The 144,179-nt window shown below is 46.6% G+C and overlaps 1 protein-coding gene across 2 annotated transcripts; it reads left to right on the forward strand.

The window, feature by feature from the left end:
* Positions 1–1,133: 1,133 nt before the first annotated feature.
* On the forward strand, positions 1,134–65,952 carry LOC144682500 (uncharacterized). Of its 2 annotated transcripts, none has more exons than XM_078544892.1 (5): positions 1,134–1,249; positions 16,252–16,593; positions 37,988–38,093; positions 56,765–56,816; positions 65,789–65,952. In XM_078544892.1, exons 1-5 carry the CDS (start codon positions 1,180–1,182, stop codon positions 65,870–65,872), a joined length of 654 nt encoding a protein of 217 aa, XP_078401018.1. In that variant the 5' UTR covers positions 1,134–1,179; the 3' UTR covers positions 65,873–65,952. The 2 variants fall into 2 exon arrangements, with proteins under 2 accessions (XP_078401018.1, XP_078401019.1); XM_078544893.1 differs by having other exon boundaries at positions 1,165–1,249; positions 16,264–16,593.
* The last annotated feature ends 78,227 nt before the right edge of the window (positions 65,953–144,179 follow it).

Here is a 144,179-nt window from a genome sequence, read left to right on the forward strand (position 1 = left end):
ACTTAAGATATTGTACGGATGACCAAAAACTTGGTCAACCAGGTAGCCATTTTAAAAGAGGAGAGGGAGGTGGAGACGTTTAGGGAGGAGATTCCAGACTTTCGGGCCTAAGCGGCTGAAAACACAGCTGCCAATGGCCAGAAGAGACCAGAATTGGAAGAACTCAGATATCTCCAATGGTTGTAAGGCAAGAAGATATTACAGAGGTAGGAGTGGTGCGAGGACATGGAGGGAATTGAAAACAAGAATGAAAATTTTAAAATAGAGACATTGCTAGACTGGAAGCCAATGTAGATCAGTGAGCACTTGGGTGATGGTAATTGAGTTAGGGTATGGGCAGCAGAGTTTTAGATGAGTTCAAGTTTATGGAGAGTGGAAGATGGGAGGTCGGCGTTGGAATAGTCAAGTATAGACCATAACAATGGCAGGGACGAGCCTACAAGTAGCAAATGAAATGAGGCAGGGAATGTGCGATGTTCCAGAGGCAGAAGAAACTGGCCTTGATGATGGAGTGCGTCTGTAGTTGGAAACTCATCTCAGGGTCAAATAGGATGCAAGTTTTTTAAATCTCATTCAGCATCAGATAGTGACCAGGGAGAGAGGTGAAGTCCAAAAGCAAAATATTACAGGTGCTTGAAATCTGAATAAAAAACAGAAAATATTGGAAATACTCAGCAGGATTGCAGCATCTGTGGAGACAGAAACACAGAGTTAACCTTTCAGGTTGATAACCATTCATCAAATGTTCTCAGAACAGAGAAAACTAGTGGTTGGCTAAGGATCAGAGTTTGGGGTGGGAACTGAAGACAATGGCCGGGATTTTCCAGCCCCATCGTGACAGGATCTGCTGTGGGAGATTTGGCAGCCCAGCCAAAAGTCCACTAACTTCGGCAGGACTGAATGATCCCAGTGATAGGCAGGGCAGGAAAATCCCGTGCAAAGCCTTTCAAATTCTAAATATTTGTAACACTGTGTGGACCACTTTCTCACAGAAGAAACAATACTAACTTTGAGTTATTTTTTCATTAATACAAATTCATTAATGGAGGGAGGGGAAGCAGCAGCTACATTCCATGTCATACAGGAAAGAGAAACCACATGTTTCAGCATTACTTACTTTTGAATCACTGTTGTAAAAAGATAGGCTGCACCACTTGATGTGTTCTTTCCCATTGCAAGATGAAGTCTTATCATTTGTGTAAATCGTTCCTCAGCACTGGAATAATTCTGAATCTACTCATTGCTTCAGGTAAGACCCTTAACCGCCATCTATTTTTGCACTGATATGACAAAACTGTCCTGTTACTATGAACAAATTCAGTTTCACACAAGCCATTTAAATATAAGCCAGCCCCCAAACTGTGTAATTTTATTAATAGTGGCATAATGATTTAAATCCGAGTAACTGTTTTATAATGAGGAATGTAAGCATAAATTCTAATTTTGGACAGCGTTGTATACATAGCATAACATTTTCCACCCATTAAAATGTATGGGTGGAAAACTGTAGGTGTGTGGTGTGCAGCTTCCTGATTGTGCTACTGATACAGCAGAGCATGGACAGAAAGTTAATTTCTTTACTGGACTACTTGGTTGTGTTGTTGTATATTGAGAAACTTTTAGTACTGATGCGCAAATATAAGTTACATACATTTATGCTAGTGTCTAAATGCTAAATGCTCACAGTCCCACTTTACCTGCGTTAGTTTTGATGAATCGTTTAACAAGTTTTGAATGAAATTCCTCTTCTCTTATTTTGATAAATTATTAATTCAGGCATCTGAATATGCAAACATTCCATTCAGATTTCATAACTGCTTGTTCCCAAGAGCATGTGGTTTAGACCTGAGAAATAAGTAATGGCCCGAGTTTTGATGAAAAAAAATAGCTTCTAAATTGCCAATCAATGCCATCATTAATGTGGAAATGAACCAACAATTTGGGGCAAAGAAGGATTATCTTGGGAATTGTGAACTGGCAAGTTGTTGATTGATTTGTGCTGCTCTGCTGTTAGCTTCAAGTAAACCGCATCTCACTTTTAACCGCCCCATGATTTTCATGAAGTTACTGCATTTGCACATTTATTTTCCATTAAACTTGCCAATGTAAAATAAGTCAAGTAATGAACAGGCTATGTACCCTTTTTAACAATATTATAATTGTCAATGGCTGCAGATAAACCTTTCTTGCCCTGAAAGTGAACATTATAAGTGTGTTATCTTATTGCTTCAGGCTGTGAAATGTTTAAGGAGATTTAAAAAATGTCAAAAAAGTTCTTACTTTTTGTTTGTTTTTCATTTTCTTCTCTCTCTCTCTCAATCCAATTGTTCTTTCTCTATCTTTATTTTTCTTTCTGCACTTGAAAGGCACTTAATTTATCTGATCTAATTTACACTTATAAGTCCTTCTTCTATTTATTCTGGGCCATTGTATCAAAGCAATGCAGAAACCTGAGAGAAATATTGCTAGTCTAGTCTAGCTGTGGTTTGTGATTATGTCTTGTTTATTCAAACACAAAGCTCCAGTGCTTCCTGCAGTAATTGTGCCTCTGTTGTTTAAAATGCAAGCTCTGTATTATTTAGTTATTTCTTGATAATGTGGTTGTTGTAATGGATTAATCTGTAGACTCAAACATAGCAATGTAAAGAAATTTTACGTGTATAGCATCTTTAACAACCTCTGTACATCTCAAAGTGCTTCACAGCTAATTAAATATGTTTTCGGGGTAGTCACTCTTGTAATGTAGAGAAATATGACAGTCAATTTTAATCCTCCAAGATCAGTAATGAGCAGATGGCCTTCTTTAATGATGTTGGCTGAGGGATAAATATTGGCCAGCAAAGCAGAAGAACTCTCTCCTCTTCCTCAAGGAAAATCACAGGATCTTTAACTTCCATTCTTGAAGGTAGAAGGCACTTAATTTAACAATTCATCCAAAAGTCACCACCTCTGATAATACAGCATTCCCTCAGTAGTGCCCTGAAGTGTCAGCCTGGAGTGGGACTTAAACTCACAATCTCCTGACCTAAGTCAGGTACAAATGCTTAAGATTCCTCTATATGTCCCACATTTATTGGAGAGTTAATGCACTCTACCACCACAGGAGACAAGATTGGAATTCTGAACAGTGATTCTCACCTATGAGGATTTAATTCAATTGTATAACATTCCCTGATCAGGAGATCTCAGATTCACCGTTGAAGTAATGCAGTATTCCAAGGCATCAGGGAACCTAACTGGATAGAGATTTTGATCTGCATAGTTCACATCCAAGTACTTTATACACATTTTTACTTGTGGTATTTTTAGACTAATGTTTAGCATGTTTATTCTGCATAGATGAAATCTGAAAAATAGAACATTCAGGAGAACTGAAAACAAGCCTTTGTATGTGAGCTTTGCTAATCAAAGTTTCTGCCCTGAGTGTCAGAGATAGAATTCATTAACAAAAGTGATGTTCCCTGAGAGGTTAGGTTAGAACCATAGAAGTTTACAGCACAGAAATTCCATACAGTTCATTATGTCTGTGTGAGCTCTTGGCTAAAACATTCTAAAAACAAACCCACTACCTGACTATCTCCTCATCTATTTTCCTCTGTTTAAAATCTTTTATCTACTTTTGCTTTAAATGATGAATAGTCTTCACCCCAGCCACTGCGTGTGGAAAGACATTTGATATCCTAGTAACTCTCTGTACATAAAACATTATCCTAACCCCCCCTCTCTTTACTCTCTTAATGACAACTTTAAATTGAATGAGGCCTCATCTGACTCTAATCAGAATCAATGGCTCTATTCAGAATTAATAGCCTTTTCCTAGTTACACTATCAAAAGCATTTATACATTTAAAAGCCTCTATTAAATCTGATAACTTTTTCTGCAGTGATACAGTCCCAGTATCTCAAGTCTCTCCTCATGATATAATTTCTCATCCCCAGCATGTTTCTAGTTAATCTTTGCTGTGTTACTTTAATATCCATTCATTAATTTTCAATAATGTCTGTTTTCCAAACAAAAGTCTCCCACCTCCTGACAAAAAGGAGGTTTTCATTCCTCAGCAGCTCTTGTTGGAAAGTTGGGGACAGCTCTCAAATTCATACTGTAGAATACAGAAAGATTTATGCTGAATAAGATCTAAAAAGATAAAGAAGGGGAACAAAAGCAAAATAATTTATGAAAATGCCAGTTGATTATAACAAATGATTCCAACAACCTGCTAATATACCATGGAGTAGAATTTCACCCACCTTCCACTGTAAATTTGGGAGAGCAACAGAAAGGGGAAAAAGAGCAGAAAGTCAAGAGAAATCGAATGGGAGAATGTTTCATATTTGTTAGGCTTTGGTTTCTTACTATATTTAAAATGTTATCCTCAAACCAATAAAGTCCTTTAATGGATATCAGAAATCTAGATTTATTAAATATGCAGTAAAGAAAGAGTAAAGAAATAATACTTTTAAAAAAAAAATTGTTCATGGGATGCGGGTGTCCTGGTTGGGCCAGCATTTATTTCCCATCCCTAATTGCCCAGAGGGCATTAAGAGTCAAGCAAGGACAGCAGATTTCCTTCTCTAAAGGACATTAGTGAACTAGATTGATTTTTTACAACAATCTGCAATGGTTTCACAGTTATCATCAGACTTTTAATTCCAGATTTTTATGAAATTCAAATTTCACCACCTGCAGTGGGATTCAAACCCAGATTCAGAGCATTATGCTGGGTCACTGAATTACCTGTCTAGTGATAATACCACTATGCCGTCACCACCTACCCTAGACCCACACCTAATGTTTGTTGGTTGGAGACTCACACATTTTACAGTCCTGAGCACAGATGGTTACATATCTAAATACATAATACAAACAGTCAGTTTTTATGTATATTTCTCACTCCCACAATGTGACAATCCACACAATTCTGCATTACATTAAATAAAAATTAAAATACAATTCCTTAAAGGGGCATGTAATTGTTTAACCCTCATCAATAACTTTACTTTCCTTATTTGACAAGCTCTGTTTTCAGTTGACTCCCTTATTTTGCTATTTTATCAATAGTTTAAGTCAATACATATAATTGTTATTTAATCCAGTGCAGCTTTAATTATAAACCTGCCTTTGATACAAATATTATTTCATGTTAATCTTCTATATTTGGAAACTTCTAGTCAAATATTTTTCTTTCCAGAAGTAACTGCATTTCCTGCACCTAATATCAACTCCTTATCATTTGCTGAAGTACATGAATCCCTATGCACTGATGTGCCATTAAATTAGGTTTACCAAGTGACTAAGCTGACCGTTATTTTCAGGTCAGCCTTGGCTCAACAACCCACTTTAAGTTGACTTTAAATTCTCTGCTTAATAGGCAAAGGCTAAAGGTCACCATCACTACAATATAAAAGAGAAGCCAATGGCAGTACAGCATTAGCAAGCTTAAAATCTTTCCTTACATATTGACCTGAGCTTATGTTGAATGGAGTTGCGCTCACTTTTTCCACTGACTGTGCTTGACTCCAAGGGATAATTTAAAATCCTGGACTCAAGGGATAATTTAAAATCCTGGGCTATATGTGAGTTGCGTCAGATGAGATGTTAAAATCCCAAACCCAACTTGTTTCAGTGGACGCAGATCAAGGAAGCGGATGATAAATCTGCTGTCAAGCAGTAGGTCAGGTGGCAAAATCTTTTATTAATGGAGGCTTTTTTATTCTTTTACTCATTTTGGCCCTGTTTTCTGGGTCTTGCCAACCTGCCAGGCAAAAAGAGGTGAGAAACGCCTGACCCATAAGTTAAGTATATTTATAGCTCTACTTGTGGGCCAGAGAAAGAAGAGTGTTTGCTAACAGTTGGCAGATGGTGGCGTGTGGTAATGTAAGTGGACTAGTAATACCGAGGCCCAGGCTAATTCTCTGGGGTCATGGGTTTGAATCCCCCCATTGTAACTGGTAAAGTTTAAATTCAATTAATAAAATGTGGAATTGAAAGCTACACTCAATATTGGTAACTGAAGCATTGATTGTTGTTTTTAAAAACCCATCTGGTTCACTAATGCTCTTTAGGGAAGGAAATTTGTCATCCTTATATGGTCAGGCTGACATGTTATTCCAGGCTACAGCAATATTGTTTACATTGAAATGGCCTAGCAATTCACTTAGTTTAAGGGCAGTTAAGAATAGGCAATAAATGCTGGCCTTGCCAGCAACACCCGTATCCCATGAAAAAATACATTTCAAAAAGGCACAATAACTCCCCTGACTCCCTCCTCATTAACAGTCATATCCCCCACCCCACCCTGAACCTCCCATCTTCATCCCTTTCCCACCCATGTCTGCTGTGATCTCCAATAACTTCACTTGTCCTCTGTGATCTCTGACATTTCTACTCGCCCCGATCCCTCTGCAATCACTAACTGCCAATCCCCCAGTGATCCTCCATGATATCTGACTCCCTTTTGATCTCTCCCAACCCCCTGCAATCACCAACTCCTCATCTCTGAATTTTCCCCATTTCCAGGCTCTTTCCACAGCCATAGTTTGTTCTTCCGACTCCTATCTCTGCCCCGGCAATGATCTTTCCCTTTGGGATGGATCTCTCCCTATCAACACTAAACCTCTCCAAACCATGATCTGTCACACAAACACCAATCCCCCCTCCCCATAACCACTTCCTCCTCCTCTCTGCATGTTAGGTGTGGCCTTATACCACAGGCTTTTTCACCTGACAGGAAAGCCACCTGTTATCAGGTGACTGTTGGCCAGAAAAACTAGTAAAAAAAAATTAAAAGGCGCCTGGTTGTTTGTTTTGGCAAGACTGCTAAATCTGGGAAACCCGTCCTCTTGGCTTTCACTTTCAGAGCTCCTACCCCCTTCCTTCCGTCTCATTAGAAATACTGGGAGCAATTTCAGGTTTTCCAACAAATTCTACTGGAAGGCTTATTTTAAAAATTAAATGTGTTTATATTTATCGTGAATCTTTGACACCACCAGGAGTTAACTAAGTAATCACATTTTGAAATGTACTCACCATTGTAATGTAGTCAAATACAGCAGATCATTTGTGCACAGCAAGGTGCAAATTAGAAAATTAATAAATGGCTAGGTAATCCATTTTTACTATCAATGGTTGAGGGGGAAATTTTAGGGAACCTTCAAGGGGAATTTCTGAAAATGTTTCATTTGCCTTTTCATTTGCAGCATTTTCTGACATTTTGGAGCCTATGGAATTCAGCTTTTCTGAAAAAGGGTTACAGATATTAGCAAGATGAAACAAAAAATAGTCCCAAGGACAGGAATTCAACTTTGCAAGTTTCAGTGAATCTGCTCCCAGGTACACAGGAACATATGAACCTGGAAGCAGGAGTAGGCCATTCAACAGCTCAGGTCTGTCTCTGCATTCATTAGATCATGGCTGACCTCTACCTAAGCTCCATCTTACCCGAATTGGTTCCATAGCCCTTATTACCCTTGCCTAACAAAAATCCATCAGTCTCAAGTTTGAAGTATTCAAGTAACCTAGCCTCAACAGCTTTTTGAGGGAGAAAGTTCCAGACTTCCACCAAACTTTTTTTGTGAAGAAGTGGTTCTTGACTTGGTGAATAGTTACAAGTTAATTTGGGCATCTTTTATGCTCCAACCAGAGGACAGTGTGAGCTTCATTATTAAACACAAATTGGGGTCCCATGATTTACATTGGCCTAGATGACAATTTAATCCACAGCTAAGAAAGCCCCTACTGAGGTAAGCAAATTTTCTTTAGTGGGATCAAAAGGAACAATGTGCTCTTCCAGTCCCCATAAGTAAAACTTGAGTCTCTGCTGCACCAGGCTCCCTCCCCTCCTTCCTCAGCCAGCAACCTCTCACAGAAACCCCTCTTCCTGCCCCCGGATTTACCATGTTGCCAGAGGCCTATTTTTGATACCAGCAAGTGCCAAACTGAGCTGTCAAATTTTCATGATTTTTCCCACCCCACCCACCAACTGTTGCTTTCTGCAAAAACCGGAATGTGACAGTCAGATGGAAAGTTTATCAGATTGTGGAAAGCAGTGGAGAGTGCAGTACAAACCAACCAGTACAGGCAATGGAAAATAGAATGAATACAAATATATTTTGACCCTTGCAATTTGATCATCAAAGCTACATAGCCACTTAAATGTATTTCATTATATTTTCATGTTTACATTTTTTTCAAAGTCCTTTTTTCAAACTGCACCTTTATAGTGACATGAAGCTCAGGGAATGGCTTGATGCAATAATAACGATGTATACAGCATTGATTTAATTCTTTTATGGTTTTTCTGAACTTTGTATCATGGTCAAGGATGAGAAGTGTTACACTGCTGCAAGAGCCCCTGACAGGTAATTCAATATTAGCAAGTCGTGGGTAATTGCAGGAAGTAAAAAAAATAAAAGCCCATGGAAACAATTTACTGAAGGTAAAAATTACCCGCCAAGATCATTCATTGAAATATCTCCTGTTTCTTCCTTATAAGCTTGCCTTGCTTATGGGCAGAATTTTGCCCTTGGCACGCGGGCTCGGTGGTGGTGGGTGAGGATGGTCAGGAAGCAAATCGCTGCCCGTGATCGGGCCCGGAAGACAATTTCGCGCTGGCGGCCAATTAAAGCCCAACCAGCGAGAAGCGCGAGCGGCAGCGCTGCCTGTGCAGGCCGGGGAGAGGAGTGCGAGCTGGGCAAGCACGACCTTCGCGCATGCACGCTACACAATGTCCCTGAGGCAGCTCTCTGCCTCAGGGAAATGAACTGATTTGAATTAAAAAAATGAAAGATTTGATAAAAGGTCTGAAATATATCCCCTCGTGTGACTCCGTCACATGAGCAGGGACATGTTATTTATGAAAAATTAAAGTTTTTATTTGCTTTTGGAAACATCATCCTGCCCGTTGGACAGGCAGTGAAAAATTTACTTCAATTACCTTTTAAATGGCCTTTTAATTGTCGGTGGGCGCCCACCGACCAAAATGTTGCGAGAGTGTGCGATGACTTCAGGAAGCACGCCCGACGTCATCGAGCGTCATTTTATGCTCTGTCAGGTTGGCGTGTGGCCCCCCGCCGAGCTAAAGATTTTGTCCATATATGTTTGTTTCAATGTGTAGATTTTGTTAAGGTCCTCAGTTATTGCCATTTGAACACCACCAACACAAGGTTCATCTCCTAGGTCAATAGTGATCAAGGTTACAGTTTGCATTGAGATACAGGGCAGAATTTTCTGCACCAGCCCGTCGATGCAATCTTCCAGTCCCTCCACAAGTCAGTGGGCTTCTGGCTGGGGCACTGCCTAGCCCGCAGCAGGTCCCGCCCACGACTGGGCCGGAAAATCCTGGACACAGTTTGGCTGCTATACTGCTATCTTGCAGTGCCTCAGGGTGACCAGCTTCAGCCTGCTAGATTTAGTCTATGATAATAGAGCCAGAATATGTTAGAGGCATGATTTTGTGTTTTAAAAAGAAACCAACTTAAAAATTAGAGGATGAGAAGGGGAAAAGAGAAATGAGGAGGGGGAGAGATGGGAGGAAGATGGGGGAAAGAGGTAGGAGTAGGGGCACATGGAGGAGTTGGAGAGAAAGGGACAAAACAGACAAGGAAACACAGGAAACTTCCTCAGCATGGATGGGAAGTACAGATTTTCAGCTGAATGACTTGGCGGCCTATCCTCCAGTCAGTTTCAGAAATTCTATGTTGGGGTTGGGCCAATTCCATGAATAACATTTTCAAGAACAAAATAAGTCACTGTTATTGTTCTACTACTTAGCTTCAGTTTTACATTGTAGAACAGAAAACGGGACTGATGTTCTTACAACTACAGTTAGTCCTGCTGTATGACATTTAGGTTAGTTTGTGGCAAGGTTATCCTGAAAGTTTTCAATTAAACTCACACCCCATATATCCAATTCATTTTTATTTTATTTGTTTTTAGAATAAAATAAAGCTAGCAAGGTTGCAATAATTGAACATCTCTATATGCCCTGAAAATGTGGCGATGGATCTCTTGTGAACTTTTGCAGTTTGATTAAACCCCTGGGGTATTTCATAGTGTCCAGAGTCAATGATGAGGATTCCCAGAACCATTTCCACTTGACTGTGTAACCCTGATGGATCAGTTATATCCAAGGAAGTTTAGGACCTTGCTTGAAAAATAGGATTCTATGATCACGACAACATAGGATTACTTAACAATTGTTTGAGACATGTCTCCCAACTTGGGCACTAGTTCCCAAAAGTTGGTAAGGAGGAATTTGCAGGATTCAATGAACTATAATTACCTAAATCTCACTCTGAGGCAATACGTCGGTCCATTTTTTTCTTTATTTAGACTTTGTTGTAGTTGTGTACAATTGGGTAGCTTGCAAGGCAGGCTTAGAGGATAAATCACGTAGTTGGAGACAGGAATCACTTTTAGACCAGACAAGGCAGGGGTAGAAACTCCCTTCGCTAAAGGACATTAGTTTTCCTGAACAAAAACAAAAATACATGGAAAAACTCAGCAGGTCTGACAGCATCTGTGGAGAGGGATACAGTTGACGTTTTGAGTCTGTATGCCCATTTATCAGAACTAAAAAATATAGAAATGAGATGAAATATAAGCTGGTAGAGGAGGGTGGGACAGGAAGAGCTCAATAGGAGGCCAGTGATAGGTGGAGGCCAGGAAGACACTGCCAAAGATGTCATAGACAAAAGGACAAAGGGGTGTTGACGGTGGTGATATTGTCTAAAGGTTGTGTTAATGGGGACATTAAGGGTAGCAAGCAGGACAAGCTAGTGGCAGATGGCCTTAGTGGAGGTGGGGTGGGGGGAAGGGATCGAAATGGGCTAAAAGGTGGAGATGAAACAATAGATCTAAATAAATTTAAAAATAGGTGGGAAAAGAAAAATATATTTGTAAAATAATTATAAATTATTGGAAAAAGGGGGATCGGAAAGGGGGTGGGGATGGAGGAGAGAGTTCATGATCTGAAATTGTTGAACTCAATATTAAATCCGGAAGACTGTAAAGTGCCTAGTCGGAAGATGAGGTGCTGTTCCTCCAGTTTGCGTTGAGCTTCACTGGAACTTTGCAGCAGGCAAAGGACAGGCATGAGAGCAGGGTGGTGTGTTGAAATGGCAAGCGACAGGGAGGTCTGGGTCATGCTTGCGGACAGACCGAAGGTGTTCTGCAAAGCGGTCACCCAGTCTGCATTTGGTCTCTCCAATGTAGAGGAGACCGCATTGGGAGCAGCGAATGCAGTAGACTAAATTGAGGGAAGTGCAAGTGAAGCACTGCTTCACTTGAAAGGAGTGTTTGGGCCCTTGGACGGTGAGGAGGGCGGAAGTAAAAGGGCAGGTGTTGCACCTTCTGCAGCTGCATCGGAAGGTGCCGTGGGAGGGGGTTGAGGTGTAGGGGCTGATGGAGGAGTGGACCAGGGTGTCCCGGAGGGAACGATCCCTGCGGAAAGCCACCGGGGAGGTGAAGGGAAGATGTGTTTGGTGGTGGCATCATGCTGGAGTTGGCGGAAATGGTGGAGGATGATCCTTGGAACGTGGAGGCTGGTGGGGTGATAAGTGAGGACAAGGGGGACCCTATTATGGTTCTAGGAGGGAGAGGAAGGTGTGAGGGCGGATGTGCGGGAGATGGGCCGGACACGGTTGAGGGCCCTGTCAACCACCGTGGGTGGAAAACCTCAGTTAAGGCAGAAGGAAGACATGTCAGAGGAACTGTTTTGGAAGGTGGCATCATCAGAACAGATGTGACGGAGGCGAAAGAACTGAGAGAATGGGATGGAGCCCTTAAAGGAAGCGGGGTGTAAGGAGCTGTAGCCGAGGTAGTTGTGGGAGTCGGTAGGCGTGTAATGAATATTGGTGGACAGTCTTATCACCAGAAATTGAGGCTGAGAGGTCACGGAAGGGAAGGGAAGTGTCTTGGTTGGTTTTCCTGGTTATCTTTGAGCCCAGCTTTAGCAAAGTACACTCACTTCTAAGTCACAAGGTTGTACGTACAAATCCCACTCGAGATACTTGAGCACAAAATGTACTCTAGCACTCAGTACTGATGAAGTGCTACACTGTTGGAAGTGCCACCTTTTGGATGAGGCATTGAACCTAGGCCTTAATGAAGTGTATGCATTGTTGTCGTAGGCATCCTTCCCCTTATGAAAGACAATGGACATGCAGCAAATAAACCTGTTTCAAATGGGGTATCTTTGTATGGTACAGCTTTACTGGCTGAAAAGAATCAAGTGCTGCACATGAAGCTACCAAGTGTCATTCTGGATTGTTGTTTTCAGTGTTGGTATCCGTTGCCAAGCTGCTGTAGTCACTGATCATTGTACCGGTGCACGGCAGCCCACAGGAGGTGTCACCATTTTCCTCTGTCATCAGCTAGTGATTCCCAGGCATGATAATCAATGTCTAGAGCCTTCATGTCATGCTTGCAAGTGGAGCTTTGGGCATTCTACTGGTCGTCTGGCTCCAGCTACCTCACCATAGAGAAAGCCCTTGGATATGTAGCTGCCTTCCATTCTGCAGATGCGCCCACACCAATGAAACTGCCACTGCTTGAAGAATACTAACAAACCTGGAAGTTCTGCCGTTGAGGTAACTGCCACCTTCCAGGATATATCCCTATTGTGCCTCAGATAGCAAAGAAGGAAATTGTTGAGCTTCTTTCTTGATAATTGTAAGTGCAGATTTGGTCTCCATACTTAAGAAAGGATATATTGGCATTGGAGGTGGTAGAGCAAAGATTCACTAAATTGGTCCCTGGGATAGAAACACAGAAACATAGAAATATAGAAACTAGGAGCAGGAGTAGGCCATTCAGCCCTTCGATCCTGCACCGCCATTCGTTATGATCATGGCTGATCATCCAACTCAATAGCCTGCTCCCGCTTTCTCCCCATACCCTTTGATCCCTTTCGCCCCAAGAGCTATATCTAACTCCTTCTTAAAAGCATACAATGTTTTGGTCTCAACTACTTTCTGTGGTAGCGAAATCCATAGGCTCACCACTCTCTGGGTGAAGAAATTTCTCCTCATCTCAGCCCTAATTGGTCTACCCCGCATCCTCAGACTGTGACCCCTGCTTCTGGACTCCCCCACCATTGGGAACATCCTTCCTGCATCTACCCTGTCTAGTCCTGTTAGAATTTCATAGGTTTCTATGAGATCCCCCCTCATTCTTCTGAACTCCAGCGAATATAATCCTAATCGACTCAATCTCTCCTCATATGTCAGTCCTGCCATCCCAAGAATCAGTCGGGTAAACCTTCGCTGCACTCCCTCTATAGCAAGAACATCCTTCCTCAGATAAGGAGACCAAAACTGCGCACAATATTCCAGGTGAGGTCTCACCAAGGCCCTGTACAATTGCAGCAAGACATCCCTGTTCCTGTACTCAAGTCCTCTGGCTATGAAGGCCAACATACCATTTGCCTTCTTTACCGCCTGCTGCACCTGCATTCTTACCTTCAGTGACTGGTGTACAAGGATACCCCGATCTCGTTGCACATTCCCCTCTCTCAATGTATAACCATTCAGATAATAATCTGCCTTCCTGTTTTTGCTACCAAAATGGATAACCTCACATTTATCCACATTATACTGCATCTGCCATGCATTTGCCCACTCACTCAGCTTGTCCAAATCACACTGAAGCAACTCTGCATCCTCCTTACAGCTCACCCTCCCACCCACTTTTGTGTCATCTGCAAATTTGGAGATATTACATTTAATTCCCTCATCTAAATCATTAATATATATTGTGAATAACTGGGGTCCCAGCACTGATCCCTGTGATACCCCACTAGTCACTGCCTGCCATTCAGAAAAAGACCCGTTTATTCCTACTCTTTGTTTCCTGTCTGCCAACCAGTTTCCTACCCATCTCAATACGCTACCCACAATCAGATATGCTTTAATTTTACATGCTAATCTCTTATGTGGGACTTTGTCGAAAGCCTTCTGAAAGTCCAAATAAACCACATCCACTGGCTCCCTCTCATCAACTCTACTCGTTACATCCTCGAAACATTCCAGTAGATTTTTCAAGCATGATTTCCCTTTCATAAATCCATGCTGACTCTGTCCGATTCTGCCACTGTTTTCCACGTGCTCAGCTATTAAATCTTTTATAATGGACTCTAAAATTTTCCCCACTACCGACGTCAGGCTGACTGGTCTATAATTCCCTGTTTTCTCTCTGCCTCCCTTTTTAAATAGTGGGGTTACATTAGCTACCTTCCAATCTATAGGAACTGTTCCAGAGTCTATAGAATTTCGGAAGATGACCAGCAATGCATCCACTATTTCTAGGGCCACTTCCTTAAGTACTCTGGGAAGTAGATTATCAGGCCCCGGGGATTTATCGACCTTCAATCCCATCAGTTTCCCCAACAACATTTCCCTACTAATACTAATTTCTTTCAGTTCCTCCCTCTCACTAAACCCTGTGTTCCCCAACATTTCTAGTATGTTATTTGTGTCCTCCTTTGTGAAGATAGAACCAAAGTATGTATTTAGTTGGTCAGCCATTTCTTTGTTCCTCATTACAAATTCCCGTTTCTGACTGTAAGGGACCTACATTTGTCTTCACTAATCTTTTTCTCTTCACATACCTATAGGAATCTTTTACAGTTAGTTTTTATGTTCCCCACAAGCTTACACTCGTACTCTATTTTCCCCTTCTTAATCAATCCCTTGGTCATCCTTTGCTGAATTCTAAACTGCTCCCAATCCTCAGGTCTGTTGTTTTTTCTGGCCAATATAAATGCCTCTTCCTTGCGTCTAATGCTATCTCTAATTTCCCTTGTAAGCCATGGTTTGGCCACCTTTCCTGTTTTACTTTTGCGCCAGACAGGCATAAACAATTGTTGCAGTTCACCCATGTGCTCTTTGAATGTTTGCCATTGCCTATCCACTGTCATCCCTTGAAGTAACGTTTCCCAATCCATTATAGCCAACTCACTCCTCATACCATTGTAGTTTCCTTTTTTAAGATTCAGGACCCAAGTCTCAGAATCAACTACGTCACTCTCCATCTTGATGAAGAATTCTATCATATTATGGTCGCTCATCTCCAAGAAGCCTCGCACAACTAGATTGCCAATTATTCCTTTCTCATTACACAATACCCAGTCGAGGGTGGCCTGTTCTCTGGTTGGTTCCTCAACGTATTGGTCTAGAAAAACGTCCCGTATACGCTCCAGGAATTCCTCCTCTACGGTATTGTTACTAATTTGATTTGCCTAATCTATATGCATGTTAATGTCACCCATAATTACAGATGTTCCTTCATTACATGCATCTCTAATTTCCTGTTTAATGCCATCCCCAACATCACCACTACAGTTTGGGGGTCTATATACAACCCCCACTAATGTTTTTCGCTCCTTCGTGTTTCTCAGCTCTACCATACAGATTCCACATCGTCGGAGCTAATATCTTTCCTCACTAATGCATTAATTTCCTCTTTAACCAGCAATGCAACTCCACCACCTTTTCCTTTTTGTCTGTCCTTCCTAAATACTGAATACCCCTGGATGTTCAGTTCCCATCCCTGGTCACCCTGCAGCCATGTCTCCATAATCCTACACCACCACCTCCCCTTTCACATTGACATGATTTGTTGCACTCGCCGATGGTGCCTCCTTTTCAGTTGTTCCCAATGTGTGAGGGCAGCTGTTGACTGAGTGATGTAGATTTCATTGGACAGATTTTTAGTCTCTCAGGGAATCAAGAGATATGCAGAGCAGGTGGGAAAATGGAATTGAACCACAAGATCAGCCACAATCGTATTTAATGGTAGAGCAGGCTCGATGGGCCATAGGTCTACTCCTATGGGCCATAGGTCTACTCCTACTCTACTACTATTTCTTGTATCCATGTTCCACTGTCATACAACAAAGTACTGAAAACACAGGTCTTCCAAACTTCATAAAATTCACTAAAAAAAAGTATTTCTTAATTCCTTTTATTATCAGACTTCATAGGTTCGGGTGGGAGTGGTCAAAGGACATCAAAATACATTTCAGAGCCAGAGTTGACAGCCCACAAAGCTATTTATTCAATAATGGTTTGGAAGGGGAAGAAATCTGACTACCTGTTCTGTAAAAGATTCAAATATGAATAAAACTGATTTGAAATAATGACAGTGTTTTAAATAAACAACATAATTTACATTTGAATATCTTATGCTCAGTTTCAGTTATGAAATGTAAATCAAATTTTTGGCTAATATTGAATTTATTGGTGATTGAACAGTTTATTTTACAGATGCTGATGATGGAGGATCCGTCACAGTTTCAGTTGGAGAAACAGTAACACTTCAATGTCGAAATATCTCACTAGTAAACCTGACTCAAATTACCTGGAACAAAGTAAACAACAGTAAATTTGAATCTATTTGTACTTACGCACATATCCTCAATCAAACACACATGCCCAATCTGAGTGGGAGACTGGTATTATTACGTCCTCCCCAGGAACTCTACAGCCTGCAGATAAAGAACGTGCAGATGTCTGATTCAGGGAATTACACCTGCATAGTGATTGGATTGATTGTAAAGCAAGAAACTAAATGGCACCTTGTTGTTATTGAACCAGGTAAGAACTTCCTGCTTTCAATCTTCTCATCTCACTTTCTCAAGAGAAAAATAAGAATTAACTTTACAAATCAGTTTCAATTTCATATTCAGTAATATTTTATCTAATTTGTAGGTGCCAGGTTTGGCATTTTTAATGTGTGTAATTGGAATAGAGAAATATCACAACTACCACATTATGGCCCCGATATTAATGGGGAGGCATTTCCCACCGGGTGTTGGGTCAGGAGCTCTGGTTGAAAAACCTGCTAGCCTGGGAGTCCCCAAGTACTGTGCAGATTTTTAAAAATCATTCACGGGATGTGGGCTTCGCTGGCTGGGCCAGCATTTATTGCCCATCCCTGGTTGCCCTTGAGAAGGTGGTGGTGAGCTGCCTTCTTGAACCGCTGCAGTCCATGTGGGGTAAGTACACCCACAGCACTGTTAGGAAGGGAGTTCCAGGATTTGACCCAGCGACAGTGAAGGAACGGCGATATATTTCTGAGTCAGGATGGTGAGTGTCTTGGAGCGGAACTTCCAGGTGGTGGTGTTCCCATCTACCTGCTGCCCTTGTCCTTCTAGATGATATTGGTCATGGGTTTGGAAGGTTGTCAGCAGAGCCTTGGTGAGTTGCTACATTGCATCTTGTAGATGGTACACACTGCTCCTACTGTGCATCGGTGGTAGAGGGGGTGAATGTTTGTGGATGTGGTGCAAATCAAGCGGGCTACTTTGTCCTGGATGGTGTCAAGCTTCTTGAGTGTTGTGGGAGCTGCACTCATCCAGAAAAGTGGGGAGTATTCCATCACTCTCCTGACTTGTACCTTGTTGATGGTGGACAGGTTTTTGGAAGTCAGGAGGTGAGTTACTTGTCGCACAATTCCTCACCTCTGACCTGCTCTTGTAGCCACAGTATATGGCTAGCCCTTCAGTTTCTGGTCAATGGTAACCTCCAGGATGTTGTTAGTGGAGGATTCAGTGATGGTAATGCCACTGAACATCAAGGGGGGATGGTTGGGTTCTCTCTTGTTGGAGATGGTCATTGCCTGACACTTGTGTGGCGCAAATGTTACTTGCCACTTGTCAGCCCAAGCCTGGAGCGAATGTTACTTGCCACTTGTCAGCCCAAGCCTGGATGTTGTCCAGGTCTTGCTGCATTTGGACATGGACTGCTTCAGTATCTGAGGAGTCGCGAATGGTGCTGAACATTGTGCAATCATCAGCAAATATCTCCAGTTCTGACCTTATGATGGAAGGAAGGTCGTTGATGAAGCAGCTGAAGATGGTTGGGCCTAGGACACTACCCTGAGGAACTCCTGCAGTGATGTCCTGGAGCTGAGATGACTGACCTCCAACAACCACAACCATCTTCCTTTGTGCTAGGTATGACTCCAACCAGCGGAGAGTTTTCCCCTTGATTCCCATTGATTCCAGTTTTGCTAGGGTTCCTTGATGCCACACTCGTCAAGTGAGGCCTTGATGTCAAGGGCAGTCACTCTCACCTCATCTCGGGCATTCAGCTCTTTTATACATGTTTGAACCAAGGCTGTAATGAGGTCAGGAGCTGAGTGGCCCTGGCAGACCCCAAACTGGGCGTCTGTGAGCAGGTTATTGCTCAGCAAGTGTCACTTGCTAGCATTGTTGATGACAGATTGTGTGCATGGGCTTCATAAACATTCCTGAACATCTACAGAGTGGCAATCTGAGTCGGATTGCCTCTCTGCTCCTACTTTCTTATCTTGTAATCTTCTTGATCCTGTCTCGCCTGACCTTCCGACTCAGACCAGATGGAAACTATTCAAGGCCTTCAGTCGAGCGCTGCAGAATCGGATAGAAAGAGGCCATGCCCCCTTTTTACGGCACTGGCTGCCATAAATCAGGAAGATTAAAGGTGTAGCCACTTTCAAGTCAAAGAGAAGGTATGTTTGTCATGTACGCAGAATTTAGGGGTGGTGGAGTGATGGGGTCCAGGCAGGGTGGGGTGGGAAGGTCTGGGGTGGGGGCCGACAACTGAGGGTGTGGTCAACAGTCAAGGGGGTGGCCAACAGTTGGGGGCTGGTGGCCAACATTCAGGGAGGAGGCCAATAGTCGGGTGGGTGCCAACAGTCATGTGGGTGAGGCAACACTCGAGGAGGCAACAATCAGGGTCAGACAGTCAGCGGGAGGGGCAGGTCAGACAGATGTTGGGGACAATCGGGGGAATGACAGACAGTTGGGGAGGAATCAGACAGCTAGGAGGGAAGGGGAGGCAGTCAGCGGTAGCGGTGGGGAGCCAGATAGGGCCTAGGGGTGAGGTAGTCAGGGGTTGGGGGTAGTCCCAGAGAGGGAATCCTGGGTGAGGGGTGGTTGTCGGGGGGTGAGAGGAGTCCCCTGGGGGTTTGGGGTTGGGGGAGTCCTGGGCAAAGTCCTATGGCGGGGAGTTCGGTGGGGGTGAACAATCTGAGTGTGGGGTGACTATGACAGTGGCTTCAGGGGTTGAGGGGAGTACTGTGGGTGGAGGGAGTCCAGTGGGTGCTAGTTGGCGTATGGGAGGTGTCCCCTGGGGGTAGTCTGGAGGTGGGGTGCATCCTCTGGGAGTTCGGTAGGGCGGGTGGGGGGAGTCCCATGGGAGGGTCGGTGTAGATCTGAACAATAGTTACCCAGAAGTCAGACGAGGTTTTAATTCTTCTAAGTTTTTCCTGGTAACTATTGATGTAACACAGTTGGAACCATTTAAAGTTTGCAATTTAAATCGCATTTTCAGATGGTTCCCATTACAGGACAATTGCACATTGGAAGTTTGTACTTCCCAGGCAATTGGTCCTTACCTGGGAACCTAGGGGGCTGGGTTTCAACAGTGCATCTTTGGGGTCCCCATAGTTTCACTGTCCTGGAGCTCAGGAGTTACAGCCCAGGATCCCTACCTGGAAGTCAGCTTGATTGGCTATAACAGAGGCCACAGCTCCAGAGCAGGTAATTCGTGCTATTGGGGTAAAGATTATGAATGGAGGTGGATACAGAGTGGCTCGTTGGGTTGAGGTAATCACTGGGGGGTTGAAGGTAGAAGTGGGGGCAGTGTAATCTGTGTTGGAGTCCTAGAGTCAGTAATCATCAGTGAGAGCTCCGATCATGGCGGGGAAGCACAGTGATATTGTGGGGAGAGCCAATGACGTGGCGGTTCCGATTTTGGGAGGGACGTGTCTTAATTCCATGGGGGAGTGGGGGAGTTAATGGTTCTTTGTTTTTTCATAGGAGTTAAGGGGATTGAATGATAACATAAGAATATCCTGTTTTTATAATCCATTCATTTCGTACCTTGCTAATTTATCTCTAGGCTGAAATCATAATATTGTACAGCACAGAAGAGGCCATTCGGCTCCTTGTGCCTGTTCTCTGAAAGAGCTTTCTAGTTCATATTGCTCCCTTTCCCTTTCCTCATAACTCTGCAAGTTTTTTTTTCCTTTTTTGAGTGTATATTCAATTCCCTTTTGAAGTTACTACTGATTTTCTTCCTTACTTGTTTGATGAGCCCTGCTGCTGGGCTAATTTTACCTTTCATTATTCCATCAGGATAAGCCCTCCATGAGAACATCAGATTGGAGTGCAAAGGGGCTTGGGAGCCCTAGTCCAGGATTCTCTTAAGGTTAACTTGCAGGTTGAGTCGGTAGTTAGGAAGGCAAATGTAATGTTGGCATTTATTTTGAGAGGACTAAATATAAAAGCAGGGATGTGCTGCTGAGACTTTATAAGGCTCTGGTCAGACCACATTTAGAATATTGTGAGCAATTTTGGGCCCCGTACCTCAGGAAGTATGTGCTGGCCCTGGAGAGGGTCCAGAGGAGGTTCACGAGAATGATCCCAGGAATGAAAGGCTTAACATATGAGGAACGTTTGAGGACCCTGGGTCTATACTCAATGGAGTTTAGAAGGATGAGGGGGGATCTGATTGAAACTTACAGAGAGACTAGGACCCGAGGGCACAACCTCAGAGTAAAGGGAAGACCTTTTAGAACAGAGATGAGGAGAAACCTCTTTAGCCAGAGAGTGGTGAATCTATGGAATTCATTGCCACAGAAGGCTGTGGAGGCCAGGTCATTGAGTGTATTTAAGACCGAGAAAGATAGGTTCTTGATTGGTAAGGGGATCAAAGGGGAGAAGGCGGGAGAATGGGGTTGAGAAACTTATCAGCCATGTTTGAATGGCGGAGCAGACTCGATGGGCCGAATGGCCTAATTTCTGCTCCTATGTCTTATGGTCTTATTCTTGCATCTCTGCAGTTTAAGAATGCTTTTACCCATTGCCATCCAGTCTTAATTACTGCAGCATTACATTGAAATAGTGCATATATTGTTTCCTATTTACCATTACACAATTAATCAAACACATAAGCTCACTAGAATCATTTTGAATCACTAATATGAGAAGTTATACCCCCTTTGGCTACAATCTGAGTCACACTAAACAGAGAAACACATGGAATAATGAAACTGAACGGTTATCAGTTTAACAACACTACTTTGTAGGGCTAGTGTTCTCTGAACAAACAGAGCAGAGAGTTGTACCAACACTAACACACACATATTTTGCTAATATCTCCAAGGTACATATTAGAGATTGACTAACTAACAGGACATTGTGAGTCTGGGTAAATGGGCCATTTTCAGGTTGGCACACTGGAATGGCTTGGATGAACCAAATTTGCTGACATTACAAAGAGCAAATTGTGAGGAGGACATAAAAAGTCTGCAAAGGGATATAAAGTAGGGAAGTCTTGCTATAACTGTACAAGGCATTGGTAAGACCACACGTAGATAACTGGATACAATTTTTGTCTCCTTTTTTAAGGAAGGGTTTGCTTGCATTGGAGGCAGTTCAGAAAAGGTTTTGTAGATTTATTCCTGGGATAAAGAGGTTGGGCGGAATCATCCGGTCCTGCTGGCGGTAGGCGTCATGACGGGCGTGAGTGGACAATATGACGAAGGCCAAAAATCGGTTTCACGCCATCATGAAACCAGTTTGCAATTGTCCATTCTGCCCGTCAGTGGCAAGCTGCATTTCCCACCGTCCAATCTTGGAAATTTAATTTTAATGCATTTGCATCTCATTATTTGCAGGGCCTGCTGTGCATGCAGCTGAAGATCCACAGACAGCCATCTCTTGTAGGTGCTTCTCTAGACCCAGGGTCTATAGACGGCACCTGTCATTCCTGCAGATGACTGAGAACCAGTGTAACCAAAGATTGCGCATGTCTTGGGAATTGGTCGGTCACATATTCCACCTGCTGCTGGATTTGATGTCATGGGGACATGGAGGGTATCCATTGCCAGTCGCTGTGAAAGTGACCATGGTGCTCAATCTTTACACCAGTGGTTTCTTCCAGTACTCTACAGGTGACCTGTACGGGATCGCGCAAGCCTCCACCCTCAAAATGCATCCATGAGGTCAATGACGCCATCATCGCAAAGACACGGAACTTTGTGCATTTCACCCGGGATCAGGAAAACTAGGAAGCAAGAACATTGAGTTTTGCGCAGATCTCAGATTTACCACAGGTGCAGGGTGCCATTGACTGCATTCACATGGTGCTTAGATCACCACGGCAACAAACAGTCAACTACGTCAACTGCAAGGGCTTCCACTCGCTGAATGTTCAGCCTGTGTGTGACCACCACAAATGCATCCTACAGGTCTGTGCGTGGTTCCCAGGGAGTGTCCACGACTCCTGCATCCTTAGCAGGTCGCAGATCCCTGACATCATCCAGGGTCCACAGAGGCTGCAGGGTTGTCTTCTTGGGGACAAGGGCTACCCACTGATGACGCCCTTTTGATGGACTGCAGCAGAGCGATGGTATAATAAGGCTCATGCTGTGACCCAGATTTTGGTGAGCAAACGATAGGTATCCTGCAAATAAGGATCTGGTGCCTCTACAGGCCTGATGAAGCACTAAAATACAGTCCCCAGAGGGTGTCGTGCATCATTGTGGCTTGCTATGCTCTAGGCAAATTGGTGCTGCAACAGCGAGGGGGAACTTGGCTGAGGAGCAGATGGAAGAGCTGCACATATCCTCTGATGAGGAGGAAGTCAAAGGGAATGACAGTGATGAGGTCCTCGAAGGCGAAAATGCCAGCAATGAGGCCATTGCGCTGGCCAGACAAGGCAGGCATGCTCGGGTGGCCCTCATAACTGCAACGTTTGTGGAGGAAGATGACGAGATGCAGTGAGCACAGTCATAGAGTCAAAGGGGCATAAAGGTCTACAGCATAGAAAAAGGCCCTTCGGCCCTTCGAGTCCTTGGAGAGGGAGGGGGAGGGTCCAGTTGTTGTGGTCCATGTCGGGACAAATAACATAGGTAAGACTAGGAAAGAGGACCTGTTTGGGGATTATCAGGAACTAGGAACTAAATTAAAGAACAGGTCCCCAAGGGTTATTATCTCCGGATTATTACCCGAGCCACGTGCAAATTGGCATAGGGATGCAAGAATAAGGGAAGTAAACACATGGCTAAAGGAGTGGTGCAGGAAAGAGGGGTTCCATTTCATGGGGCACTGGCATCAGTATTGGAACAGGAGGGATCTGTACCGTTGGGACGGTCTCCACCTGAACCGATCTGGGACCAATGTTCTAGCGAAAAGGGTAAATAGGGTGGTCAACAGGACTTTAAACTAGAAAGTGGAGGGGGAGGGAAGGGTAAAACTGCAAGAATTATGACTAATGGGAAACAAAGCAGCAGGTTAGCGTGTGGGGGGGTGGATTCAACTTCATGGAAAATTATGAAAAAACTGAAAAGAATGGAGAGCCCAGGAGAGACTATTAAAGTCCCCAGAACACAAAATAGGACAGAGTGTTTGGAAAGGGCTAGGAATCTAACTTCAAGCACATCAGATAAAGGGACGACAATGAGAAAGGGGACGGGAAATACAGGACTGAAGGTGTTGTAACTGAATGCACGCAGTATACGAAATAAGGTAAATGAGCTTGTGGCGCAGATTGAAATTGGCAGGTATGATGTGGTGGGCATCAAGGAGACATGGCTGCAAGGGGTTCAGGACTGGGAGCTAAATATCCAAGGATATACATCCTATCGAAAAGATAGGCAGGTTGGCAGAGGGGGTGGGGTTGCTTTGTTAGTAAGAAATGAAATTAAATCGATAGCAAGAAATGACGTAGGGTCAGATGATGTAGAATCTATGTGGTTAGAGTTGAGGAACCGCAAAGGTAAAAAAACCATAATGGGACAGGCCTCTGAACAGTAGTCAGGACGTGGGGCACAAGATACACCAGGAGATAGAAAAGGCGTGTAAGAAAGGCAAGGTTACAGTGATCATGGGGGATTTCAATATGCAGGTAGACTGGGAAAATCAGGTTGGTAGTGGATCCCAAGAAAAGGAATTTGTAGAATGTCTACGAGATGGCTTTTTGGAGCAGCTTGTGGTGGAGCCCACTAGAGAATAGGCAATTCTAGATTTAGTGATGTGTAATGAGGCAGATTTGATAAGGGAGCTTAAGGTGAAGGAACCCTTATGAGGAAGTGACCATAATATGAAAGAATTTACCCTGCAATTTGAGAGGAAAAAGCTGGAATCAGATGTAACGGTATTACAGTTGAATAAAGGCAACAGCAGAGGCATGAGGGAGGAGCTGGCCAGAATTGACTGGGAGATGAGCCTAGCAGGAAAGACAGTGGAAGAGCAATAGCAGGAGTTTCTGGGAGTAATTTGGGAGACACAGCAAAAATTCATCCCTAGGAAGAAGAAGCATACTAAAGGGAGGACGAAGCAACCATGGCTGACAAGGGAAGTCAGGGACAGCATAAAAGCTAAAGAGAAAGCATACAATGCGGCGAAGAGTAGTGGGAAACCAGGGGATTGGGAAGCCTACAAAGACCAACAGAGGACAACTAAAAAAAAATAAGTAGGGAGAAGATTAAATATGAGGGTAAACTAGCCAGTAATATAAAAGAAGATTGCAAGAGTATTTTTAGATATATAATGGGTAAGAGAGAGGCAAAAGTGGACACTGGGCCGCTGAAAAATGGAGAAGTAGTAGTGGGGAACAAAGAAATGGCGGAGGAACTGAATACGTACTTTGCATCAGTCTTCACGGTGGAAGACACGAGTAACATCCCCAAAGTTCAAGAGAGTCGGGGGGCAGAGGTGAGTATGGTGGCCATTACCAAGGAGAAGGTGCTAGGAAAACTGAAAGGTCTGAAGGTGGATAAATCACCTGGACCAGATGGATTACACCCCAAAGTTCTAAAGGCGATTGCTGAAGAGATAGTGGAGGCATTAGTGGTGATCTTTCAGGAATCACTGGAGTCAGGGAGGGTCCCAGAGGACTAGAAAATCGCTAATGTAACCCCCCTGTTTAAGAAGGGAGTGAGGCAAAAGATGGGAAACTACAGGCCGATTTGCCTGACCTCGGTTGTTGGTAAAATTTTAGAGTCCATTATTAAGGATGAGATTTCAGAATACTTGTAAGTGCATGGTAAAATAGGGCAAAGTCAGCATAGTTTCATCAAGGGGAGGTCATGCCTGACAAATCTGTTAGAATTCTTTGAGGAGGTAACGATTAGGTTAGACAAAGGAGAGCCAATGGATGTTATCTACTTGGACTTCCAGAAGGCCTTTGACAAGGTGCCGCACAGGAGGCTGCTCAGTAAGATAAGAGCCCATGGTGTTAGAGGCAAGGTACTAGCATGGATAGAAGATTGGCTGTCTTGCAGGCGGCAGAGAGTGGGGATAAGGGGGTCCTTCTCAGGATGGTGTCCGGTGACTAGTGGAGTTCCGCAGGGTTGTGTTGGGACCACAACTTTTCACTTTATACATTAATGATCTAGATGAAGGAACTGAGGGCATCCTGGCTAAGTTTGCAGATGATACAAAGATAGGTGGAGAGACAGGTAGTATTGAGGAGGAGGGGAGGCTGCATAAGGATTTGGACAGGTTAGGAGAATGGGCAAAGAAGTGGCAGATGGAATACAACGTGGGGAAGTGTGAGGTCATGCACTTTGGTAGGAAGAATAGAGGCATAGACTATTTTCTAAATGGGGAGAGAATTCAGAAATCTGGAGTGCAAAGGGACTTGGGAGTCCTAGTCCAGGATTCTCTTAAGTTTAACTTGCAGGTTGAGTCGGTAGTTAGGAAGGCAAATGCAATGTTAGCATTTATTTCGAGAGGACTAGAATATAAAAGCAGGGATGTGCTGCTGAGACTTTATAAGGCTCTGGTCAGACCACATTTAGAATATTGTGAGCAATTTTAAGGATGTGCTGGCCCTGAAGAGGGTCTAGAGGAGGTTCACGAGAATGATCCCAGGAATGAAAGGCTTAACATATGAGGAACGTTTGAGGACTCTGGGTCTATACTCAATGGATTTTAGAAGGATGAGGGGGGATCTGATTGAAACTTACAGAATACTGAAAGGCCTGGATAGAGTGGACGTGGGGAAGATGTTTCCATTAGTGGGAGAGACTAGGACCAGAGGGCACAGCCTCAGAGTAAAGGGAAGACCTTTTAGAACAGAGATGAGGAGAAACTTCTTTAGCCAGAGAGTGGTGAATCTATGGAATTCATTGCCACAGAAGGCTGTGGAGGCCAGGTCAGTGAGTGTATTTAAGACCGAGATAGATAGGTTCTTGATTGGTAAGGGGATCAAAGGTTACGGGGAGAAGGCGGGAGAATGGGGTTGAGAAACTTATCAGCCATGTTTGAATGGCGGAGCAGACTCGATGGGCCGAATGGCCTAATTTCTGCTCCTATGTCTTATGGTCTTATGGAGTCTGCGACGGTCAAACAAGTACCTAACTATTCTAATCCCATTTTCCAGCACTAGGCCCATAGCCTGGTATGCCATGGCATCGCAAGTGCACATCCAAATACTTCTTAAATTTTATGAGGGTTCCTGCCTCTACCACTCTTTCAGGCAGTGAGTTCCAGATTCCCACCACCCTCTAGGTGAAAAAATCCTTCCTCACATCCCCTCTAAACCTCCTACCCCTTACCTTAAATCTATGTCCCCTGGTTATTGATCCCTCGACCAAAGGTTCCTTCCTGTCTACCCTATCTATGCCCCTCATAATTTTATACACCTCAATCATGTCCCCCCTCAATCTCCTCTGCTCCAGGGGAAATAACCCCAGTCTATCCAATCTCTCCTCATAACTAAAACTCTCCAGCCCAGGCAACACCCTGGTAAATCTCCTCTGTACTCTCTCTAATGCAATCACATCCTTCCTATAATGCGGATTCCAGAACTGCACACAATACTCTAGCTGTGGCCTAACCAGCGTTTTATACAGTTCCAGCATAACCTCCCTGCTCTTATATTCTATACCTCGGCTAATATGCCTTCTTAACCACTTTATCTGCCTGTCCCGCCACCTTAAGAGACCAGTGGACTTGTATACCAAGGTCCCTCTGATCCCCAGTACTTCCCAGAGTCCTACCATTCATCGTGTATTCCCGTGCCTTGTGTGTCCTGCCCAAGTGCATCACCTCACACTTATCTGGATTAAATTTCATTTGCCATGGATCAGCCCATCTGACCAGCCTGTCTATATCCTCCTGTAATCAAAGGTTATCCTCCTCACTATTTACCACCCCACCAATTTTCGTGTCATCCGCGAATTTACTGATCAACCCTCCTACATTCAAGTCTAAATTGTTTATATATTCCACAAACAGCAAGGGACTCAACACCGATCCCTGTGGAACCCCAACTGGACACAGGCATCCAGTCACAAAAACACCCCTCGACCATCACCCTCTGCTTCCTGCCACTCAGCCAATTCTGGATCCAATTTGCCAAATTGCCTTGGATCCCATGGGCTCTTACCTTCATTATCAGTCTCCCATGCAGGATCTTATCAAAAGCCTTGCTGAAGTCCAAGTAGGCTATGTCAAATGCATTGCCCTCATCTTCACACCTGGTCACCTCTTTGAAAAATTCAATCAAATTGGTCAGACATGACCTCCCCTTAACAAAACCATGCTGACTGTCCTTGATTAATCCCTGCCTCTCCAAGTATATATTAATTATGTCCCTCAGAATTGCTTCCAATAGTTTCCCCACCACTGAGGTTAGACTGACTGGCCTGTAGTTCACTGGTTTATCCCTTCCTCCCTTCTTGAATCACGGTACCATATTGACTGTCTTCCAGTCCTCTGGCACCTCTCGTGTGGCCAGAAAGAAATTGAAAATTATTGCCAGCATCCCTGCTATCTCCTCCCTTGCCTCACTCACAGCCTGGGATACATTTCATCCAGGCCTGCAGATTTATATCCTTTTAAGCCTGCCAGACCACTTAGAACCTCCTCCCTTTCTATGCTAATTTCTTTAATTATATCACAGTCCTTCTGCCTGATTTCCATACCCACGTCATCCCTTTCACTTGTGAACACCAACACAAAGTATTCATTTTGAACTCTACTTGCATCTTCCAGCTCCACACACAAATTACCGCTATGGTCCTTAATGGGCCCTACTCTTTCCTTAGTTATCCTCTTACTCTTAATGTACTGTAAAATAACTTTGGATTTTCCTTTATTTTACCTGCCAATGTTTTTTCATGTCCCCTTTTCACTCTCATTTTCTTTTTAAGTTCCCCCCTACACATTCTATACTCTTCTAGGGCTTCTGTTGTTTTAAGCCCTCGGTTTCTGCCATAAGCCTCCCTTTTTCTCTTTATTCAATCATGTAAATCCCTCGACATCCAGCCCTGGCATTCTCACCTTGCATCTGTGAATGTTTGCCTCTTGTGTGGCTGATGGCAGTGCACATATCCTCAATGCTCAGGTTCATGTTATGGAGATGCAGTGGAGGCCCTAATAGTCACTCGATTCTGGGATGATGATGATGACATGCAGTGAGGACATGCCATACAACTTCACATAGCCTCTGTGAATGTCTGACTCCTGTTTGGCTGAGGGCAACTCCTTATGCTCTGTGATCAGGGTCATTTCATGGAGAAGCAGCCATGAAACTTTAAATGCACCTGATCCTTTGTCAGTCTTCAGCACCTGTCCCCTCCAAGACCACACCGCCACCAGACACAGATACTGAAGAGATGGGGGGCCAGCCCCACCTCAAAGGTGCTGAGAGCTGGCAGATAGAATGACGGAACTCTGTGACACCTGCCCATGATATTCTGGCAGCAATGGCAAGCACCATCGAGGTGCAGGCAGCACTAATGTGTCCAGTGAATGTGAAGTTGGTCCAGCATTTTGGTGTCAAGGGTGCACAAAGCACAGGGAAGAGGCCCTGAACTGAGACACCTGCCTTTATCTTGTGCAGGAATCAAGATTTCACATCTGAGTGACACGAGCAATGCTCATCAGAACAAGGGAGACATTCTTGGGAGTTTATTTACAATAGTGAACATGATGTACAAATGATCAACACCCATGCCCACACTATGCAACTGCATCTTCTTAACCTTCCTAACCTTGCTGATACATTTTGGTTCTCCCCTGACATCTACAGTGGAGGTGGAGGCAGCCTGCTGTCTGTGATGACTTTGGCGTACGTCCGCTGGGGGGCCAGGACCTGGAGGGCCCAGGCCTGCTTTGGGTGCCCTGCTGTGGGCCAGGTGCACCTCCGTTGGCCTGTGGAGATGGAGATGATAGGCAACACAGGAAGAGGGGATTTGGATCAGCCCAGATGCCCAGAGTCACCTGGGTGGATGGCCCCAGGGTCTCAAGCTGCTGATCCTCCTCCCTATGGGTGCCCAATGGCCCCTGGCTGACTCCTTGAGGAGAAGGGGAAGCTGGAGTGAACTTGAGCTGCCCTGCACCCCTCTTGCATTGACACTGTTGGAGGCCAACTAAGGCATCAGTGATAGAGTTCAGCCTGTGCAGCAGTGTAGGACCGATGTCCTGGACCAGGTCTCCATGGCAACCTCCATCCTGTCAATGATGACCTCGGTGCGTTGGCATGCCGGTGCTATCACCTCGGCCTGAAGGCAGACGGACTCCTTCATCAATATAAAAACAAAAAACTGCGGATGCTGGAAATCCAAAACAAAAACAGAAATACCTGGAAAAACTCAGCAGGTCTGGCAGCATCGGCGGAGAAGAGCAAAGTTGACGTTTCGAGTCCTCATGACCCTTCAACAGAACTAAGTAGAAATAGGAAAGGGGTGAAATATAAGCTGGTTTAAGGTGGGGGGGGGGGGGCGCAGGTGGGGTGGGGTGGGGAGATGGGGGTGGGGGGTGTTAGGACAAGCAAGCAGTGATAGGAGGAGATAACAAAAAGATGTCACAGACAAAAGAACAAAGTGGTGTTGAAGGTGGTGATATTATCTAAAAGAATGTGCTAATTAAGAGTGGAGAGCAGGACAAGCAAGGTACAGCTCTTGTGGGAGGAGGTGTCAGCTGTGGCTTAGTTCATAGCACCCTCGCCTTTGAATCAGAGGATTGTGGGTTCATGTCCCACTCCCGGAAACCAAGAACTGAGTAACTGGGATAGTTTGTCAAAAAGAGTTACAGCTCTAGTGGGGGTGGGGTGAAATAAGCGATGGGTGGAATACATTTAAAAATAATGGAAATAGGTGGGAAAAGAAAAATCTATATAAATTATTGGAAAAAACAAAAGGGGGGGGGAAGAAACGGAAAGGGGGTGGGCTTGGAGGAGGGAGTTCAAGATCTTAAGTTGTTGAACTCAATATTCAGTCCGGAAGGCTGTAAAGTGCCTAGTCGGAAGATGAGGTACTGTTCCTCCAGTTTGCGTTGAGCTTCACTGGAATAATACAGCAAGCCAAGGACAGACATGTGGGCAAGAGAGCAGGGTGGAGTGTTAAAATGGCAAGAGACAGGGAGATTTGGGTCATTCTTGTGGACAGACCGAAGGTGTTCTGCAAAACGGTCACCCAGTCTGCGTTTGGTCTCTCCAATGTGGAGGAAACCGGATTGGGAGCAACGAATGCAGGAGACTAAGTTGGGAGAAATGCAAGTGAAATGCTGCTTCACTTGAAAGGAGTGTTTGGGCCCTTGGATGGTGAGGAGAGAGGAAGTGAAGGGGTAGGTGTTGGATATTTTGCGTTTGCATGGGGAGGTGCGGTAGATGGGGGTTGAGGAGTAGGGGGTGATGGAGGAGTGGACCAGGGTGTCACGGAGGGAACGATCCCTACGGGGAGGGGTGAAGGGAAGACGTGTTTGGTGGTGGCATCATGCTGGAGTTGGCGGAAATGGTGGAGGATGATCCTTTCAATGCGAAGGCTGGTGGGGTGATAAGTGAGGACAAGGGTGACCCTATCATGTTTCTGGGAGGGAGGAGAAGGCGTGTGGGCGGATGCGCGGGAGATGGGTCGGACACGGTTGAGGGCCCTGTCAACTACCGTGGGTGGAAAATCTCGGTTAAGGAAGAAGGAGGACATGTCAGAGGAACAGTTTTTGAAGGTAGCATCATCAGAACAGATGCGACGGAGGCGAAGGAACTGAAAGAATGGGATGGAGTCCTTACAGGAAGCGGGGTGTGAGGAGCTGTAGTCGAGGTAGCTGTGGGAGTCGGTAGGCTTGTAATGGATATTGGTGGACTGTCTATCACCAGAAATTGAGACAGAGAGGTCAAGGAAGGGAAGGGAAGTGTTATAGATGGATCATGTGAAAATGATGGAGGGGTGGAGATTGGAAGCAAAATTAATAAATTTTTCCAGGTCCCGACGAGAGCATGAAGCAGCACCGGAGTAATCATCGCTGTACAGGAGAAAGAATTGTGGGAGGGGGCCAGAGTAGGACTGGAACAAGGAATGTTCCACATACCCCATAAAGAGACAGGCATAGCTGGGGCCCATGCGGGTACCCATAGCCACACCTTTTATTTGGAGGAAGTGAGAGGAGTTAAAGGAGAAATTGTTCAGTGTGAGAACAAGTTCAGCCAGATGGAGGAGAGTAGTGGTGGATTGGGATTGTTCGGGCCTCTGCTCGTGGAAGAAGCTGAGAGCCATCAGACCTTCCTGGTGGGCGATGGAGGTGTAGAGGGATTGGACGTCCATGGTGAATAGGAGGCGATTGGGGCCAAGGAACTGGAAATTGTTGATGTGACGTAAGGTGTCAGAGGAATCATGTATGTCGATGGGAAGGGACTGGACAAGGGGAGAAAGAAGGGAGTCAAGATAGCGAGAAATGAGTTCCGTGGGGCAGGAACAGGCTGACACGATCGGTCTGCCGGGACAGTTCTGTTTGTGGATTTTGGGTAGGAGGTAGAAGCGGGCCGTCCGAGGTTGGGCGACTATCAGGTTGGAAGCTGTGGAAGGAAGATCTCCAGAGGAGATGAGGTCAGTGGCAGTTTTGGAAACAATGGCTTGATGTTCAGTGGTGGGGTCATGGTCCAGGGAGACGTAGGAGGAAGTGTCTGCGAGTTGACGCTCAGCATCCGCGAGGTAGAGGTCAGTGCACCAGACTACAACAGCACCGCCCTTGTCAGCGGGTTTGATGACAATGTTAGTGTTGGACCTGAGAGAACGGAGTGCAGTAAGTTCAGAGAGAGGCAGGTTAGAATGGGTGAGTGGAGCAGAGAAATTGAGACGACTAATGTCATGCCGACAGTTCTCAATGAAAAGATCAAGAGAAGGCAAGAATCCAGAGGGAGGGGTCCAGGTGGAGGGAGAATATTGGAGGTGGGTAAAAGGATCCATTGAACGGGGAGAGGACTCCTGCCCAAAGAAGTGAGCACGGAGACGAAGGCAGCAGTAGAAGAGTTCAACATCCTGCTGAGCCCGAAATTCATTGAGATGAGGGCGTAAGGGTATGAAACTAAGTCCTTTGCTGAGCACTGAACGTTCAGCGTCGGAGAGGGGAAGGTCAGGGGGTATAGTGAATACACGGCCGGGGCTGGGATTGCAAGATGGGGTGGGGACAGAGGGACAGGCAGGGGTGGAGGGTCCTGGATGGGTGTTGGTGTTGATGAGTTATTGGAGCTTGCGTTCCTTAGCACTTGAGAGAAAGAGAAAAAGTTCGCCATATGAACACACTCGACCTCTCCCTCCAGCAGCACCGCCGCACCCTTTTTCAAAGCTGCGCGTGCCCCCAGTTTCATTTTATTCTTCGTCTCATCCAACGCCTCAACAAGAAACTTTTTCTCTTTCTCTCAAGTGCTAAGGAACGCAAGCTCCAACAACTCATCGACACCAACACCCATCTGGGACCCTCCACCCCTGCCTGTCCTTCCGTCCCCACCCCATCTTCCAATCCCAGCCCCGGCCGTGTCTTCACTATACCCCCTGACCTTCCCCTCTCCGACGCTGAACGTTCAGTGCTCAGCAAAGGACTTAGTTTCATACCCTTACGCCCTCATCTCAATGAATTTCGGGCTCGGCACGATGTTGAACTCTTCTTCCGCCGCCTTCGTCTCCGTGCTCACTTCTTTGGGCAGGAGTCCTCTCCCCATTCAATGGATCCTTTTACCCACATCCAATATTCTTGCTCCACCTGGACCCCTCCCTCTGGATTCTTACCTTCTCTTGATCTTTTCATTGAGAACTGTCGGCGTGACATTAGTTGTCTCAATTTCTCTGCTCCTCTCACCCATTCTAACCTGTCTCTCTCTGAACTTACTGCACTCCGTTCTCTCAGGTCCAACCCTAACATTGTCATCAAACCCGCTGACAAGGGTGGTGCTGTTGTTGTCTGGCGCACTGACCTCTACCTCGCGGAGGCTGAGCGTCAACTCGCAGACACTTCCTCCTACCTCTCCCTGGATCATGACCCCACCACTGAACATCAAGCCATTGTTTCCAGGACTGTTACTGACCTCATCTCCTCGGGAGATCTTCCTTCCACAGCTTCCAACCTGATAGTCGCCCAACCTCGGACGGCCCGCTTCTACCTCCTACCCAAAATCCACAAACAGGACTGTCCTGGCAGACCGATCATGTCAGCCTGTTCCTGCCCCATGGAACTCATTTCTCGCTATCTTGACTCCCTTCTCTCTCCCCTTGTCCAGTCCCTTCCCATCGACATACGTGATTCCTCTGACACCTTACGTCACATCAACAATTTCCAGCTCCCTGGCCCCAATCACCTCCACTTCACCATGGACGTCCAATCCCTCTACACCTCCATCGCCCACCAGGAAGGTCTGAGGGCTCTCCGCTTCTTCCTCAAACAGAGGCCCGAACAATCCCCATCCACCACTATTCTCCTCCGTCTGGCTGAACTTGTTCTCACACTGAACAATTTCTCCTTAAACTCCTCTCACTTCCTCCAAATAAAAGGTGTGGTTATGGGTACCCACATGGGCCCCAGCTATGCCTGTCTCTTTATGAGGTATGTGGAACATTCCTTGTTCCAGTCCTACTCTGGCCCCCTCCCACAACTCTTTCTCCTGTACATCGATGATTACTTCGGTGCTGCTTCATGCTCTTGTCGGGACCTGGAAAAATTTATTAATTTTGCTTCCAATCTCCACCCCTCCATCATTTTCACATGGTCCATCTCTAACACTTCCCTTCCCTTCCTTGACCTCTCTGTCTCAATTTCTGGTGATAGACTGTCCACCAATATTCATTACAAGCCTACCGACTCCCACAGCTACCTCGACTACAGCTCCTCACACCCCGCTTCCTGTGAGGACTCCATCCCATTCTTTCAGTTCCTTCACCTCCGTCGCATCCGTTCTGATGATGCTACCTTCAAAAACAGTTCCTCTGGCATGTCCTCCTTCTTCCTTAACCGAGGTTTTCCACCCACGGTAGTTGACAGGGCCCTCAACCATGTCCGGCCCATCTCCCGCGCATCCACCCTCATGCCTTCTCCTCCCTCCCAGAAACATGATAGGGTCCCCCATGTCCTCACTTATCACCCCACCAGCCTCCGCATTCAAAGGATCATCCTCCGCCATTTCCACCAACTCCAACATGATGCCACCACCAAACACATCCTCCCTTCACCCCCCCTGGTGGCATTCCGTAGGGATCGTTCCCTCCGTGACACCCTGGTCCACTCCTCCACTACCCCCTACTCCTCAACCCCCACCTACAGCACCTCCCCATGCAAACGCAAAATATGCAACACCGGCCCCTACACTTCCTCTCTCCACACCGTCCAAGGGCCCAAACACTCCTTTCAAGTGAACCAGCATTTCACTTGCATTTCTCCCAACTTAGTCTACTGCATTCGTTGCTCCCAACGCGGTTTCCTCTGCATTGGAGAGACCAAACGCAGACTAGGTGACCGCTTTGCAGAACACCTTCGGTCTGTCCGCAAGCATTACCCAGACCTCCCTGTCGCTTGCCATTTTAACACTCCACCCTGCTCTCTTGCCCACATGTCTGTCCTTGGCTTGCTGCATTGTTCCAGTGAAGCTCAACGCAAACTACAGGAACAGCACTTCATCTTCCGACTAGGCACTTTACAGCCTTCCGGACTGAATATTGAGTTCAACAACTTTAGATCTTGAACTCCGTCCTCCAAGCCCACCCCCTTTCCATTTCTTCCCCCTCCCTTTTGTTTTTTCCAATAATTTATATAGATTTTTCTCTTCCCACATATTTCCATTATTTTTAAATGTATTCCACCCATCGCTTATTTCACCCCACCCCCACTAGAGCTACCTTGCTTGTCCTGCTCTCCACTCTTAATTAGCACATCTTTTAGATAATATCACCACCTTCAACACCTCTTTGTTTTCTTGTTTGTGACATCTTTTGGTTATCTCCTCCTATCACTGCTTGCTTGTCCCAACAACCCCCCTCTACTTCCCCCCCTACTTAAACCAGCTTATACTTCACCCCTTTCCTACTTCTACTTAGTTCTGTTGAAGGGTCATGAGGACTCGAAACATCAACTTTGCTCTTTATCTGCCGATGCTGCCAGACCTGCTGAGTTTTTCCAGGTATTTCTGTTTTTGTTTTGGACTCCTTCATCGACCCTTGCAATCTGAGGAATGCTCCCGTGATTGTTGCTGCAGCTCCACCAACTGATTGAGGACCGAGTCCAAAGGCTCATCATCTGACTCAGACTCAGCAGATTCCTGGCTTCCAGCAGTCCTCCAAGTTCCGGCAACCAAGAATGTCCCTGTCTCCGCCTGCTGTGGAACAGATTGTATGCTGTACTAACCAGATCGTGATCCCAAGGCTGCCCTACATCCAGCTCCCACCATGGTGTGTGTCATTGCGGAGGGCGTGGGTAAGTGCTGTAATGGATCTTCAACGGTGCTGCCGTCAGGGTCCCCATCCGGGGTGCTCTGAGCATTGGGGTCAGGGTCAATGTTGCCTGAGGGCGACGTGGCAGCTTTACATAGGAAAGAAAGTGGAGCTTATTAGTGCTTGGCATCTGCGTTACACACACAACCATGGACTCAGATTAGTGTTGAGAGAGGGTTGATGTGGTGCAGGATCCTCACACAGGTGTTCGCCGCTGACCCCAAAGTCACTGCAAAAACGGTCCACGTCCTGTCCGGCCAGCTCCAATGCGCGCCTCTTGAACAGAGTGAGGACCTTGATGTCTGGCACTCCATTCCCAGTGAGGGACCTTTCCTGTTGATTGTGCGTGATCTTATCCTGCATAAGTATGAGCAAGGCACAAATGCGAAGAATGCCAGGCATGCATATGTGCTGAGTGGAGCCACACTGGAATAAGGAGGCAGATGGAGATGTGAGGGTGTGTATCAGAGAGTGAGTGGTGATGTTCCTTGAGCTGGCAGTGAATGAGATGCCAGTGAATGTGTGATGGCCTTGTGAGTGGGTGAGTTGAGATTGATGAAATGGTTGACTTATCCTGGTGGCACGGATGAGATCATTTATCCTTTTTTGTCACTGGATGGCCAACCTCTTTTGTGCAGTGTTGGCACTGCCCACCTCTGCCATCACCTCCCCAGCCAGAGTGGTGAGACTGATGTGCCCCCTGCAGCCAGAGCAAGGGTAGAAGACATCACGGTGGGCCTCCTCAGCATTCAGAAGGTGTCTCAAGGATTGCACACTTCCTGGCTTTTGTGGCCTGTCTTCACTGGAGCAGTCCTGGGCTGCAAGTATTGAGAACTGCCTGCGGCTGCAGTTTAAATATGGCGCCTGGCATGAGGAAGCAGCGAGGTAATGGCATAGCAGGCAAATTGGAGGCCGTCTGCCAGCGATGTGGCGTGTTTCCTGTGACTGCATAATTTATGAGGTGGGAAAGCACGACAACCTGCCATTGCGGCCAGCGGGTAAAACATCTTTTTTCAAATCCATTACCACACTCAGTACAAATCTGGGATGATTCTGCCCATTGTCTTATGCGAAAAGGGTGAGCAGGTTGGACCTATACATATTGGAGTTTAGGAGAATGACAGGTAATCTTATTGAAACATAAGATTTTGAGGGATTTGAGAGGGTAAATGCTGAAAGGATGTTTTCCCTTGTGGGGGAATCTAGAACTAGGGGCAACAGTTTCCAAATAAGAGGTGTCCCAATTAAGTGAGAGATGAGGAAAAGTTTCTTCTCTCAGAGGGTTGTCAATCATTGAAATTCACTACCCCAGAGAGTAGTGGCGGCAGAGCCGTTGAATAAATTCAAGGCTGAGTTAGACAGATTTTTGATCTACAGGGGAATCAAACATTATGAGGGGCAGGCAGGAATGTGGTTTTGAGGCCATGATAAGATCAGTTTTGATCTTATAAAATAGTGAAAGAGGTTTCAGGGGCCGAATCCTGTTCCTATTTCTTATGTTCACATTTCTAGTCCTCTGATACCAAATCTGTCACCAGAGAAGATTGGAAAATACTGACCACCATATCCTCCCTCACCTCTGTTGACAGCCTGTCATACATTTTACAATTTATCTACTTTCAAAGGTGCTAAATCCTTTAATATTTCCTCTCTCGCTATCCCCATCTAGCACTTCATTCTCCTCCTTAACTGCATTGTTCCACTCTTTTATGAAGTCAAATGCAAAGTATTCTTTGAGAACCATACCCACAACTTCCACTTGCCCGCATTTTTTATCTCTAATAATCTCTACTCTTTCCTTAGTTATTCTTTTTCTCTTTATGTATTTATAAAGCATTTTTCAGTTTTCTTTGATTTTGCTTGCTAATAGTTTCTCATGCCTTCTCTTTGCTTTCCTAATTTCCTTTTTAATTCCGCTCATACAATTTCTATACTCTAGACTTTCTGAAGTATTGAGCTCTCTTTATCTGACAGAAGCTTCCCTTTTTTGGCATAATCCTATTTTGTGTACTGTTTGACATGCAAGGATTGGGGATTTGATTTCTTGTGGGAATGTATTTATCCATAGCCACATTAAATTAACTGAATTATGATCACTGCCATTAAAAAGCTCTCCCAATGATACTGAGCCCAGTTTCCCTAAAAACAAGGTCCAATAGTGCTTTGATCTCTTGTTGAACTTTCTATGCACTGGCTACAAACGTTTTCCTAAATGCATTTAAAGAATATGCAGCATTATGCCACGTTGATTTCAATCTATATCAGTTTCATTTCTGCTAATGACTCATTGTCTCTAAGTTCCAGATAGAATAAATTGGATGTTGAAGATAATTCCTCTACCCATCGGAATCATAATAATCTCAGTTATTGGGTGTATTTGCTGTAGAAGATTGTCCTATAAAATGTAAGTATATTGTAAAACCTGGTCTATATACTTAGGCTGTAATATATGGATACATTAGTGAGCTTCAGATGTACAGAAGGAATCACAGTGCCACCTCTCATGTGTATTCATCGTAGAGCAGCTTTTTGGAAGAGCCATATATCTTGATTACCATGGAAACTACTTCAGCTGCTGTGCCAATTTCTGATTGCTTTATCTTCATAGAATGAGTGAAGAGATATAAATTACTTGATCTAATCATAGAATGGTACAGAACGAAAGGAGTTCAGTGAGCCCATTGCGCAAACAAGGGAGTTAAGGTTATGGGGAACAGGCAGAAAAGTGGAATGAAGGCTATAGTAAGATCAGCCATAATCTTATTGAATGACGAAGCAGGCCTGGTGGGCTGAATGGTCCACTCATAGTCCTATTTATGACTACTCCAGCTGTTTTATAGAACTATTTAATTAATCCTGCCTCCCTGCTCTTTCCCCATAGTCCTATAAATTTTCTCCCTTCAAGTATTTATTCAATTTTGTTTTGAATGTTGCAATTGAATCTGCTTCTGCCACCATTTTAGGCAGCACGTTCCAAATTTCAACAACTCACTGTGTAAAAAAAATGTTTCCTTATGTTGCCTCTGGTTCTATTGCCAATCAGCTTAAATCTGTGTCCTCTGGTTATCGACCCTTCTGTCACTGGAAACAGTTTCTCCTAATTTACTCCATCAGAACCATTCATACTAAGTTTTCTCTTAACCTTTTCTGCTCTAAGAAGAATAATTCTCAGCCCTGGCACCTTCTAGTAACTCGAGAGAGTTCTCCCCAACATTCACATCCTTTCTAAAGTTAGTTGCCCAGAGCTGAACACAACATGAGATCATCCAGTAATTTATAATAGTTTTTCATAATTTCATTACTTTTGGACTCTATTCTTCAACTTAGAAAGACAATGATGCTATTTTTTTAAACAACTTTCTCAACTTGTCCTGCCATCTTCCAAGATCTGTATACAGGTTTCCTTGTTTCAAAGTCTGAGCTGTCAGTCAAGAATACATAATAAGGCTTGGCTGAGAGGCCAAGACCCAAAAAATGATTTTTACAGAGGTGCAGAGAAATGTTGACTTTTCTTGGTTGTCATCTCTTTGAGGATATAATAAGTTATTTTTTTTTCTCTTATCTCTTTTGTCAATGTCTCAATGCTTATTTACATGAGATTATGAGGTATCAAGTGCTTAAAGCTTTTGTTCTTGATACGTTAATGGTCTGTTTGATTGATATTTTTATAGGATTGTAGGAACACCAGTTTAAAAAAAATTATGAATGGATGTGTTCTTAAGGAGTTTCACGCATGCCATTGTTACTTTAGTATTCATTAGTTCTTACATAATGTATAATGGGTGAATGGATATGGACAGACTGTGGGTTGACATGGGGACAATAAAGGGCCATTGGGGGTGGGTGTGGAGCATGAGCTGGCATGGGAACTATTACAGGGGCCTTTGTGCATGATTGGGAGGCATGAGTTAGCGTTGAGTTGACAAGGCTTTAAGAGGCCATTGGGTCGAGGTCCACCAGTTGACAGAGGGGCTATTATGGGGACCATTAAGGGTAGGTGGGGGGCACGAGTTGGCATTGAGTCAGCATAGGAGCTAAAAGAGGCCATTGGGAGTGGGTGGCTTGGGAGTGTGATGGGTGTGAGGGCTGTGGGCCAGAGGGCCAAAAATGTTACCAAACAACTGGGTGAAGGTTCCAGAGAACCAACACAAGCCTTTTAATCAGCCTGCCTCAGCACTTGGTCACACCAAGAGCCCTGAGAAGTTTTTCTCTCTTAAGTCCTTGCTCAAACTTATTTGCATATTGCTGAGTGCAAAATCTGCTCAACCTGGCAGCATTTTAAACATTGTTTCAAAAAAAATTTGCTTTAAAAATCTCTAGTCTGCTTCTGAGGGCAGTGGACCTGACTCTATCCCACCCAACAGCCCCCCAACCCCCCACCCCCCACAAAAATAGTGCATAAAGTGGCATGTTATACCAAGATGGGTCCGCCAAGTTGGGAAATTTCCTGACTTGAGCACTCATCCTGGCAATGAAAATCCGGACCGATAATTTTCAAACTGTACAAAGTGCTGAAGGCTCCTCTCTTTCACACAAAAGAGATATCACAAAAACCACAAAGGTATTAGTTTGCTCTGCCTCTCCCTTTCACATATCACTTTGTCTATTTCTTCACAGATTTTAAACAAACACAGACATTATGATGATTTAATGAATATTTTGGAGTACATATTTGTTACCTTAAGTGGGTTAGTATGTATAATAATATAGCCTTGCAAGGAATTCATATAAACACACAATCTAGTGACGAGCTGCAGGAATGAACCTTATGATGTTGCTCCAGGTTATCTGGCTCTTGTGAGCATCAGAAATTCAAGCTGGTTAGAGCACTTGCCCACTGCATTCAGGCAATCTGGTTTTCTTGACCCATGACCCAAGAATACCTTTTTTGTTTGGATTTATTCCACAATTAACTGCAAATTGACTTGTGTTAATGCTGAACTTGATGAAAGGACAAAAAGGCTGAAAGGAGTAAAGTGCCACATTCACTCACTTCGGGGTGGCTTAGCACTTTAAAAAACAAGACACCGAGCAGTCACAAAATGCCCTTGAAGGTCCTCAAAATTAACATGAAGGAGAACCTTAACTCCAATAATCTTACCTCACTGTAGCCCTGACATATAGGAAATATCAGGATTTGTTCAAGTGATTTGTATATCACCCAAGAAATACTTGTCTCACAATATTATTTCCATTGCATTTTTGGATATTGTAGAATAAGATGAACATTTACATTATCTTCACTCACAGGCTTGAAAATAGAATTGGAGAACTGTAGAAGTTAACAGAACAAAGGGAAGACATTTAACCCATTGTGCCTAGGTTGGTTGAAAAAGAGCTGTCCAGCCTTATCCCTCTTTCCAGCCTTTGGTCTGTAGCCCTGTAAAGTAGGGCATTTTAAGTGCATATCCAAGTATCTTTTTTTTAACTCAATGAAGGTTTCTGCCTCTGCCAGTCTTTCAAGCACTGAGTTTCAAATCCCCCAGCACCTGTGGGTGAAAATAATTTTCCTCAACTCCTCTCTAATCTTTTTACCTATTACTTTAAATGTATTCTCCCTGACAATTGACCTCTCTGCTGAGGGAAATTAATTCTTTCTATCCACTCTATATAGGTCCCTCATAATTTCATACCTCTCAATTGTGAATCCCCTTAATCTCCTATTCCATGCAAAAGCAATCCCAACCAATCCAATCTTTTCTCATAGCTAAAATTCTCCATTCCTGGTTATTACCTGTCCTATAAATGTCCTCTATATTCTTTTCAGTGTGATCACATTCTTCTTGACCCGGAAGCTTCTGGCCCAACTAATGTTTTATACTGTTCTAGAATCAACAGTAAAGTGATGAAAGGGATCACCAACAGTGCTATCAAGTGGCACGTGCTTAGCAATAACCTACACACTGATGCTAAGTTTGGGTCCTGCCAGGATCACTCAACTCCTGACCTCATTACAGCCTTGGTTCAAACATGGACAAAAGACCTGAACTCCAGAGGTGAGTTGAGAGTGACTGCCCTTGACATCAATGCCGCATTTGATCAAGTGTGGCATCAAGGAGCCCTAGAAAAACTGGAGTCAATGGGAATCAGGGGAAAACTTTCCACTAGTCGGAGTCATATCTAGGACAAAGAAAGATAATTGTGGTTGTTGGAGGTCAATCATCTCAGTTCCAGGACATATCTGCAGGAGTTCCTCAGGGTAGTAATATTCACGCCACATAAATATCAGGCAATGAACATCTTCAACAATAGAGAATCTATTGACATTCAATGGCATTACCATCACTGAATCCCCATTATCAACATGCTGGGTGTTATAATTGACCCAAACCTGAACTGGACTAGCCATATAAATACTGTGACTACAAGAGCAGGTAAGAGGCTAGGAATCCTGCGGCAAGTAACTCAAAGCCTGTCCACCAGCTATAAGGCACAAATCAGGAGTGTGATGCAATTTTCTCCAATTGCCTGGATGAGTTCAGCTCCAACAACACTCAAGAAACTTGACACCATCCAGGAAAAAGCAGCCTGTTTGATTGGCACCCCATCCACAAACATTTACTCCCTCCACCAATGACACACAGTGGCAGCATTGTGCACCATCTACAAGATGCACTGCAGCAACTCATCAAGGCTCCTTAGGCAGCATCTTACCAACCCACGACCACTGCCATCTAGAAGGACAAGGGAAGCAGACACATGGGGGAACACCACCACTTGGAAGCTCCCCCCCAAGCTACTCATAATCCTGAATTGGAAATATATCACCGTTTCTTCACTGTCACTGGGTCAAAATCCTGGAACTCCCTCCCTAACAGCACTGTTGATGCATCTACACCACATGGACAGCAGCGGTTCAAGAAGGCAGCTCACTGCCATCTTCTCAAGGGTAATTTGGGATGGGAATAAATGCTCGCCTATCCAGCGACGCCCACATCCCATGAAGAATTTAAAAAATACTCTCCCTGCGCTTATATTCTATGTCTTAGTTAATAAATGAAAGTCTCCTATATACTTCTGAACCAGCGTATCTACCTGCCATGCTACCTTCAGGGACTGTGGATATGCACACAAGGTTCCTCTGTTCTTCTACACTTCTCAGTAACCTACAATATATTGTGTAATCCTTTCCTTGTTTGCCCTCCCCAAATATTTCTCAGTTTTTCTCATTTCTCAGATTGAATTCCATTTTCTACTTTTCTGCCCACCTGACCAATCCACTGATATCTCCCTACAGTTTATAGTACTCTTCCTCATTATCAATCACAGGACCAATTTCTCGTGTCATTTAGAATAGATAGAATAGACACCACATTTTCCTCTTGCCAACAAGAAACATAATTAAATTGCTGAGTTAATTAAGCAACAACTCACATTTATATAATAGCTATATGTTGCATTTATATTAAGCCTTTAATGAAGTAGAACCCCCAAAGCCCTTCATAGGAGTGTTAATCAAACAAAATCTGACACTGAACCTCATAAGGACATGAACTTGGTCTAAGAGGTAGGTTTTAAGACGTACATTAAAGGAGAAGAGATCCGAAGAGAGTTTAAGAGTTTGAAGGGAATTCCAGAATTTTAAAATTGAGACATTGCCAGAACAGGAGTCAATGTAAGTCAATGAGCAGAGAAGTGATGTGTGAATGGGACTTGGTGAGAGTCACATTAAGGGCAGTACATTTTTGGATGAGCTCAGATTTATGGAGGATGCAAGATGGAAGATCAGGAAGCATAGGGATAGTTGTACTTAGAGGGAGCAAAGACATGGATGATATTTTAACAATGAATGCATTGGGATAATGTAAAACTTTTCTTAGTCCTGACAGATTTTAGAGTTCTGAACTGAGAATTATGAAAATAATGAGATCGCACTCAAAAGCTTCAGTTAACAAATAAAAATCTTTACTACACTTTTGAAGTGCAATCCATTCAATACACTGTTAGTCAAGTGATAGAAAGCACATAAATTGGAGTTACAAGGATCACCCACAAGTGGCCAGCTCTATATTGATTAAACAAATCACCTCTCTCTCTCTTTCCCTCTGTTGACTGCAGTGCCAAAATTCAAAAGTTGCTATTTTATATATAGTTAAGATTCATCAGCAGGTGCCATGTTGGGGATGCATCCTCGCCTTCCAATGTTCTTCAGTTGAACTCAGTTCAAGTTGAGTGATAGAGTGGCCATTTGTCTGGATTTGCTCTGGATGGTCAGATTTCAGTGCATCTGACCTCATTCTATTACTGGGCACTTTTATGTTCAGTATTCCACATCACAAAACATCAACATCAAAACAACCCACAAAAACCAGGAATGAGGGAAAGATATTCTGTTCACTATACTTGTGACCCATCCTTCACTGAAGGAGCAGAAACTGAAACTCCAGGAAAAGCGCTCAGTTAGCTGGACAGACCACATAGGGCTGGTCAGGAGGGGAGCAGGGGGTTGTTGGGGGGGGTAGGGGTGGGGGAGCTGCTGTTAGGGAGGCTAGGAACAGGCCACAGCACAGAGGTAGAGGCAGACTTGGGAGAGTACATAGCTGTAAGAAGTGGGGAGAGGGGGAGCCAGGGACAGGCCAAGGTGGGAGGCTGGGGACAGGCCACAGGGCAAGGGCATGGGATGAGGGTTTGGAGGGGAGAGGAATCAGCCCAAGGGTCAGTGCGTGACTCTGGTTGACGATACTCCTGGCGAAGATCAATGATAACCACCACGGGACACCATGAGGCAAATTTACATCATTTACTTAACAATTTCATTCACTTAATGAACACTGCATCACTCATGCACTATTGAATATAAATATGTTTCTGAAAATACCTCTTCTTGGTATTTCAACAAGTTGTGCAATTCAAAGTGTTGTGTGATGCAATCAGAGCTGAACGTTTAATAGCTGTTCTGTCTGGAAAAACTGTTTGTCTTTCCTTTCTTTGTTATATATTAGAACAGTTTTATCAACATCTCCATATGTATGTATTGATGTTGCCCATCTACTGATTTCAACCTGGGGAACTATAACAGCCTTCAGTGTCCCCAATTAGACCAGCAAAGTTCAACTTTTACATGACTGAAACAGAAAATATTTGTGTTTGCGTGTGCACATGCAAAAGGGTGAGTGGGCCAAGGGCGGGGCCTACGGCCAATATTCCTGACCTCTGCCAATAGCCACCCTATCAACTGATTTGGAAATTTTCCAGATATTTTCCAGTTTAATAGCCTTTTTAATAATTCTTAACTAGAATTACTAATTGTTATGTCTCTTGATAATGATGGGAAAATTACCTCACAAAACAACTCACAGTCCAACAAGTTTGAGGAAAACATGGGCCTGGATGTTCACACAGTTAGGGAGACCATAAATCTTCCAAACTGGCGATCAGTACCTAGATCAGGAAGTCCCGCCCCCATTTTTGACAGATCCTACTTTGCTGGGATGTGACACCCACATGAGGGAAATCTGAACTCAGCAGAGCCAATTGAACTCAGCACTAAGTTAAACAGACCTCATTTATTGTGCAGTAAGGACCTTAACTCATCATGTAAGAGTTATGAATCTTTAGAGCAGCCACAAATGCTCTTAAAAGGTGGACAGGGTCTGTAAATCTGTCAATCTACCAAATTATTTAAATGTCCAGTCAGTTCCATCAGTTATAATAGCTGTTTGTTGACATAACCCTAAGGGCTATCATTGTATCATTATTAATGCTCGGCTGTTTTCTATAGCTGGTCATTATCTCGGTAGGGGGGTTGCAAGTTCATAGCTTAGTTGACCGCTCAAAGAGGCTGTTAAATGATTAGTTATATTTGATGTAAGGTTATGAAAGCAGCTTTTGTTTTTATGAGGATTAAGTACTTGAGAGGATTTAAATGTTTTAAATGGGCTTTCGTGATTGGGAGCTTTTTTTTAATTATGAAGGTTGTAATAAACATTTAGAACTTTACTTTATTTCATTACAACATGACTCCTGAGGTCTGCCAGTGGTGGATACTGGGTGGGTTGACATGGAGGGTTTAAGAGAAAAGGGAAGTTTATGAGTTGGCATGAGTTGGCATTAGATTGGCATAGGGGCCATAAGGAACCATTAGAGTGAGCAGGAGACATACTTTGGCATGGAGAATATGAGGGGCCTTTGAGAATGGGTTTTGGCAATGGTTTGGCATGTGTTGGCATATATGGGGCATGTGGAGTGGTGGGAGTGTGGTGGGGGAGTGAGGGATAAGGTCTAGAGGGCTTAAAGTTTAACAAAGTAAGTAGGACAAATCTCGAGAGAACTGGGGCGGGCTTTCTAAGCATGCCATCTTGGTTCTCTGCAGCCCTATGGCCACCTCCAATCTGTGTCTGGAGGCGACAGATCCTATGCTATCCCACATCCACCCACCTCACCCTCTGGAACAAAGATCCTGCCATTCAGGTGAATTTCTCCCAAGGTGAGCTGGGAGATTTCCTGACTCCCACTACCCAACTCATGAGTGAAAATCTGGGCTATGCTCTTTCCCACCAGCCCTGCTTTGAATGTCTCAAGGTATGATGGATGTTTTTAGTCAAGCTTGAGCATGAAGTTGATTTTCAATGAAACCATTACTGTTTTACAGTGGGGGCAGAAACAGGCAATGTTATGAAAGTGAAATAGTGCCTTTGATGTAAAAAAAATGCTTCACAGAGACAGCTACCAAGCCGCTATTGCTAAAATGACTGTGATCAGCTCATTATCAGACATTATGGTGTGTGGTTTGACAGCTAAATGAATAACTTCTCCAGACCAATATAAAATGACACCCAAGAGTGGTTTCATATCTATCATTGCATTTTGCAATTCTGTGGGATGGTTATAAACCTTGGTTTTGCTCTTTCAGTTTTCAGATCGTGTGAACGTTTTGGTCTATTTAAGCAAAATCAGAAAAGAAAGAATAAAAAACATATTTAAAATACTTTAAAAAAGCAGATTGTGAATAATCACACAAAGCACACAAGTCACCAGGGCCAGGTGCGATGCATCCAAGGATACTGAGGCAAGTATAGGTGGAAATCATTGAGGTTCTGGCCATTTCTTTTAATCCTCATATGAGAGGGCAGTGCCAGAGTACTAGAGAATTTCACATGGTTCACCTATGTTCAAAAAAGTGTGCAAAGATAAAACCAGCAGCTGCACACCAGTCAGTTTAACCTCGATGTGGGGAAGCTTTTAGAAATGATAATACTGGACTGGGCTTCGTATATAGATGCATAGAGGACAAAAGCCACACAGTAATGATGAACCTTATAAAAGTCTGGTTCTGCTTCAACTGCAGTATTGTGTCTAATTCTGAGCATGGCACTTTAGGAAGGATGTGAAGGCCTTAGCAAAGGTGCAGAAATTATTTAAAAGATTGATTCCAAGGAAGAGCATTAGTTACGTGAAGAAGCTGGGATTATTCTCCTCAGAGTAGAGAAGGCTTACAGGAGATTTGTTGGAGGTTCTCAAAATCATGAGGCATCTAGATAGAGTGGACAGGGAGAAACTGTTCCCATTGATGGAAGGGTTGAGAACCAGAAGACACTGATTTAAGGCTTTCGACGAAGGAACCAATGGTGACATGAGGAAAAACTTTTTTGCACACCTGGTGTTTAGGATCTGGAATACACTGCCTGAGAGTATAATGGGGCAGATACAATCAGGGCTTTCAAAAACAAATTGGATAAGCACCTGGAAGGGAAAAAAAATGTAAGGGCAATCGGGAAAGGGTGGGGGAGTGGGTCTAGCTGAATTGCTGTTACAGGATACTGATGGATGGAATTTCCTTCCTCTGTGCTGTAATCATTCTTCACTCTAAGGTAATTCTTACCTTGAATGTCATTGTCATCAACATTCTTCCAGCTACATAAGACGATGGACAGGCAGCAAATCTATTGGGAATGAAATGGTTTTGTATGGTACAATTTTGCTAATTGGTTGAAGAGACCGTACAAACATAGGAACAAGGAGCAGGAGTAGGTCATTCAGCCCCTCGAGTCTACTCTGCCATTTAATAAGATCATGGCTGATCTGATTGTAACCTCAAATCTGCATTCCGCCTACCCCCAGCAACCCTTGCTTACCAAGAATCTATCCACCTCTGCCTTAAAAGCGTTCAAAGACTCTGCTTCCACCACCTTTTCAGGAAAAGAGTTCCAAAGACTCACGACCTTCTGAGAGAAGAAAATTCACTTCATTTCTGTTTTAAATGAGCGACCCCTTATTTTTAAACAGTGGCCCCTAGTTCTAAATTCTCCCACTACAGGAAATGTCCTCTCCACATCCACCCTGTTAAGTCCCCTCAGGATCTTATATGTTTCAATCAAGTTGCCTCTTACTCTTCTAAACTCCAGCGGATACAAGCCTAGCCCGTCCACCTTTCTTCATCAGACAACCCACCCATTCCAAGTAATAGTCTGGTAAACCTTCTCTGACCTGCTTCCAATGCATTTACATTCTTCTTTAAATAAGGTGACCAATATTGTACACTGCTCCAGATATGGTCCCACTAGTGTACTGTATAACTGAAGCATAATCTCCCTATTGTATTCAGTTCCCCTTGCAATAAATGATAACATTCTATTAGCTTTCCTAATTATTTTCTGTATCTGCATACTAGCCTTTTATGATTCATGCACTAAGACACCCAGATCCCTCTGCATCTCAGAGCTCGGCAATCTCTCTCACCATTTAGATAATATGCTCCTCTTTTATTCTTCCTGCCAAAATGGACAATTTCACATTTTCCTATATATACTCCATTTGCCAGATCTTTGCCCACTCACTTAACCTGTCTATATCTTTGTATAGCATCCTTATGTCCTCTTCACAATTTACTTTCCCACCAATCTTTGTGTCATCAGCAAATTTGGCAACCATCCTATCCATCCCTTCATCCAAATTATTTATATAAATTGTAAATAGTTGAGGTCCCAGCACTGATCCCTGTGGCACGCTTACATCTTGCCAACCTGAAAAAGACCCATTTATGCCTACTCTCTGCCTCCTGTTAGCTAGCCAATCTTCTATCCATGCCAGTATGTTACCCCCTATACCATGAGCTTTTATTTTCCGCAATAACCTTTGATGTGGCGTTTTATCAAATGCCTTCTAGAACTCTAAGTACATTACATCCACCAGTTTCCTTTTATCCACAGAACATGTTACTTCCTCAAAGAGCTCCAATAAGTTGGTTAAACATGATTTTGCTTTTGCAAAACTATGTTGATTCTGCCTGATTACCTTGAACTTATCGAAGTGCCCTGCTATAGCTTCTTTATTAATAGCTTCTAACATTTTTCCCATGACAGATATTAAGCTAACTGACCTGTACTTTCCCACTTTCTGTCTCCCTCCCTTTTTGAATAATGGAGTTACATTTGCAATCTTCAAAACTAATGGTATCTTCCCAGAAGCTAGGGAGTTTTGGAAAATTAAAACCAATGCATCAACTATCTCACTAGCCACTTCTTTTAAGACCCTAGGATGATTGTCCATCAGGTCTTGGGCGCTTGTCAGCCTGCAGCTCTGACAATTTATTCAGTACCACCTCTCTGGTGATTGTAATTGTCCTGAGCTCTTCCCTCCCTTCCAATTCCTGATTTATAGCTGTTTTTGGGATGTTACTTGTATCCTCTATAGTGAAGACTGATGCAAAATTGGCTGATCAATTCATCAGCCATCTCTTTGTTTTCCATTATTAATTCTCCAGACTCTCTTTCTATAGGACCAATGCTCACTTTGTTAACTCGTTTCTTTTTCAAATATTTATAGAAGCTCTCATTATATGTTTTATATTTCTATCTAGCATTCTCTCATACTCTAATTTTTCCCTCTTTATTAATCTTTTAGTCATCCTTTGCTGTCCCTTATATTCTGCCCAATCTTCTGGCATTCCACCTATTTTTGCACACTTATATACTTTTTCTTTAAGTTTGATACTATCTTTAACCTTTCTAATTAACCACGGATGGTGTGTCAGTCCCTTGGATTTTTCTTACTCGTTGGAATGTATCTATTCTGTGTACTCTGAAATATCCCCTTAAATGTTTGCCACTGCATCTCTATTGACCTATCCGTTAACCTAATTTGCTAATTCACTTTAGCCAGCTCCGCTTTCATGCCCTCATAATTACCCTCATTTAAGTTTAAAAACATAGCCTCGGACCCACTCCTCTCTCCCTCAAACTGAATGTAAAATTCAAGGATATTATGGTCGTTGTTACCTAGGGGTTACTTCACTATGAGATCATTAATTAATCCCATCTCATTGCATAATACCAGGTCTAGTACAGCCTGCACTCTGTTTGGCTCCAGAACATGTTGTTCTAAGAAACTATCCTGGAAAGATTCTATGAACTAGACTGCCTTTGCCCATCTGACTTTCCCAGTCTATATGTAGATTAAAATCGCCCATGATTATTGCTGTGCCTTTCTGACAAGCTCCCTTTATTTCTTCCTTTGTGCTCCATTCTACCCTGTGGTTACTATTAGGGGACCTGTATACGACTCCCACAAGTGACTTCTTGCCTTTACCATTTCTCATCTCTACACAAACCATTTCTACATTCTGTTTTCCTGAACTTAGGTCATCACTCTCTATTGTGCTGATAGCATCATTAACTAATAGGGCCACCCCTCCACCTTTTCCTCGCTTCCTGTCCTTTCTAAATGTCCTCTACCCTTCAATATTTAGATCCCAATCCATGTCCTCCTGCAGCCATGTCTCTGTAATGGCTATCAAATTGTACTTATTTATTTCTATGCTCATCTGTTTTGTTTCAAATATTTTTTTTTATTATCCATTTATGGGATGTGGGCTTCGCTGGCAGGGCCAGCATTTATTGCCCATCTCCAGTGGCCCTTGGAAAGTGGTGATGAGCTGCCTTCTTGAACCGCTTCAGTCCATGTGATGTAGGTACACCCACAGTGCTGTTCAGAAGGGAGTTCCAGGATTTTGACCCAGCGACAGTGAAGGAATGGTGATATATTTCCAAATCAGAATGGTGAGTGGCTTGGAGGGGAAATTCCAGGCAATGGTGTTCCCATCTCTCTGTTGCCCTTGTCCTTCTAGATGGTAGTGGTCGTGGGTTTGGAAGGTGCTGTCTAAGGAGCCTTGGTGAATTTGACTGCTTTGTGCATTTAGATAGAGAGCCTTTAGTTTTATCATTTTATTCTTTTTATGACCCCTAGTCTCATCTGCTGATTTACTGTTAGATCTGTACCCTCTATCCTTTCCTGTCACCATCTGTTTTTCATTCCCCATAATAATACCTTACTCTTTTGCCTTGTCTCTATTCATTGGTTTACCACATCTTCCCAAATTTGTATCCTTGCCCCCACTATTTAGTTTAAAACCTCTCTACTTCTCTCATTATGCAGCTCACAAGAACACCACTATGGTTCAGGTGTGGACCGTCCCAACAGTACAGACCCCACCTTCCCCAGTTCTGGTGCCAGTGCCCCATGAACCAGAGCCCACTCCTCCCATACCAGGCTTTGAGCCATTCATTCATCTCCCTAATCTGATTTGCCCTATGCCAATTTGCATATGGTTCAGCTAATAATCCAGAGATTATGATCTTTGAGGCCCTGCTTCTTAATTTGGTGCCAAGCTCCTCATACTGACTAGGCGGAACCTCCTTCTTTGCCCTGCCTATGTCATTGGTACCACCATGGACCATGGCAGCAGGGTTCTTCCCCTCCCACTGTAAGTCCCAAGCAGATGCCCCGAACCCTGGCACCGGGCAGGCAACACAGCCGTCTGGACTCATGCTCTTTGTTGCAGAGAACAGTGTAAATCCCTCTAACTATACTGTCTCCTACTACCACTACATTCCTTGTAACTCTCCCACTTAAATAGTCTCTTTAACCATGGTGCCATGGCCAGTTATCTCATCCACCCTGAAGCCCTGACTCTCACCCAAACAAGCTGAAAAAACCTCAAACCTTTTGGACAATTGCAAGGGCCGAGGCTCCTGCACTCCTGCCCTATGGGTCCCCTATCTGCCTCACTAGCAGTCACACCCTCCTGTCCCTGACCAAATCAGGAGACTCCATCCTAAGGGGTGCGACCGGCTCCTGGAATAAAGTGTCTAGGTAACTTTCTCCCTCCCTGCTGTGCCACAATGTCAGCAGCTTGGCCTCCAGCTCAATAACTCAGAGCCGAAGTTCCTACAGCTGCAAAAGCTTACTGCAGATGTGTTCGCCCTTGATCACACCGGTATCCAGAAGCTCCCACATCCTGCAATCGCAGCACATCACCTGCCCTGCCATCTCCAATATGTATTAATTAATTAATTGATAATTAATTAATTATAATTAATAAAGCTTACGCTTCCCAATAGGTTTTGGCACTGCCAGTAAACTTTACAATACTGATAAAACAATACAGCACTTACAATACTGTTAAACCTAATAATACCACTTACTGGTTTATCTGCTCCTTCTGCTGCACCAAAGTGGAAATCAAATACTGGAGGCTGAAAAAGAGTAGAAGAAACAAGCACCTTCTCTCCAGCCTTTACTAAAGTCCCCACTCAGCACACTTTACTTCTTGCATTAAAACTTACCTAAAGCACCTCTTTCCCCCTATGCACCGAATTCACACTTTGAACCAAATTTCCAATTATACTCACTCATCTTTGTCTCACTCAGGCTGAAGTCTCCCATCTGTGACCCTCTTACTGACCAGTCCATGACAGGCAGGTTCCTCCATAAGTGTCACATATGAGGTGGTTATCACATGTTGTTTTGAGTTGTTGTTTTCATTTTGGCCACCTGTTGCCATGCCACTGTAGCCTCTGATCATCATGTGGCCATTTCCTTCTATCTTTGCTGAGTATTTCCCAGGTGTGAAAACTGATGTTTAGGACCTTCATGTCACATTGCACACAACCTTGAAGCGGAGCTTTGGGCGACCTATCAGTCTTCTGGCTCTTACTACCTCACCATTCAAAAAATTCTTGGGAGTGTATCCATCTACCATCCCGCAAATGTGCCTGAGTCAGTTAAGTCACCTCTGCTTATTGAGTGCTCACATACTTGTCTTTGAGAGAACAGTCACATTCGTGATTTTTCACTTCCATGAGATACTGAAAATGCACCGTAAACAATGAAGATGAAGATTGTTGATCTTCCTTTCTTGATAGCTGTGAGTTGTCCATGTTTCACAGCCATTTAACAAGGTTCTGAGAACTCAGGTTGCATAGACCAGCATCTTGGTTCTAAGAGTCAGCTTGATGTTATTCATACACATTTTGTGAGTTGACCATAGGTGGCAGCTGCTTTCCCTATGCAATTACCGAGTTCTGCATCAAGAGTCAGATTATCTGTCACTGTGGACTAAAGGTAGCAAAATTTGCTGACCACTTCCAATGAGTTGTTGTTTGGTGTGATTAAAGACAAAGATTTGACACCCATGACCATGGTTTTCTGACATTTATAGTAAGGGAGAAAAAGTTACAGGCATGGGAGAGACAATCTGTGAGTCCTTGTAGCTGAGTTTCCAGGTAAGTGAATATTGTAGAATCATCAGTGTAGAGGAGTTCTCTGATCACAACAAGCAATGTTTCTGTCAGTTTCATTTTCTAAAATGTATTCCTTCTCGGGTGTGGGTGTTGCCAGCATTCATTGCCCATCCCTAATTGTCCTTGAGAAAATGCTGGTGAGCGCCTTCTTGAACCATTGCAGTTTATATGGTGTAGGCACATCCACAGTGCTGCTCTAAAGGGAGATTCAGGATTTTGACAGTGAAATCAGGATGTTGAGTGACTTGGAGGGGAACTTTCAGGTGGTGGTGCTCCCCTGTATCTGCTGCCCTTGTCCTTCTAGGTGGTAGCTTTTGACAAGGTCCCACATGGGAGACTTATAAAGAAGGTCAATGTACATGGGATACAGGGTAATTTGATAAGGTGGATTCAATATTGGCTTAGTTGTAGGAGACAGAGGGTGATGACAGCTTTAGTGACTGGAAGCCAGTGTCCAGTGGCATACCAAAGGGATCTGTGCTGGGTCCCCTATTATTCGTCATTTATATAAACGACATAGATGACTATGTGGGGGGTACGATTAGTAAGTTTGCAGATGATACAAAGATTGGCTGGGTGGTTAACAGTGAGGCTGAGTGTCTTGGGCTACAGGAAGATATAGATGGGATGGTCAAAAGGGCAGATAAGTGGCAGATGGAATTTAACCCTGAAAAGTGTGAGGTAATACACTTTGGAAGGAGTCATTTGACAAGAAAGTATTCAATGAATGGCATGACGCTCGGAAGTTCTGAGGAACAAAGGGACCTTGGCGTGTGTGTCCATAGATCTCTGAAGGTGGAGAAGCATGTTAGTGGTGTGGTGAAAAAGGCATATGGGACACTTGCCTTTATCAAGTGAGGCATAGATTACAAAAGTAGGGAGGTCATTTTGGAGTTGTATAGAACCTTGGTGAGGCCACAGCTGGAATACTGTGTGCAGTTCTGGTTGCCACATTATAGGAAGGATGTGATTGCACTGAAGGGAATGCAGAGGAGATTCACCAGGATGTTTCCTGGGATGAAACATTTAAGTTATGAAGAGAGGTTGGATAGACTTGGGTTGTTTTCATTGGAGCAGAGAAGACTGAGGGGCGACCTGATCGAGGTGTACAAGATTATGAGGGGCATGGACAGGATGGATAGGGAGCAGCTGTTCCCCTTAGTTGAAGGGTCAGTCACAAGGAGGCATAAGTTCAAGCAGGAGGTTTAGGGAGGAGGTGAGGAAATACCTTTTTACCCAGAGGGTGATGACGGTCTAGAATGTGCTGCCTGGGAGAGTGATGGAGGTGGGTTGTCTCACATCCTTTAAAAAGTACCTGGATGAGCACTTGGCATGTCAAAACATTCAAGGCTATGGGCCAAGTGTTGGCAAATGGGATTAGGTAGGTAGGTCAGGTCTTTCTCATGTGTTGGTGCAGACTTTATGGGCCGATGGGCCTCTTCTGCACTGTGTAATTCTGTGATTCTGTTAGAGCTTGTGTATTTGGAAGGTGCTATTCAAGGAGCCTTGGTAGGTTGCTACAGTGCATTTTGTAGATGGTACACACTGCTGCTACTATGTGTTGGTGGTGGCAGGAGTAACTGTTTAAGGTGGTGGATGGGGTGTCAAACAAGCGCGCTTCTTTGTCCTGGATGATGTTGAGCTCCTTGAGTGTTGTTGGAGTTGCACTCATCTAGACCATTGACAGTATTCCATCACACTCCCGACTTGTGCCTTGTAGATGGTAGACACGTTTTGGAAGTGAAGAGGTGAGTTACTTGCCACAGTCATAGCCTCTGACCTGCTCTTTCAACCACAGTATTTATTTGGTTTCAGTTCAGTTCTAGTCAATAGTAAATGCCCCCATGCGCCCCCCACACCACCGCCCCAGGATGTTGATAGTGGGAGATTCAGCAATGGTAATGCCATTGATTGTCAAGGGGAGATGGTTGGATTCTCTCATGTTGGAGATGGTCATTTCCTGGCACTTGTTTGGCACAAATGTTACTGCCACTTATTAGCCCAAGTCAAAATATTTTCCGAGTCTTGCTGAATATGGACACACACTGCTCTAGTATCTAAGGAGTCGTGAATGATATTGAACATTGTGGAATCATCAGCAGGCAACCCCACTTCTGACCTTATGATGGAAGGAAGGTCATTGATGAAGCAGTTGAAGATTGTTGGGCCTAGGACACTACCCTGAGAACTCCTGCACTGATATCCTAGGGCTCCTTGATGCCACACTCGGTCAAATGCTGCCTTGATATCAAGGACAGCCAATCTCTTACTTCACATCTCACCTCATACAAATGAAAAAAGGTAATAAGACTGAAAACGCTGGAAATCTGAAATAAAATCTGAAACTGTTGCAAATCAGACTATTCCAAAGATCGTGCCATTTTACCTCTTCTGGAGACAGGGGTGGATTTTTCTGCCTACCTGGAAATTCCAATGTCGCAACTGAAAACAGGAGGTGACCCTGCTTTAACAGGTGGTGAGACCCTGAGCAGAATATTGGCTCCATGGTCAATTAAGAACCTGTTGTGCAAGAGTTGCTGGCCCAACCAAAGAGCTGGAAGGTTAGCAGCATGAGCAGCCTGTGGAGTACCTCTGCTAGCAGTAGCTGTTGCTGAGGCTGCAACAAGTAACCAGCTACGTTTGAAGAGATGTAAGTTTGGTTGGAGGAAGCCGGTGTTACGCAGGGGGCCCTGATGATTGGGGTGCTCCAGTGATGTTGCTGGCATGGGTGCAGTCATTGCTAGTAAGGATCATCAAGAAGGGTCCCCACCCAGAGGCCCCTAGGAGGCCACCTGGCAGTCCCCCCATGTGGCAGCAGATCCTCCCGACACAGAAAAATGTGTGGAGGTGGAATGGGCCCTCAAGTGGCCACTTAAGTGGCTCAATCAAGCTATCAGACTGCCTTCATTGTGAGAATTGGACCAGGGCCAGAGTTTCACTAAGGGGCATTAATGGTGTCTAAATCCACTCAGCACAGTTGCTACATAACAGTAGTATGTATGGAAGGTTTCTCTTTGAGGAGGCATGATGACATATGAAAGGCAATTGAATTGGTAAGGTTTATATTGTATTTGAATATCCAAAGTGCTCCACAACATGAACTACTATAACTCATCAAGGTAAAAATCCCCCCATCTGGTAGTGGCCAGGATCAATGTCATCCCTTCATTGTGAGCCAGGTGGCCAGGTGAACTGAATGTCATGGGGAAGTGCCATCTGCTGGTATGATGCTGAGATGTATTCCTGTTCTGTTTTACATAACTAGACTGAGAAAGGGATCAAACTCTTTCGAGTTATCAACAGTCACAACTCTTTCGAGTACAATCACAGTTCTTGGTTTTCCGGGAGTGGGACATGAACCCACAACCCTCTGATTCAAAGGCGAGGGTGCTATGAACTGAGCCACAGCTGACACCTCGAGAAAGGGATCAATAGGTACAGAAAAGGACAGACACATAATTAGATATGTAGTGCATTGTTATCTTCATACCTCTCCACATTACATATGGTGAACAAGTGAGTTAATGCATATTTTCCACATTTCTCCAAAATACAGGAACCAGGTGGATTGCAGCGTTCAGAATGGGTCCTCGAATGGATGCTCACTGGTAATGATTAGTTGGTTGCACACAGTCATTATCTGTTTCTTTAAAATCTGTAAGGAAACATTAAAAAAAAACAAAATTAGAGGACTAATAAAAACCATCAAAATCATAAAAAAGGAAATTTGTGAAATGAAATATCAATGCAATTTGCAGTAACCATTAAGCATTCCAGTGCCTGTGGTGCCCACTGGTTGCAGATAGACTCAAGCATATTGACAGACATCACATGCTTCCTCTCCAGGGTCATCTGCTCATAGGCAAACCTATGAAAGAGAGGTTGGTAGTCAGAGTGAAAACCCTCATGGGCTGTGTTCAACCAGGAATTATCATTGGCCACTTTGGCCAGGCCCAACTCCAAACTGCTCCTTCGCACCATACTAGCCAAAGTTCAGGAGCGTGGGAATGAAGTGGAGTTAGAAGTTGAGGAGCAGCTCCTTTAAATAGTGGAACATGGGCAGCGAGCTCTCACAGACCTCATAAATGTGATACAGAGACTCACCCAGACAGCAGGAGTTACAAATGATCTGTGAAGTGATTCAAAGACTTATTGGATGGGTCTGCTCCATGCTTCACTCTCCACCTCAGATCTCCATTAGTGTAGGGAAGGGATCCTTCATATAGAACCATCCATATGGGATTTTCTCCTCAGCCAGACAGCAAGATGGCATCTGGATGAAAGATGATGGTAAGGAAGTGGAGACTGTTGTTCTAATCTGGAAGGGGCTACATGAAGGTTCGTGGAAGCTGTAAGGGAATTGAATATATATTTAAAAAATAAAGGGTTACGAGGAAAGAGCAGGAGATGGGACTATTTGCTTATCTTCATTAAGAGCCAGAATATTTGTGAGGAGTCAGATGACTACACAGTATTGGCACACCTGAAACTGAGGTGTCAATCTGGTGAAGCTACAACACAGGTCTACTTGCATGCCAAACAGCATAAGCAGCAAGTGATAGACAGAGTTAAGCGATCCCACAACCAACAGATCAGATCTAAGCTCTGAAGTCCTGCAACATCCAGTCGTGAATGGTGGTGGACAATTAAACAATTCACTGGAGGAGGAGGCTCCACAAATAACCCCATCCTCAATGATGGAGGAGCCCAGCACAGCAGTGCAAAAGATAAGACTGAAGCATTCGCAACAATCTTCAGCCAGAAGTGCCGTGTGGATGATCATCTCGGCCTCCTCCAGAGGTCCCCAGCATCACAGATGCCAGTCTTCAGCCAATTCAATTCACTCCACGTGATGTTAAGAAGCAGCTGAAAGCACTGGATACTGCAAAGACTATGGGTCCTGAGAATATTCCGGCAATAGTACTAAAGACTTGTTTTCAAGAGCTTGCTGCACCCCTGCACCCAGAGCTACAACAGTGGCATCTACCCGGCTAGGTGGAAAATTGCCCAGGTATGTCCTGTACACAAAAAGCAGAACAAATCCAACCTGGCCAATTACCGCCCCATCAGTCTACTCTTGATCAGTAAAGTAATGGAAGGGGTCATCAACAGTGCTATCAAGCAGCATTTGCTTAGCAATAACCTGCTCACTGACGCCCAGTTTGGGTTCTGCCAGGGCCACTCAGCTCCTGACCTCATTACAACCTTGGTTCAAACATGAACAAAAGGAATGCCCGAGGTGAGTGACATCAAGGCAGCATTTGACCGAGTGTGGCATCAAGGAGCCCTAGCAAAACTGGAGTCAATTGGAATCAGGGGGAAAACTCTCTGCTAGTTGGAGTCATACCTAGCACAAAGGATGGTTGTGGTTGTTGGAAGTCAGTCATCTCAGCTCCAGGACATCACTACAGGAGTTCCTCAGGGTAGTGTCCTCAGCCCAACCATCTTCAGCTGCTTCATTAATGACCTTCCTTCCATCATAAGGTCAGAAGTGAGGATGTTCGCTGATGATTGTACAATGTTCAGCATCATTCACAACTTCTCAGATATTGAATCAGTCCATGTCCAAATGCAGCAAGACCTGGGCAATATCCAGTCTTGGGCTGACAAGTGGCAAGTAACATTTGCACCACACAAGTGTCAGGCAATGACCATGTCCAACAAGAGAGAATCCAACCATCGCCCCTTGATGTTCAATGACATTACCATCGCTGAACCCCCCACTATCAACATCCTGGGGGTTACCATTGACCAGAAACTGAACTGGACTAGCCATATAAACACTGTGGCTACAAGAGCAGGTCAGAGGTGAGGAATCGTGCAACAAATAACTCACTTACTGCCTCCTCAAAGCCTGTCCACCACCTACAAGGCACAAGTCAGGAGTGTGATGGAATACTCCCCACTTGCCTGGATGAGTGCAGCTCCGACAACACTCAAGAAGCTTGACACCATCCAGGACAAAGCAGCCCACTTGATTGGCATCCCTTCCACAAACATTCACTCCTTCCACCACCGATGAACTGTGGCAGCAGTGCATATCATCCACAAGATGCGATGAAGAAATTTACCAAGGCACCTTAACCAGCACCTTCGAAACCTATGACCTCTACCATCTAGAAGGATAAGGGCAGCAGATACATGGGAACACCACAACCTGGAAGCCCCCCTCCAAGCCACTCACCACCCTGACTTGGAAATATATCTCCGTCCTTTCACTGCCATTGGGTCAAAATCTTGGAACTCCCTCCCTAACAGCACCAAGGGTGTAAATATGCCACAAGGACTGCAATGGTTCAAGAAGGCAGGTCACCAGCATCTTCTCAAGGGCAATTAGGGATGGGCAGTAAATGCTACTTGTCATCCTCCTCATGGAACCTGGTGGCTATGAGGCCCTCACATCGCGCCTGCCTCCTCTGGCTCTTGCTACGGCCTCTTCCCCTGCAGTCTTGGCTTCATCGATCTCATCAGCCTCAGCCCTCTCCATGTCCCCCTCATTGGAGGAGACATGCAGCTCCTCTGTCTCAGCATATGGCAAATCCTCCCCCTATGCAGCGCCAAATTATGCAGGGTGCAGTAAGCCACATGAGACCCTCTGAAGTAGTGGAATTATCATCATTGTACCTTCCCTCAGATGGAGTTTGTGGCCGCTGCACAGGCATCATCAGCCACATCCTTTGTCACTGAGGAGCCAACCCTGGATGTTGTGTGGTCTCTCAAAGGTGTCCGGGATCTGCGATCTACTCAAGATGTAGGAGTTGTGGCAGCCTCCTGGGTATGGTGCAAACCTGCATGATTTATTTCTTATGGTCACAGACCAGCTATACGTGACCAAGTGGAACCTTTCGTGTTGATGTATTGCACTGCCTGTTGCCAGAAAGCCCATATAGCCATATGAATGCAGTTGATGGTATCCTGCACCTGTGTGAATCCCAAGACAGCAGTGAAGCCCGGTGATCTGGCTGTCTGGCTAGGTAGATCTCTGGCATAGTGCATGTAATTGTGGGTCTTGGCAAAAAGGACATCTGCTAACTCCTGTATGCACTTGTGAGTGGAAGCCTGAGAAATCCCGCAGAGGACCCCAGTGAGATGGGCCATTCATGTAGAAGTTAAGAGCGGCGGTGACTTTGACAGCCACTAGCAATGGAAGTCCTCCCAGGCCATGCAGCATCAACTCCTGGAGAATGTGGCAAATGCGAGTACCAGGTCCCTGGACATGCGGAAGCGTCAACAATTCTCGCTCATGTGGAGAAAAAACATGAGTCTTCTGTACATCCTCAGAGTCGCCTATGCACAGTGTTCCTGTGAGCCTCATCTTCTGAGTCTGGAGAGTCCCTGCTGCCCCTCGCTCATCAGGGTGAAGCTCCTCCCTTTGGTGAGCCTGGCGCTGCCGTAGCACTCATCTCCACCTTTCCTCCTGCCCCTACATGTGCTGATGCAGGCAATATTAAATGCATCTTCCATTTTCCTGGAATTCTCCTCTCTGTAGGATCCTTGCAAAAAAAACATGAGTGAGCATCAGCCTCCAAAGGTCCTCTCTCTGTCACGGACTATCAATGACTGTGGGTTCAAAGAGCTTGGTTAGAATCTAGACACATATTCGCCCCTACAATCCTGGGCAGGCAATTACCACACACAGTATGCTTCACCCCTCCCCTAGACATACTGCTATGAGATTGCTTTGACCAGGCACTTAGGTACCCTACATTTATTCCGTGCCCTAGATTCCTCATTCAGTGCACTCTATGGGCAGAATTTTGCCCTTGGTTGGCTGGCGGGCCCCACCCCCAAATCGCTAACAAGAAAATTCAGGCCTATGAGTACCGCCTTTCAAAAACACATGAGGGCTAATGTTCAGTGAGGGGGTGACATAACTTTAGGGGGAGCTAGGGGTTCCCATCTCTGAACCTGCCAGCTGCAGGTGCTGTTTCAAATAGGCATCTGCAGTTTGTTCAGGTGCCCATTTCATATTGGGGTATTGGCACGATTGGGACAAGGGGTTATTTCAAGCAATTTGATGATTGGAACTAATCACGATTAATGTTGCATGAATGCTCTAAGATTTAATGCTCCAGATTGATTCTATAGTTTTTGAAATGCTCCTAATATTCCTCAGCTGTACATGCCTCCTCATCTGGAAATACAGATTTCAGATGGATGCCCCTTTAATCAGCCCCCCAGTGCAGTGATCCACTCCTCCCAGTAGTCCTCAGAACCCGCCCCAGCAGCGTTGCTTCTTAGTTTCATTTTCTAGTGTGACATACCTGCAGGTTGCAAGATGGTGGTCCACAGATTTTACTACCAGACCAGCTTCGAACTCTGAAGAAGAGTCATATTGACTCGAAACGTTGACTCTGTCTTTCTCTCCACAGATGCTGCCAGACCTGCTGAGTTTTTCCAGCATTTTTTGTTTTTGTTTCAGCTTCAACCCTCCCTGTGTGATTGTGCAAATCCCTCCCATCATCCTGGCATAATGTACAGGCTGTCCTTCTTTCAATGCCTCTAGTTCCTGCCCCTTGATCCAATTGTTATAGTCGTTGCTATCCAGTGTTACCCCCTGAGCCAATTGAGGTGTATGTGCCTATACCCCATTTTGACCTTAACCCTCCCTATCTTGAGGTTACTAAATTGTGCCATATAGTGCCCACCCACAAGCTACCTGTTCCCAATCCATAGGCAGCAGATGCCTCCCCCTGACTGTGACTGTGACATCTGCGGCCTGGTACAATGTCTGAAACCCCCTGGACTGACATGTTTAAGGTAAAGACCTTGCCCTGGGCACATCATGCTGGGCACGACTGACACTGGACTGACATGCCCCCACCCTCCCCCCCCTCCCTGGACTGGAATAAGGACAGTCTTTGCAAGTTCATTCATCGACTCTTTTGACATTCTGGCCTCTCTTCTCCTTCCCTCCACCCCTCAGTCATGTTTCTTTGTGCACCCTCCCCAGTCTTCCCCCTCCAAGTGATGTGTCTGCGTATACCCTGTCACAACTCACTGGGGATAGTGTGCTGTAATATCAAGTCCCACTGTTCCCCGAGCTGCAACAAATGTGAAAAGTTTGATTAGACCACCAGATTTCCCCAATTCTACCTAACTGTTTAATTTAGGTTAACAGAATACAAACACGAGGTTTGTAAACTTATCAAGTAAATAACTGTTTATTAAACAAATTGTCCTTAACCAGTGGCAAAAGTAAGAAATATCAACTGCAAACTTTTAAGTCTATAACTTAAACTCTCGCCCTTCTTAACCCCTAACACACACACACACATCCACACATAAGACATACAAAACATGGATTTTAAGGGTGAGGTAAAACAGTTCAATAGCACCAATCTGGAGTATGGGATTATATGGGTTGATTTTGATGTCTTCCCAAATTCCTCGCAGTCCATTGTTAATGACACAAGGTGGTCTTCCAGCACTTTCAACCTGTAGTTCACTGGTTGAAAACTTGCTTTTCATTGTCTCTACTGGTGATTTTCCCCTTTTCCTCTTGACAGAGAGTTTTTCAGAGAGAGCAGGTTACAGAGGTATGAAGGAAAAGCCAGCTAGCTAGCCTTTTACATTTACCGGAATCTTATACATACAGGAGAGAGGTTTTAGGTGTGCTCTCTTTGCAGGCTAGGATCTGTCTGCTCAATGCTATCACATAAAGCCTTGGTCACCTGATCAGGAATCAATTAAAATGTTGTTGCTAGGCAGTTCTCCTTCCCAGCACCATTTTGTCCAGCCTGGCACACTCTGTTCCAGGAGATACCAACATTGTATATTCCACATCCTGTTCCAATGAACATATCTTTCAACTGCAGTCATGGTAGTTTTTTAAAGCCACAGTCCCACAGAAATAAAGAAAAATAAAAAGATATGTTCCTTACAACCCTTTCCCAATCTTCCCCTCTTCCCAAGACTTTGCACTCCAGCCCCTTCCCTTTCCACTGTCTTGTCTTTCCCCTCGCCCCCCCCCCCCAGTCATGCCTTTGTCCTCCATCACATTTCAACCCACCCCCACCTCACCGCTGGTCTGGTACATATTGCCTTATTTGTGAAAACCTCTGAAATCGATGTGCTATTGCTTGCACAGCCTGGCATGGAGTTAGAGGAGCCAGTGTGGGCACAGCATGAGGCAAGCCATAAGTGATGCGTGCAGGTAGGTATGCGAGTGCACTCAAAGTGAATTGCAGTTCGCCAGGTGCTCGCCGCTTATATCAACCGTGAATCATGGCGATCTAGTTAGGCACTGGCATGGCCTTTTGATTCTGTGCACAGGCATGATTCCAACGAGCTGTCTTGATAATGAGCATTCATGATATTCTAATCTATTCAAAAAGCATTCCCAACATGGCGCAGAGGGGTACATGTTCCACCATTGAAGTCTGCAACGCTCGATCACAACCGTTTTTCACACTGACAGGAAACTGACTTTCTTTACTCCCATGATATTTTCCAGTCCCACCTGCCATTACACTTGCTGCAGGTGAGACCTTAAATTCTCAGCCTGTGTCTTTTCCACTGATTTTATACTTATCCATTAATGTGATACTGTTATGGACAGGGAGGAGAGAAAACTGAAACCCCTATTCCCTTCCCTCCTTGTCCATAATCAGTTTATTTTCAAAAATAGAGTGGTCTGTGTTTTTTAACCTCTGGGTGTGGACAATTTGAAAAACCAGCAGCAAGCTTCTTGTGGGTTTAAATAAGGGGGATTATTTATACACAAGTTCACCCCAAAAATCTAATGCTACATCACTCACTCTCCACACACACATAGACACGTAGACAGACACGCACACGAGGAAAACATAGTTAAAGAGAATGGTGCGCTTATACAATTTATAAACAAACGAATAGGTCATAATTCATATGATTGCCTCATCTTGGAAAGCAGATGGTGCAGGCCTGGTGAAGAAAAGGTTTTTCACTCCCGAAGTGTAGTTAAAAGAATTCAATGTCCAAAATCGTACATCAGAGTCATTGCAGGATTTTCTCTAAAAGGTGGGCTTTCTTTAGGTCACGAGGTTAGTTACTTGTAGTCTTGTTACCATGAGGTCAGTTTTCTGTATTGGTGGACTTGAAAAGAAACAGGCTTGGAGACCTTACGATGTTGCAGTCTTAAGGCATAGATGTTGCTGCCTTCTCTGCTGCTGCTATTTCTGCAGTTGTTGTGTCTTGCAGGGAGCACTTAAATATTTAAAGGGAGACCAAACTCTGCCCCCCCCCACCTTAAACCAGCTTATATTTCACCCCTTTCCTATTTCTACTTAGTTCTGTTGAAGGGTCATGAGGACTCGAAATGTCAACTTTGTTCTTCTCCGCCAATGCTGCCAGACCTGCTGAGTTTTTCCAGGTATTTCTGTTTTTGTTTTGGCTGCCTTACCATGTGATTTCTCACAGTCCCTTTTTCCAAATATGGTGTTGTTCTTCAGTGCATTAGCCACAACCTGGGCTTTGCAGACAGTCACACTGAGTGTTTGAGAAAATCCCCATACTGGTTTCAAAATGACCCATTCAAGTCGGGGAACATCCTTGAGATGGTGTCAGGAGAAGACACTTTTTAGTCTGGAAGGTGTCCTTTTATCCTTTCGATAAAGCTTGTATTCATAGATCAAATCAGGTGACATTCGGGCAGTCATCTTTTGTAGCATTTTATTCTCCATTTTTAAGAAAAAAATCACTTCCAGAAGATTTCTGACCGATTCCAGTCATGTTTTAAAAATTACGGCTATTTATTGGTCACGATTGCTTAGTGGGACTTCCGCCCCTCAGTGGAAGGAAATCCTGCCCTTGGGGGCTGCCGGCCAAGCTCAAGTCTTTAATTGCTTAATTGCTGCTTTCACAACCCATGGGCAGCAGACAAATATAACTAAATAAAATTTTCAATACCTAATCTGACTACAATTAAAGAATGAGAAAGAGAAATTATTTGTTTATATCCTCAGGCTCCTCCGAAGCACTTCATAGCCAATGAATTACTTTAGAAGTGCAGTCACTATTTTTAAGCCAATTTGCACATGTAAATACCACACAAACAGCGATAAAATGAATGACCAGTAAATCTGTTTTTTGTTGTTGACTGAAGGATAAATTATGGCCAGCACAAAAAGAGTACTCCGTTATTCTTCTTCTGATAGTGTTTAGAGGCCTTTTCCATGCACTTGAAAGGACAGAAATCTGGTTTGGTTTAACATCAAACTACATTCTGCCTTTATAAGGAAAACGACTTTTGCTGCTGTATTAGCCATGCCCGGACTACAACTGTACAAAAATATAAGTGACATTTTCACTTTCATCCACTCCTATTTAATCAATGCTGAAATTCTCTCAATAGAAAACAGCAATAACATTATGTAACCAGTGCCTGCTAGTTCCTCCTCCATCTCTGCCAGTCATTTCAACAAGTTAATAATGAGAATTCTTCAAAGGTATGTCCAGGTGTAGAGCCATGCAAGACTTTGCACCTCGAACTCTGTCCATGGTATTTATAAATCTACAGAGGTGTGATCTGGAGCTGAATCATGTTGCTTTACATTGCTTTTTACTAACTGAAATTAACTATCTGTTCTGTTCCCCCAAGGCACCAAATGAAGTCATTTCTGGCCATGATTTTTATGACAGAATCAACTCAATTTACTATACATCAAGACCAAGTTCTGAATAAAAGGCTTTGTCAAGGTCTAGACTTTTTCCCTTCAATAATTGAACTGTATATGTTTAATAAATTGTATATGTTTTATTTTCCTGAAATAAAGCAGTGTATTTGTATTTTTGCCAATGATTTATGCTGGGTTGGCAGTGCACTTGACAATAACGCAAGGATAATTAAAGGCTTGAATCAGGACTCATGTCTTATCAAGAATCATAATAGCTTTGAATAGGGGTGTGATTGGCTCATTACAGAATCACAGAATCACACAGTGCAGAAGAGGCCCTTCAGCTCATCAAGCCCATTGAGTTAAAACGCATTAGAATGATATTTCCTTCCCGAGGATGATGATTATAGATTCAAGCCTCGATCTTGGCCTCGCTAATTATATCAATTAAGCAGTTTCCCACCAAGGCAGGAAGTTCCAGCCAGGTTCCCATTCTTCATCACTATCGCAGTGAGACCATGCTGAAGCATGTGCATGTCAGGTAAGGAGAGGATTAGGCTTGGCCATGATGCCTACAGTACTCCATATCAGGACACAGAGGAATGATAACTTGGTACCAAAGTGCCTTCCAAAACATAAAAACAAAAAGCTAAAAGCTACTGCGCACTGTACAGCAATGCAGAAGTTCCTGCGCAAGCTGCGTAAAAGTCAGTCTGATTAAGTTATTGCACATGCAATAAGGGACTCTGCTCTTAATCAAATCATCTGCACATTAAAAAAGAAAAGGAGAAACTCCCTTGCTGCCCGTGCTTGCTGAATTGCATCCTTGTATTAATTATGGCTTTCAGGAAGGGATGGAAGATAAGATGTTTTAAGTCGTTTCCTTTACTAAAGAAGTTACTATAACTTTGTAATTGTCTTTAAGACCCAGACCAAGTTCCTTGATGCCCTTTTCTGTCGCTTAATTTTTATTTGTTCAATAATAAGGTTGGAGGCCATTGCCTTATAGACCACTGGGCCATTGATCCCAGTATCAATGTTAAGAATCAACCAACGACCTTCAGCACTGACCCTGCCAAGCTTGCAAAGTCAGGGGGAGATCATGTGAACATATACCGAGTGAGTGCCTGCACCAGTAAGGGGCACATCTTGGATATCCACCATGATGTTGAGGCCACAATTTTGGAAGTTCAGTACACAAGACATGTGGGTGCTTTTCACCCCCATAAATGCCATACAACAATGATTATTGAATCATTTCTAAAGGGAGCTGAGGGAAACTTTAAAAATCAAATTGAAACCTCCAAGATAGATCCCACCTCCAGAGTAGAATAGGTCAGTATGTCAGGATGCATCTGGCATGTGGCCAGGCTCTTGTCCACCAGGTCTGGGAGTCGCACTGCTGTCGTCTTCCCCACTTACACCTCTGGACTTTACTAGGGTTGGTGGAGGCACTGCCCCTTACAAAGCCCCTGTCATTTGACTAAGTGTGACACCAAGAGCCCTAAAAAAATGAAGTCAATGAGAATCAGGGGGAAAACTCTCCACTGTATGGAGTCATACCTAGCACAAAGAAAGATGGTTGTGGTTGCTGGAGGCCAATCATCTCAGTGCCACGACATCGCTGCAGGGGTTCCTCAGGGTAGTGTCCTAGGCCCAAGCATCTTCAGCTGCCTCATGACCTTCCTTCCATCATAAGGCCAGAAGTTGGAATGACAATTTCACAATGTTCAGCACCATTTGCAACTCCTCAGACAATGAAGCAGTCCATGCCAAAATGTAGCAAGTCCTGGACAACATCCTAACCAGGCTTGGGATGATAAGTGGCAAGTAACATTTGCACCACTCAAGTGCCAGACAATTATCATCTCCAACGAGACAGAATTTACCATCTGCTCTTGACATCACTGAATCCCTCTTTATCAACATTCTGGGTTATCATTTACCAAAAATGGAACTAGATCAACTATCTAAGTACTGCTGTTACAAGAGCAGGTCAGGGGCTGGGAATTCTGTGAGTAACTCACCTTCTGACTCTCCAAAGTCTGCCCACCTTCGACAAGGCACAAATCAGGGGCTATTATGGAATGCTCTCCATTTGCATCAATTGAGTGCAGCTCCAACAACACTTAAGAAGCTGAACACCATAGCGCCCACTTGATTAGCACCCCATCTACCAACTAAAACATTCAATCTCTTCACCACCGATGCACAGTGGCAGAAGTGTGTACCATCTACAAGGTGCACTGCAGCAACTCACCAAAATTCCTTCAACAGCACCTTCCAAACCCACAAGTTCTACCACTGGGAAGGACAAGGGCAGCAGATGCTTGGGAGCATCACTATGTAAAAAACATATTTTTATATTTTTTGTGGACTGTGACTTCAAGATTGGACTGTGGCTTTAAAAACCTACAGTGGCTGCAATTTAAAAAAAACATGTCCCCTGAAGCAGGAAGAGAAAATCTACAATGTTGCTACTTCTTGGAACAATGTGTTGGACGATAATGCGGGAAAGGATATGGTTTAAGAGAGAACTGCCTAGCAATGGCATTTGATTGGCTGCTGACCAAATGGCCAGGGTTTTGTGATAGCAGTAGCCAGGAGAAGGATCCTAGGGGAGAGTTTTTCTTATGGTGGGCGGGCTGGGCGGGAGTGGGCAGGGTGTGCACGGGCTCGTCCCTGCACACCCACAAGAAGATTCAGTCCCTAAAAACCTCTCTGTCCTGTGTCTTTGGTAAAACTCCACTAAATCTGCCATAGTAATTAGCTGGCTATTCCCTACATATCTGTATCCTGTTTTTTGAGAAGCCCTTGTCAAGAGAAAAGGGGAGGAATCACCAGTAGAGACATTAAAAGCAGGTTTTCAACTAGTAAACTACAGACTGGATGTGCTGAAGGGTCACTCCATGTTAGCAGTACAAGTCTGCAAGGAGCTTGGAAGACTTCAAGCAAAACCAACTCATCTAATCCTGTACTCCGGATTGGTGCTATCGAACTGTTTTTACCTCACCCTTAAAATCCTTGTTCTGTGTGTCTTATGTATGTGTGTGTTTGTGTGTCAGGATTAAAAAGGGGTAGAGTAAGTTATAGAGTTAAGAATTAACAGTTCATATGGTTAAAAACAATTTATTTAATAAACCTGGTGCTCGTATTCTGTTAATCTAAATTAAATTAAATTACACAGTTATGTAATATTGGGGCAATTTGGTGGTCTGATTAAACTTCTCACATTTGTCGTGGCTTGGGGAGCAGTGGGGCTTGACATTATCGCATTATCTCCAGTGAGTTGTGACAACTATCTGCAAGTTTCTCTCCAAGCCTCCACCACTCTGACTTGCGACAATATCACTTGTTTCTTCACTGTTGTTGGGTCAAAATCCTGGAACTCCCTTCCTAACAGCGCTGTGGATATACTTGCACAGATGGACTGCAGCGGTTCAAGATAACACTCATCACCACCTAAAAAAGGGCAATTAGGAATTTGTAACAAATGCTGGCCTTGCCACCAATGCCCACATCCCATGAAAGAATAAAAAAAAAACCAGAAAAGGCCGAGACATGCATATTTTTCACACAAAGCAAATACATATCATGTACTGACAGAAAATAGAAATAACATAATGGGCAGAATTTTCTGCCTGTCTGGCGAGCTGGGCGGGAGCGGACCCAATGGGCGCCCCCGATCGGGTACGCCCCGCCATTTTACGTGGACGGGCCAATTAAGGCCCACCCAGTGTGACGCGCACCCAGAAGCGCTGTCCGCTCCCTGTGCGGGACCCCCTCAGGTGCCGACTCGGGTGCGCGCCCGCCAAGCTGAAACTCTGAATGACGCACCGCACACCATGACATCGGGATGCATGCACAGAGGTGTCTCAGGGAGTTTAGTTTTAAGTCCAAAAAGTTTAATAAATTGGCGAGAAAATTTTTATGACATGTTCCCTCATGTGAAATTTGGCAGATGGAGTTTATGTGGATAAGTGTGAGGTTATCCATTTTGGTTGGAACAATAAAAAGTCGACTTATTATTTAAATGGAGAGAAACTTCAGAATGCTTCAGTGCAGAGGGATCTGGGTGTCCTCATGCATGAATCACTGAAAGCTAGTATGCAGGTATCACAAAATCACAGATTCGCACAGTGCAGAAGAGGCCCTTTGGCCCATCGAGTCTGCACCGACATGTGAGAAACACCTGACCTACCTACCTAATCCCATTTACCAGCACTTGGCCCATAGCCTTGAATGTTATGATGTGTCAAGTGCTCATCCAAGTACTTTTTAAAGGATGTGAGGCAACCCGCCTCCACCACCCTCCCAGGCAGCACATTCCAGACCGTCACCACCCTCTGGGTAAAAAGATTTTTCCTCACATCCCCCCTAAACCTCCTGCCCCTCACCTTGAACTTATGTCCCTTTCTGACTGATCCTTCAACTAAGGGGAACAGCTGCTGCTGTCCATGCCCTTCATAATCTTGTACACCTCGATCAGGACGCCCCTCAGTCTTCTCTGCTCCAACAAAAACAACACAAGTCTATCCAACCTCTCTTCATAACTTACATGTTTCATCCCAGGCAACATCCTGGTGAATCTCCTCTGCACCCCCTCCAGTGCAATCACATCCTTCCTATAATGTGGCGACCAGAACTGCACACAGTACTCCAGCTGTGGCCTCACTAAGGTTCTATACAACTCCAACATGACCTCCCTACTTTTGTAATCTATGCCTCGATTGATAAAGGCAAGGTACAGCAGGTAAAAAGGAAGACAAATGGAATTTTGGCATATATTGCTAAAGGAATAGAATATAAAAATAGGGAAGTGTTGTTGCAACTGTACAAGGCATTGGTGAGTCCGCATCTGGAGTACTGTGCACAGTTTTGGTTCCCTTAATTGAGGAAGGATGTAGTTGCATTGGAGGTGGTTTAGAGGAGGTTTACTAGATTGATTCCAGAGATGCGGAGCTTGTCTTAGGAGGAGAGATTGAGCAGGTTAGGCCTATACTCACTAGAGTTTAGAAGGATGAGAGGAGATCTAATTGAGGTATATAAGATGCTAAAGGGGATAGACAAAGTAGACATGGAGCAGATGTTTCCCTTTGTGGGGCATTCTAGAACGAGAGGCCATAGTTTTAGGCTAAGGGGTGGTAGATTTAAATCAGAGATGAGGAGGAATTACTTTTCTCAAAGGGTCGTGAATCTATGGAATTTACTACCTCAGAGTGCAGTGGATGCCAGGACGCTGAATAAATTTAAGGAGGAGATAGACAGATTTTTAATTAGTAATGGGTTGAAAGGTTATGGGGAGAGGGCAGGAAATTGGAGTTGAGGCCGAAATGAGATCAACCATGATTGTATTGAATGGCGGGGCAGGCTCGAGGGGCTGAATTGCCTACTCCTGCTCCTAGTTCTTATGTTCTTATGTGAAACTGTCACATGAGCTGGGACATGTGCAGTAATTTCAATAAAAATTGTCAAAATTTAAAATCATTTGTGAAATCTCATCCCGCCCATGGATGAGGTTCCATGAAAAATGCGAAGGCCGCCTGGGCTCTTCGCCTGCCCGCCAACCTTAAGGTTGGACGGGCAGCTCCATTAATTACTTTAATTGAGAGTTAAATGGCCTTAATAGGCCTTTGACAGTTCGGCGGGCATGCAGCCGACTCGGGTGCACGCCCGCCGAACTGAAAGCCTGAATGACGCGCGGTGACATTGGGATGCACGCCCGACGTCATCACGGGTCATTTTATGCCTTGGCAAGCTGGTCCCGCCCCTGCTCGCCGAGCCGAAGATTCAGCCCAATGTAAACAATCATTCAGGCTATGTAATTCCTAAATCAAAGTGGCCTACAAATACTATCCTTCTTCAAATTTGCCCTTATTACTGTAAGAGCTACTAATGGAGGTGCATGCTAATATCAGCCAGTAATTTCTCAAAACTGCAAAAAATATCCACTCCAACCCATTACCAAAAGGTTACTTCTGCTCAGGTGAAGTGATCTGAACTGATATTTGAAATGAAAGTAGAACTGTATATCTCTGTAAATGCTGTGCGCTCAGTTTAGAACCATTATAACTTTCTGCATGTAATAATAGTCAATAAAACTTTTCATAAAAGAAAAATTGTGTAATGGATAAATGTGTAGCACTTCAGTGATTCTGACAAGTCTGAAGATCAAACCAAAACACTAAATGAGCAGGGTATGCTGCCCCTCCCCGCCTTCATTTAAAAAATATCCAGGTTATCACTTAATTATGAAGAACTTTGTCAATGAGATTAGAATATGAAATATCAACTCATGCATTCCTTATCATTAATATTCAACTTGAATCTTTTGAATGCTTCTTTTCCTGACATGTAAGCTAAACTATTTATATCGGTAAATTATGAAACATAGTATTTCCAGCAGAGCTTTGGAGATAATAGTGGGAATTTAGGGGTGACTGATAATGTGTTTGTGGTCCACACACTCTGAATAACCAAACATCATGCAGGTCCAAACCAGAGACGCGAAACACTGTGCCTGAATTCCTGATAATGCAAAGTTCTAAACTGGAAGTGCATAAATTACAACCGTTACCTTGTCTTGTAAGGCCCCTTTTCATCAGTTCAGTTTGGGGCTTTTATATTTTAGTGGACAACAGCACTAAATACTACCTTCTTAATCTGATGTCACATCAGCATCTGAGAAGTGAAAAGAATTCTCTGGAAGGTTCTCTAACCAAAACACAGGCCTGAATTTTTCAGTCGTTAGGTGCGCAATCGGCGGGCCCGGGAGGATATGGGAAATGGACACCTAGCCGCAATCGACCCCCATCCATGATTTTGCATTGGCTGTCCGATTAATGGCCAACCAGCGTGAAACGTATGCTGAAATGCTCAACACTGCCTGGGCGGGGGCAGGAAGTGGATGTGTGCCGACATCACCATGGGTGCGGGTGAGCGCTTCTTGAGAGCTCCCTGAAGGCAGACAGCTGCACCAGGGAGCTGCACACCTCCGCAGACTATAGGACACGACAAAAATGCTGCAAAATATATCCATGCAGCAGAATAAAGCACCTGAAAGCATACCTCATAAAAAAACATTCGCCAGATGCCTCTTTTTATTTTATTTCTCCACAGAGATTTCATCCCACACTGGATTCGAGGTTTGAGCAAAAATGTGAATGCCGCCTGGGAGATGGGCCCATCCGCCAACCGTAAGTGTGGTTGGGTCACATAAAATCGCTGTTAATTGCTTCATTAATGGGTTTAATTGCTCACTTAATTGCCAGCAGCTGCGTTTCCAACTGCCACAAGCACCTGTTGAGCAAAATATCGTGCAAGTGCGTGAAGACGTTGGGACGCCCGCCCAATGTCGCCTTGCGCTATTTAACGTCCATCCGGGTCAGGCACGCGCCCACCCACGGGACGTAAAACCCTGGCCGTGAAATATTGACTGAACGATTTTGTGAATTTCAGCAATTCTTGCTTTAAATGCAAAGACTTCACAGGATCACAGAATCACAGAGTGCAGAAGAGGCCCTTTGGCCCATCAAGTCTGCACCGACATGTGAGAAACACCTGACCTACCTACCTAATCCCATTTGCCAGCACTTGGCCCATAGCCTTGAATGTTATAAAAGCAAAAAACTGCGGATGCTGGAAATCCAAAACAAAAATAAAAATACCTGGAAAAACTCAGCAGGTCTGACAGCATCTGCGGAGTGGAACACAGTTAATGTTTCGAGTCCGTATGACTTAACAAGAGAACTAAGGAAAAATAGAAGAGAGGTGAAATATAAATTGGTTTAAGTGGGTGTGGGACAGGTAGAGTTGGATAGAGGTGAGATAGGTGGAGATAACCAAAAGATGTCACAGACAAAAGGTCAAAGAGGTGTTGACGGTGGTGATATTAGCTAAGAAATGTGCTAATAGGTGATATTAAGGGTAGAAAGCAGGACGAGCAAGATACAGATAGCCCTAGTGGGGGTGGGGTGGGGGGAAGGGAGCGAAATAGGCTAAAAGGTAGAGATAAAACAATGGATGGAAATAGGTGGGGAAAGAAAAATCTATATAAATTATTGGAAAAAAGGGGGATCGGAAAGGGGGTGGGGATGGAGGAGAGAGTTCGTGATCTAAAGCTGTTGAACTCAATATTCAGTCCGGAAGGCTGTAAAGTGCCTAGTCGGAAGATGAGATGGGGTTCTTCCAGTTTGCGTTGAGCTTCACTGGAACAATGCAGCAGGCCAAGGACGGACATGTGGGCATGAGAGCAGGGTGGAGTGTTGAAATGGCAAGCGACAGGGAGGTCTGGGTCATGCTTGTGGACAGACCGAAGGTGTTCCGCAAAGCGGTCACCTAGTCTGCGTTTGGTCTCTCCAGTGTAGAAGAAACCGCATTGGGAGCAGCGAATGCAGTAGACTAAATTGAGGGAAGTGCAAGTGAAATGCTGCTTCACTTGAAAGGAGTGTTTGGGCCCTTGAACGGTGAGGAGATGGGAAGTAAAGGGGCAGGTGTTGCACCTTCTGCGGTTGCATGGGAAGGTGTCGTGGGAGGGGGTTGAGGTGTAGGAGGTGATGGAGGAGTGGACCAGGGTGTCCCAGAGGGAATGATCCCTGCGGAATGCCACCGGGGGGGGGTAAAGGGAAGATGTGTTTGGTGGTGGCATCATGCTGGAGTTGGCGGAAATGGCGGAAGATGATCTATCTCGCAGAGGCTGAGCGTCAACTCGCATACACTTCTTCCTATCTCCCCCTGGACCATGACCCCACCACTGAACATCAAGCCATTGTTTCCAGGACTGTTACTGACCTCATCTCCTCTGGAGATCTTCCTTCCACAGCTTCCAACCTCAAAGTCTCCCAACGTCGGACAGCCCGCTTCTACCTCCTACCCAAAATCCACAAACATGTCTGTTCCGGCAGACCGATCATGTCAGCCTGTTTCTGCCCCACGGAACTCATTTCTTACTATCTTGACTCCATTCTCTCTCCCCTTGTCCAGTCCCTTCCCACCTACATACGCGATTCTCCTGACACCCTACATCATATCAGCAATTTCCAGTTTCCTGGCCCCAACCGTCTCCTCTTCACCATGGTCGTCCAATCCCTCTACACCTCCATCCCCCACCGGGATGGTCTGAGGGCCCTTAGCTTCTTCCTTGAACAGAGGCCCGAACAATCCCCAACCACCACAACTCTCCTCCGTCTGGCTGAACTTTTTCTCACACTGAACAATTTCTCCTTTAACTCCTCCCACTTCCTCCAAATAAAAGGTGTGGCTATGGGTACCCACATGGGCCCCAGCTATGCCTGTCTCTTTATGGGGTATGTGGAACATTCCTTGTTCCAGTCCTACTCCGGCCCCCTCCCACAACTCTTTATCCGGTACATCAATGACTGCTTTGGTGCTGCTTCATGCTCTCGTCGGGACCTGGAAAAATTTATTAATTTTGCTTCCAGTTTCCACCCCTCCATCATTTTCACATGGTCTATCTCTGACACTTCCCTTCCCTTCCTTGACCTCTCTGTCTCAATTTCTGATGATAGACTGTCCACCAATATTCATTACAAGACTATCGACTCCCACAGCTACCTTGACTACAGCTCCTTACACCCCACTTCCTGTAAGGACTGCATCCCATTCTCTCAGTTCCTTCGCCTCCGTTGCATCTGTTCTGATGTTGCCACTTTCAAAAACAGTTCCTCTGACATGTCTTCCTTCTTACTTAACCGAGGTTTTCCACCCACGGTGGTTGACAACTGTGTCTGGTCAATCTCCCACACATCCGCCCTCACACCTTCCTCTCCCTCCCAGAATCATGATAGGGTCCTTCTTGTCTTCACTTATTACCCCACCAGCGTCCGCATTCAAAGGATCATCCTCCACAATTTCTGTCAACTCCAGCATGATGCCACCACCAAATAGATCTTCCCTTCACCCCCCCTGGTGGCATTCCGCAGGGATCGTTCCCTCCGGGACACCCTGATCCACTCCTCCGTCACCCCCGACACCTCAACCCCTCCCACGGCACCTTCCCATGCAACCACAGAAGGTGCAACACCTGCCTCTTTACTTCCCCTCTCCTCACCGTCCAAGGGCCCAAACACTCCTTTCAAGTGAAGCAGCATTTCACTTGCACTTCCTTCAATTTAGTCTACTGCATTTGTTGCTCCCAATGCGGTTTCCTCTACATTGGAGAGACCAAATGCAGACTAGGTGACTGCTTTGTGGAACACCTTCATTCTGTCCACAAGCATGACCCAGACTTCCCTGTCGCTTGCCATTTCAACACTCCACCCTGCTCTCATGCCCACATGTCCATCCTTGGCCTGCTGCAATGTTCCAGTGAAGCTCAACACAAACTGGAGGAACAGCACCTCATCTTCCGACTAGGCACTTTACAGCCTTCCGGACTGAATATTGAGTTCAACAATTTTAGATCATGAACTCCCTCCTCCATCCCCACCCCCTTTCTGATCCCCCTTTTTTCCAATAATTTATATAGATTTTTCTTTTCACACCTATTTCCATTATGTTTAAATGTATTTCCATCCATTGTTTTATCTCTACCTTTTAGCCTATTTCGCTCCCTACTCCCCACCCCACCCCAACTAGGGCTATCTGTACCTTGCTCGTCCTGCTTTCTACCCTTAATGTCACCTATTAGCACATTTCTTAGCTAATACCACCACGGTCAACAACTCTTTGTCCTTTTGTCTATGACATCTTTTGGCAATCTCCACCTATCACTGGCCCTCTATCCAGCTCTACTTGTCCCACCCCCCTTAAACCAGCTTATATTTCACTTCTCTTCTATTTTTCCTTAGTTCTGTTGAAGACTTGAAATGTTAACTGTGTTCCTCTCCGCAGGTGCTGCCAGACCTGCTGAGTTTTTCCAGGTATTTTTATTTTTGCCTTGAATGTTATGACGTGCCAAGTGCCCATCCAGGTACTTTTTAAAGGATGTGAGGCAACCCACCTCCACCACCCTCCCAGGCAGCACATTCCAGGCCGTCACCACCTTCTGGGTAACAAAGTTTTTCCTCACATCCCCCCTAAACCTCCTACTCCTCACCTTGAACTTATGTCCCCTCGTGGCTGATCCTTCAACTAAGAGGAACAGCTGCTCCCTATCCACCCTGTCCATGCTCCTCATAATCTTGTGCACCTCGATCAGGTCGCCCCTCAGTATTGTCTGCTCCAACAAAAACAACCCAAGTCTATCCAACCTCTCTTCATAACTTACATGTTTCATCCCAGGCAACATCCTGGTGAATCTCCTCTGCACTCCCTCCAGTGCAATCACATCCTTCCTATAATGTGGCGACCAGGACTGCACACAGTGCTCCAGCTGTGGCCTCACCAAGGTTCTATACAACTCCAACATAACCTCCCTACTTTTGTAATCTATGCCTCAATTGATAAAGGCAAGTGTCCCATATACCTTTTTCACCACCCCACAAACATGCCCCTCCGCCTTCAGAGATCTCTGGACACACACGCCAAGGTCCCTTTGTTCCTCAGAACTTCCTAGTGCCATGCCATTCATTGAATACTTCCTTGTCAAATTACCCCTTCCAAATTGTATCACCGCACATTTTTCAGGGTTAAATTTCACCTGCCGCTTATCTCCCCATTCGACCATCCCGTCTATATCTTCCTGTAACCCAAGACACTCAACTTCACTGTTAACCACCCAGCCAATCTTTGTGTCACCCGCAAACTTACTAATCCTACCCCCCACATAGTCATCTATGTCGTTTATATAAATGGCGAATAATAGGGGACCCAGCACAGATCCCTGTGGTATGCCACAGGGCACTGGCTTCCAGTCACTAAAGCAGCCTTCTGTCATCACCCTCTGTCTCCTACAACTAAGCCAATGTTGAATCCACGTTATCAAATTACCCTGTATCCCATATGCATTTGCCTTCTTTATAAGTCTCCCATGTTGGACCTTGTCAAAGGCTTGGCTAACTTATTCTTTTTATTATTTTATTCTTTTTAAAGTCATATCCATTTTTAGAGGCATTCCTTAAATGAATGTTATAGAAAAGAAGTGAGAAAAGAAGGAATGGACAGAGGAAAGGAATGAACAATGGGAAGAAGGGAGAAAAAATATCCAGCAGTTTGAGTACTACTCATAACCATCAGCCTCCTCACACTTGCAAACAAATCATCTCATTGCATAGCAATGGTTGTAAATCATAAAATGATTGAAAGGAGAGAGGTGACGAAGAAATATACTGATTGCTTGGCCTCTGTAGAGAGTTTGCCTCCTGAATCCCATTGACTTTAGTTTTGATATGGCTCATTGATGCTATATTTGGTCAAATGCTGCCTTGATATCAAGGATGACCACTTTCACCTCATCTCCTGAGTTCAGCTCTTTTGTCCGTGTTTGGGCAAAAGCCGTAATGCAGTCAGAAATTGAGTGTCCCTGGTGAAACCCAAGCTAAGTGTTAGTCAGCAGTTTATTGTTGAGTAAGTGCCACTTGATGGAACTGTAGATGCCCTCTACCTTCTTTGTTGATGATTGAGAGCCAACTGATAGGGTGGTAATTGAATTTGTCCTGCTTTTCGTGGACAGGACATACCTGGGCAATTTTTCACATCGTCTGGTAGATGTCAGTGTTGTAGCTGTACTGGATCAGCTTGACTATGTGAGTGGCTAGTTCTGAAGCATAAGCCTTTATTGCTATTGCCGAATGTTGTCCGATTCCATAGCCTTTGCAGTATCCAATGACTTCAGCCATTACTTGATATCATGTGGAGTGAATAGAATTGACTGAAGACTGGCATTTGTGATGCTATGGACCTCTGGAAGAGGCGAATATGGATCACCCATTTGGCACTTCTGGCTGAAGATGGTTGAAAGTGCTTCAGCCTTATCTTTTGTACTAATGTTCTGGGCTCCCCCTAATTGAGGATGGGGATACATTTGGAAATTTCTCCTCCAGTTGTTTAGTTGCCCAACACCATTCATGACTGGATGTGGCAGGACTGCAGAGCTTAGAGCTGACCTGTGGGCTGTGAAATTATTTAGCTCTGTTTAATTCATGCTGCTTCTGCTGTTTGGCATGCAAGTAGTCCTGAGTTGTAGTTTCACCAGGCTGACACCTCATTTTCAGGTATCCTTGGTGCTGTTCCTGGTATGCCCCCCTGCTCGTTTCTTTGAATTAGGGTCTATCCCCCACAGTAATGGTAGAGTAGAGGATAAGCTAGGACATGAGATTTTACAGACTGTTGTTCAATACAATTCTGCTGCTGCTTATAGCCTACAGCACCTCATGAATGCCCAGTTCTTGAGTTGCTACATCTGTTCAAAATATTTCACATTTAGCACAGTGGTAGTGCCACACAACTAGGCGGATAGTGTCCTCAATGTGAAGATCGGACTTCATCTCTACAAAGACTGTGCGGTGATCATGCCTACCAATACGGACATGGATGGGTGCATCTGTGACAGGTAGATTGGTGAGGACGAGGTCAAGTAGATTTTCCCCCCTTGCTGGTTCCTTCACCAACTGCCGCAGACCCAGTCTAGCAGTTATGTCCTTTGGAGCTAGGCCAGCTCGATTTATATTGATGCTATTGAGCCAATCTTGCTGAAGGACATTGAAGTCCCCCACCCAGAGTATATTCTGTGCCCTTGCCACCTACTATGATTCTTCCAATTGATGCTAAAAATGGAGGAGTACTGATTCATCAGCTGATGAGGTGGGAGTGGGGTGTGCGGTAGGTGGTAACCAACAGGAGAATTCCTTGCCCCAATGCCATGAGACTTGTCATGACTCACTGGGGATAGTACACTGTAACATCAAGTCCCACTGCTCCATGAGCCACAACAAATGTGAAAAGTTTGATCAGACCACCAAATTGCCCCAAATCAACCTAACTGTTTAATTTAGGTTAACAGAATATGAGCGCCAGGTTTGTAAACTTACCAAGTAAATAACTGTTTATTAAACAAATTGTCTTTAACCAGTGGCAAAAGAAATAAATATGAACTTCTAATTTCTAACTCTATAACTTAAACTCTATCCCTCCTTAAACCCCTAAAATCAAACATGCACACATACACATAAGACACACAAAACATGGATTTTAAGGGCGAGATAAAACAGTTCAATAGCACCAATCTGGAGTACAGGATTGGATGGGTTGATTTTGATTGATGTCTTCCAGATTTCTTGCAGGTTGTTGTTGATGACACGAGATGGTCTCCCAGTGCTTTCACTCTGTGGTTCACTGGTTGAAAGACTTGCTTTTCAAAGTCTCTACTGTGATTTTTCCCCTTTTCCTCTTGACAGGGGTTTTTCAGAGAAAGTAGGTTACAGAGATGTAAGAAATTGCCAGCTAGTAACTATGGCATAATTATTGGAATCTTACAAACACAGGAGAGAGAGGTTTTAGGTATTCCCTCTTTGCAGGCTAGGAGCTGTTTTGCCTGCACTGTTACCACACAAAACGCTGGTCACCTGGTCAGGAGCCAGTTAAAATGCTGTTGTCAGGCAGTTCCCCTTAGTCCAAGACTCCTTTCTAGCACCATCCTGTTCTTTTATGGCACACTCTGTTCCAGGATAGCAACATTGTAGATATTCTTCATCCTGTTCCAGTGAGCATGTCTTTCAAACTGCAGCCATGGTAGTTTTTAAAGCCACAGTCCAATTTTAAAGCCACAGTCCAAGAAAATTCATGGCTACACTATCTCTCACTGTCTACCCTATGAAGCCCCTTCATTATTTTGTAGGTTTCAGTTAGTCAGCTTCTCATTTTTCTAAATTCCAGAGAGTACAATTTAATAGTCTCTCATCATAGGACAACCCCCTCATCCCAGGCACCATCTAGTGAACCTTCTATGTATCCCCTCCAATGCAAATATACCCTTTGTTAAAGGAGGAGACCAAAATTGCACAAAGTATTCCAGGTGTGGCCTTACAAAAATCCTGTACAATTGCAGCAAGCCTATTTATTATTGTACTCCAATCCCCTTGTAATAAAGGCCAATATGCCATTTATCATTCAAATTGTTTGCTGCATCTGCATGCTAATATTCTGCATTCATATGGATGAATACACCCAAGTCCCTTTAGACATCAACACTTACAATTTTCACACCTTTTAAAACATATTCTGTTTTTCTATTCTTATGACTAAAGTGAATAACTTTACACTTTCCTACGTTATACTCCATCTGACATCTTGTTGCCTACTCAATTAACCTATCTATATCTATTTGCAGCCTCTTTGTGTCCTCCCCACAATTCATTTTCCCACTTAGCTTGGTATCATCAGCAACTTTGATACATTACTCTCTGTCTCTTCATCTAAGTTATTAATCTAGACTGTAAGTTTCTGAGGCCCGAGCACTGATCATTGTGGCACTCCAATATTCACTGCCTGTCAACTTTAAAAAGTCCCATTTATGCCCACTCTATGCTTCCTTCTATCATAAGGTCAGAAGTGGGAATGTTCGCTGATGATTGCACAATGTTCAGCACCATTTGTGACTCCTCAGACACTGAAGCAGTCTATGTCCAAATGCAGCAAGACCTGGACAATATCCAGCTTGGGCTAACAACTGGCAAGTAACAGGTAAGAAACTGAACTGGACTAGCAATATAAATACTAAGGCTACAAGAGGAGGTCAGAGGCTAGGAATCTTGTGGCGAGTAACTCACCTCCTGACTTCCCAACCTGTCAACCGTCTACAAGGCACAAGTCAAGAGTGTGATGCAATACTCTCCACTTGCCTGGATGAGTGCAGCTCCAACAACACTCAAGAAGCTTGACACAATCCTGGTCAAAGCAGCCTGCTTGATTGGCACTCCATCCACAAACAGTCACTCCCTCCATCATGATGCACAGTGGCAGCAGTGTATGCCATCTACAAGATGCACTGCAGCAACTCACCAAGGCTCCTTAGAAGGCACCTTCCAAATCCATGACTGCTGCCACCTAGAAGGACAAGGGCAGCAGGCACATGGAACACCTGTCATGAAGCTATTAATGTATATATTATTGGACATTATTTTTCTTTTAAAATAGAGGTTTAGTCTATGGGTGTGTCTTAATTGGATTAAAGCCAACTAGTCTGGGTGCTTTGATGTGTACTAGTTTTGATATGTGGGAGAGATAGAGTGCATTTGCATTTTTTGAACTGAGCATTCAAGAAGTGGGGTGAACACTGATACCTAGCTAGCAGATACCAAGCAATATGTTTATATTATTAATAAAATTGGTATGATGAAAGGGGTCTTATTGTTAGAAGAGGCTGGCGAAACAATGAGAATTTATATTCAGTGAACAGTGCTAGGTATAACTTCAGTAGTTGTCGTGTATGCAGGGCAGGGGCAATGTAAGATCAAAGCCTGTAAGCCTACCATTGTGTCTGCAAGGAAACAACGTGAAAGGAACCGCATTTTGAACTTGTAAGGTGAAAATGTTTTGCCTGGTGTCTGGTTAAGTCTATGGGTTGCTGTTGCCTTAATGGAGATTAGTTTGGTAATTTGTTAAAAGTTATGATAGTAGTAATTTGTAGATATGTACATATATATTTTAACCTGTGAAAATTAATAAAATGTTTAATTTAGTTTAATGTTAAACCTTGAGAACTGGTGGTCTGATTCCTGAATTTAGAGTTGCATCTCAAACACAACATTTAAAATTATAGGTTATGACAGTTGTTTAAAGTTTCCCTCTGGGATTATTAAATAACTCAGCTGTACCAATTGCATTGGTCATAACAACACCTCCACCTGAAAATTCCCGTCCAAGCCAGTCACCATCCTGATTTGGAAATATGTCGCCATTCCTTCACTGTCACTGGTTCAAAATCCTAGAACTCTTCCTAATAGCACTGTGGGTGTACCAACACCACATGGGCTGCAGCAGTTCAAGAAGGCAGTTCACCATCACCTTGTCAAGGGTATTTAGGGATGGGCAATAAATTCTGGCCTAGCCAATGATGCCCACAACCCATTAATGAATAACAAAGAATACAATCCTCCATCCATGCTAAAATATTGCCTCAAACTCCACAAGCCTTTGTTTTGCATATTAACCTTTTGAATGGCACCTTCTCAAATGACTTTTGGAAACCCAGGTATACTATATCTGTTAGATCCCCTTCATCTACCCTACTAGCTACATCCTCAAAAAAACTCTAATCAATTTGTGAAACAGGATTTCACTTTAGTAAAACCATGTTAATTTGTTCTGACCATAGTTTGCTTTTCTAAGTGCATTGTTAAGACTTCCTTAATAACAGATTCCAGCATTTTTGCAACAACTGATGTTAGGCTAACTGGCCTGTAGTTCACTGTTTTCTCTCTCCCTGCATTCTTGAAAAGCAGTGTAACATTTGCCAACTTCAAATCTATTGGGACCATTCCCAAACCTAAGGATTAAAAAAAAAATCATAGCTAGCACATCCACTATCTCTGCAGCTACCTCTTTTAGAACCCTAGGGTGCAGGCCACCAGGTCCTGGGGCTTTGTCAGATTTTAATCCCTTAAATTCCTCCAATACTTTTTCCCTGCTGATATTAATTTCTTTAATTTCCTCACTCTTTTTAGCCCCTAAGTTACTGTTTATTTCTGGCATAAAACTTGTGTCTTCTACTGTGAAAACAGACACAAATTATTTATTCAGTGCCTCAGCTATTTCCTCATTCCCCATGTTAACTTCTCCTGTCTCTGCTTCTAAGCGATCACCTGTTACTTTAGCTATTCTCTTCCTTTTTGTATTCTTATAAAAGCTCTTACTATCTCTTTTTATGTTTTGGCTAGTTTACTCTCATTTTATTTTTCCCCTTTTTATCAACTTTGTGGTGGCCCTCTGTTGGTTTCTAAAACACTGCCAAGCCTCAGTGTTGCTGCTGATGTTTGCAACGTTGTAAGCCTTTTCTTTTAATCTAATATTATCCTAAACTTCCTCAGTGAGCCATGGATGGGTCTTTCTTGCTGAATTTTGTTTTTCAATGGGATGTATTTTGTTTAGCATTTTGAACTGTTTCTTGAAATGTTTCCCACTGCTTACTTATCTCCATGCCTTTTAGCCAGTTCTCCCCTCATACCTATGTAATTGGCTTTGTTTAAGTTTAAGATTCGTGTTTGTGATTGGAGTATGTCACTTTCGAGGACATGCAATTCAATGGTATTATGATCACTAATTACCTGCCCTCCTATATGGCTCAGATATATGGGCTATGCACAGCAGGCACCTCAAAACTCTGGAGAAATACCACCAGTGCTGCCCCCGCATGATCCTGCAAATCCAACATCAGTGTACTCACTCAGGTCAACATCCCCAGCATCGAAGCATTGACCAGGCTCGATCAGGTCCTATGGACAGGCCACGTTGTCCGCACACCTGACACAAGATTCCCGGAACAAGTGCTCTACTCGGAGCTTCACACGGCAAGCAAGTCCCAGGGGGGCAGAGGAAATGCTTCAAGGACACCCTCAAAGCCTCCTTGAAAAGGGCAACATCCCCACTGACGTTTGGGAATCCCTGCCCGAAATGGAGGGAAAACATCCGGGGAGGAGTTGAACACCTCGAGTCTCATCGCCAAGGGCTAGCTGAAGCCAAGCGTCGACAGCGAAAGGACAGTGTGGCAACCCGGGTACCCCACCCACCCATTCCCCCTACCACCATCTGCCCTACCTGTGACAGAGACTGTAGGTCGTGCATTGCACTCCTCAGTCACCTGAGAACTCATTTTTAGTGTGGAAGCAAGTCCTCCTCGACCCCATGGGACAGCCTAAGAAGAAGAGATGATCACTAATTCTCAGTGGATCTATAACTACAACATTACTAATTCACCCTGCTTCATTTCACAACACTAGATCTAAGATAGCTTTATCCCTTGTTGATTGCACAATTTATTGCTCCAAGAAACTGTCCCGAAAACATTCTACAAACTCATCTTCTAGAGCTCTCTTGCCAATTTGATTGTCCTAGTCCATATGAAGGTTAAAGTCTCCGGCAACTATTACATTTCCTTTGTCACAAGCTCCAATTATGTCTTGTTTAATGTTCTGTCCAATGGTATGACTACTGTTAGGGAGGCTATAAACTACTCCCACCTGTGTTTTCTGACTCTTGCTATTCCTAATTTCCATCCATACTGATTCTACTTCATGGTTTTCAGAGGCCAGGTCCTTTCTCACTAATTTCCTTATGACATCCTTTACTATCAAATACCTGACAGTTAAAGATTCCATACTCCAGATTAAATGTCAAACTGAAATCTTATCTACTTTCTGAGGTGGGTTTAAATTATTAAATTGTAACTTTCAGTGTCCTGGCCAATACTTATCCGTCAGTTAAGATCATGAAACAGATGCTCATTACTCTGTTGTTGCTAGGTTATCTTGGAAAATGTTGGGCATCTTACTCTTATGAAGAAAACTGTTTGGAGATAAAGATTATTTTTCAAACTAACCTTTCTTTGCATGTTTAACTATATGCAGGATTACAAAGCACTGGGACAGAGCCACTGCTCATCTCTCAGATCTTCCTGAATCGGCACAGGCTTGGAGGGCCGAAGGGCCTGTTCCTGTGCTGTACTTTTCTTTGTTCTTTGTTCCTCTTCTGTGGGACATCACTATTACATAGCTCCTTACGCACATGCTCAGTAGCTATTGTTGGAGTCATGTTAGAGTTAACCCTTTATTCTACATCTTCCCCCAAGTCTTTATTTCTACATGTTATGTACACATCCTTCTACACCTCCCCACAAAGTCTCTATTTTTATAGGGATAATCTTTTTGGTAGTTTCACCAATCTTCCTCAACGTATATGGAGTTTTTTTTTGTGGTTGTTGAGAATCTGTTTGCTGCAAAATCATTCTCTGAGGGTTGTCATTTCTTGTTTCAATCTTTATTGTTCTGTAGTCGTAGTTTCCTCTTGAGGATCAGGCTATGCAGTCCATGCATCTAATGGTTCTTGTTCATTGAAATCAAGGCACTCCATTTCTCCAGATGTGACAAGTTTCTGTCTGGACAAGATATAAGCTTGGTTGTTTCAACCTTTCTGTTACAGTACCTTCTCACTGCTGGTCCCTAACCCACACCATCTCTCCACTTGCGAGTGTGGGCAGGTAGCGTTACCTGTGTCATTGGTTGAAAGTGCAGGCTTGGCCTGCTCTATAACCTTCTTCCTTCTGTCTGGCATGGTTGTGGTCCTCTACTGTGATGCTTGGCCTTAATGTATGAGGAAGGAAGAGAAAGAAGTTGGGTTCTTAGCCTGTGGCCCATCAAATTCTCGCATGGGGTGAAGCTGTTCTGCAACAGTGTAGAGCGGGAACTGAACAGAGCTAACTGAAAACCTTTGCTTTTTCTGAGGAGGCCTTTAAAGGCATGTAGCCCTCTCTCAGCCTCTCCATTGGCCTGAGGGTAGTTCGGTGAACTTGTGACGTGGACAAATCCATATGATGCTGCAAAGGATTGGAAACACTCGTTGGCGCATTGTGACCCATTTTCAGAGACAACAATGTCCTGAATGCCATGCGTGGGAAATACCCTCTTCAGAGAGACCATAATGGCTTCAGAGGTGAGCCAATGTAACTTTTGCACCTCAGTCCTGTAGGTATAGTAATCCCACAGTGATGAGAAAAACTTTCCCTTTGAATTTGAATAGGTCCATACCATGACCTGGATGGAAAAGAGGAGGGCAGAAGTGACTCTTTCTATTCCTGTCTGTGAATGGAACAGGTGATGCAGTTGAAGACCATGTCTTTGAGAGAGCATGGCATATCTGGCCACCATATGGATTGTTGAGCCCTGGCCTGACACTTGCTATTACCAATATGGCCCTGGTGAATCTTTTGGAGGACCTCCAGGCGGAGAGCTTGTGGGACCACCATTTTCCAACCATAGACCAAGGGGTCATCAATGATGCTGATGTGGTGACGTTGTTGTTGAAAGTACTGCCTCAGGAAAGGGTTACTGGGAGCATCCTTTGACCATCCATCAAAGCAGATCTCTGAAGGCAGAGGGGCATGTTAGTGGGGTGGTGAAAAAGGCATATGGGACACATGCCTTTATCAATCGAGGCTGAGCTTACAAAAGTAGGGAGCTCATGTTGGACATGTATAGAACCTTGGTGAGGCCACAGCTGGTGAACTGTGTGCAGTTCTGGTTGCCACATTATAGGAAGGATGTGATTGCACTGGAGGGGGTGCAGAGGAGATTCACCAGGATGTTGCCTGGGATGAAACATGTAAGTTATGAAGAGAGGTTGGATAGACTTGGGTTGTTTTTGTTGGAGCAGAGAAGACTGAGGGGCGACCTGATCGAGGTGTACAAGATTATGAGGGATATGGACAGGGTGGATAGGGAGCAGCTGTTCCCCTTAGTTGAAGGTCAGTCACAAGGGGGCATAAATTCAAGGTGAGAGGCAGGAGGTTTGGGGGAATGTGAGGAAAAACCTTGTTATCCAGAGGGTGGTGAAGGTCTGGAATGCATTGCCTGGGAGGGTGGTGGAGACGGGTTACCTCACACCCTTTAAAAAGTACCTGGATGAGCACTTGGCATTCATAACATTCAAGGATATGGGCCAAGTGCTGGTAAATGGGATTAGGTAGGTAGGTCAGGTGTTTCTCACGTGTCGGTGCAGACTCGATGGGCCAAAGGGCCTCTTCTGCACTGTGTGATTCTGTGATTCTGTGATCAGTATGTGCGAATCTGCAACCATTCCTCATTTCACCTTTGAGCCTTGAAATTTTTGTAATTTCCGCTCTTTCGCTGGCAAATATTGACTGCTTAATGTTGTGAAGGCCTTAACTTCCTCAATTAAACCTTTATTTTCTTCTTCTGGGCAGCTGGTGTGTATCCCTGATTTGAGTGTCAGCATAGTTTGGTATTTTCCCTGCACATACTCTGTAGTAGCATTGTATCGCATCAGCCTCAATCTGAATCTCTATCCTACCCACATACCTTACACACTTACCTTCTCCCTGACTTCTGAAAGTGACTGGGACCTTTAAACCCGCTTGCTTTATGGCAGCTATGCTGTAAAAAAGCAGGTGTGTCTTCCTTTCTCCCATCCCTGCTGGACTTGACTGAAAGCCTCTGGAATCCACTGCACGGCATTTTTCTCACCTGGTATGAGTCCGAAGGTCGGGTGCAAAAGATACGGCTGGATTTTAGTGTGAGTAAAAAGGAACAGAGTGGCAATATGGATTTGACCACTATTTTCTTTATGTAGGCAACTTTTAAAAAATTTATTCTTTCACAAAATGTGGGCATCATTTGCTAGGCCAGAATTTATTGCCCATCCCTAATTGCCCTTGAGAAGGTGGTAGTGAGCTGCCTTCTTGAACCCCTGCAATCCATGTGGTGTAGCTACATCCATAGTGCTGTTAGGGAGGGAGTTCCACGATTTTGAACCAGCGACAGTGAAGGATGGTGATACAGTTCTAACTCAGGATGGTGTGTAGGTTGGAGGGAAATTTGCAGGTGTTGTTGTCCCCATGCACCTGCAGCACTTATCCTTCAAGGTGGTAGAGGTCGTGAGTTTGGAAAGTGCTGTTGAAGGATCCTTGGTGAGTTGCTACAGTGCATCTTGCAGATGATACACACTGCTGCCACTGTGTGTTGGTGGTAGAAGAAGTGAATGTTTATGGTGTTGGATCGGGTGCCAGTCAAATGCGTTGCTTTGTCCTGGATGGTGTTGAGCTTCTTGATGTTGCTGGAGCTGCATTCATCCAGGCAAGTGGAGATATTCCATCACACACATGACTTGTGCCTTGGGACAGGTATTGGAGAGTCAGGAGATGAGTTACTTGTCATAGAATTCCAGCCTCTGACCTGCTGTTGCAGCCACAGTATTCAGATGGTTGGTCCAGTCCAGTAACTGGTCAATGGTAACCCCCAGGATGTTGATAGAGGGTATTCAGCGATGGTAATGCTATTGAATTTCAAGGGGAGCAGTTAGTTTCTCTCTCTTATTGAAGGTGTTCATTGCCTGTCACTTGTGTGGCACAAATGTACATGGCACTTATCAACCCAAGTCTGAATGTTGTCCAGGTCTTGCTGCATGTGGGCAGGGACTACTTCAATGTCTGGGAATTTGTGAATGGTGCTGAACATTGTGCAATCATCAGCAAACATCCCCACTTCTGACCTCATGATGGAAGGAAGGTCATTGATGCAACAGCTGAGGATGGTTGGGCCTAGGACACTACCCTGAGGAACTCCTGCAATGATCTCCTGGGACTGAGATTGACCTCCAACAACCACAACCATCTTCCTTTGTGCTAGGTATGACTCCAACCAGCGGAGAGTTTTCCCTTGGATTCCCATGGACTTCAGTTTTGCTTTAGGTCCTTCATGCCACACTTGTTCAATGCAACCTTGATGTCAAGGGCAGCCACTGTCACCTCACCTCTTGAGTTCAGCCCTTCTGTCCATGTTTGGATTAAGATTGTAATGAAGTCAGGAGCTGAATGACCTTGGTGAAACCCAAACAGAGCGTCAGTCAGCAGGTTATTGCTGTGTAATTGCTGCTTGATAGCACTGTCCATGACACCTTCCATCACTTTGCTAATTATTGATCGTTGAGTGATGGGACAGTAAGTGGCTATGTTAGATTTTAATTGTTCACACCATTCACAACTGGATGTGGCAAGACTGCAGATCTTTGATTTGATCTGTTGATTGTGGGATTGCTTGGCTCTATCTATTGCTTGTTGCTTCACCTATTTGGCATGCAAGTAGTTCTGTGTTGTAGCTTCATCAGGTTGACACCTCATTTTTACGTATGCCTGATGCTGCTCCTGGCCTCCTGCATTGTTCATTGAACAGGATTGATCCCCTGGCTTAATGGTAATAGTGGGCAGAATTTTACATTCGTTGGTACGACGGGCTTGACCGACTCGGCGGCAGGCGGGCGGCTGATTGCCGCTGGCGAAATGGGCCGCGCCGCCATTTTCCGTGGGTGGGCCAATTAAGGCCCGCACCGCGGCTTTGTGACTCCCGTGGAGAACGGGAAAATAGTCGCAGGGGCGGGTGGCCTCAGACCGCCAGTTCCAATGGGGAGCCGGCAGCCTGCATAAAGAGTGGCCAGGCAGCCTCACTGAGGCAGTGCACCATGGCCACTCAGAGAGGTAGAAATGCTCCAAGGAGGGCAGAGGAGGAGGAGGTGGAGGAAGAGGGGGGCAGGCTGCAGGAGAGGCCAGTGAGGGGGCCACTGTGCACACAGATTCTCGGACGCATGCCTTGCTGTCCTCCTGGAAGAGGTGGGCCAGTGACGAGATGTTCTGTATCCTGAGGATGGGAGGAGGAGGGCCCCTCATGTTACCAGCCAGGCGTGGGAGGAGGTGGGCGAGGCTGTAAGTGCCCATGATGACGTCAGATGCACTGGCACACAGTGCCGAAAACGCTTCAATGATTTGCTGCACTCCGGACGGTTGAGTACCATGTCTCCCTGAGCTAGTTGAGGCAGAAGGCAGCCTTAGCCTTTGCTCCCCCCACCACCATGTCGTGCTGCCATTACTGCATAGGGCATCTGTCGCACGCTGGGTAGGCAAATGGGTACTAACCATGCTTACACCAGCATTAGTTGTTGAGGAGAAGAAGGGCTTTCCCCGCAGCATATGTTGGTTTCTGTGGCATTTAAGTTGTTTGGGGGCAAGCTACAGGGGAGGCCGGTAGACACATACTCAGAACTCCAACACATGTCATATTGATGGTAATGAGATGGTCCAAGGGGTGCCCTCAAGGGCTTTTGGGCAAGTCCCATCTGCTGGCATTGGCACCGCACCTATTTGATCCTCCTTGCCATGGGCGCTAGGACCCGTGTGCTATTCAAACTGCTGGATGCCGAATGTGTCCAAGGGGACCATTGGGGGAGGGGTTTGGGACCAGCCGTACTATCTTCTGGGGACTCATCACTAGTAGTGTGGACAGGAGCTGCTGGAGGCCTCAGATGGCCCACTGTGGTTGGGGTGCGGCATGTGCGTGCAGAGTACACGAGCAACCTGACCCAATAAATCCTCTTAAGTGTTTTGCTGGCAAAAAGTAACCACAATGCCCGGGAGCACCTGAGGACTGGTGGTGGGCACGCTCTCCTCCAGCACCTCACCCTATTCGAGGAACAGGCCATGGAGCTGGGCAGGAGGCCAGGGCGGCAAGGGGTGGCAGGCAGGTATTTGAGGTGTGTGTGCCCACATTCCAAACCATTGATGGTTGCTGCAATCGTTAATGCTGCAACACTGCTCATTCACTGACTGAGGCATTCTGACGTGTGGGTCATACAGAAGGGACCCTCGTCCCCTTGAGTAATAGTGTCTCCACCACCTTCCAAAGTCACCTTATCCCATTTGTGACCACTATCACCATGGTCTCTCATGCCATTGGATTACCGCTGCACACCCGAAGACTTATTCCATTTTCGGGGGTTTGGGACCTCCTGCAGCCTTTCAGCCGGTGCACCCCACATTACTTTGTCCAAAAGGTCCTCAGCACCTCAGCTGTGAACCTCATGGCACTCAACTTAGATGAATGCCACCAGGTTACTCATCCCTGCGCCAAGGGGAAATGTTGCCTTCTGGCCACTCGGTCTATGCCCCTCCTTACAGAATGAAGGCCAATAATATGACCCCTCAATCTTCTGAGTTTGGCGGAAAATGACACAACTGTTTGAAATGTTTCTTCAGCCGCGCAACTATCCAGGCAACAATGCATCCACATCAGATACCTCTGCACTCTCCCCACTCCTTTGGTTCCTTACAAGCCATGTGCCATTCATGAGGCCATCTAACCAGCCTGTTTGCATGTGCGTTTAATGCTTGGAGCTCGTCTCGACTCATTTGGACCTCACCAATGTTCTTCTTTTAAGGGTCTTTAAGGGTGAGCTACCTATGAGGCGGAGGAGAAAGGGATGAAAGGTTGAACTGAATGTACACTAACTGATGCACTATCCTTGTTGTTAATTTCAGCATCACCACCAGACCGACCCACACCTCGACCCCGCAGCCCCCCTCCACACCTGAGGGCCAACATGTGCAACTTGCGACACATCATTTCAGCCAGCCAGGCACCAGCGCAGACACACACACCTCGGTGGGGACTTTACCGTCGGCTAGTGTCCCGGGTCACAGTGGAGAGGGCACATCATGATCGCTGGAGGAGATGGTAGGGCAGAGAGTGCCGATGGTGCCAGCAGCCAGAGGGCTGCAGGGGATGAGGCACATGCTGAGTCCGGCACTGATGACATGCTTCTGGAGTTGTCCGCATTGCAGCAGCTGCAGGAAAGGCGGGAGGAAGTGCATTTGCATCTGGCAGGGTTGCATGAGGGAATGCTTCAGTTGCTCTCTGCGATGGAGCAGTCTAGGCAGAGTGCACGTGAAGAATCCGCCCTCAGGGCAGAGCATCGCATCAGGATTCCTTCAATGAGAGATTGGCGACTCTCAGAGAGGGTCTTCCACCAAATGGATCAAAATATGATTGGGTTACGTGCTGACCTGCAAGCCCTCACAGCGGTTCTGGCCACAGGTGGTGTTTTCCATTGTGGGAGATGTTGTGGACACCAAGCGCTGGCAGTCGGTGCCCATGCATCTGTGGTGAGCAGGGAGGTAGATTTGGACCTCACGTCGGCGCAGCAGCTGCCTGCCGTCGCTGCGAGCTCTTCTCATGGTGCTCCGGATGAGGGCAGCAGCTCCTCCGCCCCTCTGCCAGTCAACATTGCTTCCATTGAGGCTGCGACAACTGGGGAGGTGCCAGTTCAGGAGCTGGCCACTTCCTCGCAGGCGGGGCCAACACAGGCTCCACGGGCCAGAGGATGCCCACCAAGGTCATCTAGGCCAATAGGACAGCAGAGTCAGCAGGCTGTCTCACAAGCCACTCTGAGCGATGGGGCGGCACCTAGACGTAGCACCCGGAAACATAAACATAAGGCACCTTAGGCACTCATGTCACTGGTGATTTTGTGTTGGCCTTAGTATAGGGACCCCTTTTTGTAACATTGTCGAATAATCATGTGGGCTTTAATTGTGGATATAATAAAGTCCACCTTTGTTACCATGGCTGAGTGTCTTTTCATTGTGGTGCTTTTTTCATTTTCACATAATTATCATGAGTGTTAGAGTGGAGATTGATGTTTCTGTACTAAGCCCTTATTTGCAGCTGATCAGGTGGAAGATGTAGCACCTAAGTGCCACGTGTGGAAGTGCCAGACAATGTTGCTCCTGCACATTCATGGAGTGGAAGCCCTTCCTGTTGACAAAGGCACTGGGCTCACCTGCTGGTGCCTTGATGGCCACATGTGTGCAGTTGGCTGCACCCTGGACGCGTGGGAAGCCAGCAATGGCCGCGAAGCCTCTGGCTCGCTGTGTCTGGCTTGGCTGGTCACAGCGGAAGTGGATAAAGGTGGATACCCATCTGAACAGAGCGTCTGTAACCTGCTTGACACAAGTGTGGACAGCTGATTGGGAGACACCGCAAAGATCACCCACTGAGTCCTGGAAGGAGCCAGAGGCATAGAAATGGAGGGCAACTGTGAGCTTCAGAGCCACTGGCATGGGGTGTCCACCCACACAGTTAGGGGAGATCTCAGGGCCAATCATCTAACAGATATAGTTGACTGTCTCCCTTGAGAGTCGGAGCCTCCTTCGGCACTGCACCTCAGTCATATTGAGGTAGCTGCTTCGCCGCCTGTATACCCTGGCAGCAGGATAGTGGCGTCTTCTGTGGCCCCTTCCACCTTGGACAACCTCTTGGCCCTGCGCCCCTTGTGCCTGTGCCTGGCCTCCCAAAGGTGGCTCCTCTGGAGGCTGATTATCCAGTCCTGGCCTCCTCCTTATTTTATCCCTCCCTTCCTCCTCAGGGGAGCTGCCTCTACTGGAAAGGTCAGAACCCATTGCCCCAGGCTAAATGGAGGCCTCCGGAAAGCTTCAAGGCTGAAAAAGATTACTGTCTGCAGAATGCTTTCACTTCACACAAAAACCTCTTGGGCTTCGATGAGAATTGCTAGCAATCAGACAGGCAACTTTTAAACACCTTCATCAATTATAACTTTGTGAAAAACATGAACAACCCCTCTGAGTTTTCTTAAATAATCTCCTACCCGCCTTCCCATTGGGCCTGTGCGCCGACCCGAAGTTCACACGGGCCCCTCAAAATCGTACACAATTGGCAAGTTAAGGGGCTTAACGAGCCTTTGAATTAATGGCGGGCGAACTGAGCGCGCCCGCCCACCGAAATATCGCAATGGCGCGCACTGATATCGGCAAATTCGCACAATGTCAGCACGCGCCATTTTACACGCTGACATGTGGGCTCTGCCATCCGCTCTGTTCAGATGTGTATCCACCTTTATCCACTTCCGCTGTGACCAGGCAAGCCAGCTACAGCGAGCCAGAGGCTTCACAGCCATTGCTGGCTTCCCCCGTATCCAGGGTGCTATAGACTGCACACATGTGGCCATCAAGGCGCCAGCAGGTGAGCCCGGTGCCTTCGTCAACAGGAAGGGCTTCCACTCCATGAACATGCAGATAGTGTGTGATCACAGGATGCTTATTCTACAAGTCTGTGCAAGATACCCAGGCAGTTCCCACAACGCCTACATCCTTAGACACTCTCAGACACTCCGCCATCTGTACGTCAGCCGGAAAATTCCGGCCAATAATGCCACTCCATGAAGTTACAGATTGTGGTTAAATACAATTCTTCTGCTGCTGATGCTCCATAAATGCCTCATGGAGGCACAGTTTTGAGTTTCTAGATCTGTTCAAAATCTATTCCATTTCACATGGCGGTAGTGCCACACAACACGATGGAGGGTAAATTCAGTGTGAAGATGGGACCTCAAACTACAGAGAGGAAGATTCCTCTTTGGTGCTCATCACACATTATGCTTTCCAGGGAATTATAATCTTTATGGCAAGCAGTCCACCGTTGCCCTGACCTTCCAATGGATTCCCATGTCCCCATTTCACTGTGTAGTAGCTTTGAGTTACCATCTCCAAACATTTCCATCAGTCCTCTGAAAGTTTCTTAATTGCACCACCAGCAAAAAAGCCTGATCTGATGATTCTTCTACTCTCTGGCTATGCCCACAGAATCCTTTGATGACTGCAGGCTATGTTTCTTTGACTAGAGAGCATCTTCCTCCTGCATTTAGCTGTGGTACCTTGCAAAGCCCAAAAAAACCGCATCTGTTCTCTGCTGACCACATAGAACCTGCTGCCTGTCTCAGATTTATTGGTTTGTCGGGAAGCCTGTAACTTGATCTCAAAAATGGCTTCCTCTGCCCTTTTCTCCCTGGCAAAGTGAAACACATTGAGCGGAATCATCCCAGATTTGCACTAAGTGTGGTAACGGGTGGGAAAAAGGACTTTTTACCAGCTGGCCACAATGGCTGGTATTCACACTGTATCATCCCAATCCCGCCTCATTAATCATGCATTCCCGGGAAACACACCGCGGGCATCCTCTTACTTTCACCCCAGGCTTTCAGTAAACCAGGAGCCATATTTAAAGGCCACCCCTGCAAAGAGTTAGCACCCTCTAAGGGATCGGAAGCTGCTGCAAAGTCATGGCTGCCAAATGGAGGAAGCATGCTGCCCCCAGGTTTAGCGGCGTCTCATTCGAGCACCTATTGGATACAGTGGAGACTGCTGTGATGTCCTCTACCACTACTTTGGGTGAAGGCCAACAAGCAAGGTCAGCAATCCAGCAAGGGAGGTGGTGGCGGCAGTGGTCAGCGCCAACACCCTACAAAAGAGGACAGCCACCCAGTGCAGAAGAGGATGAATGATCTCCTCTGTTCTGCCAGGGTAAATTCCAAAATATAATAATCTTATAAATCTCATAATTGTAACAATTGCAGGACTTTATAAAAATATTTAATTAATAAACTTTCTTTGGTCTCCCTATTTGATGTTACGAAGGCTGAATCCTGGGTGTGCCCAGTGTCACAGGGAGCAGAGCTATCTAATCCCTGGAATTTTCTCCCTAAGCCCCCTCCACAGCTTTCTAACTCCCTATTTGGGCTGTGTCCTGGAGATAGTAATTGAAACAGACACCATGGGTGGAATTTGACAATCCTGCCCACCGGTGGGATTTTCCGGTCCTGCTGAAGTTAATGGGGCTTTGAACGGCTCATTGCATTACAGCCTGCCTCCACTGTGACAGGGCCATAAAATTCCGCTCCATGTCAACATGTAGGAATAGCTACATAGGCAATAAAAATATATAAAGGCAATAAAATATATGAGGGCAATAAAAGAATGTGCAAGCAGTTTGGACACATGGAGTTCGATTACTTTTCTTGTGAAGGGGAAACACCAACATGGGCAGATTTGTCTGCACAGCAAGTTTCCATGTTGTAATTTCCATGTGATTCCTTCTTTAAGTTCCTCCTTCAAACCCGCCTCTCTCACCATGTTTTTGATGACCTTCTAACCTATCCTTCTTCAGCTCAGCATCCAATTATCTCATGGCTGTGATGCATCCTGGAGTGTCTTACTTATTTAAGTGCAATTGTTGTTACCTTAACTGCAAATGCAACAATTAGAGAGCCCACTGAGAAGATGTTCATAGTTGACCACATTGCTGACAAAATCTAATTATGTAGCAAATCAACTCTTTCATACTTAATGCTGACACAAGTGACCTGCTCACCTGTTTGTGTGTGTAAAGGATTTCCTCCTTCATTGGAAACCTCCAAAGATTAGAATCAGAAAGTGACTCAGCAAAGCTTGCTGCCATGCAACTTCATGACCCTCATCTCACCAGGATCTGACCTAACACTATTTCCTCAAACACATCACTACTTCTCAAATTTTGTGCAGCTGTTTTCACATCTGCTCCATGTTAGCTGATGGCTAACGCAATGTGGTAAATGGAAATAAAGAAAAAAACCTGCTGAATAATTGCTTTGGCCCAGGCCTTCTGGTCCCTGGATCATCAGGGACTAGATGCATCACTGAGATGCACGTCAGGACCCTGTGGAAGTTCCAATGTGTGGACCTACTTGAGAACTGCCTGGGAAGTTGCAACTTGTGATGGGCAATTCCCATGCTTCCCGGGACAGAATTAAAGAATCACTGCTCTCTGCACCCCCCAAGCTCCATTGCTGCTCCATGCACATCCTCAGTCCCAACACTGCTCCTTGCACACCTAAGACACTTCAATGCTCCCCACATACGTCCAGTCTCATCAATGCTCCCCGCTCACCCCCAGCCCCAGCATTGCTCTCTGCAGGGCTCCAGCTCCGTCACAGCCCCCTGCACACGCCCAGCCCCATCACTGCTACCCGCACGCTGCCAGCTCCATCACTGCACCCTGCACATATTCATCCACATCACTGCTCCTTGCTTATCCTCAGGCCCATCAATGCTCTGCGCACAGGCACAGCTTCTTCACCATTTCCTGCACACCCCCAGACCCATCACTGCTCCCTGCACACCCGAGACCCATCACTGCTCCCCAAACACCCCCAATCCCATTGGTGCTCCCCGCACACCCGAGACCCATCACTGCTTCCAGCACAACCCCAGCTCCATCACTGCTCCGTGCACACCCCCAGCTTGATCACTAATCCACGCACACCCCCAGCCCCATCACTGCTCCCCACACACACCCAGCTATATCACTACTCTACGCACAACCCCAGCCCCATCAATGCTCCCCGCACAGGCACAGCTGCTTCACTATTTCCTGCACACCCCCAGACCCATCACTGCTCCCCAAAAACCCCCAACCCCATTGGTGCTCCGCGCACACCCGAGACCCATCACTGCTCCCCGCACACCCCCAGCTCCACCACTGCGCCGTGCACACCCCCAGCTCGATCATTGCTCCCAGCACACCCCCAGCTCCATCACTGCTCCGTGCACACCCCCAGTTCCATCACTGCTCCCCGGACACCTCCAGCTCCATCACTGCTCCGTGCACACCCCCAGCCCCATCACTGTTCCGTGCACACCCCCAGCCCCATCACTGTTCATTGCACACCCCCAGCTCCATCTCTGCTCCGTGCACACCCACATCCTCATAACTGCTCCCTGCACACCCCCAGCTCCATCACTGCTCCGTGCGCACCCCCAGATCCATCACTGCTCCGTGCGCACCCCCAGCACCATCATGGCTCTCCGCACAGACCCCCAGCTCCATCACTGCTCTCCGCACACACCCAGCCCCATCACTGCTCCCCGCATACCCCCAGATCCACCACAGCTCCCTTCACACCCCTAGCTCCAGCACTGCTCCTCGCACACCCCCAGCACCATCACTGCTACCCGCACACCTCCAGCTCCATCACTGCTCGCTGCACACCCCCAGCTCCATCTCTGCAAAGTGCACACCCCCAGCTCCTTCACTGCTAACAGCACACACCCAGCTCCATCATGGGTCCCCGCACACCCCCAGCTCCATCACTGCTCCCTGCAAACCCCCAGCTCCATCAACTGCTCCCCGGACGCCCACAGCTCCATCACTGCTCCCTGCACTCCCCCAGCTCCATCACTGCTCCATGCACACCCCCAGCACCATCACTGCTCCATGCACACCCCCAGCTCCGTCACTGCTCCCTGCACACCCCCAGCTCCATCAATATTCCCTGCACACCCCCAGCTCCATCGCTGCTCTGTGCACACCCCCCAGTTCCATCACTGCTCCGTGCACTCCCCCAACTCCATCACTGCTCCCCGCACACACCCAGTTCCATCACTGCTCCCCGCACACCCCCAGCTCCATCACTCCCCTCCGCACACCCCCAGTTACATCACTGCTCCGTGCACACCTCCAGCTCCAACACTGCTCCCCGCACACCACCAGCTCCATCACTGCTCTACGCACACCCCAAGATCCATCACTGCAACCCGCACACCCCCAGCTCCATCATTGCTCCCCGCACACCCCCAGCTCCATCATTGCTCCCTGCACACTCCCAGCACCATCACTGCAACCCGCTCACACCCAGCTCCATCATTGCTCCCCGCACACTCATAGCTCCATCACTGCTCCCTGCACACCCCCAGCTCTATCATTGCTCCGTGCACTCACCTAGTTCCATCAATATTCCCTGCACACCCCCAGCTCCATCGCTGCTCTGTGCACAGCCCCCAGTTCCATCACTGCTCCATGCACACCCCCAGCTCAATCACTGCTCCCTTCACACCCCTAGCTCCAGCACTGCTCCTCGCACACCTCCGGCTCCATCACTGCTCCCTGCACACGCCCAGCTCCATTTCTGCAAAGTGCTCACCCCCAGCTCCATCACGGCTCCCTGCAAACCCCCAGCTCCATCAACTGCTCCCCGGACGCCCGCAGCTCCATACCTGCTCTGTGCACACCCCCAGCTCACTCACTGCTCCCGCACTGTCCCAGATCCATCACTGCTCCGTGCACACCCACAGCTCGATCACTGCTTCCCGTACACGCCCAACCCATCACTGCTTCGTGCACACCCCCAGCTCCATCGCTGCTCCGCACACACCCCCAGCTCCATCACTGCTCCCTGCACACGCCCAGCCCCATCACTGCTCCCCGCACACCCCCAGCTCCATCACTGCATCCCGCACACCCCCAGTTCCATCACTGATCTGTGCACTCCCCCAGCTCCATTACTGCCCCCCGCACACCCCCAGTTCCATCACTGCTCCCCTCACACCCCCTGCCTCATCACAGCTCCCCGCACACCCCCAGTTCCATCACTGCAACCCGCACACCCCCAGCTCCATCATTGCTCCCCGCACACCCCCAGCTCCATCATTGCTCCACGCACACTCCCAGCTCCATCACTGCTCCCTGCACAGCCCAGCGCCATCATTGCTCTGTGCACTCACCTAGCTCCATCAATATTCCCTGCACACCCCCAGCTCCAGCACTGCTCCGTGCACACCCCCAACCCCATAACTGCTCTCAGCACACCCACAGCCCCATCACTGCTCCCCGCACACCCCCAGATCCACCACAGCTCCCTTCACACCCGTAGCTCCAGCACTGCTCCTCGCACACCCCCAGCTCCATCACTGCTCCTCGCACACCCCCAGCTCCATCACTGCTCCCTGCACACCCCCAGCTCCAGCACTGCTCCTCGCACACCCCCAGCTCCATCACTGCTCCATGCGCACCCCCAGCTCCATCACTGCTCCGTGCGCCCCCCCAGCATCATCATGGCTCTCCGCACACACACCCAGCCCCATCACAGCTCCCGCAAGACCCCCAGATCCATCACTGCTAACTGCACACACCCAGCTCCATCATGGGTCCCCGCACACCCCCAGCTCCATCACTGCTCCCTGCAAACCCCCAGCTCCATCAACTGCTCCCCGGATGCCCACAGCTCCATCACTGCTCCCTGCACACCCGCAGCTCCATCACTGCTCCATGCACACCCGCTGCTCCATCTCTGCAAAGTGCACATCCCCAGCTCCTTCACTGCTAACTGCACACACCCAGCTCCATCATGGGTCCCCGCACACCCCCAGCTCCATCACTGCTCCCTGCAAACCCCCAGTTCCATCACTGCTCCCCGCACACCCCCAAATCCATCACTGCTCCATGCACACCCCCAGCTCCATCACTGCTCCCTGCACACCCCCAGCTCCATCACTGCTCCCTGCACAGCCCAGCGCCATCATTGCTCCGTGCACTCACCTAGCTCCATCAATATTCCCTGCACACCCCCAGCTCCAGCACTGCTCCGTGCACACCCCCAACCCCATAACTGCTCTCAGCACACCCACAGCCCCATCACTGCTCCCCGCACACCCCCAGATCCACCACAGCTCCCTTCACACCCGTAGCTCCAGCACTGCTCCTCGCACACCCCCAGCTCCATCACTGCTCCCTGCACACCCCCAGCTCCAGCACTGCTCCTCGCACACCCCCAGCTCCATCACTGCTCCCTGCACACCCCCAGCTCCAGCACTGCTCCTCGCACACCCCCAGCTCCATCACTGCTCCATGCGCACCCCCAGCTCCATCACTGCTCCGTGCGCCCCCCCAGCATCATCATGGCTCTCCGCACACACACCCAGCCCCATCACAGCTCCCGCAAGACCCCCAGATCCATCACTGCTAACTGCACACACCCAGCTCCATCATGGGTCCCCGCACACCCCCAGCTCCATCACTGCTCCCTGCAAACCCCCAGCTCCATCAACTGCTCCCCGGATGCCCACAGCTCCATCACTGCTCCCTGCACACCCGCAGCTCCATCACTGCTCCCCGCACACCCGCAGCTCCATCACTGCTCCCTGCACACCCGCTGCTCCATCTCTGCAAAGTGCACATCCCCAGCTCCTTCACTGCTAACTGCACACACCCAGCTCCATCATGGGTCCCTGCACACCCCCAGCTCCATCACTGCTCCCTGCAAACCCCCAGTTCCATCACTGCTCCCCGCACACCCCCAAATCCATCACTGCTCCATGCACACCCCCAGCTCCATCACTGCTCCCTGCACACCCCCAGCTCCATCACTGCTCCCTGCACAGCCCAGCGCCATCATTGCTCCGTGCACTCACCTAGCTCCATCAATATTCCCTGCACACCCCCAGCTCCAGCACTGCTCCGTGCACACCCCCAACCCCATAACTGCTCTCAGCACACCCACAGCCCCATCACTGCTCCCTGCACACCCCCAGCTCCATCATTACTCCGTGCACACCCACATCCCCTTAACTGCTCCCTGCACACCCCCAGCTCCATCAATGCTCCCTGCACACCCCCAGCTCCAGCACTGCTCCTCGCACACCCCCAGCTCCATCACTGCTCCATGCGCACCCCCAGCTCCATCACTGCTCCGTGCGCCCCTCCAGCATCATCATGGCTCTCCGCACACACACCCAGCCCCATCACAGCTCCCGCAAGACCCCCAGATCCATCACTGCTAACTGCACACACCCAGCTCCATCATGGGTCCCCCGCACACCCCCAGCTCCATCACTGCTCCCTGCAAACCCCCAGCTCCATCAACTGCTCCCCGGATGCCCACAGCTCCATCACTGCTCCCTGCACACCCGCAGCTCCATCTCTGCAAAGTGCACATCCCCAGCTCCTTCACTGCTAACTGCACACACCCAGCTCCATCATGGGTCCCCCGCACACCCCCAGCTCCATCACTGCTCCCTGCAAACCCCCAGCTCCATCAACTGCTCCCCGGATGCCCACAGCTCCATCACTGCTCCCTGCACACCCGCTGCTCCATCTCTGCAAAGTGCACATCCCCAGCTCCTTCACTGCTAACTGCACACACCCAGCTCCATCATGGGTCCCCGCACACCCCCAGCTCCATCACTGCTCCCTGCAAACCCCCAGTTCCATCACTGCTCCCCGCACACCCCCAAATCCATCACTGCTCCCCGCACACCCCCAAATCCATCACTGCTCCATGCACACCCCCAGCTCCATCACTGCTCCCTGCACACCCCCAGCTCCATCACTGCTCCCTGCACAGCCCAGCGCCATCATTGCTCCGTGCACTCACCTAGCTCCATCAATATTCCCTGCACACCCCCAGCTCCAGCACTGCTCCGTGCACACCCCCAACCCCATAACTGCTCTCAGCACACCCACAGCCCCATCACTGCTCCCTGCAAACCCCCAGCTCCATCATTACTCCGTGCACACCCACATCCCCTTAACTGCTCCCTGCACACCCCCAGCTCCATCACTGCTCCGTGCGCCCCCCCCAGCATCATCATGGCTCTCCGCACACGCCCCCCGCTCCATCACTGCTCCCCGCACACCCCCAGATCCACCACAGCTCCCTTCACACCCCCAGCTCCTTCACTACTCCGTGCACACCCACATCCCCTTAACTGCTCCCTGCACACCCCCAGCTCCATCACTGCTCCGTGCGCCCCCCCAGCATCATCATGGCTCTCTGCACACACACCCAGCCCCATCACTGCTCCCCGCACACCCCCAGATCCACCACAGCTCCCTTCACACCCGTAGCTCCAGCACTGCTCCTCGCACACCCCCAGCTCCATCAATGCTCCCTGCACACCCCCAGCTCCAGCACTGCTCCTCGCACACCCCCAGCTCCATCACTGCTCCATGTGCACCCCCAGCTCCATCACTGCTCCGTGCGCCCCACCCCCAGCATCATCATGGCTCTCCGCACACACACCCAGCCCCATCACAGCTCCCGCAAGACCCCCAGATCCATCACTGCTAACTGCACACACCCAGCTCCATCATGGGTCCCCGCACACCCCCAGCTCCATCACTGCTCCCTGCAAACCCCCAGCTCCATCAACTGCTCCCCGGACGCCCACAGCTCCATTACTGCTCCCTGCACACCCGCAGCTCCATCACTGCTCCATGCACACCCGCTGCTCCATCTCTGCAAAGTGCACATCCCCAGCTCCTTCACTGCTAACTGCACACCCCCAGCTCCATCACTGCTCCCTGCAAACCCCCAGTTCCATCACTGCTCCCCGCACACCCCCAAATCCATCACTGCTCCATGCACACCCCCAGGTCCATCACTGCTCCCCGCACACCCCCAGATCCATCACAGCTCCCTTCACACCCCCAGCTCCATCACTGCTCCCTTCACACACCCAGCTCCATCACTGCACCCCGCACACCTCCAGCTCCATCACTGCTCCCTGCACACCCCCAGCTCCATCTCTGCAAAGTGCACAGTCCCAGCTCCTTCACTGCTAACAACACACACCCAGCTCCATCATGGGTCACCGCACACCCGCAGCTCCATCGACTGCTCCCCGGACGCCTACAGCTCCATCACTGCTCCCTGCACACCCCTAGCTCCATCACTGCTCTACGCACAGCCCAAGCTCCATCACTGCAACCCGCACACCCCCAGCTCCATCACTGCTCCCTGCACACCCCCAGCTCCATCACTGCCCCCTGCGCACCCCAGCTCCATCATTGCTCCGTGCACTCACCTAGCTCCATCAATATTTCCTGCACACGCCCAGCGCTATCACTGCTCCGTGGACACCCCCAGCCCCATAAGTGCTCCCTGTAAACTCCCAGCGCCATCACTGTTCCCCGCACACCCCCAGCTCCAGCACTGCTCGGTGCACACCCCCAACCCCATAACTGCTCCCTGCACACCCCCAGCTCCATCACCACTCCGTGCACACCCACAACCCCTTAACTGATCCCTGCACAGCCCAAGCTCCATCGCTGCTCAATGCACATCCTCAGTCCCAACACTGCTCCCCGCACAACCCCAGATCCATCACTGCTCCCCGCACACCCCCAGCTCCTCACTGCTCCCCGCACACCCCCAGCTCCATCACTGCTTCCAGCACACCCTCAGCTCCATCACTGCTCCCTGAAAACCCCCAGTTCCATCACTGCTCCCCGCACACCCCCAGTCCCATCACTGCTCTACGCACACCCCAAGCTCCATCACTGCAAACCGCACACCCCCAGCTCCATCATTGCTCCCCGCACACTTCCTGCTCCATCACTGCAACCCACACACCCCCAGCTCCATCATTGCTCCCCGCACACTCCCTGCTCCATCACTGCAACCCGCACATCCACAGCTCCATCACTGCTCCCTGCACAGCCCAGCTCCATCAATATTCCCTGCACACCTCCAGCTCGAGCACTGCTGCGTGCACACCCCCAGCTCCATCACTTCCACCTGCACACCCCCAGCTCCATCACTTCCACCTGCACACCCCCAGCTCCATCATTGCTCCCCGCACACCCCCAGCTCCAGCACTGCTCCCTGCACACCCCCAGCTCCATCACTACTCCGTGCACACCCACATTCCCTTAACTGCTCCCTGTACACCCCCAGCTCCATCACTGCTCCGTGCGCACCCCCAGCTCCATCACTGCTCCGTGCCCACCACCAGCACCATCACAGCTCCCTGCAAACCCCCAGCTCCATCACTGCTCCGTGCACACCCCCAGCTCCATCACTTCTTCCAGCACTTCTCCAAGACCATCACTGCTCCCTGAAAAGCCCCAGTCCCATCACTGCTCTACGCACAACCCAAACTCCATCACGGCAACCCACACACCCCCAGCTCCATCACTACTCCCTGCACACCCCCAGCTCCATCACTGCTCCCTACACACCCCCAGTTCCATCATTCCTCCGTGCGCACCCCCAGCACCATCACAGCTTCCTGCACAACCCCAGCACCATCACGGCTCTCCGCACACACCCCCAGCTCCATCACTTCTCCCCGCACACACCCAGCCCCATCACTGCTCCCCGCACACGCCCAGATCCATCACAGCTCCCTTCACACCCCCAGCTCCATCGCTGCTCCGTGGACTCCCCCAGCTCCATCACTGCTCCCTGCACACCCCCAGCTCCATCATTGCTTCCCGCACACTCCCAGCTCCATCATTGCAACCCGCACACCCCCAGCTACATCACTGCTCCCTTCACACCCCCAGCTACATCACTGCTCCCTTCACACCCCCAGCTACATCACTGCTCCCTTCACACCCCCAGCTACATCACTGCTCCCTTCACACCCCCAGCTACATCACTGCTCCCTTCACACCCCCAGCTACATCACTGCTCCCTTCACACCCCCAGCTACATCACTGCTCCCTTCACACCCCCAGCTCCATCACTGCTCCCCGCACACCCCCAGCTCCATCACTGCTCCCTTCACACCCACAGCTCCATCACTGCTCCACGCACACCCCCAGATCCAACACTGCTCCCTGCACAACCCCAGTTCCATCACTGCTTCCAGCAATACCCCAACACCATCACTGCTCCCTGAAAACCCACAGTTCCATCATTGCTCCCCTCACACCCACTGCCTCATCACAGCTCCCCGCACAACCCCAGTCCCATCACTGCTCTACACACACCCCAAGCTCCATCACTGCAACCCGCACACCCCCAGCTCCATCATTGCTCCCCGCACACCCCCAGCTCCATCATTGCTTCCCGCACACTCCCAGCTCCATCACTGCTCCCCGCACACCCCCAGCTCCAACACTGCTCCCTGCACACACCCAGCTCCATCGCTGCTCACTGCACACCCCCAGCTCCATCGCTGCTCCGTGGACTCCCCCAGCTCCATCACTGCTCCCTGCACACCCCCAGCTCCATCACTGCTCCCCGCACACCCCAGCTTCATCACTGCCCTGCGCACACCCCCAGCTCCATCACTGCCTCTGCACACCCCCAGCTCCAACACTGCTCTCCGCACACCACCAGCTCCATCACTGCTCCGTGCACAACCCCAGGACCATCACTGTTTCCAGCACTACCCCAACACCATCACTGCTCCTTGAAAACCCCCAGTCCCATCACTGCTCCCCGCACAACCCCAGCTCCATCACTGCTCCCCGCACAACCCCAGCTCCATCACTGCTCCCCGCACACCCCCAGCTCCATCACTGCACCCCGCACACCCACAGCTCCATCACTGCTCCCTTCACACCCCTAGCTCCATCCCTGCTCCCCACACAACCCCAGCTCCATCACTGCTCCCCGCACACCCCCAGCTCCATCACTTCTTCCAGCACTTCTCCAAGACCATCACTGCTCCCTGAAAAGCCCCAGTCCCATCACTGCTCTACGCACAACCCAAACTCCATCACGGCAACCCACACACCCCCAGCTCCATCACTACTCCCTGCACACCCCCAGCTCCATCACTGCTCCCTACACACCCCCAGTTCCATCATTCCTCCGTGCGCACCCCCAGCACCATCACAGCTTCCTGCACAACCCCAGCACCATCACGGCTCTCCGCACACACCCCCAGCTCCATCACTTCTCCCCGCACACACCCAGCCCCATCACTGCTCCCCGCACACGCCCAGATCCATCACAGCTCCCTTCACACCCCCAGCTCCATCGCTGCTCCGTGGACTCCCCCAGCTCCATCACTGCTCCCTGCACACCCCCAGCTCCATCATTGCTTCCCGCACACTCCCAGCTCCATCATTGCAACCCGCACACCCCCAGCTACATCACTGCTCCCTTCACACCCCCAGCTACATCACTGCTCCCTTCACACCCCCAGCTACATCACTGCTCCCTTCACACCCCCAGCTACATCACTGCTCCCTTCACACCCCCAGCTACATCACTGCTCCCTTCACACCCCCAGCTACATCACTGCTCCCTTCACACCCCCAGCTACATCACTGCTCCCTTCACACCCCCAGCTCCATCACTGCTCCCCGCACACCCCCAGCTCCATCACTGCTCCCTTCACACCCACAGCTCCATCACTGCTCCACGCACACCCCCAGATCCAACACTGCTCCCTGCACAACCCCAGTTCCATCACTGCTTCCAGCAATACCCCAACACCATCACTGCTCCCTGAAAACCCACAGTTCCATCATTGCTCCCCTCACACCCACTGCCTCATCACAGCTCCCCGCACAACCCCAGTCCCATCACTGCTCTACACACACCCCAAGCTCCATCACTGCAACCCGCACACCCCCAGCTCCATCATTGCTCCCCGCACACCCCCAGCTCCATCATTGCTTCCCGCACACTCCCAGCTCCATCACTGCTCCCCGCACACCCCCAGCTCCAACACTGCTCCCTGCACACACCCAGCTCCATCGCTGCTCACTGCACACCCCCAGCTCCATCGCTGCTCCGTGGACTCCCCCAGCTCCATCACTGCTCCCTGCACACCCCCAGCTCCATCACTGCTCCCCGCACACCCCAGCTTCATCACTGCCCTGCGCACACCCCCAGCTCCATCACTGCCTCTGCACACCCCCAGCTCCAACACTGCTCTCCGCACACCACCAGCTCCATCACTGCTCCGTGCACAACCCCAGGACCATCACTGTTTCCAGCACTACCCCAACACCATCACTGCTCCTTGAAAACCCCCAGTCCCATCACTGCTCCCCGCACAACCCCAGCTCCATCACTGCTCCCCGCACAACCCCAGCTCCATCACTGCTCCCCGCACACCCCCAGCTCCATCACTGCACCCCGCACACCCACAGCTCCATCACTGCTCCCTTCACACCCCTAGCTCCATCCCTGCTCCCCACACAACCCCAGCTCCATCACTGCTCCCCGCACACCCCCAGCTCCATCACTGCACCCTGCACACCTCCAGCTCCATCACTGCTCCCTGCACACCCCCAGCTCCATCACTGCTCCACGCACAACCCCAGCTCCATCACTGCTCCCCGCACACCCCCAGCTCCGTCACTGCTCCCCGCACAACCCCAGCTCCATCACTGCTCCCCGCACACCTCCAGCTCCGTCACTGCTCCCCGCACAACCCCAGCTCCATCACTGCTCCCCGCACACCCCCAGCTCCCCTCACACCCCCAGCTCCATCACTGCTCCCCGCACAGCCCCACCTCCATCACTGCTCCCCACACAGATCCAGCTCCTTCACTGCTCCCCGAACACCCCCAGATCCATCACTGCTCCCAGCACAGCCCCAGCTCCGTCACTGCTCCCCGCACATGCCCACAGCCCCATCACTGCTCCCCGCACACCCCCAGCTCCATCACTGCTCCCCAAACACCCCCAGCTCCATCACTGCTCCCTACACACCCCAAGCTCCATCACTGCTCCACGCATATGCCCAGATCCATCACTGCTCCCCACACACCCCAAGCTCCATCACTGATCCACGCATACACCCAGCTCCATCACTGCTCCCTGCACACCCCCAGCTCCATCACTGCTCCGTGCACACCCCCAGCTCCATCACTGCTACCCACACACCCCCAGCTCCATCTCTGCTCCACGCACACCCCCAGCTCCATCACTGCTGCCTGCACACACCCAGCTCCATCACTGCTCCGTGCAGACCCCCAGCTCCATCACTGCTCCCCACACAACCCCAGCTCCATCACTGCTCCCCGCACAACCCCCGCACCATCACTGGTCCCCGCACACCCCCAGCTCCATCACTGCTCCCCACACAGATCCAGCTCCTTAACTGCTCCCCGAACACCCCCAGCTCCATCACTGCTCCCAGCACAGCCCCAGCTCCATCACTACTCCCCGCACATACCCACAGAACCATCACTGCTCCCCTCACACACCCACCTCCATCACTGCTCCCCACACACCCCCAGCTCCATCACTGCTCCCCACACACCCCCAGCTCCATCACTGCTCCCCACACACCCCCCAGGTCCACCACCATTCCCCGCACGCCCCCAGCTCCATCACTGCTCCCCACACAGATCCAGCTCCTTAACTGCTCCCCGAACACCCCCAGCTCCATCACTGCTCCCAGCACAGCCCCAGCTCCATCACTACTCCCCGCACATACCCACAGAACCATCACTGCTTCCCTCACACACCCACCTCCATCACTGCTCCCCACACACCCCCAGCTCCATCACTGCTCCCCACACACCCCCAGCTCCATCACTGCTCCCCACACACTCCCTGCTCCATCACTGCTCCCCGCACACTCCCTGCTCCTTCAGTTCTCCCTGCACAACCCCAGCTCCATCACTGCTCCCCGCACTACCCAGCTCCATCACTACCCCCCGCACACCCTCAGCTCCATCACTACTCCCCGCACACCCCCAGCTCCATCACTGCTCCCCACACACCCCCAGCTCCATCACTGCTCCCTGCACACCCCCAGCTCCATCACTAGTCCCCACACACTCCCTGCTCCATCACTGCTACCCGCACACTCCCTGCTCCTTCAGTTCTCCCTGCACAACCCCAGCTCCATCACTGCTCCCCGCACTACCCAGCTCCATCACTACCCCCCGCACACCCTCAGCTCCATCACTACCCCCCGCACACCCCCAGCTCTGTCACTACTCCCCGCAAACCCCCAGCTCCATCACTGCTCTCCGCACTAACCAGCTCCAACACTGCTCCCCGCGCACACCCAGCTCCATTACTGCTCCCCGCACAACCCCAGCTCCATTACTGCTCCCCGCACGCCCCCAGCTCCATTACTGCTCCCTGCACAACCCCAGCTCCATCACTGCTCCCCACACAGCCCCACCTCCATCACTGCTCCCCACACAGATCCAGCTCCTTAACTGTTCCCCGAACACCCCCAACTCCATCACTGTTCCCCACACACCCCCCAGGTCCACCACCATTCCCCGCATGCCCCCAGCTCCACCACTGCTCCCCACACAGATCCAGCTCCTTAACTGCTCCCCGAACACCCCCAGCTCCATCACTGCTCCCAGCACAGCCCCAGCTCCATCACTACTCCCCGCACATACCCACAGAACCATCACTGCTCCCCTCACACACCCACCTCCATCACTGCTCCCCACACACCCCCAGCTCCATCACTGCTCCCCACACACCCCCAGCTCCATCACTGCTCCCCACACACCCCCAGCTGCATCACTGCTCCCCACACACCCCCAGCTGCATCACTGCTCCCCACACGCCCCCAGCTCCAACACTGCTCCCGCACAACCCCATCTCCAACACTGCTCCCCGCGCACACCCAGCTCCATTACTGCTCCCTGCACAACCCCAGCTCCATCACTGCTCTCCACACACACCCAACTCCATCACTGCTCTCCGCACACCCCCAGCTCCTTCACCACTCCCTGCACACCCCCAGCTCCATCACTACTCCCCGCACACCCTCAGCTCCATCACTGCTCCCCGCACACCCTCAGCTCCATCACTCTTCCCCGCACACACCCAGCTCCTTCACTACTCCATGCACACCCCCAGCTCCAACACTGCTCCCCTCACACCACCAGCTCCATTAGTGCTCCCCTCTCACCCCCAGCTCCATCACTGCTCCCCGCACACCCCCAGCTCCATCAATGCTCCCCGCACAACCCGAGCTCCTTCACTGCTCCTTGCGCACCCTCAGCTCCATCACTGCTCCCCGCACAACCCCACCTCCATCACTGCTCCGTGCACACCGCCAGCTCCATCACCGCTCTCCACACAACCCCAGCTCCATCACTGTTCTCCACACCCCCCCCAGCTCCATCGCTGTTCCCCGCACACCCCCAGCTCCATCACTGTTCCCCGCACACACCCAGCTCCATCACTGCTCCCTGCACACCCCCAGCTCCATCACTGTTCCATGCACACCCCCAGCCCCATAACTGCTCAGTGCACACCCCCAGCTCCATCACTGCTCTCCGCACACCCCCAGCCCCATCACTCCTTCCTGCACTCCCACAGCTCCATCACTTCTCCCAGCACACCCCCAGCTCCATGAATTTTCCATGCACACCCCCAGCTCCATCGCTGCCCCCTGCACACGCCCAGCTCCATCCCTGCTCCCCGCACACCCCCATCCCCATCACTGCTCCCAGTCACATCACTGCTCCCCCCACACCCACATTTCTAGATTAAAATTACAGAATGGAACCTGTTTCTGTCACCAAAGTCTGACCTCCATTGTAATTGATGACCCCTCTGTTTTGGAAGTGGTGTATTTGCTGCCTGGAATTTAAAATTGCAATCAGTCTAATTGGGGCAGGTAAATAGTGGATAACTCGCTTTCTACATTTTAGCTGCCCACCCTCTCATATCCCCATCAATTTTCCTCCAAGCATAGGTGATTAAAATCAACCCCAAGAATGTATGCAGAATCCCTTTTGTCTCTTTCCCCAAAGATCCGTCTGCATTTCTTAAAGGGCTGACTGCTTTCAGAATAACAGCGGTTTTAACCACTATGTTAAATATGTCTCTCCAGAAAAGTGACAAGCTCTCATTTTATTTGTTGCATGAATTTTTATCACTGCACAGCTGAAGGTTCTGCTGTCAGAAACTAAATAGCTAACAGATTTGAGCAAAAATCATTAACAATTTATTCAAGTATTCTGCAAATTTATATCGTTCATCCCTTAGGACCCTATTCTAATCTTGATTCTCTTTCTGTTAAGAATGTGGCTGTAGAAATCTTTTTTTATACCCTTTGTTACTTTCAATTGGCATTTTCTGTTTGCCTTCATAAATGGCCTTTTAACCTTTTTGAAGAAAGGTTAGTCACAAATGCTTTAAAATCATGTAGCTACATATTTATACAAGTAGATTGGCATGAAAGCTTATTCAATTGTGGATTCTTACCTCAAAGGGGTGTAAAGGGTCACAGTACATCAGAAACCATAGACATAATACAGTTCATATTGTGAGATCCAGAATCGTGGAGCAGAATTTTTCCTTCTGGGACTAAGTCCCGTGGCAGGGGCAGGGATGGGGAGAGTTTCCCAGCACGAAGGTCACCGGGAATTTGTACGGTACCATGCAACCCCGGCATCATTAATTATGCAGTCGGGGGTTTCCATAACATGTGGAGGGGCGGGCTGGATGCGTACTTCCTGCCATCATACCCAGGCGCAGGATTTAAAAGGCACCCAGGCAGGAACCTACACAACGTTGAGGAAGGAGATGGCCTAAAGAGGACAGGTACCTCCGGCAACCAAATTCAGCAACACGTACCTTGGCATCCTGCTTGACCAAGTGAAAGCCAGGAGGGATGCCCTTTATCCAGGCTATGGGGGAGGAGACTGAGCAAGGAGATGATCCTGGCATGGGAGTTAATCTTCAGGGCAGTCAGTGTCCAGGGTCTCGGGCAGAGGACTGCTCTGCAATGCCGAAAAAGGATCAATGAACTCAGAGATAAAAACAAAAAACTACTGCGGATGCTGGAAATCCAAAACAAAAACAGAATTACCTGGAAAAACTCAGCAGGTCTGGCAGCATCGGCGGAGAAGAAAAGAGTTGACGTTTCGAGTCCTCATGACCCTTCAACAGAACTTCAGTTCTGCTGAAGGGTCATGAGGACTCGAAACATCAACTCTTTTCTTCTCCGCCGATGCTGCCAGACCTGATGAATGAACTCATCCGCCCCACCAGGGTAAGTGAATCATCAGCTGCTCACACCCACTTCACTGAATGGTACAGGGGACATGGGCCTCAGTGGCAACATGATAAGGTGATACCTTACAGCCCCACTGAAGTCTATCTACGCTGCAGGTGGAGAGACCACTTGTGGGTCCCACACGCTTCCACACAGAGAGCTCAGATGCTATCTGGGGGTTGCAGGGAAGGGGCTCAGGTGTTGAAGGCACCAGCAAGCACAGATAATGACATGCCTCTGTGAGCCTTATATCTGCATGGGCTCACCACTCTGGAGGAGGCTGCCCCAGAACCTTCTGGACAACCTGCAGTGCATCAATCAAATGGCGCAAAATCCAGTGGGTTATTTGTAAGATGGAAGCGTGGGAAAGATACACGAAACCCAATTACTCTCAACTTCATCTTCTCTCTTTGCACAGTAGAATTTAAACCATAATCAGACAGAGAGGGAGAAGATGGGGGGTGGTTGGCCACACTTGAAAGAGCCTAGCGACTTCAAGGAGTGGCAGCCCAGCTGTCAGGGGTAGCGTGGGACAGATCAATCGGTGATGGGGAGATTGGCTTGCGGCCTCCATCCAGCAAGGCTCCATGCATGTCATAGAAACCTAAGGGTCAAGGATTCCCCCATGTTGGAGGCAGCTCATGCAGTCACTCGCTCTTTCCTCTCTCACTTACGGGTGCCGCCAGGAAGAGGGCAAAGCTCGAAAGTGAGGAAGCCCTGAACAGCACGAACACAAGCCTGGAGAGGAGCAGATGAAGAAAACGCACCTGTACAGGGATCACAGCAGACACTGCACCCTCCACCAACCCAGAGACGCACACCTCAGTTGGTGTTAGTTTTAATTTAGGAAGGATCTCACATTCTGGTGGTCACAGCATGGACATGTGTCCACAACAGGAGGAGGGAGGGTCAGCCAAGCTCACCAGCACTCGGTGGGCTGCTGGGTCAGAGGCATCTAGAAGGTTCACGCCTGATGACGAGCCATCCACCTGCTCTCTGATGAAGTGGTGCCGACCTTTGCACACATGGAGTTCTCCATGGCAGACGCCATGAAGAATTTGGTCCAGCAGATTCTGCCTGAGATGTGTGCAGACCTGCACTCCATTGCTGTAGCCGTGGGTGAGCTTTTGCTGTGGCTATGCAAGATGGGGAAGGGGCACCTCGACCTCCCTCCAGGTGTCTCTTCCTCTCAAGTAGTCAGGCAGGGGCCTTCAGGCACCCAAAAGAAGGGGGAGTGGCAGTTGGACACCCCAGGATTCCCATTTAGGACTCTCTGAGGGTGTCCGGCCCTTCAAAATCCCTTTTGCCTGTGTCCCTTCAGCCTTGTCCTCTGTGACCACAGCAGAAACAGCTGCTCCACTGCAGGACAACCAAAGTAATCCAGGGTGTTCCAGGCCTAGGGTCTCCAGAGGGCAGCTGCCAAGGTCATCCAAGACAACAGGACAACTGGTCAGCAGGCTGCCTCCACCCTTGCTGTGGGATGTGAGGGGATCACCTAGAAGAAGTGATAGGGAGAGAAAAATAAAGAAGTTCTGAATTCACAAGTGGTTGCATGGGTGTATCATCATTGTAACACAGATCACACTTTTGTACACATCGTTCACTTGCACTTTAATCATGTCTGGCCCTTAAGCCTGTGTGTACCCCACTATCCCATCATCTTCCGAGGGACACTCCCATGTCTCCTGAAATCAGGCATGTGAGGGAGGCAAAGGTCTTTACCAGGGCCCTTGTGAGCCATGTGCAAGAAGTGTCCCACACAAGCTGATTCTTTGCCCTTCACACTTTCATTTCTCCCAGCGCCCCGGCATTGTAAGTACTACATGCTGACATTCCCCTTCAGTTGTCCAGTTGAACTGACCTGCATCTCCGCCCACCTCTTGTGGATCTCCACCACAAGGCTCCGCATAGTTGCAAGCAGCCATGGTACTAGTAACATTTGAGATTGAATCCAATACCTTTTCCCCACCCCTTGTCTCCTACGCCTCCCCCCATAACCATTGGCACCCCAGGAAACACTTTTGACCTCTCCACAGTCCCCCTTTCAAACCTGCCCATCACCTCTGTCCCAGACAGGTAAATGTAGAAGTCCCATATCTTGCCAAACAACCCACCCCCTTATAATGGACATGCCCCCCCTCATCCTTCCGACACCACCCCCCCTAAATCTGCATCACTTTCCACATCCCCTCCAGGAACATTCAGCCTCCCCCTTGACCCAACATCTTCACACCTTTACCCTTCCACCCTACTGGCTCCCACTGCCCCCTTTAACCATCACCATCCCATCCTACACCAGTACCCTCAGTACCCCACCGCCACAGGAATCCATCATTGACTCCATTGACCCTCTGAACCCTTTCCCCTTTATCCCCTCATGCCCTTTCCCACCTCCACAACCCCCATGCCATTTCACACTTGCACAACACCCTGGCACCCACCACACCCCAGCACGTCCCTTCCCACTCTCCCGCTCCGTACCAGTTCACCCATTCCATGACGCCGCAGAATCTCTCTCTTTCCCCTACCACAGCCAATCTCCCCTGCCCCCCTCCAAGCCTTCACACCCACCCCGCCTCTTCATTCGTCTCCTCCCCGTCTCTATTCACCCCCCACAGAACCTCCTGCTAGTACCTCCTGTAGCTTTCCACCTGCAGCTGGAAGATCCGAACCCTGGAAGAAGTTGCTGGTTGAAGATCCGAGCCCTGAGCGAAGTCTTTGGATGAAGGTCAAAGCCCTGGGTGAAGTTTCTGTGCTGAGAGCAACCGCCTCCTGGATGCTGCAGCGTGGAGCTGATCCACATGGTTGATGCTCCACCCACCCAGTGCTGCACATGGTGATCCAGGGTCTGGTATCTGGGGGCCTCCATCTTCACCTCATCTCCACAAGCTGCCCCAGGCCTTCTTCAGGTAAGTGCTGACATTGCTCCAGGCCAGTTCTGGACCGGCGTGATTTCCCGCTGGTGGTGCGGACAATCAGGCATGGGGTGGTGACCCCAGTCAGGCCTTCACTTGCATCCCTTTAGCTGGATGCAAATAGGTTTCACACCAGCCTCTGGTGGAAACTGTGAGCCGCCATTGCGGACAGGAGCAGAAAATCCTGCCATAATTTTATGCCAGCAGGAAACCCACTTTTCAGCTCTCGCCACATTGTTCCGCCCCACCCCCCACTCTCCACCACCCACCATTATATCTGCAGTGGGGGGACTGGAAACCTCCGCCCATAGAATCATGCAACAGGGAATGAAACTAGAAATAGAAACAGAAATATTGGGAATACTTAGTGGGTACGGCAAAATCTGTGGAGAGAGAAACAAAATTATAGCCTTTCATCAGAACTGTTCTGATGGAAATTCTGATGAAGGGTAATTGATCTGATGCTAACTCTTCTCTCTCTGCTGCTGCTCCCTGGCCTGTTGAGCATTTCCAGCATTTTCGTTCTTATTTTGGATTTGCTTTTGTATAAATGAAGACCATTTAACCCATTATGCCTGTGCCAGCTCTTTAAGAGAGCTATCCAATTACCCTCCTGTTCGTTCCCTATGGCCCTGCAATGTTTTGTTTTTCAAATAAGCAACTAATTGCTTTTTGGAAGTTATTAATGAATCTCCTCTTACCACCATGGGCACTCTAAACAAGATCATAAAAACTTGCTAGATTTAAAAATCCTCATTTCCCCTCTGGTTCTTTCACCAATTATCTTAAATCTGTATTTTTGGGTAATCAATTCTCCTGGACCTGGTTTCACTCCATCTACTTAAATTCAAACCAACCGTAGTTTGGAACATCCAGTCATTTGGTAGTACTGGACTTGCTGAAAAAGAAAACATGCTCTCGAAGCTTTTCAACTTCCTTTCATTAGTAAAATTCATAAGAATACCAAATTGTAAGAGGGAACAGCAATTTATACTGCATGAGAAGAGCATGCTGGTTGGCAATTAGACACTGATTGGTCGAGGTGTTGCAATGGAGAATGTGTCAGTTAACTGATAACTGACAGTTAACTACCAATCTTTGTTTAAATTCAAACCAGTCAGGTTGACTCTGACTGGTCAAGGCATTGCTCTGGGGAATGACCAGGGAATGGCTGTCACCTATTTTGTTTAGTTGAAAAAGGTGCAATGTGTGTACATGTTCCTTCTGTTTGCAAAGGACAGGGCCCTGTGTGTGAACGTATAAGTAAGCCACACTGTGGGCCCAAGTGATTATCTTAAATTGGTTGTCCCGTAACCTTCTATGCTCTTAATTCATAACTCTTAAACATCTCTTAACCTTCTGTGTTCCAAGGGATACTGTGGTAATCTGAGGTGCAATACATCTTTAAGAGACTGTAAGCAGTTTGACCACATGATTGTAAGACTCAATAGCTGTGCAGCACAGGCTACCAAGCTAATGTTAGTCTAGAGTAGAGTCTGGCTGGGGAAGCGCACATTATGTTAATGCTCTGTTGCTTGTGTAAATAAAGAGTATGTGCTTCATTTCATATTGGTCTCTGCATATATTGTAATCGACTCACCTGCCGACAGATAAGCATGCAACCAGTTCACGAGCAAAGCGACCCATAGTTAAAACATAACAACTGGTGATGAGACAAACGCCGCCAGTCGACAAAACCAATGAAAGCCGCAAAAACACAATTGTACTGAAGTAGCCGTGCCTGCAGGCCGATTGTAAGTACATGACAATTGTAAACCTTCACCATAGTCATCGAAGCCATCGCCCTCCAGTATGCCACAATTTGGCTGCTTCGAACCATTTGACACATTATATTGTGTTTTTCTTTTTGGCCAACGACATATCGGGGAAGGAGGAGAGGCAGGCGATCCTCTTATCGACATCTGGCAGTAAAACATATAGCCTGATTCGTAGTCTAACGGCACCCATCACCCCAGTTTCCAAGAGCTTTGATGAGCTGGTGATTCTAGTGAAAGACCATTTCCAACCAAAACCGTCGGTAACAATGCAGCATTTTAAATTCAATTCGAGGTGTCGCGCCCCTGGGGAGACAGTTGCTTGCTATGTAGCAGCCTTAAAACAATTGACGGAGCACTGTGAGTTCAGGACATTGATTAATGACATGTTAAGAGACCGATTAGTTTGTGGGATTAATGAAGACGCCATTCAAAGAAGGTTGTTGTCAGAGATAAATTTAGACTTCAGCCAGGCACTGGAGTTGGCGCTCGCAATGAGAAGTGGAGTCAGGGTCTGAGAAGAAATCAAGAGAGCACAAAATGGCGCCGCTCTTCACATTGGGAGGGAGGCACCGGCTAGAAATGGTGCGGAAACGTAGGGCTCTGTGGAAAGGCAGGAAACAGCCGCCATTAACAGACCAGCAAAAAGCAATGGCTTAACGGATAAAAACCATATTCATAATAGCAGAATTGGAACCAGACAGCCTACAATCGAACGACAATTTAAAAGAACCAAGTGCGTCTACTACCATCGCAATGGGCGCATGATGTGATATCGTAAAGAAAGATTGAGGCCAAAGTTCACACAAAAAGGCAAAAGTCATGAAATTTATATAATAGAGGAGTCAGAAGAAACAGAGTCAGATACTTACTCCCTACACAATTTAAAAATGGGTAAAACAGAGCCAATCTACGTGACAGTAGAAGTCAAAAGAAAACCCATTTGAATGGAGGTGGATACAGGCACATCCACGGCAGTCATAGGGGAACACATGTTTAAGTATCTGAATGGAGGAGGCCACTCACTAAAGCTGGAAAATACAGGTGCCAGACTAAAGACATATACTGATGAAAACAAACAAGTGAAAAGTATATTCAAGGTTCTATTACAATATGGAGGCCAGTCTGCTAACCTACCCCTGATAGTGGGACCAGGGGAGGGTCCAACTCTACTTGGTCGGAACCAGCTTAAGGAAATAAAATTGGAGCAGACTGAAAGTTTTCAACTCAGAATGAAAGATCTACAAAAATTATTACTGAAATATGCCCCTGTATTCAGGGAAGAGCTCGGGAAGATTCAGGGACTGCAAACTAAAATCTATATGGATCCCAGAGCAACCCCCAGATATATGAAGGCGAGGCCAGTCCCCTATGCATTGCAAGAAAAGGTGGATATTGAATTAAACAGGCTGGAAAGGTTGGGAGTCCTACAACCTGTACAATTTTCTGAATGGGCAGCACCCATATCCAGTTCTAAAGCCTGCCCAGAGTGTGTGAATATGTGGGGGCTACAAGTTGACCATTAACAAAGTAGCCAGACTTGATAGGCTCCTTATACCAAAAATTGATGAACTGTATTCCAAGCTGGCAGGGGGAACCACATATACGAAACTCAACATGAGCCACCCTTACCAGCAAGTTGAACTAGAAAAGGCCTCTCAGGATTTTGTGACTATCAACACACATAAGGGGTTATACCAGTATACCAGGTTACCCTTCAGAGTCTCATCAGCTTGTGCCATTTTCCAACGGACTATGGAAAATTTACTCCAAGGTCTACCCCATGTGGTGGTTATCTTGATAATCTCCTAGTAACAGGACAAACTGATGAAGAACACCTGGCTAGCCTGGAAGAGGTATTGAAGCATTCCTCACAAGCAGGAGTAGGCTTGAAAAAGGAAAAAATGTATCTTCTAAGCAAAATAAGTGATTTACCTGGGTCATAGGGTCGACTCGCAAGGCCTTCACCCAGTAGAAAACAAGGTAAGAGCTATTCATGAGGCACCGGCCCTGAAATTTCCACAGAACTCAAGTCCTTCTTGGGAATGGTTAACTACTACAGTCATTTTCTCCCAAATTTGTTGACATTACTGGCTCCATTATATGGGTTACTCAAGAAAAACCACAGGTGGACATGGCAAGCCCCACAACAACAGGCTTTTATGGCAGTAAAGCAGTTACTACATTCATTGACCCTGCTGGTACATTTTGACCCAAAGAAACAATTGATTTTAACATGCGATGCATCCCCTTACAGAGTAGGGGCAGTTCTCTCCCACCAGATGACAGGCTCCGAACAGCCCATTGGCTATGTTCAAGAACACTCAGTGAGGCAGAACAAAGAAACTCACAAATAGAAAAAGAAGGCTTATCCATCATATTTGGCGTTAAGAAATTCTACCAATACATCCATGGTCACCACTTCAACATAGTAACCAACCACAAGCCACTACTCGGCTTGTTTGGGGTAGATAAGGCAATACTCCCAATCGCCTCAGCACATATCCAAGGGTGACCACTGATTCTAGCTGCTAATGAATATACTTTTATCCACAGGCCGGGAAGCCAGATTGCCAATGCTGACATACTGAGCTGATTACCCCTGAAGAACAGCAATGTGAATGTCCCCATCCCTCAAGAACTTATCTTGTTATTAAATTTCCTGGATTCATCACCAGTGAATGCCAAACAGATCAGAGAATGGACCAACTGTGATCCAGTTTTGTCTCATGTCACGGAACATGTTTTGCAGGGATGGTCTAATGAGCCAAAGTTTGACGAAATGAAGCCCTATTTTAACAAGAGATATGAGTTCACCTGCCAGGATGGCATCATACTGTGGGGAGCGAGAGTCATTGCACCTCCGAGAGGAAGACAACCATTATTAATAGAATTGCACAGTGCTCACCCCGGCATTTCCAGAATGAAAATGTTGACACACAGCTACTTATAGCAGCCAGGGATGGACACTGAAATCGAAAACATGGTCAAGAGCTGCATGCAGTGCCAACAGGCACAGAAATTGCCTCCTTCTGCTCCACTGCATCCTTGGAAATGGCCAAGGCGGCCATGGGTCCGCCTCCATGTTGACTACGTGGGCCTTTTTTAGGCACAATGTTCCTCTTACTTATCGAATCCCACTGCAAACTGATGGATGTATACGAAGTGCGATCCCCTACATCTGCCGCCACCATAGACAGATTGCGTCAGAGTTTCGCTATACATGGTTTACCAGTGGTAATAGTGCCTGACAATGGAACAGCATTCACTAGCAGGGAGTTTCAAAGATTTACAACTCTCAATGGCATAACACATGTCAAGACCTCCCCATACCGCCCTGCATTTAATGGGTTGGCCGAGAGGACAGTCCAGATCTTCAAGGCTGGAATGAAAAAATTAGATGGGGCTCTATAGTAACGAAGTTATCACACTTCCTGCTCAGCTACAGAACCACGCCGCATACGACCACTGCAGAGTTATTAATGAAGGGACGTCTCAGGACATGGTTAAGCCTCATAAGACCAAATTTAGGGGGGAAGGTAGAGAGAAGTCCCAGAAAAATGAACACGATAAACATAGTCATCATGAAAGAAACTTCACTGTAGGGGAAGCTGTTTTAAAGAAGAACTATGGAGATGGACCCAAATGGTTATCAGGTGAAGTCAATGCAGTGACAGGACCCCTGCCCTACCATATATCGGTTGAAGGTCAATCAGGAGGCATATAGATCACCTCAGCAAATGGGAAACAGATCCACAAGAAAAGGAGCACCAAGCAATCCTTTTGGAGCCTACACCACAGGTAGAAGGAACTCCTCTTGCTTTGGAAGTACCTGCAGAACCTGTTGAACCTGAGAGAGTTGAAGGGGCAAACATGCAGGTTCCTATTGGGGAGCCTAGTGGACAGACAATTCTCAAGAGGGAGGCCTCAGATAAACGATCTGAATTCATAGAATTACGACAGTCGACACGTTTGAAAAAGCCTCCTGAGAGACTGAATTTGTAAATAGTTCATTTTTGTAAATAGTTAATATATTGTAAAATGTACTTTCAAGTAAAGGGGGAGGGATGTGGTAACCTGAGGTGTAATACACCTTTAGGAGACTGTGAGCAGATTGACCACATGACTGCAAGACCACCAGGCTACCAGGTTAGTGTTAGTATAGAGTAGGGTCTGGCTGGAGAAACACACATCATTTTAATGCTCTGTTGTTTGTGTAAATATGTAGTACGTGCTTCATTTCATATTGGTCTCTGCACCTAGAGTATTGTAATCACCTGCCGACAGATAAGTGTGCAACCAGTTTGCGAGCAAAGCGACCCATAGTTAAAACATAACAAATACAACTCCAGTTTCTCTAGTTTATTCATGTAACTGTAGGCCCTGATCCCTGGTAAATCTCTTCTGCACCCTCTTCAAGGCCTTGACATTCTTTCTATAATGTCTTCTTCATGGGGATGAGGAAATGCAGTCATGCCTGTTCCCTGACAGTAAGGCGCTGCTGTGTCCTGTTGTGGACCTTCATGTCCTCTAAGAGTGAGGGAAGTATGCCAGTGAGCGTGGTCTGCGGTATTTAAGTAGTAGTTAAGTAGTTGGAAGAGTGTACAAGCTGTGAGATGTGAGTGTGTGGCTTGGAACAGCACTCAGTATGTGTGGGTGAGGTGAGACTATGAAGGTGAGGTATGTGTCATGACTGATAGAGATTGCTGTTGAGTGAGTGAATTGAGTGTGAGGAATGGAGCAGTGTGTGAGGTTTTGTGGTTTATTTGTAAGGAAATTACATTTGAAGATGTACTTCGTAACCATGACAACTTGTTTCTTGCGGCATTGCATCCAGGCCATCGTGTTTAGACTGCTAGCATTGACCCCCGACTGTTATCTGCTCCCAGTGTCTTCTTAGTATCTGCCTGGAGGGCCTCCTGGACTGCTGAAGGAAGGGAACCTCTCTCCTCCTGTGCAACTACTGCACCAACGCCTCCTGTGTTGCATAAGCCAAACAGGTCAAAAGATAGAAACCAAGCTAAAGGCAGTCCAGTGGCCCTCCTAGTCAGGGTTGTGAGGCACACTATTAACCTGTCAATGTAACAATGCATTACTGAAACAAACTAGAGGCAAGACAAGCCCCTTGCAGATTTGAAAATGTAACAATAAACTGGAAAATCACCATCTGCTGGATGCAAGATAAGGTGATTCTCTGATCTGAGTCAAATATTTGGTTTTGAACTGGCACCAGTGGAAGAAATGAGCGTAGTGAACTATAAACAATTAACTCACAACTTGGTGAAATGTCAGTATGTTTTATAATTAATGCCATTCATCTTCCCCATTATGGATACCAGTATTGCTCACATCCTGGTAACTGGTTACAGAGGCCCGGCCGGTTTTAAAGTAAATCTGTTCAATTGTGGTAGAGGAGGATAGATAGGAGCTTCCATTGAGATAAAATAAAAACTTTCCTTAAGAAACTACTTAATTTCTATTTTATGGAATAATTATGGAACAATAAAATATAAAAGTATTTTGAATGTAACATTATCTGAAAAAATACAGGAAATGACCACTGTCAGACCCAACAATAGTTTTTTTCTGAAAGCTAACTGTTTTCTAATGCACTGCACATTACATCTTCAGGTGTTAATCTGCAAGTACAGTGGTCAATTTGGTCAAAGTACTTTTAAAGCATTTAATTACTGATACACTTGTGTACGCTTTTATCAATTGTTTTCCAAGGCAAATGATTAAGATGTAGTGCATAAAGTGGTTGGAAGAATTTATTTTCATACAAATGATTACAGAATCACAGAATTGTTACGACATAGAGGGAGGTCCTTTGGCCCTTCATGTCTGCACCAGCTCTCCGATTGATCAACTTACTTACTACCATTCCCCCGTCTTCTCCCCTTAATCCTTTTCAGGTAATAGTCTGACTGCTTCAATTTAATCTGCCTCTACCATACTTCCAGGCAGTGCATTCCAGACCTTAAACGCCTGCTGTATGAAAGTTTCTCCTCCTATCGCTTTTACCTTTTTTACTAATTACTTTAAATCTGTGCCCTTTAGTTCTCAATCCTCTCTCAAGTGGGAACAGTTTCTCCCTATCTACTTTGTCCGGGCCACTCATGATTTTGAATAGTTCTATCAGATCTGCTGGCGGCCTTCTTTACTCCAAGGAAAAGAGTCCTAACTTTTTCAACCTATCTTCATAACTGAAGTTCCTCATCCCTAGAACTATTCTTGTGCATCTTTTCTGTACCCTCTCTTATGTCTTCACTTCCTTCCTATAATGCACTACCCAAGCCTGGATGTAATACTCTAGCTGAGGCTGAACTAGCGACTTATACAAATTCAGCATAACCTCCATGCTCTTGCACTGTATATATTAATAAAGCCCAGGATACTCTATGCATTATTAATCGTGCTCTCAACCTGTCCTGTCACCTTCAACAACTTCTGCATATAAACACCCAGATTAGTGGCACATGAAATACATTAGAAGTGTTTTTGAAACCAGCTGAATCTCCACATTTAAGAGGAATTATTCATCCAGCTGAAGAAAAAAAATCCAAAAAAGGTCATGGGAAAAGAACAAGAAAATATTTAAATTAGACAGTCTGGTTAGGAGCTAGGGATGCAATGAGGGCTGAATGGCCTCTGTAATTTTACTGGTTATATTTTGCAGGAATGCAAATGGGAAATTTAAGTGTATTGACTTCTGCACTCAAACTCCTGATGTGCGTTTCTTTCATAAGAAACACAATACCAGGGACATTAATTTGTAAACGTCCACCTCAAAAATAGTGATCTTAAATTATTTCCAGTAAAAAGTTGGAATAATTCAAGCTGTATTATTTTACACTGGATTTAATTTGGATCACATTCACTGGCACATTCAATGTTTTCTCATTTTTTAGCACTGCTAATAACATCTTACACTGCAGCACCAGGTAATATAATTACAACCAAAAACATCAAAATTACTATTTGGCAATACGACTAGATTCTATTCCTTAAGTGCATCCATACCAACAATCGTTATTTCAACATTGCAATTTAATTTAACTTGTTCTTGTACACTTAAGACTTTCTATGTATTTTAAATAATTATTTTGCCTCCCTTTTTTGCCTTTTTAGTTTAAATTTTACAAGAGCACATAGTCTTAAACCTAGAAGGATATAAAGTCATCTTGGGCAGGTTTTTCCGGTCGGTGAGCAGGGGCGGGGCCTGCTCGGCGACGCATAAGATGACACGGGGATACGTCGGGCCTGCGTCCCGACATCACCTTGCATAATTTCGGTTGTCAGTTCGGCCTATTAAGACCATTAAAAAACCGATTAACGGGATTGATGGACTTGCCTGTCCAACCTTAAGGTTGGCAGGCAGGCTGGGAGCCCAGGCGGGCCTCGGAGAAAACATGAAACCTCATCCATGGACGGGATGAGGTTTCATGAGGGTCTTTAAATTTTTACGAAAGGTTTCAATAAAAGTTATGGGCAAGTCCCAACTCATGTGACAGTCTCACATGAGGGGACAAGGCAGGGAAATTTTTCAAACCTCTTTATTTCAAGTTTTACATCGGAGACGATCTCCCTGAGGCACTTTGCCTCAGGGAGATCTGTGAGCTCTTTTGCGCGCATGCATGAAAGAGCGCACTCCAGGCTGAGGGAAGCCCCCCACTGCCTGCACAAGGAGCACATAGTTGGCTTAATTGGCCCGTCCACTTAAAATGGCTGCGTGCCCCCGGCCAGGAGCGCCGATCGGAGGCCCACCCGCCGGCGCCCGCTCCCGCTCTTCCCCCCCGAGGGGGGAAAATGTTGGCCCAGGCGTATGAGAAATACTGTCAGATACATTGCCCAGACACTGGGACAAGCCACCTGGACCACACCATTTTTTTCCAAATCTGAACCCATGTTCCTCCAGTTATCTTGTTTCAAATTTTTCTCTTTGGTGTGATCAAGTCTTTCATTTTTTCCAGCAGTGAGGGAAACATAAACATATATTTTGGTAAGTGCATTATTCCGACTATTGCTTGACTGTGCCCACAGCCCAATTTGAAAATATACCATCCTGGAAGTACCATCTGCAAACTTGTACAGTGACTTCACAACATTTATGCATGTATTTGTTTCCCTGATTTAAAACAACATAAGAACAGACACATTTTAGATGCATTTCTCTGTTTTTCTTTAAATGCCCCTTTTTTACATGACTAGTTGTTTGCAAAGTTGATTTTATGACCATTTAATGCAGTGTTCGTTTATAATAAAACACATAAGAACTGAAAATGCACTTGTTACAATTTATCAGCAGAATTCACATCCTAATCTTAATCAAACATGAAAGTTTTAGGATTTGTGAAATAATTACCATGTCTGATAACCTTATTCCTTTGTTATGAAGCTTGTCGTCTTGACAGAAATCTCAATATATTCATGACCAGATGAGAACACTTGTAAATTGAAATATTGAAAAAAATGCTAAATTTTAAAATGCATTTTTAATATAAACAGTTTATTTTATTTATCTTTCTCATTTACTTATTTTTATTCTTTAATTGCACATATAACAATATTACTTTTTCTTCTTCTAGATTGACCCCAATTTCCACAATTTTCGGTCACACTGAACCAGCAGGAATGCTACCTGGACCCAGGGCTCTGTCAGCCTCACTCTATAACTGACTGCTTACAAATTTTCAGGAACAAGTCTGAGATGAATTCATTCAAAATTTGCTACCCTTCACTGTAAAGTGATATCATAAACTGTTGGTGCGATGGATTGCTATCCTATCACTCCATTGCTCAGTGCCTTGGAGCACTAAAAGTCATAAAGCATTGCAGAATCATGATCTGAACAAATTTCTTATATACTGTAACTTTTTTTTCTTCACAAGTTCAATTGTTTTCATTGCACACAATTCCATTAACTACCAAAGGTTTAGTTCTCGCAAAGAAAAAAGAGATCTACCTACCTCCCATAGTTTGAATAAAATAATACACCTTCCGACAAACTGCACTATTTTGGACACAACAGGTCTACTTGACCTTTGACCATCAGAAGTGAGAAGATGAATTGAATCCTTCTCACTTCTCACGCGCTCAGTAAACAAAGCACCCAACGGTTTTTAGATCCAAATAATAACCAATTAACACCGATCACCTAATTTTACCATTTTGTGTGGGTATGTGTTACGACACAAAACTGGGTGGGGTTGTAAGGAGGATGCAAGGGAGGTTTTAGGGCGATTCAGACAAGTTTTGTGTGTGCGGGCAAACAACATGGCAGATGCAGCATAACATGGATAAATGTGAAGTTACGCTTCGGTGTGAAAAACAGAAAGGCAGAGTATTATTTAAATGGTGATATATTGGAAAATGTGGATGTAAAAAGGGTTCTGGGTGTCCTTGTACACCAGTCAATGAAAGTAAACAGGCAGGTGCAGCAAGCAATTAGGAAGGCAAATGGTTTGTTGGCCTTCATTGCAAGAGGATTTGAGTTCGGAAGTAGGGATGTCTTACTGCAGTTATACAAGGCCTTGGTGAGATCACACCTGGAACATGCAGTTTTGGTCTCCCTACCTAAGAAAGGATAGACTTGCCATAGAGGGAGGACAGCGAAGGTTCACTAGGCTGATATCAGGATGGCAGGACTGTCGTATGAGGAGAGATTGGCTCGACTGGGCCTGTGTTCACTAGAGTTTAGAAGGATGAGAGGGGATCTGATTGAAATTTATAAAATTCTAACAGGGCTAGACAGACTGGATGCAGAGAGAATGTTTCCCCTGGTTGGGGAGTCTAGAACCAGGGGCCATAGTCTCAGGATACGGGGCAGGCCATTTAGGACTGAGATGAGGAAACATTTCGTCACTCAGAGCGTGGTAAACCTGTGGGATTCTCTACCACAGAAGGCTGTAGAGGCAGGTCACTGAGTACATTCAAGAAAGAAATTGATAAATTTTTAGATATCAGGGGCATCAAGGGGTATGGAGAGAAAGCGGGAATATGGCGTTGATATAGAGCCTCAGCCATGATCATATTGAATGGTGGAGCAGGCTCAAAGGGTCAAATGGCCTACTCCTGCTCCTAGTTTCTATATTTCTATGTTTTTGAGTTCACCTTATCATTCATATTGACCTGAATGCTGACTCTAAGGAAAACCACTTTGTTCACACAGAAATAAAACACTGGCAGCAAAGGTGTCAAATAGTAACCAAAAATAGATGCCAATCATGATCCATATTTACATAAACATATAATACATCTTGTATCCTGCAAATCCTCTGTCTGCACAACTTGACTTGCTGTTATGTTTTTGTCATGCTATTTGTGTAAATGTTTTCCTATTATAAAGACATTAATAATGAGTTTGGCCTAAGCAAACTCATCGCTCTGTACAAGATGGCTATTAGGTTCCCACAAATCTCTTGCAAAGCTTTCCAAAATTTCTTTCATCTCCCATTGAATTCTCAGAAATTAATTTTCTAAAGTACAAAATAAGGATTTCATGGGCCCAGATTTTTATCACCATGGAGGGAAAATAGCCGATGAGCGTGGAAACTCTAACCACACACCCCTGCCCACCGAGCACAGCACTTCCTATTTTCACAGGGGCGGGACTAGAGTTGGAACAGGGTCACGCAAGCGTGGTTCATGGAGGCAACTGGGCATGTAACTCATCAGCTGGCTCCACTGAAGTGGGATTTTGGTAGGCCAGGAGTGTGAAACTCAGAGTTTGCAGATTATACCAGGTAAGAGCTGGTCAAACTTGGTGAAATCGTTTTGGTAGCCAGGGTGCCACTTTGGAGAGATAAGTACCCTTTGGGATAGGTAAAGCACCATTTGGGAAAGGTGAGGCACCCTTTGGGATTGTTAAAAGTAAACATGATTGTATGTAAAGAGTGCATAAACTCATTGAAACTGCCAAAGCTGTCAAAAAGCTGTCAAAGAACTGTCAAAACTGTCAAAGAACGATCAAATAATACAAGGTGAGTTGACACAGAGGGGGTAAAGGCAAAGGGTGGCTGATGGGTTTACGGGTTGGCATAGGGACTCTAAATAGCCGTGGGGTTCTCAGGGGCATAAAGGATATTGGGGGCCATGAGGATGGGTAGAGGGGCATGGGTTGGCATACAGAGCATGAGGAGCCATGGGGGGTAGGGAGAATGAGGTGACATAAGTTGGCATGGATGGAGAATGGGGAATATATGGGAGCATGATAATGGGTTGAGGGCTGGAGGGATGTTTTTTATTTTGTTAATTTTTTTCATTAAATTCAACAAAGTATCAGAGCACAGGGGCAGCTGTCAGCCTCCATACTCATTCTGGGGGTGGAGGACCTGGCTTCTAATCCAGTCCGCATGACCGGAATGAAAATCCAAACTGTGGGTCATCCTTTTGGTTTTAGGTTTGCAGAACTGTGAATTCTCCCAACTTCGTGCACCCAACCTATGGCCATAGAATCATAGAATGGTTACAGTAAATAAGGAGGCCATTTGACCAATTGAGCAGTAACTTCTGAGCTCCCAGTATCAGACTGGGGAGCTACCCCAAAGTTACGCTGGGGAATCCCTCTCGAGGTTTCACAGGTAAGGGTTTGCATGGCAATTGCCCAGAATTGCAAACTTGCTCTGGGCAATTGCCCTTCGCTGGGAAACATCTGAAAATGCAATTTAACCGACAAATAGTTACTCAGAAAAAGTTAGAGGAATTAAAACCTCTTCTAACTTCCACCTCCTCATGGTATTCCCAACACACCCGGCACCCATGGGATTCACCCAACCCGCACAGAACTCTTACCCCCTACCGCCGGCCAACTCTCATGCCCCCAACACCCCTGACTTGATCTGACAGCCCCCAACCCGACCTGACCCTCCTCGCCCCACCGTAGATACAACCAGTCCTGACCGCCCCGGCCCATCCCCACCCCACCCCACATTCACACTGGCCCTACCTGACCCCCCCATCCCTCCAAACTCCGACACCCTCTGCTTCTGACCCACTCCCCTGATTTCCAACCCCCCCACACTTCTGACCTCCGACCCACCCCATTCCACAGATCTCTGACTCACCTCACCCCTCCCCACACCACCGACACCTCCCCACACCCCAACCTTCGGCCCCCCACCTCCTCCTGAGGTCCGACCCTCCCACAAACCCCTGACCTCCTCCCTGCACCCCGCCAGAGGTCCAACTCACCCCACCCCCCGACTCCAACCCTCCCACCCCAAGTTCTGACATCACTCACCCCAAAATATCCAAGCCTTCCCATCCTCCCTGAGGTCCGAACCCCCTTACACCACATCGACCTCCACTGCACCCCCCACTCCCCAATCCTAGCCACTTACATTAGATACTTAACTTCTCCCTGGTCTGTCAGTTTCAACAGGACCTTTACCTTTCCTGGCTTACGGCAGCTAGTGCTGTAAAAAAGAGGGCTTATCCTTTTTTAATGCAACTTAGCTGGGCCTAAGGGATGAGGTGTGCTGCCTGGATCTCGCCCGGCCTGAGTTGGAAGGTCAGTCAAGACAAGCACGGAAGAATATCCACAAAGGTAATTGAGCACAGAGTGCCAATCCAACGCTGATCGCCACTCCGAAGAAGTTACAACCCTCAGTTGTGTTGATGCCAGTTCTCTGCAAGAGCAACTCACCCACCTTTTCTCTGTAGCACTGCAAATTCTCTTTTGAAAGCCTTAATTAAATCTGTATTCACTACATTTTCAGGCAGCACACTCTAGATCCTAAGCACTATTTACATAAAAAAGGCTTTCCTCCTCTACCGTTGCTTCTGTTGCCAATCACATTAAATTGGTGTCCTGTGGTTCTCGATCCTTCCACAAAAGGAAGCAGTTTCTCCCTATCTATTCTGTCTAGGCCCCTCGTGATTTTGGATACCTCTGTCAAACTCCCCTTAATCTTTCCATCACTAAGGAGAACATCTCCCATCCCCAGCTTCTCCAATTTATCCACGTAACTAAGATCCCTTACCCTAAAAACCAGTTCTGTGAATCCTTCTTACACCTTCTCTAATGCTTCCACAGCCTTCATGAAGTGTGATGCCCAGATTGGACACAGTACTCCAATTGAGGCCAAACCTGTGTTTTATACAGGTTTATCATAACTTCCTTGCTTCTGTACCCTATGCCTTTTCTTATAAAGCCCAGGATCTCATATGTTTTAATTAAGCATCTTCTCAACTTGCCCTGCTAGCTTCAATCATTTGTTCAAAAAAAACCCCAGCTCCTGCACCTCCTTTAGAATTGTACCCCTTATTGTATATCGCCTCTCGAAGATTACTGCCGAATCTTTTCATCTTGTATTCATCAGGACAAACATAAGAATGCCAAATTTCAAATGATCATAAGAATTTACACTGCGGAGAAAAGGGGTGTTGATTGGTTGTCAAGTTGACTCTAATTGGCCAAGGCATTGCCATGGAGAAACCATGGGGAACTATAGGCTCTCCGAGCATCCGGGTAATTCAAAAAAGGTTGACGGTTTGAACATATTCCTTTTGTTTGGTGAGAATGAGTCCTTGCTTATGAATTTATGTTGCTTCTAGCCACGTCACAAACTCGATTGATTATCCTAAGTTGGTTGTTAGTGTGGCTATCAACGCACTCAGCATTGTTCAGCACGCCCAATTGTAGAATCACATCTGACAGTAGATGTTTTGTTTTGGGTTTTGCAGGCATAGATTGGTTGAGTATGATTCAATCAGCCAATGTTGATATATACCTGGCATCACCCCAGCACTGAAATTCATATACGACACAGCTCAGTTATCTGGTAAGTAAAATGTCTTTTTGAACTGACGGCAGCATCCTGTTAGTGGAAAACACTGTTCCAGGTGGCCACTGCATAGTAGCAGTGTCAAATGGCTTGCTTAACCTGTTGCTCAAATTTTTGAAATACTTTACTTTTCCAGGGTAATTTAAGGTAGAACGGGCAATTTTCAGGTCTAAACATGACAATCTTTGGCCCATTTGTGAGTTTGCATGATAAACAGTGAACAATATTCTGATCACGGTATGGCTTTCATGCACTCAATCTCGTCATCAAGTTTGCAAGAGCAGATAGTTCTGGCCCTACTTAAAGATGCTATGGAGTGGTGATGTGAGTGATATTTTTCACTACAAGGTTTGCCACCCACCATTTCCAGAATTTGCAGTTTATTTTCTTTTTATTTATAAAGTATAATCGGCAATCATGTTTTGTTCAGGCCCCAAAGACTTGATCTTATCAAGTCTTTGCTTGTGTAAGTTCACAGATAAAATCTTCTCAGAGCCCAAGCCTACTAACCACATTGCAAGATGATCACTTAGTCTGCCGTTACAGATATTTATGTGTGGTCATCTCTTATTGTTCCACAAATAAGTGGAGACCTCAGAAAGAAAACTACCTTCATTTCTGGTTTTGTAAGAGCCTTGCTCATACCAGTACTTTTGAACGCTCTACTACACAGTAGATTCTCAAATACAAGCAAACTCGGTCAACAGCAGTCATGCAGTAAAGAGAAATACTCCATGGCTCCCGGTCAAGCAATGTCTTGACATTAAAATTCTCATTCTGGTTTTCAAATTCTTCCATAGCCTTGTCCCTCCATATCTCTGCAATCTCCTTAAACTCCACAACCCTCTGAGGCATCTGTATTGTTCTTGTTCTAGCCTCTTGTTGATTCCCAATTATAACTGTTCCATTAGCAGCCGTGCTTCAGTGACCGAGGCTCCAAGCTGTGAAACTCTCTCCATACACATCTCTGTTGCTCTGCATTGCTTTCCTCCTTTGAGACTCTTCGTAAAATCTATCTTTTTTCTGCTCTAATATCCCCTTTTGTGGCTTGATGTCATACTTTGTTTTATGATGCTCCCACGATGTGACATGGCATGTTTCATTACATTAAAGGTGCTGTATAAGTTGCTGTTATTGTTGTTGTTGTGGTATGAAATGGACTGTTGGTTTGTTATCAGCCTGGTTTGTGCTCCTGCAGTTGAAAATATCATTCGCAAAGACTACATCCAAATATTAACCTGTCTTCTTAACAAACTGATCTCTGTATCTTTAACACTTTTTTTATTCATTCGTGGGATGTGGGCTTTGCTGGCTGGGCCAGCATTTATTGCCCATCCCTAGCTGCCTTTGAGAAGGTGGTGGTGAACCACTGCAGTCCATGTGGTGTAGCTACACCCACAGTGCTGTTAGGAAGGGAGTTCCAGGATTTTGACCCAGCGACAGTGAAGGAACGGCGATATATTTCCAAGTCAGCATGATGAGTGACTTAGAGGGGAACTTCCAGGTAGTGGTGTTCCCATCTATCTGCTGCCCTTGTCCATCTAGATGGTAGTGGTTGTGGGTCTGGAAGGTGTTGTCTAAGGAGCCTTGGTGAATTCCTGCAGTGCATCTTGTAGATGGTACACACTGCTGCCACTGTGCATCATAATGGAGGGAGTGAATGTTGTGGATGTGGTGCTAATCAAGCGGGCTGCTTTGTCTTGGATGGTGTCAAGCTTCTTGAGTGTCATGGGAGCTGCACTCATCCAGGCAAGTGGGGAGTATTCCATCAGACTCCTGACTTGTGCCTTGTAGATGGCAACAGGCTTTGAGGAGTCAGGAGGTGAGTTACTTGTCGCAGATTCCTCTGACCTGTTCTTGTAGCCACGGTATTTATATGGCTTGTCCAGTTCAGTTTCTCGTCAATGGTAACCCCCCAGGATGTTTATAGTGGGGGATTCAGTGATGGTAATGCCCTTGAATGTCAAGGAGCAATGGTTAGATTGTCTCTTGTTGGAGATGGCCATTGTGTGGCACAAGTGTTACTTGCCACTTGTCAGCCCAAGCCTGGATGTTGTCCAGGTTTTGCTGCATTTGGACATGGACTGCTTCAGTATCTGAGGAGTAGCAAATGGTGCTGAGCATTGTGCAATCATCAGTGAACCTTCCCTCTTCTGATCTGATGATGGATGGAAGGTGATTGATGAAGCAGCTGAAGATGGTTGGGCCAAGGACACTACCCTGAGGAACTCCTGCTGCGATGTCCTAGGAATTAGATGACTGACCTCCAACAACCACAACCATCTTCCTTTGTGCTAGGTATGACTCCAACCAATGGAGAGTTTTCCCCCTGATTCCCATTGACTTCAGTTTTGCTTGGGCTCCTTGATGCCACACTCAGCCACATGCTGCCTTGATGTCAAGGGCAGTCACTCTCACCTCACCTTGGGATTTCAGCTCTGTTTGTCCATGGTTGAACCAAGGCTGTAATAAGGTCAGGAGCTGAGTGGCCCTGGTGGAACCCAAACTGAGCATCAGTGAGCAGGTTATTGCTAAGCAAGTGCCACTTGATAGCACTGTTGATGACCCCTTCCATCACTTTACTGATGATCGAGTAGACTGATGGGGAAGTAATTGGCCAGGTTGGATTTGTCTGCTTTTTTGTACAATGTATACTTGAGCAATTTTCTACATAGCCGGGTAGGTGCCAGTGGTGTAGCTGTACTAGAACAGTTTGGCTAGGGGAACGGCAACTTCTGGAGCACAAGTCTTCAGTACTATTGCCAGAATATTGCCAGGGCTCATAGATTTTGCAATATCTAGTGCCTTTAGCCATTTCTTGATATCACAAGGAGTGAATTGAATTGGCTGGAGACTGGCATCTGTGATGCTGGGGACCTCCGGAGGAGGCCAAAATGGATCATCTACTCGGCACTTCTGGATGAAGATTGCAGCAAATGCTTCAGCCTTATCTTTTGCACTGATGCGCTGGGCTCTACCATCATTGAGGATGGGGATATTTGTGGAGCTTCCTCCTCCAGTGAGTTGTTTAGTTGTCCACCACCATTCACGACTGAATGTGGCAGGTCTGCAGGGTTGATCCATTGGTTGTGGGATCACTTAGCTCTGTCTATAACTTGCTGCTGATGCTGTTTGTCACGCATTGGTGTCCTGTGTTGTAGCTTCACCACGTTGACACCTTATTTTTAGGTATGCCTGTTGCTGCTCCTGGCATGCCCTCCTGCACTCTTCATTGAACCAGGGTTAATCCCTTGGCTTGATGGTAATGGTAGAGTGGGGGATATGCCAGGCCATGAGGTTACAGATTGTGTTCAGGTACAATTCTGCTGCTGCTGATGGCCCACAGTGCCTCATGGATGCCCAGTTTTGAGTTACTAGATCTGTTTGAAATCTATCCCATTTAGCACGATGGTAGTGCCACACAACACAATGGAGGGTATCCTCAATGTCGTATCCACAACGACTGTGTGGTGGTCATTCCTACTGATACTATCATGTACAGATGCATCTGAGGCAGGCAGCTTGATGAGGATGAGGTCAAGCATGTTTTTCCCTCTTGTTGGTTCCCTCACCACCTGTTGCAGACCCCATTTAGCAGCTATGTCCTTTAGAACTCAGCCAGCTCGGTCAGTAGTGGTGCTACCGAGCCAATCTTGGTGATGGACATTGAAGTCCCCTACCCAGAGTACATTCTGTGCCCTTGCCACCCTCAGTGCTTCCTCCAAGTGGTGTTCAACATGGAGGAGCACTGATTCATCAGCTGAAGGAGGGCAGCACATGATAATCTGCAGGAGGTTTCCTAGCCCGTATTTGACCTGATGCCATGAGACTTCATGGGGTCTGGATTCAATGTTGAGGACTCCCAAGGCAACTTCCTTCCAACTGTATATCACTGTGCCGCCACCTCTGCTGGGTCTGTCCTGCCAGTGGGACAGGACATACCCAGGGATGGTGATGCTGGTGTTTGAGGCATTATCTACAAGAGATGATTCTGTGAGGATGACTATGTCAGGCTGTTGCTTGACTAGTCTATGAGACAGATCTCCCAATTTTGGCGCTGGCCCCCATATGTTAGTAAGGAGGACTTTGCAGTGTCAACAGGGCTGAGTTTGCCGTTGTCATTTCCAGTGTCAAGGTCAATGCCAGGTTGTCCGTCTGGTTTCATTCCTTTTTTGAGACTTTGTAGCGGTTTGTTACAGCTGAGCGGCTTGCTCGGCCATTTCAGAGGGCATTAAGAGTCAACCACAATGCTGAGGGTCTGGAGTCACATGTAGGTCAGACCGGGTAAGGACAGCTGATTCCCTTCCCTAAAGGACATTAGTGAACCAGATGAGTATTTATGAGAATCGACAATGGTTTCATGGTCATCATCAGACTTTTAATTCCAGGTATTTATTGAATTCAAATTCCATCATCTGCCGTGGTAGGATTCGAACCCTAGTCCCCAAAGCATTACCCTCGGTCTCTGGATTACTAGCCCAGCAACATTCTTTGTTTTAGCCACAACTACAGTATTAATTAAAAAGAAACCAATTTTTATAGAATCATACAATCAAAGAATGACCTAACACAAGGGCCATTCAACCCATTGCACCTTTACTAGCTCTTTGAAAGAGCTATTCAATCAGTTCCACTTCCTGTTCATTCCCCTTAGCACTATAATTTTTTCCCTTTCAAGTATTTATAAAATGCTGTATTGAAGGTTATTATTAAAGCTGATCTTAGCACCCCTTAAAAGAGTGCATTCCAGACAATAACAACTTGTTGCATAAAATATATATTTCTTCGATATACATTTCTGAAGAAGAGTCATATTGGACTTGAAACGTTAACTCTGTTTCTCTCTCCACAGATGCTGCCAGACCTGCAGAGTTTTTCAGTATCTTCTGTTTTATTTCAGATCTCCAGAATCCTCAGTGTTTTGCTTTATATATTTCCCCCTGTCATCTATCATTCTTTTGCCAATTATCATAAGCTACGTCCTTTGGTTACTGACCAGTTTCTGCTTATTTACTCTTTTGAAAGTCTTAAAGTTTTAACAGTTTCCCCTTAACCTTCCCTGCTCTAAGAGCACTATTGGCCCAGATCTTCCAGTCTCTGGATCATCAGAGATCGGATGTACAACCCAAGATGTGCGTTGGGGCCCACAGAACTCCCAATGCACAGACTCCATTGGAACTGCCCAGGCAGTTTGACCTTCTGATGGGTAATTCCCTAGCTCCCTGAGAGGTTCTGCAAAAGTCTTCAAATCTGAATCAGCGTTGGAGACCTTGGACAGTTCCAATTTACTTACCTGGAAAAGTTAGATATAAAAACCCTAGTCTAACCCCTGGGTAAATATACAACTGACCCCATAATCACCCACACTGACCCCAGCCCAACTAACCCCTCGACCCCCTCTCTGTCTCCCCGGCTTGCCCCCCAACCTGTCCAGACCTGAATACCCTTTCCTACACAAACCACCACCCCAATGCAACTTGGCTACCTCCACTAACTGAAAATCCAACCCAACCTGACTTGACCAGCCACCCTATTCACCTGCCACCCTACCCATTCACTCATTTATCCTCTTATCCACTCACTGACATTTATTCATTCTCCAATTCACTAATGTTCACACTGGACATTTAAACTTACCTTACGGCAGCTAGTGCCTTAAAAAGGAGGCATGGCTTGTTTTCCCCCGATGCTCCAGCACTGCAATGAAGCTCTTTGAAGGGCTGTACACTCCACATTTCTGGAGAAGCCGGACTCAGAAGGCCCAGTCAGAAATGCAGAGCATCATCTAGCTGCAGGAAAATTTGAGTGGAGCAGCAATCCGACGATGACTGCCAACCTCGGAAGATCCAGGCCATAATGTCTTTTCGTGGAACTGAAGTTTTCATCCCTTCTACATTCTAGTAAATCCCCATTTGCGCCATCTCTAAGGCCATGACATCCTTCCTAAAATATGGTGTCCAGAATTGGTCACAGTGCTCTAGCTGAGGCCTAACCAGTGTTTTATAAAAGACAAGCATAACTTTGTTGCTTTTTATACTCTATAGGGGGAAAATGCATTCAAGTAGCAGCACTTCTAGCTTTCTCAATTCCCGGAAGCGGGCATTGCAGTGGGCTGTAGCCTGCACGGTCTGCGCAACATTCAGCAATGAAATCAATGAAGAACACAGTGCATGTCATGTGGGCTGTGCAGGTAGCAGCTTGTGGTGCTTCTTGCCCCGGGAAATCAATTAAATGATTTGTATTGACAGAAGGTGAATGAATTCCTCCCCCTACATGTCTCTATTCATAAAGCTAAAGAATCCACATGCTTTTTAACAGACTTCTCAACATGTCAAGCCATCTTCAAGGATTTGAATACATTTATCCTCAGGTCTCTGGTCCTGCATCTGTTTTATTACCATTTAATATAAATTGACTCTCCTCAGTCTTCATACTAAAATGAATCATTTCACACTTCACCTCACTGCAAGCTGAATAAGATCAGGGACAGGGTTTTTAGAATGGTGGTGTTTCCCTTCCCACCACTCAAAGAGTCAGTGGTGAGCGCATCAATACTGCCTGCCCCGCCACCATTTAACACTCCAACAAGCATTAATTGACGGGGGATGGGACCTGCCCCTCAGTCGGGAGGAAGTCCCACCTCAGAGTACTGCCAGCTAATCTGATTGGCCAGCAGCTCTCTAGTCCCAGCTGCAGTGGACAGGACTGGGTCTGCAAGCAGTCCCAACAGTCTAAATCCTGGGAGTCCAGGACCAGGTTTAGTGTGGGGGTCTCAGGATGGAGAGGGGAGGTGATGCAGGGGTGGGTTGAGAAGAGGGAGGGATGGGGGTGTTGGTGGAGAGGCTGGGGGGCTTGGAAGGGAGCACCTGCAGGGGGCCAGATCATGGTGGGGGTGGTGGTTGGGGGTGGCGGTGCCCAATGTTGAAAGAAGGCGGTTGATGGAGACAGCTTCCCCTTTCCCACCCAAGACCTGAACAGGGTCGCTTTCCGTGTTTCATTGCGCCCCTGAACTCCTCCCACCATTCTGAAAATTGAGGCTGGGCAGAAAATGCCCTTTAAATGTTCATTGATTGGCTACTTAAGGGCCTCAAGTGGGGCAAAGACAGGGTAGTCAGCTACTCTTTGCTCATCCCACTGTAAACTTGTGGTGTGTTTGGGTAGGCTGCCTATTAGGAAGGCCATCTGAAGAATTTGATGCCTGCAAAGCTCCAGTGGGCAAATGTAAAATTCTGCCCCAGTGGTTTGCTTGTGAAATGTACAAATTATTTAGAGCAGAAATTGTAAATCCAACAAAAATAATTTAGTCTGAAGTTTTCTTTTTCTCATTTGTTAATGGGAATGTGGGTGTCGCTGGCTAGGCCAGCATTTATTGCCAATCACTAATTGCCCTCGAGAAGGTGGTAGTGAGTTGCCTTCCTGAAACTATTTATTTAAAACTATTTATATGCAAGACCTCATGGTAAGTACATTGTTCTCTGGGCACAAGCTGTTCTGTGTCCAGCTCGGAAGAAGGGTCATACAGATTCAAAACGTTAACACTGTTTCTCTCCCCACAGAAGCTGTCAGACCTGCATGTGGTGCTTTTCCAGAATTTTCTGCTTTTATTTCAGATTTCCAGCATCCGGAGTGTTTTGCTTTTATCTGTTCTGTGTCTTGTTCCCTTGGAGCCTCTTGGTCATCTAACTCTGATGTCATGCTTACATCATCATTAACATCATTATCTAGTTAACATAACCATTAACCCTTTACTCTACATCAGTACCCAAGTATAATCTCAAAACTATTACATTATTTTGTTAACTATTCACATTACATTTCCACCATCTGTTAAACTCATGTATGGTTTACAGTTTCCATCCAGCTCCTACCTCCCCTCATTGCCAAGTCACTGTCACCAAAGGTGTCAATCCCCAACAGTGTTCTCAGCTCTCTTGGAGGATGTACATGTTCTGTTATCTTCTCCTCAAACACATTGGTGGAGTGGGATAGCAGCTACTCAAGACAGTTGGCTCCTGGGCTGTGTGACCTGAATGTAAAGGCAGTCAATCAAGGAAAAACTGATTCAAGAGAGTAACCTTCAGGACCCAAACAATCACAAACCCTTGAAAAGGAAGACATTAAACTGGCATTTTCTCTGTAATCTTCTCCTGTGTTGCACACACTGGGGAAAGGTGAAAGCACCAGCTTGAGAAAATGAAGCATTTTCAACTCCCATAAAGAGCTTCACAGCTGCATCATTCACTGCTGCTGTGATGACAAGAGAAGCATTCAATACCTGAGTCATGAATGAATCTGGTAGACAAAAAGAAGAATGAAGGACATCCTGAAGACACTACAGGATACGAGGAAAGGGAGACTTCCCTACTACTCTTAGGGTAGGATTTTCACGTTCTGTACTTAGTGGTATCATTTCCACGTTTGTTTCAACATGAGGCTGCACCATTGTAGGCAATGAAATCTCAGGGTTAACTAGAGAAAGTAGGATTGCACCATCATCAACAATGGGGTAAACCTCCGGGCCTGAATCTATATGAAGTTCCTGCATAGTACTCTTCAGCTGTAGAAGCTCTGTAGTTTGTGCCTCTGCTTCTTCACTGAAAGAAGATTTGAGTATATCGATGACTTGCTGGTGAGATTCAACTGTGAGCTCCAGCTTACAGTTGAACAGGTTAATAAACTCTGAATTTCCACTATTGGTTTAATCCAGTTTGGAATTAAGCATCTCATTTTCCTTTGCTTTTTGCTGGCTGCTTGCAATGTTGATGCATGTCATCAGTGTGCTCAGTGGAATAAGTAGACAAATTCACATCTTTATTACCTTCTTCCAGCAAGAGAATGGTTCTCCGCAAAAGAGATGACAAAGGCTTCACGATCATTGGTAGTGGAGTCAAAGAGCGTAGTCAAATCTAGGACCGCTTCTTTCAACAGATCATTTGCATCTGTGGTGGCTTCATTCTCTTGGTCAGCTAAGAGGAAACAGAGTGTCGGCATAAATGTATCTTTTTTGGCAAGATGTAACAAGTGGTGTGCCACGAGGATCAGTGCTGAGGACCCCCAACTGTTTACAATTTATATAAATGACTTGGACGAACGGATCGAAGGTATGGTTGCTAAATTTGCTGATGACACAAGTATAGGTAGAATAGTAAGATGTGAAGATGTCACAAGGGAAAAAGATAGGCTAAGTAAGTGGGCAACAGCCCTGACAAATGGAGTGGAATGTGGGCAAGTGTGGAATTGATCATTTTGGCAGCAAAATAAAAATCAAAATAAAAAATCTAAATGGTGAGAGATTGCAGAGCTCTGTGTGCTTGCACACGAGCAGAGGAGATCTCATCCTGAGTGAGACGCTGCCAGAGTGAGTGTGGGTATTGGCAATTTGGTGCACAGTGGGAATTGAACTGCTAAGTCTTTCTCTTCAATTTCTCTTTAATTTTTGTAATTTCAATAGTCTAGTTAAAAGGTTGGTAAGGCAGCTGACTGTGTGACAGTTAACTGTCAATCACCTGAAGCATGATTAGGGCCTGAATAGGTGTTGATTACTAATTTAAGCTTAACTAATGTAAGTCATCTCAGCTCACCTCAGTTCTATTTAAGAAAGGGGCGATGTGAGTGAGACACAGCCAGAGTGAGTGTGGGTATTGGCAATTTGGTGCACAGTGGGAATTCGGTGCAGAGGGAAAGAAGTGCTCTTTGCATTTTTTCATTGCTATCCAACTTCTTAAATCTTCAGAGAGTGATCATGACCTGCTGCAGCAGTAGGGGCTACAAGGGAGAGAAATGACTGGTAAATAGTGGGTAAGGTCGGGTAAGTATTTGCTACTTTTATTGCTTATAATTTAAGGTCTTTTTGTGGTTTATAGTTTGTATATTCTGTAGTAACGAGAATAGGAAAGAAGGGCCCTAGAGTAATTGATTTAAAAGGTTTAATTTAAAGGGATAAGTCATGGCAGGAGAGCTCAAAGCTGTGGTTTGCTCCTCGTGCTCCATGTGGGAAGCCAGGAATATTTCCAGTGCCCGGGACCAGCATGTGTGCAGGAAGTGTGTCCAGCTGCAGCTCCTGGAAGCTCAGGTTTCAGAGCAAGAATGATGGCTGGGGACACTGTGGAGCATTGTGGATAGCACGTTTAGAGATGTGGTCACACCGCAGCTGAAAGGACTTGAGGAAGGAAGGGAATGGGTGACCACCAGGCAGTCCAAGAGAAACAGGCAGGGGTCCCACTCACAAACCGGTATTCCATTTTGGAGGCTGGTTCCTCCAGGGAGTGCAGACAGAGCCAAGCTTCTGACATCACAAGCAGCCTGTCTGTACCAGAGGAGGGAAGAGAGGCAGAGCAATAGTAATAGGAGATTCTATAGTCAGGGGAACAGATAGGTGCTACTGTGGCCATCAATGTGACTCCAGGATGGTGTGTTGCCTCCCTGGTGCCAGGGTCTGGGATGTTACTGAACGACTGCAGGGCATCCTGAAGGATGATGGTGATAAGGCAGAGGTCATGGTACATGTTTGTAGCATTACATAGATAGAAAGAGGGATGAGGTCTTGCATTAAGAATTCAGGGAGCTAGGCAGTAGACGGAAAAGCGAGATCTCTCGGGTTGTAATCTCTGGATTACTCCCAGATCCACGTGCTAGCGAGCACAGAAATAGGAGAATAGTGTAGATGAATATGTGGCTTAAGAGTTGGTGCAGGAGGGAGGGTTTTAAATTCCTGGATCACTGGGACCATTTCTGGGGAAGATGGGACCTGTGCAAGCGAGACGGTCTACATCTGAACCAGAGCATCCTTGTGGGCGGGTTTGCTTGTGCTATTGGGAGGAGTTTAAACTAATTTGGCAGGGGGAGGGGACACAGAATGTTAGCAGAATAGGGGCACAACATAATACAGTAAAACAATCAAGTCAGAGGGAGTATAGCTGCTTTAGGTTTCAAGGGAGTAAGGCAAGACTGGATGGCCTCTACTTTAATGCCAGGAGTATTACATGTTAAATGGATGAGTTAAGGATGAGGAGTGACACATGGAATTGTGATATATTAGCCATCACTGAGATGTGGTTGAGGAAGGGGCAGGATTGGCAGCTCAACATTCTGGGATATAGAATCTTCAGGTGAGACAGGGGAGTGGGTAAAAGAGGAGGAGGCATTTCATTATTAGTTAAGGAGTCAGTTACTGCAGTAAAGAGAGATGATATCTTGGAGGGGGCATTGAATGAAGCTTTGTGGGTAGAGCTTAGGAATAAAAAAGGGGCAGCCACATTGTTAGGTGTTTATTATAGACCCCCAGATAGTCAGTGGGAAATTGAGGAGCAAATATGTGCACAATTTGCGGAGGTTTGGAAAAATAATAACAATAGGGTAATTATATTAGATGATTTCAACTTTCAAAACATTAATTGGGATAGACATAGTGTTAAGGGCTTGGATGGATTGGATTTCTTGAAATGTATACAGGAGAACCTTTTAGGTCAATATGTAGAGGGCCCAACAAGGGACAGTGCAGTGCTGGACCTAATTCTGGGGAATGAAGCCGGACAGGTGGCTGAGGTGGTGGTGGGGGAGCATTTTAGTGATAGCGACCACAACATTTTAAGCTTGTTATGGACAAAGAAATAGATAAGTTACACAAAAAATGTTATGGACTGGTGGAGAGTGGATTTTAGTAAAATATGGCAGGACCTGGCCAAGGTAGACTGGGAACAGCAACTTGTGGGGAAATCTACAGAAGAGCAGTGGGGCTGTTCAAAAAGGAAATGGGGAGGGTAAAGGCTCAACATGTTCCCTCTAGGGTGATAGGAAGGAGTAACAAGCCCAGAGAACCATTGATGGCCAGAGATATTCAGGATATGATGAGAAGGAAAAGAAAGGCTTTTAGCAGGTCCAAGGGGAGCAAATCAGCAGAGGTATTAGTGGAGTACAGTAAGTGCAGGGTGGAGCTTAAGAAAGCAATTAGGAGAGCAAAGAGGGGATATGAGAAAGCTCTAGCTGGTAAAAGTAGGGAAAATCCCAAGATATTTTATAAGTACACCAATGGGAAGAGGATAACCAGGGAAAGAGTAGGACCCATTCAGGAACAAGGGGGCAATCTATGGGTGGAGCCAGATGACATCGCTAGAATGTTGAATGAATACTTCACATCCGTCTTCACCCAAAAGAATGAGGATGAAGCTATTGAACTCAGGGAGAGATACTGCGAGGTTCTTAAGCAAATTGATATAGGGAGTGACAAGGTATTGGAGGTGTTGGCAGGCTTAAAAGTGGACAAATCTACAGGTCCAGATGATTTGTGTCTCAGACTGTTGAGGGAGGCAAGGGAGGAAATCGCAGGGGCTCTGACCCAAATCTTTAATTCCTCTCTGGCCACGGGGGAGGTGCCAGAGGACTGGAGAACGGCTAAAGTGGTTCTGCTATTTAAGAAGGGTTGTAGAGATAAGGCAGGGAACTACAAACCAGTGAGTCTTACGTCAGCGGTTGGGAAACTATTGGAGAAAATTCTGAAGGAGAAAATCTCTCTCCACTTGGAGAGGCAAGGTTTGATCAGGGATAGTCAGCATGGCTTTGTCAGAGGAAGGTCATGACTAACAAATTTGATTGAATTTTTTGAGGACGTGACCAGGTGTGTAGATGAGGGTAGTGCAGTTGACTTAGTTTATATGGATTTCAGCAAAGCCTTTAACAAGGTCCCACAGAGGAGACTTATAAAGAAGGCAAATGCACATGGGATACAGGGTAATTTTATAAGGTGGATTCAACATTTGCTTAGTTGTAGGAGACAGAGGGTGATGACAGAAGGATGCTTTAGTGACTAGAAGCCAGTGTCCAGTGGCGTACCACAGGGATCTGTGCTCGGTCCCCTATTATTCGTCATTTATATAAACGGCATAGATGACTATGTGGTGGATAGGATTATTAAGTTTGCGGTTGACACAAAGATTGGGCTGGGTGGTTAACAGTGATGTTGAGTGTCTTGGGCTACAGGAAGATATAGACGGGATGGTCAAATGGGCAGATAAGTGGCAGATGGAATTTTACCCTGAAAAGTGTGAGGTGATACACTTTGGAAGGAGTAATTTGACAAGGAAGTATTCAATGAATGACATGACACTAGGAAGTTCTGAGGTAAAAAGGGACCTTGGTGTGTGTGTCCATAGATCTCTGAAGGCAGA

The sequence above is a fragment of the Cetorhinus maximus genome, chromosome 7, assembly GCF_964194155.1.
Source record: "Cetorhinus maximus chromosome 7, sCetMax3.hap1.1, whole genome shotgun sequence".
Classification (NCBI taxonomy): Eukaryota; Metazoa; Chordata; class Chondrichthyes; order Lamniformes; family Cetorhinidae; genus Cetorhinus; species Cetorhinus maximus.

Excerpts from the sequence above, each read along its gene's own strand:
- LOC144682500 (XM_078544892.1), top strand. The coding sequence starts at position 1,180 with ATGAAGTCTTATCATTTGTGTAAATCGTTCCTCAGCACTGGAATAATT. Across the intron at positions 16,594-37,987 it reads CCTTGTTGTTATTGAACCAG|TTCCAGATAGAATAAATTGG; the intron begins GTAAGAACTTCC and ends ATTGTCTCTAAG. Across the intron at positions 38,094-56,764 it reads AGAAGATTGTCCTATAAAAT|GAACCAGGTGGATTGCAGCG; the intron begins GTAAGTATATTG and ends TCCAAAATACAG.